Here is a 117,573-nt window from a genome sequence, read left to right as displayed (position 1 = left end):
CATTAGGACTGGTCATTATGAGGACTGGTCACTATTAGGACCAGGCAGTATTAGGACCAGTCACTATTAGGACCGGTCACTGTTAGGACTGGTCACTATTAGGACTAGTCATTATTAGGACTGATCACTATTAGGACCAATCACTATTAGGATCACACTCTGTTAGGACTGGTCACTATTAGGACCAGCCACTATTAGGACCAATCACAATTAGGACTGGCCCCCATTAGGACTGGTCATTATGAGGACTGGTCACTATTCGGACCAGGCTCTGTTAGGGCTGGTCACTATTAGGACAAGTCACTATTAGGACTGGTCACTATGAGGACTGGTCACTATTAGGATCGGTCACTATTAGGACCCTAGGACTTGCCCCCCCTGACCCCACGTCCAAGCAGGAGGGACCCCGGCGTGCCAGGCAGCGTGGCGGGCACGCTGTGGGCTGGCACGGCCCGGAGGTCACCGCGGGTCCAGGCACATCCCGGCCGGGCCAGATCCAGGTGACGCATGGCCAGGGACAGTGGCCGCAGAGCCGGTCCTGTCGGCTTTCGCAGTGGTGACTCGTCCAGGGCCCGGCAGAGCTGAGCCCTGGGGGAACTGCCCCTGCTCCCAGCGCCCTCGGCACTGGGCGCCTCTTCTTCCACAACAGCCTCACAGTCAGCTTCCTCCCATCCCTCCGGAGGAGACCGGGTGCCGGCAGGATTTGGGGGGCTGAGGAGAGACCCTTATAGATTGGGTTTGGCATGGCTATATTGCTGAGGCTTTTATACGGGAAAATACGCCCTGGTTTTTGCCACAAAATAAATTCCGGATTCACGACTCGCTGCAGGTCTCAGGCGAGCGCGGACTGAATTTACAGCCAGGACCAGGAATTAACTTTGCCTCACTATTCAAAACTGCATTTTTCCTTCATATATATCCTACCCGCACAGGGACACTTCAAGAAAGCCCGCTGTGCTAAAACTGTTCTGGGTGCTGCAGCTCGGGTCCAGCTTGGATTCACTGATGTCTAGTAGGGGCGTTGAGCTCGTGCTCGCAGTGGCCCCTCACCTGCCACTTCCATGGGTTCTCGCTCAGCAAATCTGCTCCCGGTTCCTGGTAGAAAAAAGGGTGGAAAAAGTTTTTGGTTCCTCCCAGCTCCTTTGAAGTTGTGTTTTGAAGTGGGTGGAGAAGAGGAGAACCCGGTGAGTGCTGGGGTTTTTGGCTGGGCACGGACTCCCTGACGCGGGCTGTGCCATGGGGCGGGTGGATGCTCCCTGCCCGTGACTCAGGGGTGGGGGGGGGTGAGCCGGGGGTGTCCCCAGCTGCAAGCTGGGGCAGGTGACAAGCAGAGACCTGTGCCAAGATGCCAGGCACCGACTTCTCCCTGCATCTGGGAGGGGATGGATCAGCCTGTCTTTGGCTGGGACAAACAACGGCCGACAAAAAACATCGCTGCCGTGGCTCTGCCTGCCTCCCGCTCCAAGGCTTGGACCTGCAGGATGTGTCCTTCTGCGGAGGAGCCAGGCAGAGCTCCGTGCGGGCTGGCGAGGCCCACAGAGGGAAAGAGAGGACGGTGACTGCCACCTGTGCAAACCCTGCAGAACGTTGGGCAATAAGGAAGCGAAAGAAATGACCGAAAACCCCTCAAGGCAGCAACGTCAGGGCATTGCGTCAGCGCGCTGGGGAGATGCTCTGCAGAGCACTTCCCTCTGCTGTGCAAACCACCCCACAGCCCGGCCCGGCCAGAAGTGTCCCAGCTGGCCTGTCCCCAAAGGAAAGCAGGGAGGGGACACAGCGCTGCGCACCCCGGCGTTGGGAGACCCGTCCTGTGCAGGATGCACCCCACAGCGGTGCCGCTGGGTGATTTGCTGGGAGGCCCCGGTACGATGTGCCAGGGCCAGGGCTGGGACATCTTGGCAGAAACCATCCCTCCCTGTTATGCCATGAATAACGATGCCAGTCCTAGTCCCAGTGTGGGATGTGTTCCCAGCAGCTTGGGGCCAGGCAAGGTCCTGCTGCTCACTGCTCGCCGAAGGCTGGGAGGTGGCTGCTGCAGGGACAGGTCCCTTCCCTGGACGTGGAGACACACTGCAGCGCCCGGCAGGGAGGAGATCTGAGCAGCATCGGGCTTCATTAGAAACCAAAGCCAAGGTTTCAGGGCATTTTAAAGAGGATTTTCAGAGACAAGCTCAGCCCCGCTTCCCTTGGCCTCGGTATCCCTGTAGCAGGACTTCTTCTCAGAGAATTCAAGTATGTTTGGAAGAGGGCATTTGCTTTCAGGGGAGCTGCAGTTTTTCCTCCCAAGGATGACGGTGCACAAACCTGGGTGCCAGTGGGGCTGTGACATGTGGTATGGGGAGAGCTGATGGAGTCCAGAGGCTGCCTGCTCCCCAGGCAGAGGGAGCCTGGCCTCCTGCGGGGTTTGACCTTCCTGCTCGTCCGGCACCCTCCAGCCCTGGCTGGGGGATGCAGGTGGACAGAGTCAGTGTTACGAGATATGCTGGGGCTGGATGGAACCTGGGAATGGCCTTTTGGGTGGGCCCCCACCTGCGGAGGAGCTCCGGGAGCCTGGCACCAGCTCTGGCAACTTTTCAGAGGTAGCGTCGCAAGGATGCTCGGGGTGAAAGATCCTGGTTTTCACTACCTTGTAGTTTTTGTGTTGTAAAAATCCCACGCTCCCATCCTGGGGCTGCAGTCCAAAGCTTCCTTGTCTTTCCGACACATCAGCTACTTCCTAAAACATTCCAGTCTAGGTTCTCCAGGAGTTTTTTCCCATGAGCTCCCCCATCCGGGTGTGAGATCCCCTGGGTTGTCTTGAGTTGCTCCCACACGCAGGCAGATGGTTTTGTGTCCCCGAAGCCCCTCTGGAAGCCTGTCCCCCCCATCCCCTCGTCCGCCAGTCTCTCGGGACACAACCTGGAGGAAAAGCCCCACATGGAGGGGACCCATCTTGCCCCAGCCCTTGCCACCGGTTTGGACCCCCCGCCATGTCCCGCTCTCATTCCGTCTCATCTCACTCAAGGTTAAAAACCCCCTGTCCCTGCTGCCACCATCACCTCGGCCCACTGCAAGCCAGCAGGGCCCCTCGGCAGGCAGCTGCCCGATGTGCCAGCACGAAAGCAGCCCGGTGCCGGAGCCGGCTGCCTGCCGCGCTGCCGTTCCCGGTGCGAACGGCAGAGGCCAGGCCGCGGCCGCGCTCGGTGCCGCTGGGAGCGGGGTGGAAGCTGTTCCCAGCGGCAGCAGAGGATGCTCAACTTCTACCATCGCTCAGCGCTCCCTTCCCTCTCACGTCCATCTCACCAGTGTCTGCTGCCCCGCTCCCCCATCCCCGTCGGTGCCACGCTGGGTGTCACGGCTGTCACCCCTGCTCAGCCCCTGAGGGACACGGGGCACGCTGGGACCACCTGGATGTCGGTGCTTCACGCAAAGATGGGGGGGGATTTTTTTCCTATCAGGCAAACTGGGAAACCCAGGTCTGGTTCTGCGAGAGCAGAGCGGATGGAAAAGCCCACCCAAGCCTTTCCCGCCGGCATCACAGTGCTGGTGGCAGCGGTGCCACCCGGCTGTGCGGCAGACGGGGCTTGTCACGGCGTCATCACCTGCCTGTCCCCGCTGCCCCCTGCCCTGGCTATCGAGGGGCTGGGAGACGGGGAGCAGCACCCATTGCCCACCCGTGCCGTGCTCTGTGGCTGCCCCGTGCTCGGCCACCTTTGCAAACGCAGGGATGCTCCTGCTCACCTCCAAGTCCACAGCCTGGGGAGCTGGGGGACCCCAGCTCCCATCCCCAGAGGCACTGGCAGCCCCAGATCCTGACCAAGGCACTCCAGCAGCACACAGACCCCTCTAGACACAAGTATTAGTGGGAAATATTTATTTTTACCCCCTTCAAGCGCTGTTTCCTCCTGCCCTCCCTCCCTCCTCGGCCAGCCTACGGTGGGAAAGCATTAAGAATAAAACAATATCAAATGCAATCAAAGGCAGGCTGGTGGGAGTTTGTCTTTTGGGGTTTCCTTCTCTTTTATTGCTTTCCCAAAGAATAAACATTTGGGAGGGCTCTGGGGTGATTTAGTGGAGCAGGAAAGGGCAGGAGGCTGGGAGCCGCCTGCTCCCTTTGGCAAATCTCATAGGATGATGGTCCAGCCTTGGGGATTTCCTTCCAGTAGAAATGACTGCCCAGTCAGATGATAAGGCTGGAAATAGCCTGGATTGATGGCGAGGCTGCTTGGCCCCTCGGCACTGGGGCTGGGGTCAGCGGGAGCTGCTGGGACAGGGGCTAGGGCAGAGGATGCTGCCGTGGAGAGGAGGAGGGATTGAAACAGGAGAATTCGCAGCAGCGCGGAGGAAGCGGTGACCTTTGAGAAGCAATCTTCCTCACCCGCTGCTATTTATCCAGCCTTCCCAGTGGCTCCTTCTGCTGAGCCCGACCCCGTAGACGCAGGCCGGGCTGGGAGATGCTGGGCTGCCCTGGTGCTGAGCCGCAGCTGCCTCCTGTCCAGGGGTGGTTCTGGTTTGCAGAGCTGAATGCAACATTTACCGCTGGAACAGCAGCTCTGCAAGAGCTTGAGCCTTCCTGCCTGCTGGGCGTCCTTGGGCAGGTGAGCTGGGAGGAGAAGCCATCCGTTCGTCCCCGAGCATCCCCCTTGCCTCGCCTCGCCTTGCCTGCCTCCCTGCCGGGGCTCAGACTGCAGGACAAGCTGTGCCCGGGCTCAGCGGCTCTACGCCCGGCTGAGCGGAGGCTGCAGCACGATGTTTATACCTGCACAGCCATCTGCATTCACCTTCGGAGAGGTTACCTGCCTGCCACCGGCACCGAGCCAAGCTGCATCCAGCAGCCGGGCTGGTGCGGGGAGCAGAGCTCTGAACCACAGCCCTCCATCAGCCCTGGCCCCTCTTAGCCGGGGAAGGGCTGGGGCCCGGGAGGCTTCAGCATCCCTCGATGCAGGACCCCAGGGGAGATGGGTGCTTGGTAGAGAGCAAGGTTGGACTGCCAGAACAGCCGCTTCCCCGGTGCATCCTTGTCAGCACCCGCATCTCTGCTGGCACCCCGTCTCTCCATAGGCACCCCAGGATCTGTAGGCACAACGTCTCTGCAGACAGCCCAGTCCTGCAGGCACCCCTCTCTGTTGTCACCCTGACCCCTCTGCCAGCGTCTAGTCCCAAAGCGAACCATGGCACGGGTGGGTTTTCATGGAGGTGTGGGGTGGCCGCTGTCTCACTGACCCCCTGCACATCCATCAACACTAGGATTATTTTTTAACTCAGGTTCCCAAAGCTGACGGTACGATACCCAGGACCTGCTGCCTGCCTTTTGCACCCCCTCGTCACCCGCAGAGCCGGTGCGGATGTCACCCGGTGCCCCGGCAGACGCGGGCCAGGGATGCTCTGTCGCGAGGGACAGAAAGCAGCTCAGCGGAAAGTGCCCGGCCGCATCCTGGCCGCAGGCAGCAGGCAGGGCACGGGCAGGGCGGCGAGCGGCAGGGCTCAGGGAACAGCGGCAGCACCACGGGGCATGCAACGCCACGCATCTCCTGAGCAGCACTGAAACCTCTAAAATACATCTATAGGACTACATTATATGTAGAAAGATATAAAATATATTGTTAAATCCTGAGGATAATCGTAATTTGCTGGTAGCAGGGCCCCGAGTGATGCACAGCTCTTGGTTGGCAGATGAGGCAAGGGCTTTTCTAAATGTAAAATAAATCAATTTACCTGCCCATGCACTGCTGGGGTTTTTGTGCAGCCAATTTTTTCCTCTACCAAGAAAACAATAAAAATAAGTGGAATTGTTTGTAGTTATTTACTGAAGTATCTAAAGAAAGTAAATGCAAATCACATTATTGCTTAGAAAAGTATCCCCCAAACAAATCCTTCTGCTATATAAATATAAAACCACAACAATGTGGCGGAGCCTGATGATTATTTTATTTCAGGAGCTGTTTGGAACATCAGCCTCAAAACTGATCAAACATACAAACAGCAGCATCCGCGGGGCAGTTTTCTAAAGCTTTCCCTTAAAGCAAATATACCTGTCAATTAATAAAAAGGATTTGTAATAAACAGCAATAGATGTCCCATCTGTGTGGGGATGGGAATCCTCCCAGCAGCAAAGCTGTTTGGTTCGGGTGATCTTGTGACGTTCAACGCGCCGAGCGACGGGAATATGCTTTTTGCTGGTTTGTTCCCCAAAGAGAGGGGAGCCGGTGCTCGTTAACGTGGGGACGGCAGTTGCCACCCCAGGCTAAGGCGCATCGACCCAGCAGCGAGCAGAAAGCAGAGGAAGGCTCCTCTCTCGGGCAGGGTGCCGGCTGTCCGGGTTCAGGTATCCGGGAGCACCTCGGTGCCTTCGGCGCTGCTGCCTCCGCCCGGGGGGTCCTGCAAAACCAGAGGGTGATTTGGCTGGGCTGGGGGCCGGGGGCCGTGTCCCACACCACCCCCAGGGTCCCTGGTAGTGGGGCCAAGTGCTTTTGGCCAGCTCCTGTGCATGGGGCAAGTGTGGTTTCCCAATCACCCCCACTCCCTTGGGTCCTAGCGGGGAGGAAGAGGAGGAGGAGAAGGCAGCCTGGCCCCCCCCGCTAGCCATCATCTTCCTCCTCCTCCCGGCCCTCTCCCCCATCTTCCCTCTGCCCTCGGCTCTGCTCTCTCTCAAAAGTGCCTGGGAGAAGAGAAGCCTGGCTGTAAATTAGCCAGGAGGATTTTTCAGTCTGAGATGTGCGCTCCCCCCCCCCCAGCGCTGTTATTTCATCTCTCGGCTGCCAAACTCCCGGGAATTAATCCCAGCCGGCGCTGACAGCGTTTACATTCAGCGCTGCTCAGATAAACCATATCAGCCGGCGCAGCTGAAGAGGAGCCGGGTGCGGAAGGAAGGGCCGGCTCCTGCTCAGTGTCAGCCCCGCCGGGGTGGGTGTTTTTCCTGCTTATTTTTTTTCCCCCCAAGAGCTTTGCTCTGTGCGAGGAGCCGCCAAAACCCCTGCACTGGTGAGGGTGGCCATAGGGCGGTTCATACAACAAAGTCTGGAGCTCCCTGCTCTTATCTCGGGGCAGATAATGGAGAAAAAGGGACATGTCCTTCAAGCCAGTGGGAGCCTGCAAGCTCCGTCTCCCGAGGCTTCTCACCCTGTACCGCCCAGGACACAAGAGAGGACTTCTCCTCACCGCCAGCTCCTGCAGGCTGGGTTTTAATAGGTATTTGTTCAGCGCAGTTATTGCATATCCTCTTTTTTAATCTCCCTCGTGCAGATGTATTTTTGTCTGTCCCTCGCAGTAACCTCCTGGCTCTCCCCTTGGCTGTCACCAGGTGCCGGTGGGATATGGACACACGGTGGAGATGTGCCACGTCTGAGCCCACATCCGTACTGGGCTCGTGGAACCATAATTCCCCCCAGCACGTGGCAGGTGCTGGGCAGGGAGTGCTGGACCCCATGGCCAGCAGTGTGGGGCAGATGGGCTTTCCTGGGGCTGGAGCACGGGAAGGAGACGGGCTGGGAGCACACCCTGTGCCATGCCTTAGCTATCAAATTCCCCTCTCCCTCCACTCCCCGGCCCGTAAAACATCACCGAGGCCACCAAAGTGGTTTCTAAGAGCTGGATCTCCTCCGGCTCCCTTAGGCAAGGGTTGCCTCCTGGAAAGCAGCATCCCCAGGCTGTGACACTGGGAAACAAGACCAGTTTAGCCCCACACTGGGCACAGGGAAGCAGGAGGGTGCGAGCCCATCACTCAGGTGCCAGGGCCAATTTTCCAGTGTGCTGTGAGCCTCATCCTCCCACCCTGTCTCCTTTTCCACCAGCGCTGGCAGAGCACTGGCGTGGCCGCGGGGTCCGGGTCACGGCGCGATCGTCACAGCCACCCCGAAGTGAGGGGATCTGGGGGTAAATATTAGTATGAAGTGAAGGGCTGTGTACATATTTTCTCCCTGCAAGGTAATGCTGAAATTCCCGGCTCCTTTTCAACAAGCCATTGGAAAAAACAGCCCCGTGTCAGCGCCCTCCATCCACCGCTGGTTCTGGCTAGTCTCAGCCCAGCATGCAAAGGTCTAAGAGCTTCAGGTCCCCACCGCAACCTCCCCACTCCTGAGCCAGCCAGTCCTTTGGCTCGTGGTTTCCAAGCCAATGTTTCCCATCTGGAGCATAGCAGCGCGCGGGCTTTGCTGACTGTTCGCTTCCGCCTGGAAGTGTATACAGGATGTGGCAGAGACTCCGAGGACGGCTTATTAATTGCATTAACAGCACCAAGCGGTTTTCCCCCCCCGCCAAAAAGGCACAGCAGAAGACAGATTGAACCAGGCAGTTATTCCCCTCCCCACGTGGGTTGACCTTTAGTTCCCTTCTCCATGGCTGTGGCCAGTCGGGCTTGCTTTGGCTAAACTGTAGGGGAAGAAATAGGCTCCCCTTGCATGGCTACCCAAGTCCCTGTAGCTTGGGGACTCCAGATTAGCTCAAGTGCCTGCCCTTGCCAGAGCTACTCCACCATGTGCAGGGCTGGAGAACATCATCGTTGTCCTCAGCCCAACAGCAGACAAGCCAGCATCAGGCTCCCCAAGACCCTGGGCAGACTCCAAGGCACCGATCTCTGCCCTCCTCCCTCTCAGACCCCACTGAGAACCCCCCCAGCCTCAGACTGGGGTCCTAAACTGGGATTGCTCCCCTTAAAATTGCTTGTGGCCAGGTGCTGGTGGTTTCTACCACCCTGGTGGGATGAGCTTTCCCTTCCCTGAAAGCCCATTCGGACCTGTGTTGATGTACCTGGCATCAGTAGAGAGGAGCACAATAAAAAGGATTGCTTGGATTTCTTTTCCAAGCCTTGCATCCCATGGAAATGGGCTTATGGGACCATAATATGCATCTGTCTGTCTGTCCGTCCATCCTCTGCCAACAACTTTGGAAAGGTTGGCCAGTGTCAACCAAATTTGACAGAGGTCTCAAGTACATCGCGGGCCTGTTTTGCAAAAGAGGGAGCTGGAAAGACCCACAGAGGGAAACCACGACGTAAGCCAACCATGCTGGGACCCATCCCACTGCAACGTGATTCAGCCGCAGTGTGAGGCACAGGAGGAGCTGCGTGGGACAGAGCCACGGAAAAGTTGGCTTCTGCTGCTCAGGGAGCTGTTTGTTATTTTTAAAGGCTGGGAACTATCTCATAGTCCTTGACGGTCACGGTTGCTGCATCTTGTGGCCATCACCACTGCAGATTTCCTGTCCAGCTCTGTCCTGCTGCCTCCCGCAGTGGAGAGCAGCCTTTGTCTCGGTGCCTGCCCGGATTCACGTGCCATGAAGGCTGCGCATCAGGCTTAGGATGTCTGTTAGGGCAAGTCCCTGGCCGGTCCCGTGCAGCTCATCCTCCCTGCATGCATTTTGGGCCGCCTGAGCTGGCGAAGGCACGGGAACAGCTCCTGATTCAGGGAGAGCCCCCGGAGGTTTGTACAACGTACCTGGAAGCCAAGCAAAGAGCCCGGAGGAGGAGCAGACCTTCCCCTTCTCGCTTGAGCCGATTAGTAAGATGCCTCTGGCCACCTTTACCACCCTTGGTGGAGAAGGGCAGTGAAGGGCACGTCTCCTCCCTTTGCTGCTGCTTGCCAGCTGCAAAGCTCCCTCGCCGGTGCCCCAGAGCGAGCAGGCACCCACAGACGTACCTGGACATGGGGCAGCCCCCCACATCCCCCCGACATCCCCCCACTTCACAGCCACCCCACCAGAAAGAAACCAAGAAGAGCTGGAGGGGTTTGATTGATTTATCCACTGAAGATACAAGTTTCAGTTTAATAACACCATTCTGTCTGGGTACAAACATACTAAAAACCTACAAAAAGAAAAACAAGTTACACCCATCGTACACGAAACGGCATGTATAAAACCAGCACGGAAGCGCCGAGAAACACATACGTGAACAGTATCCGCAGCAGTAACAGGAAAGACACGGAGTTACATCAGACCACGCCAGCTCATGTCTGTGGGTCACGGTGGGACTGGTTAAGACATACTAACAATTAGAGACAACTTCAGCTATGGAAAATAATTAGCGTCGCACTCTGTTAAATAGGCGGGTAGTTTTATCCCTCCCTTTCCGTAAGTTGGTCCAAGGTTAGCTCATGGGTTTCCCTTCCACCCATCTGTCCGGCATCGCTGGCGCTGGCCCCGAGCAGTCCTCGCACTGACATCAGTGCACCAGGGCGGCTTCCCTACGGCAAGGGGCAGGGAAGGCTGAGCTCTGGTGCCAGAGTCCAGCCAGCCGAAATCTGGTCCCCACTAAAGTCGCTGGGCACCTCCCCAGAGAGCGGGGAGACGCTGGGATCCCCTTTACTGGGGCAAACTGCAGCAAACTGGCAGAGATGCAAGAGGATTCCCCCGGGAGAGCCTGCGGCTTGGCTGCCTCGGGGATTTGTCTTGCCATGAGAGAAGAGGAGGGTGGTGGCACAAGGTCCTTAAGGGTTCCTTGTCCAAACGGCTCTGGTGGCGCTGGGGTGTCTCTCTAGCTGGCCGGGTGTATATGGAGCTATACCTGCCTGGAGCGTTGGCCAGAGGGAGGAGGAGACAGGGTGGACGGGATCTGTGTCCCATCCCAACCCAGTGCTTCCCATTCCCTCCAGCGCTGAGCTCCCTCTGACCAAACACAGCGTTGAACTTGGGGTGGGGGGACACGAGCTGGTTGATATGAGCGGCTGTCCCCAAAGAGAGCCAGGACAAGGTGCTCGGGGGGGGACACCCTGCCACAGGGACACCAAATCCCCCCGCTCACATGGCATTCATCTGCTGCTGGCAGGGGGCACAAAGACTTTCCCACCCGGGTCAAGGGTCCAAGGCCAGCCCTGATGCTAATGCAGAGGTACTGGCTGAGCCAGGGGTCGGATCCTGCCATGGTTACAGGGGCAGCAGCTCTCAGGTGAGCTTGGCTGGCTTGCACGGGGGCAGCCGCAACAGCACGGCCATCAGAGAGGAGCAGAGTGAACAGGAGTAGTCCAGCAGCATCCCTGGGGAAGGTGAATGGGGCTGGGGGACATGGGGGTCCCCTCCAGGGAAGGGGAGAGACTGGCTGCTCCCCAGCATGTGCTGGCACCATGCCCTGAGCCCCCAGCTTCTCACCAGTGAATTTTGGGGGAACAGCGTTGCGAGTCGGTCCCTACCTGCCACAGTTAAGGAGAGCAAAGCTGAGCCCAAAGCGTGCGTGGGCAGCACCCTTATCTCAGCCCAAGTGTGCCGGGAGGTGAAATGTTGAGTCCCAGCGAGCAGGGCCTGAAGGGAAGGGGGGATAAAGGGGTCCCCAGCCGGCTGCGGTGGGTTCAGGGGGGAGCGACAGGGCTGGCGGTAACAGGGAGCAGCTGTGCAGGCGTGTGCACGCGTGTGCATCGGAGAGCCACGCTCAGAGCCAGGACCTGGCCTCCCTTTCTGCTCTTCCACACAGCATTTATCAGCCTTGTCACTCTGGAATGTTTTTTGGTTTTTTTTTTTTTCCTTTTTCTGTTCATTTTCATCTCTCCCCAGATGAGAATTTTCCCTGATTTAAGCAATGCCTGCTCTGCTGCGGGCGGCGAAGAGGGGGCGTTCGCTTTATCTCTGTCTCTTCCCCTTGCGAGCTCTGCCCCAGCCGCCCTCCTTGTTTCATTTTACTTCCTACAGAGCTGATAAAAATAAACATGGTTTTGTTTGCATATATTCGACTGGCCTGCAATTTGGCTGATGGGGGAGCTCCTCGAGGGACAGCAGCTGCACGCATCTGGATTTGCTTTAGAAAAATGTGCCTGGAAAAAAACCCAAGCCCAGCACACACACACGTGGGCGCACAAGGTCATGGGTCAGTTTTTTCTAGGGAGGCAAAAAAAAGAAAAGAAGAAACCAAGCCCCCTTCAAAGGTGAGGTGGGGGGACCTCACTGCTGCTCCCCAAAATCCAAGGCACTCAGGTGGGTCGGGCGTGAACATGGGGACTTTCCAGCCACCCCAAAATCACTTCCCCCTCTAAGTGTGACCAAGCCCAATTTTGGTTGTGGGAGGGAGGAGGAAGGGTTTGCACTAAAAAATAAAAATTCCCACCTGGAGAATATTAACCCCAAAGGTTAATGTGTGAACTTTGTCTAAAGATGAAACATCCCTGGCCCAGCATCTGCAGAGCACAAGGAGTACATGAACTCATTGAAAATATATGCCGCTGGCCCTGAGGTTTTGGCAGAAATCGGTGGAGTTGTGCTCATGAGAGTCCCGTGATGCACCCAAAGAATACCTAACACTCTTCCTCCAAGTGATCGCTCTCCAGTCTTGCACTGGAGCAAAGTCAATGGCTGAACAGGTCTTTTCCCTTCTGCACGGGCCTAATCCTGACCCCGGCCAGCAGCTGCCATTTGAAGGATGCCTCCGCCGACTGCGTAATGGATTAGCAGCTGCTTTGACATTCGGATGTGAGCCAGAGGCATCAGCTGCCGGCACCTTCACGAGTGCAGGCTGGTGGGCTGAATTTCGAGGGTGGTGACTCTAAATGACAGCCCACCCTATCAGCAAAGCAGCATCACTTGTCACGCTGTGTCCGTCCCTTCCTTTTATAAACCCCTTGACCTTGCACGCTGCCATGCCAAGGACAGCCATGCCTCGAGTGGTTATTTCCACCCAACCCTCTATGCACGCCCAGAACGTGCTGTTGCTCCTGGCTCCGCTGCTCCTCTCCGCCTGCTTTGTTGTGGGACGTAGGGAGGACAGAACTGCAAGGCCAGAGGGAGCAGCTATAGTGGCATTAGTGGAGTCCTGGGGCTATTCTGGGACTAACTCTGGTCCCAGGGCTCCGCAGGAAGGCAAGGGAGCACTGGGGAACGCAGCCAAGAGGTTTAGACCCCTCCCCAAAACCCTTTATGCAGAGCCAGGGCACCAGGCGACGGCACAAACTCCTGGCTGCATCTAACAAAGCTCAAAGGAACAGGAGAAGACATTTTCCCCCCAAGCACACCACCCCTGCTGCTTTGAGCAGCGATCCCCAGGGTCACTGCCCAGCAGCGGGCTGTGCCAGCATCTTCCCATGAGCGATGGAAGGGGCAGGGCTGGGGTCCGGGGGTTTGCCCATCTGTACGGGCTCCAACAGATCCTGAGCAGAAACCTGCTGTTACAGCCAGCAGAGGAAAGGGGAAAACCCCAGTGAGAGCTTTTCTGGGAGCGAGTACCCAGTGCTGGCCACCCCCCAGGTGGTGCCAAGGCTGGGGAGCAGAGGAGCCCCTTGGCATGGCAGCAAAACACCAGAAACGGGGAAGAAAAAAACCCTATTCCCTGGGGATGATTAAAAGCACAGATGAACTGGCTGCGGGTGAGCAAAGCAGGAGTTTCTGGCTGGCTGCTCCAGAGGAGGAAGGTCAGCCCCGGGGAGAGTGACCGCTGCCCCCTCCAGCAGTGTCCCCGCAGCGGGGGGGGGGGGATGTCCCCAAAGGCAGCCGCAGGGATCCCAGCCAGGGACCATGGGCTCGCTGCCTGTCAAGGCGACATCCAGGAGAGGAGCTGGTCTCTCCCGGAAAGCTGCCAGCTCTCCAGGGCAGTAGTGGCGTGAGGCCAGAGGAAATCTCAGAAGGGAACACGCCTCCCACTTCAGTAGGTAACATTGCCCTTAATGCTAGAGCTCTAAAAATAACAGAGACATTTTGGGAAATACTGGGTGGCAAGGATGCCAAAGCTTCCTAGCACATCTGATGCTTCATCCCCAATCCTTTGGGAATCGGTCCCATAAATCCTATAAATCCAAGCACATCTGTGCAGGAGGCAATAGGGCTGCTCTTCCTCCCCTTTTCGTAACTGAAGGGGAAACTGAGGCAGAAACCAAGCAGACTCACCCACAGCTTCAGGAGGAGTCAGTGTCGGAGGCAGGATGAGTGCTGCGAGCCCTGCAGCCACGTCTCATTTTAGGGGGGAGAGCCCTTTGCCAGGCACAGGCAGGAGTGCTGCTGGCCCCCAAGGAGGGACGCAGCTCCTGCGTGGGTTGATTTCTACCAGGCACTTTATTTGAAGGAACCCAGTTTCACCAAGAGGGCAGGAATATGCTCTATGTAACAACTTATTTACTAATTTTAACAGAGCAGGGACCTTTCTTCACACCCAGGAATCCCTCCTGCTATGTCCACTTCATCTTTCCCCCTCCTGATCACAGCCTGAACGCCCCTTCTCACCAAGCAGGCAGAGCTGCCCCAGCCCTGCATCCCTGCACTACCCTGCGGCTGGCTGCCGGACAGACCGACCTACGCACGCCAGCTCCCAGGGCAATGGCACAACGTGTGCCACCCAAACGCGTCCTCGTGCATGTCCCTGCTGCCCATGGGAACTGCAGGGAGGCAGGTGGGCTCACCAGCTCCCTGCATCTGGCACAGAGAACCCACCTACGTGCCGTGCTCTGAGCCACGAGTGGAGGCAGCCCAAAGGCATCCCCCTTCTTCCGCACTCTCTCATGCTGGGGGAGCACGTTTCTCCCACCCACTCGCTCCCTCCAGCCCCCGGAGGGTTTCCAACAGCCAGCCAAGGAGAGGGACTGTGGGTGACAGGAGAGGCGAGGGCTGCTGCCGGCCCGCAGTGCAGCGTGATGGACAGCCGAGAGCGGCTCCGGCCACGGCCATCAGCCCTGCCACCCTGTCAGGGGAGTAGAGAAAGTGCAAAGCAAAGCGTTTTCGCTGCCAGCCAGGCAGCCGGAGGTCCCCATAAGCGTCATGCCCCCAAAAGCAAGGAGCCAGGTTTACCTGGGGGCTTTGCATGGAAAACGAGGGTCGTATTGTTTGTCAGTGAACGGGGCTGCATGTCGCTGCTGCGCAGCAGAGCTTGTGCAAGGGACTTTGGGATGGCACAAGCAAGGTGGAGGATTTGGGAGGTGGTGATGGACACGCCAGGACAGTAAGATGGAGCCAACAACCAACGCTCTCCCCTCGCGCTCTGCATCCCCTTCCAGCGTCCCCTGCAACTGCTTCACCCCGACCCACCCACACCCTTCACGGTTCTATTTTTTTTGGCTTATTTAGTTTGTTTTTAAACCCCATGGAGATCAAATTGTGACTTGGCAGCTAACAGAGCTGGCCCTACCGGGCTCCCCAGACTGAGCGAAGATCTTGAGAAGAGACCAGAGTGAAGTCCTGGGGTGAGCGAAGCCCTCCCTGCCCCTCGCCTGGCCCCGCTGGCCGCTCACAGGGTGGCGGTGGGGTACTGCGCCCAGCCCACCTCCTTGTACGCCGCCGTCACGTGGGTGTAGATGAGGGTCCTCATCTTGGTCCAGGCACCGTGCGCCTCCGGGGTGAAGTCGTTGGCGTATTCTTCAGCAATGACCTCCAGCATGACACCAGTGAGTTTCTGGAGGCAGGCGGACAGCCAAGGGTTAATAACTCCGCAGGGAGCAGCTAACAGCAAATATAGCTTTTTTCCTACAAAACCAATTTAATCCTGTTGCTGAGTTTTGGAAATGACAACCCTCTGCGGGACAGACAGATGTTCGGGAGGTCTGTCGACACCCCAGGGAACAGATAGGACAGGTAGCCCGGGCAGGGGGGAGGCTGACATCCAGGCACCATGGAGTGCTGCTTGCAGGTTCAAGCATCTCCCTAATTTGGGCACCTCAAATTTAGTCCCTTCTATCATGCTTGATTTCTAAAAGGGACATATAACCACAACCATGCCGGAGGGGGCTGCCGGCAGGACGCAGGCAGGCTTCCCTGGGCAGGGCGAGGTACTTGATGCTTCAGCGTTGGCTGCGTTTGGGAACGGTGGTCTGCGTGGGACAGCATCGCAGCAGGACACTGCAGCCACGTGGGGAGCAACCCCGGCGACCAGCCAACCTTCTCTGGGTGAGGACAGACAGCGCCGGCTCGCCACGGCTCCCTCTTTCCTGCTCTCTTCCTAATTTCTAAAGCATCCCAGAGATTTTTTTTTTTTTTTGCTTCTATCCTTTACCTTAAAGTAGATGGGCTCCACTTTGTGCTTGAGGGCATGGGCCTTGCCCACCAGGGCCAGAACAGAGGACACCTTTTCGGAGTCATTGAGGTTCTCCACCACAGTGTTAATGGCACCCATGACCCGCCGAGCGTGCTTACGCAGTTGCAAGCTCCTCTCCATCTCCAACGGGTCCTCCATGTGCTTGAACTGGCTGAAGTACTGCTTGGCTGAGGGGAAGTTGACAAAAAACCTTCAAGAAAGAAGAGACATAAAATACCATCAGGAAGCTGAGAGCAGGCTGAGAGGTTAAAGCAAAGCTTGGAGCGGGGGGAGATGCTTGAAACCACCCCCTTGCATCTAACACAGCTAAGGCTGGTTTTCTCATTGAAGTCCCCAGGAGCTGTGGCATTCAGCTACCTAAAAATCAGCAGGTTAATGCTTTTCTCCCCAACCTTCCCTATCTGCTACAAGGGCATCACAGCTGGGTATTAATCTACAAAGCAGAGGCAAGAGTGAGTTCTTGATACCCAGAGACTTCACCCAGGCATGCCAGATGCTCTATACATGCCCACATACATCAAAAAATCATGTCCTGTCTCAGAGAGCCAGTGAAGAGCATGAAAAGCTCTCTTCATGCCAGCCAACATCTCCCTGTCCCTCTTCCCCAGTCCCACAGCAGCTTCCTGGCCCCATGGGCTTTATTCCTGCATTGCCACCCAAAAGAGTCTCCCCCTGCCCAGGATGTCCCCACATTTCACAGATCAGCCCCACCAGAGTGTCCAGCAAGATCTCAGCCCTGAGCTCATATCACTGCTCATCTATGCCAGGAGCCGGTTTCCCCAGCACAAAGATGCCTCAAACACCCAGGCAGCCCCTCCGAGGGGCTGAGGACCCTCTTTTCTGTGGGATGAAGTCAACCCCAGTGAAATGTGGGTGAAGCGAGTGAAGCTGTGGATGCAGCAGATGTGCTAAGCTTCCCGGGGAGTTGGAGGGCTGGCGGGTTTGAAGGGCACAGGGCTGGGGCTACCGATGCCAACACCACCGATGCCAACACCACCGATGCCAACACCACCGATGCCAACACCACCGATGCCAACACCACCGATGCCAGCGTTGCAGCCGGTTGCTCTCGGCAGCTGGGGCTGACACTCGAGTTGCACTAACCACCCCATTTACACAGGAGAGAACCACATCAGCATTTGCTGCTCCCTTTCAGCCAGCTCCCTCTCTCCAGCAGGGCTCTCCCTGTCTCCTTCTGGGCTCCCCTTTGCTTGGACCAGTGAAGGATGCTCAGGAGGTGGCAGACAGCTCCCCGGGCTGTCCCCCACCATCCCCGGCTCCAGACAGACTACCTCCTCCCCTCTCCCAGGCTGCTGTAACCCCCTCCCCAAGCACCATCCCAAACCATGTGAACCCATCCCACCCCTTTTCCCAACCATTGCTACCTCCCTCCAGGACCGGGTGGGATCCTCTTCCCCACTCACCACTCCACAAATAATCACAATATTGAGGACCAGGCTTGTGTACCACTTCGTTATCCTCCTTTCCCCCCCCCCCCCCCCCTTCCTTCCCCCGCACCCTTGGCTTGCGAAAGCTTGGGGGCATTGCCAAGGAAGTGGCATGAAGCAGCGCCTGGAGTGCACCGCCACTTCTGTTGCTTCCCCGAGGCATCTGGGATTCATCAGATGGCCCAAAATAGGGTTTGGAGGTGTGAGAAGTGTGTGGCGGAAAGGGTGTGGGAGGAAGGAAGGTGGAAGAGGGAGACAAGGTGTTGCTTTTAAAACCCAGAGGGGACCCATGACAAAACTCCTCTTGTTATTGTGCAGCCTCCCCCCCCCAGCAAAGCTCCTCCTGACACATCTGGTCCCTGTCAGGAGAAATCATTCCTAGGCCCATTTGACTCCAGCTCTTGTCGCCACAGAGATGCTCGGTCCGTACCCTTCAGCTCGGAGCTGTCAGAGAGGCGGTCGGGGATGGACACCAGTCCCCTGGCTGGGGGAGGGAGCCTGCTGGGGCCATGGAGATAGCACCGGGATTCAAAATTTCTGCCCCAAGCATTTCCCAACAGAAGAACAAATGTTCCTCTGTGTTTTAATGGGACCATTTTTTCCACCTGGCCCCAGCATCCTTCTCCCCCCCATCCCTCCCCACCTCTGCACAAGCTGCTGCAGCCCCCAAGCCCGCAGCTCCAGCCGGCCCTTGAGATCAACACCCTCCACCTATCAACAGCAAACATCCCACCGAGGTTGGAGCTAAGGGTTTTGCCATCCCTGCTAGCAGATCTTACCCCCCGCATCCTCCGGCTCTGGCAGGCATCCCCCCTGGGTGCTGGGAGCAGTGGATGCTGCTGGAAGTAGGACCTGCTGCCCGCAGACTACGCCAATGCAGGGGATGGAGGCTGCCAGCCGGGCAATGCATGCCTAAGCCTCTGAATCCCAAACCATCAGAAGTTCCCTGAAAAGCCCTATTTGATCTCAGCTCAAGGGCATGATGCTGTGAAGACCCAGGGAATGACTTGAGAAAAATACCTGGTCTGAGCCTGGCTCTTTCGGCAGAAGGGGTACAGCAAGGGGGGACCGACCCCTACATCGCCAGGAATCGCAGCATCCCCCCACCAAGAGAAGGGCCAAAAGGAGCCGCTGGAGCCGATGCCCTTGGGGAACAGGAGCTTCATGCCTCTCCCACGGCATCACCTCCACCTCTCTGCCGCTTTCAGCTAGCTACGCCGGGAGCAAAGATTGATCAAACCCCAAAAATCCCTAAGCTGGGCGAGACCAGGCCAGCAAAGGATCCAAATATTTGGTTTCCAACCTTTCCCCACTTTGCAGACCCTCAAGGTGATGCACCCATGGGAGCTGAGCTCAGCGGTTTTCTTAAGGGACCTGCAAGAGGGATGGCAGTGGTGCCGGAGGGATGTAAAACCAGCAAAGCCCCCACTCACATGCTCAACCCTGTGTGCTGTCTGCTCACTTTCATCCATGGAGAATTGAAACAGGGGAGCTCAAACCATCTTTGCTTCAAGTGGAAAAGCAAATCCGTGGCCGGCCAGAGACCTGCAGCTGTCTCTCCTTGGCCAGTGTCTCTCTGCAGGGCTGGAGAAAGGCAGGCGCCTGCGGCAAGAACTTCTGGCCTAGAGCAAATATTTGAGTTGTCGAACCAAGAAAAAGAGGGAAGGAGGCCCGCTCAGTGGTAGTTGTTAATAAACAGAGAAGATTAATTTAACACAAAGGTTAAATATAACCAGAGGAAAGGAGAAAAAATAAAGGAAGAAATAAAATAACTCAAACAATAGTGAATTAGAAGAGGTGTCAGTTGGGGTTTTTCCATCTACAGAACATTTTTTGAGAATTCAAACATCTCAGGCTCTGGAATTTTGTTGGCTCATTGTGTGTGCGTGTGTGTTTTGGGCTCTTATTCTTCATCGGAGTCATTAAAAAGATGATATTTACCATTGCATATCACACAAAATTATGATTGATAGGAACCAGATGCCTGCATACCGATCTCATTAAATTTCTTTTTAAGTGATTCCATTCTGCACCCACTAATTTGCACTCTCCGAGCTACATCTGGACCCAATGGACAGGATATCAGGATTGCTTTTCCTCTCTCTTTTGCCCTTTTAACAACTTTAAGGACACAACCATTCCCAGTAGCAGAGCCAAAGGAAATAATTAAGATGCAAAACCACTGCAGTCACTGGGAATATGTTTTCTGTTTGGGAGGAGAGACGCCACTTCTCCTCCCATGTCCCCACCGTTCTCCCTCTACCCAGACCCTACAGAGCAAACCCTGCACAGAGGAAATCTCCAAGCCCAGCCATCTCCTTCCTTCCCCAGCTGGAAAAAGGACACCTGGGAGCTGCTCACTTGGTCCCCCTGAGCACCTAAACCCTTGATGCTTCACTTACCCTGTTTGCAAGCTGCAGGGAAAAAATGCTAGTGAGCCCTCGAAGCTGCTGGGAGGCTTCAGCTGAACCCCCAGCCAGAACTTGTAGACTTTTTTTGCTAGATTTTCCTACCAATGCTTTCATGTTTTCTCTCGCCTCGTCCCTCTACGTGGGAGAAACTCTCTCTAACGCAGCCTGGAGTCTCTCTGCGTCCCTTTTCAAACCCCTCCTTCCAACTCCTTTCTGCTCGGGTGCCTACAAAGCAGCTGATAATGGGTAGGCAGGTGGTGTGTGGTGCTGCTATTTATTATGCTGAGGGCTGCCTCACCGCTTCGCCTGCACGTTCCCCCTGCTCCTCCCAGCCACCTGTAGTCTATCATCCTATTTTCAGGCTGGGGCAGGGGTGCTGGGTGCTGCCTGTGTTTACAGCTCCCAGCCCAAGGTGAGAAAGGTCTCGGTCATGTCAAGGCCATCACCCAGAAAGACAGAAAAAGGCAAATCTAATTGGAGTAAGAAGAGGATGGTGCCTGCTTGCCCCCGCAGCACAGCTCTGTGTCCTCTCTCCGAGGGCTCAGGGACGGGTGGAGGTGATGGTGGGCAGCATCTCCAGCTCCAGCGTGGGAGGGCTGGAGGGAGAAGGGCCAAGCCCTCGGTCCACACACTGATGCTAAATTCAACTTCTTCTACAGCTGAGGGAGAAGAGGTGTAGCTGGCCTTCCTCCAGGTGAAGCCCACGTCCCGCTGCAAAGCCTCGGGAGCAGACTCCAGCACAACACTGAGCTGTGCTCGGAGGCCGTGATGCCCCGGGCACTGCAGAGCCCCAGGGCAGAGGGTCCGGGACACCCCAGTGAGGCTGGGGGAGGACCCAGCAGCAAAGATGGAGCCAAATACATTTGGGCACAAGCTAGCAACCCCCAGGGGGACGTCCTGCTCACTTGTGCGTGCACGGCTCACACCTCCAAGTCTTCATTGCTGTTGTCTTCCCCTACCACATATGTGGATTCAGCCCAAAGCCTGTTGGCTGCATAGATGAGCCATTAGGCTAGGGGTAAAGATAGCTTTCATCAGATAAATGAATTAACAGTGCCAAAGTGGCTTTCCCGCAAGACTCCAGTTTCCTACGGCCCTTGCAATCCCCTTCGCTCAGTACCTTCATCCACAGCATCATCCTCATCCTCCACACGCGTGTCCCTGCCCCTCTCCGCTGCCAAACCTCTGTCCCTGCCCACGTCCTTGCCTGCTGGGTGCAAGCAGCACGCAGGGAGAGCCGCGTCGGCCCCCTCCACCCCGCCACCAGCATCTCCCCCCGCACCGGGCACCCTTCCTATAGCTCTGCCGAGCAGGGTCAGTGTGGCTCAGCAGGGTCCATGGGCGTTAGGAAACAATGCTAAAACGTGACTCTTGCCTCCAAGGCAGATGCGTAGTGAGGATGGAGCTTGCTGGAGCCCAGCTGCATGTCCCCGACCCGCAGGGACAGCAGGGAAGACAACTCCCAGCCAGGTGGAGAAGGGGTAACCCAGATTCACAAGGACGTGGTCCCTGCGCCAGAACCTGCCCTCCATCCAGCAAAATCGGGAACCCGATTTTTGCCAGCGTCCACCACCGCCTCTTCTCTCCAACGCTCCCGTGCTGATTTCCAGCAGCCCCGGCTTGGCATTACCAGCGGCTCTGCCGGCCGCTCGCCCCCCGGTGCTGCGCTCCAGCAGGATTGCCAGCCAGCCAGCACTCCCCGTTCCCCAGCCGTGCTCAGAGCCTGCCAGCCTGGTGAGGGCTGTCCTGACATTTCCCTGCCTTTAATGAGCGCTGAAACTCCGCAGACGGGTGCTCGCCGAGCTGCGTTCGGAGGTACAGCCCTGCTCCGCTGCAGCAGACTCATTAATGGAGCTGGTTAGCAGAGTGGAGACTTGGCCCTTGCCTCTTGCTCCGGGGGAAGGATTTTCAGGGCTGGTACCGACACATCCAGCATGTCCTCAGCCATAGCCAGGGAAACCATCCGGGGAGAGCATTTGACCCCCCCTGCGCTTTTGCTTCCCTTGGCCAGGGATGTCCTTGCAGCTCTCGAGGCATCGAGTGGGATCTTTCAGCCCCGCGTGGCTCGCAAGCGATGCGAGGGCAGCCCTGGGACAGGGGACATGGGAAAGACTCTTCTCAGGTCACCCCAAGAGCCGCTGGCAGCCCCAAGGCTGTGGCCGGTGCGGGATGTGCCGCAGGGATCCCTGCACAGCCGCCTTGGCTGTGAAGCAGCCGAAAGGGCTGGTTCCAGGTGCTGCGATCTGGGAGAAAACGCAGCCGTGTGGAAAGGGGCTGTTTCTAGACAGAGCTTATTAACCCCCCCCTTGCCCCCTTCACTGCTCACGGAGGGGGCTGTTGTTTTGGAAAATGTTCCTCATGCGTGTCCTCGTCAGCAGAGCAGAGTCCTGCTGCTCTCGGGCTCTCCTTGTCTCCAGAAAAACATCTCTCCAGCTTAACCACAATGATATGCAAGTGTGTGATAAGCGATGGGACAGGGACATCACTGCACAGAGTGTCAGTCTTTTCATTGGGGCCCTTTTCAAAGCAAGATATTGCAGCAAGGGGATCTCTCTGAGCTGCTTTGCTCTGAAATTTACCCGTCAGCAGCCACGAATGGACCCCATCCCTATGGACACCTCCACAAAACATATGTTGGCTTTGGGGGTAGCTGCAAAATCATTCTTTAAATGCCATTTTTGGGTGGATTCAACCCATTTTTTTAGATTCAGCTGAAAAAAGAAGGGTTTTCTGCATAGCCAGATTCATTACTCAGGCTTTTTGCTATTTTAACCTAAAACTTACAATAATGTCTAGCATCCAAGGAGTGCTTTTACATTTCAAAGCTCTTTGCGAACTCTCTAAACCCAGGTGTGTTAGCTCAGACTAAGCAGCTGTCGAAATCTGTGGGCCTGATTCTGCATTGGCAATCCTTTTGCTTCCCCTCCTACACCTCCTGAGAGGGAAAGAGCACATCAGGAGCGATGGAGAAGGTAACAATCTTGGAAATTTGGAAAGCTGGTGGGTCTGGAGCAGAGATGGAGGGAACAGTGATGGAGAAACCCCACAGACACGGCACAGCCTGCGGTGGCTGTGGCAGGTTGCATTGCCTGCGCTTGGCACGGCATTAACATTTGGTGTGGATCTGCCTGGGAGCTAATAGAAACTATCCCTGGCTTTTATCCCTTGATGGGACCCATTAAGTTTTGTGGTCCCACATCTGTGACCGCGGTACGTGCGTGGGTGTGGGAGCGAACGCATGTGATGGTCAGGATAGGCTGCGGTTTTAGCCCTGGCATCCCTGGCTTAGTTGGGGTCTTCAAAGGAGCGAGGGACCCGAGCCCCCGCTGATGCTCACCCCTGCTCGCCTGGGTGCTCTCGGCCCCTGCGCGCCGTGGTGGGTGAGCAGCGGGCGGGCTGAGCCACGCGGGTGCTTGCATCCCCCAACACGGTCTTGGAGAGCGGGGTATTGGCAATAAACCATTGCGAGGGCGTTAGAGAAAGGGGGGTGCTTGGGGAGCGACGGCCGCGAGCTCAAAGGGCTCTTGCGCCGCACAGCGAGGGCTAATGCGGATGCCAGCGCTGCTGAAGGCTGCCCTGCTCCCCTCGCACGCCTGGGCTCCCCTGCTGCGAGCTCTCCAGTGAGGGGTGTTTTTCAAAAAGGACCGATTCCTAAATTACAGATGGGGAAACTGAGGCACAGCAACGAGCCCGGGGGCATGGGGAGGCTATGAGTAAGCTGCAGCCCAGGGCTCCCAGCTGTGTTGGCCGGCATGTCCGCTTGGGAGTGACCCAGCTGCTACGCACAGCCCCAGATGTGCAGGTCGAGGCTCCAGCTCCAGCTCCAGCTCCAGCAAGGGTTAAAGCAGCAGCTGCGAGACGGAGCCTGCAGAGGCCCCTGAGCTCCCCAGGAGGAAGATGAGCATGGCGAGGAGACTGTGCTTCCTCCTGCGTGAGGCTCCCCCACTGAGGAAATTGTCAATTAGCGACATAGTTGTAACCACACAGCGCAGATTCCCATGATCTGCTGGCTGCTCAGCCAGAAGTCCCCATTATTCGTGTTTATGTCCCCTGGGAGCCCAGAGGCCCTGCGAGATCAGGACTCTACTGGGCTGCTGGCAGGACCGCAGGGGTTTATTATGGCTTCAAGCACTAGCAGCAGCCACGAGGGCTGGGAACCTGATGCCTGGTTCTGTGCCTCAGTTTCCCTATCTGCAAAGCTTGGAAAGGCTGGGGGTGGAGGGGGAGGTTGCTGGGCAGGGGCTGAAGGAGGCACAGCGGGAGCCGGACTGGCTTCCCGCAGAACACCGGCACTGCAGCCCTCCCCATCGCTGCCTTTTGGGTGGGCATCGCTGCACCCCTGCCTCTGCCCTCGGGGCACAGAATCAGGCCCCAGATTCATTTCAACCCTTTATGTCCAGAGGTGCTGCAAAACCCCAGCCCTTCCCACATGGGAAAAAGGCATTCCCTGCCCTCAGCAGCTCCAAAGGGACAGGGAGGGGATGGAGCAGGAAAGCATGGAGAGACCCGCTGCCACCAGACACAGACAACTCCCCTGGCGCAACCCCAACGACAGATATGTGGCTGCTAACAGATCTGCCTGCTTTTACTAGTCTGCACAGCGGGGTTACACCAAAGGGGGGGCCTACAGCCGTGCATCACCCTTCCCTCTGCCCGGCCACCCTTGTGCACATCACTTTCTGCCTCAGTTTCCCTAGCAAGATGATGAGCAATACCAGCCCCGTACCAGTGAAGCACGGAGTCTGGCCGGGGCAGCTCTCAGCCCCCGGCACATTGCATGTGCGCGCACCCAAAAGCGTGCTGGGCAGGTCAGCTCGCACCGCACCGCCGGCTGCTCACCGTCCTCTCCCCGGCCCCGACCTCTGGAGCTGCTGAATCATGTCTTGGGAAGCGGCTGCCGCCTGCCCGCGCCGCCCGGGCTCCCGGCGGCCTCCACGCATGACCCACTTCTCCCGGCGGCTGATGCCAGCTGGGAAACGCAGCCGGGAGAGCGGCGGCGGCCGCCGGTGCTTCCAACCCCGGCCAGGTCTGCCCTGCTTTCACCAGGAGCGAGATTCCCTGGGGAGCTCAGGTTGGGCTCGTCGGAGCTCGGTGCGGGGGGAGCGGGGCTCAGGGCAGCAGCACGAAGCCCTCTTTGGGGATGGGGTTTGGTGCTGGGGGGGGGGCAGCTCGGCCACCGGAGCCATGGCACCGGGATGCAGGCAAGGTGCACTGCTCCAGCCGGGGCTGTTGGAGGGGATGGTAGCTCTCCCAAATTACACCGCCATCCCCGGGGACGTGCACCAAAAGTCCAGACCTCGCTTTAAGCATCCCAGGGAAGCTCTGGCTGAGGGAGTGGGTGGTGGGTTTGGCTGGGATGTGCCAGGGCATGTGCCATGGCCAAGCATGGAAAGGCTCCCAAGGAGCCGGTGTTCACCCTAGGAGCCAGCTCAGTCCTGCCCTGTTGGCACAGCGGGGAAAAAGCCCTCACCACGGTGCCACAACTGTCCCTGGAAAAAAAAAACCCTGGACCAGAAACTTCTACTGGGAAAGTTTGAGTCGGGACCAGAGTTCGGCCACATGGTCCCCAATGCTGCACCTCGCTGCCCCTCATCCCCAGCCCTGCCCTGAGCCCGACTGCACACAGGCACACCAAAAGCAATGAACTGCTCTGAGTGAATCCCCCGTGGCATTGCCACGAGTCCCTTGGTGCCAGCCACAGGCACCCGGCCACCCTCCCTGTGCTCACAGGCAGGGGGGGCACCCAGCTGCGCTTGCGGATGGGGCCATGGCATGACCTGGGTGCTGGGCAAGGAGCTGGTCATGCACGGCTGGGGGCCAAGCCCCGTGCTGAAGCTCATGGGATGGGGAAAAGGGCAATTTTGCATCCCCCAGACCTCTGCCATGTGCAGGCTTCAAACCCAGCCCAGGTGGGTTTGGTGTCCCCAGCCGTGGGGGTGTCGCACCTCCAGACCGCCCCGGGGCAGCTACATGTAGCGGGGGATGAGGCAATGGGCTCAGCCATCAGCTGGCTCTGAGAGAAGGAAATGTTTGAGAAGGAGGCGGAGAGGGGACTCAAATGTCATTTTGGATTCTCTGCGGTGGGGTCTTGCTAGGAAAATCCAGTTGCAGTGCTGGCAGCGAGCCTGGAGGGGAACCAGCTCTGCTCACCGCACGTCCGGGGAGCCTCTGCTCTCTGCAGATCCCGTGGGCTCGGGGCGTTAGCTCTCAGCCTCTTGGAAAACTTTTGGATGATTATCAATAAACAGAGCATCCATCCAAGGGGTTCTCCGAGCACCCACAGTTCCCTGCTGCCAGGAGCAAAACGGGAAAGACACAACCCAGTCTCCTGTCTCCTATCTGGGGTGCCCGGGGTTGGGTCCAGGTGGGAGCCTGACCAGGGAGATCCCTGCCTTGCTGGTCCCCGGGATGGGTGGTGGGAGCTTTGTCTCTCCGGAGAGCATCTTTGCTGTTTGCCGACAGGTCAGCGCGGGCATCTCGCCTGCCCTTCTCCTCGCCCTGCCTGTCCTCCTCTCCCCTCTTAAATAAGGGAAACGGCTTGCTGGTGCTGCACCCCACTGATACCCCAAACTCCCGGCATCTGTAGGACCCCGTGGGATTCCCACTCAGCGCTTTCCCGGGGTACCCGGACAAGGGTCGCCCCCCGCAGACAACGCAAGAAAACCCACCTGCCTCTGTTCCCCACCTCAAGAGCATCTCCCCTGTTTTGGTTTCAGGTGCAGACGCGGGGCTTACGAGCTGCCCGTCTCTGCCGCACAGCCCCACGCCGTCGGGCGATGCTCCGCACCCCGCTCCCGAGGCGGCTGGGTCCTTGCCCCCCCCCGCTGCCCCCCTCTCCTGCCTGTGCCCCCCACACCCCCCTTCCACCGCCAACTTCAGCGCTCTCCTTCCCGCCGACGCTGCCGCCGGAGGGACAGATGGTGCCCTCGGAGACACACCTGCTTGGGTTTTATCTTGGCTCCCAACTTGCATTATTTCACCCGCCAGCCTGCTACGTACCGATGCCATCCGCACGCAGCTAACTGGGGGGGGGGGGGGTTGTAAAAAAAAAATACCCCCAACCCACCCAAGCCCGGTGCCGCTCTCCCGCCGCCTCCGCCGCCCCCCCCAGCTCCGTCCACGGGCTAAGGTGACCTTTGCGAGGGAAGCAGCTTCCCCCAAAGTCCCCGGCAAGGCTCCCCCCGCTCCCCCCGCCACCGCCACCCGGCTCAAAGGTGTGGAAATCAGAGGAGTGCTGTGAAACCCTCCCTGCTCCCAGCCAGCGAATACACCCAGCCAGCTCCCCACTCGCTGTCATTCATTTCAGTTCAGTTATATATATTGTTCTGCCTCTTTCTCAGCTATAAAGAGATTTAGTTGGATTTGCTGCCTCCTTTTTTTGTTTGTTTTTTAAATACCTGATAAGTATGGAGACCCCAACGTCCTCGCAGTTTGCATATACTCTGCTCCATGTCTCTTGAATAACCTTTTTTTCTGCGTCTGAAATCTCTTCACTTCTTTCCCATCTCTCAATCTCCATTTCTCCCTGGACTTTCTCCATGAAAAACAGCCGGCACGATCCTCCGGGAAGCCAGGAGGAGATGAAGAGAGATGTGTGTGAGCGGGTATATCCTGCGAGAAGAGACAAGGTGTTTGCTCAGCGGCCGTGCGGGTGCTGGCGGCTCTGCCGACGTGTGGATGTATATGTGTGTGTGCGAGCGCGGCTGCCTGTCGGCGTGTTTATATATGTAATTTAAAAAAATATCCTGGAGGTATGATGCATGCGATTAGATTTCAGATCTCCTAGTGCTGTCCATGGCTGTAGTTAGCTTCAGCTCGCCTCGGATGTGTGTGGCTGACTGATGGGGAACTGCCTAAAAGTAAAATATTCAAAGGCATTGCAAGACCAGCCTCTTTACCAACGTGTGAACGTGAGCTCACTTTCTCCCTCTCTCCTCCTCTCTCCCACTCCTCCCTCCTTCCCTTTTTTTTTTTCCTCTCCGAAAGGGAGGGATGAGGGAGATGTTCTGGGCAACATCAGGACGGTGCTGGGGGGGCAGGGGGAAGGTAGGACTGGAAGTTTTTATTTTCAGCACTTGTCAATAGCTCAGAGGAAATTCAGAATCAAAAGTGCCGAGTTAAAGTTATCGCAACCGCTGGCTGCGCTGAGCAATGCCTCGGCTCTCCCTCCCTGCACTCCCTTATTTTGCAGGCGGTTGTGTTTTGAAGGACAGACCCTTGTTTGCCTCTGATTCTTGGGCTGAACGGAGAGTCGGGGCGAGAGGGGAGCACGAGGCACCCCCACCGGCGAGCATCTCTCTGCCACCCAAAAGAGATCACGGTCTGTCCCACGGGGACTTTTTTAATGATGAGAATTTGCTCTCCCTTCTCATGGCAGGACCCAGTTGAAAGGGATCCAGAGTTAAGGCACTCGTGAAATGAATGTATTATTGTTGTTCTGCAATTGCATCGCTCCTGGTAGCGTCTTGGCAGGGATGAGGAGCACGGGAACACCTCCACGCCAGGCTTCCCGCTGCCTTCGTGTGTGTGCTTTTGGGCTGTTTTTTACCCAAATGCCATTTCCAGCTCCCAGAAAAACCGGCATATTAAACCCGCAGCACAGTCCATTTGCACAGAGAGAAGGAAAATACTACAGAGACTTGTAATAACCGACAATCCCCCAGAGGGGGATCAGAGACAAGAGAAGCAGCCTGGTGTGCACAGCCGCCTCCCGCACCCGCTGCGCACCCTGGCAGGGCAGACAGACAGACAGACAGGCTGAGGTTAGACACCCGGGCAGGCAGCGGCTGGGGGGTGGCTGAGCCCCTTTGGGGGCTGGAGCTTTGTTATTGCAGATCTGGCGAGGCTTTTTGCTGTATTTCTCCTCCAAACCAGCCTCGGCCACCTCCCCGTTAACAGCAGCCAGACCGGCGGTGTCAGCAAATTTGCTCTTGCAGATCTAACGAGAGCTGGCGGAGAAGATGCTGCCCACAGGTCCCCCACTGTGGGTCCCCCACCAAATTTGTGCTGGGACAGACCGGGAGCCCCACGTGTCCACGAACCCCTTGGCTCGGGGAGACAAAGCTCGGCTCACCTGGGAGCTGCTGAACCCACCAGTGTGCAAACACAGCAGCATGGTCAGCCCTACCTGGCTGGAGGTCAGGTATCATTCAGGTCCCAAATAACACCACCACCAGCTTCCAAATCATCCGATTTTCACCAGCCAGCTTAAAGTTTGGATTTGCCTTCTGTCCATTAGCCACTGGGATTAGCACCCATGAGCCCGAGCTCAAATATTAACTACAATGTCCCCAGGTGGCCACCACACAGCAGAGAAACCCCTCTGGACCCAGGATGGCATGACCAAGCTTATCGCCCTCCCTTAAAAATGGCAGGGGAAGAGGCACTGCGCTTAGACCCAGCTTAAAAACAGAGCAAAACTGCAATGCAGCACTAACACTTTAAAAAGGGAAAAAACTCAAATTCTGACAAATACAAACACTCAGGCAACAATCTAGGTGGAGCATTGGTTAAGTTATTACTTGTTGTGTGTTTAAAGAAAAGGACTCTTTGAAGCTTTCGTACCTTGGGTCTTAGTCAATACCGGGCTCACAGCTTGGTACCTGGTTACATGGTGAGCCTGGCTCCAGTGGGCGCTTCACCTTGCTCCCTGGCACCGGGAGTCGAAGGGTCTTTGCTCAAGAGTCTTCATTTAAAACATTAGAAAAAATTAGAAAAGTTAGTGAGAAATCTCCCAGCCTTTCCGAGGTTTCTGCCTCCCTCTTTGGGGACATCACATCTGGCCCTGGCAGGAGCCCAGCCCCGTTCCCACGTGCCATCCCACTCTGCAAACAGGAGACGGTGAGTAAAGCAGCGGCGATGCTCCGCTGCCTCAAAATCCCAAATGAACTCTAACAGCCCTGAACTTCTGCGTCTCGTCCCAGATGTGAGACATAAATCAGGGGCAGGAGCGCAGGCACACGCCGTCACGCGCCAGCCGCCCGTTTCCATGGTTTCCCGCGACTATTGCTCTCGAGGGCTCGGGGTTAGGAGGCAACTTGCTCCAGAAGGAGAAAGATGCTGCGTTGACACCATTGCGGCAAAATCCCGGCTGGGGATTGCACTGGCAGGCAGCATCGCCCTGCCAGTCTGTACGGCCCCATAGTGACTCGGGTGACCCCCCCCCCCCCCCCGGTCCCTTTGGTGCAAGGTGCTGTGCGGAGGGAGGTGGCAGCCCTGAGGGCTGGGATGGCATTTGCTTGCCTTGCCCAGCCCAAGATTGCTGCCTGCTGTCTCAAAGGGGAGCTCAGCACAGTGCCCGCTGCCGTGGCAGGGTGGCCCAGGGCCATGGGGCTCAGGGATGGGGACAGAGGACTTGGTCCCCACAGCCAGTGGGAAGGCTGAGATGGCATCAGCCTGGGTAATCCATATGGAAGAAATCACTCCATCTCTCTCAGATCCCAATTCATTTCAACACCCTGATCCCTCTCCCCTCTCCAGTCGAGCATCACAGCCCTCCTGCTTTCCACCTCCTTCCCACGGACCCGTTCCCCGTGACGGGGTGGCACTGCCTTGCCAGCCTTGCCAGCGGGGCCCCGTCCCTGCCGAGCCCGAGCCTGCTCCTCCGGCAGCTTCTGCACGGCAGGGAGAGATCAACTGTCTGTTCAAGCCGCCCTCCATTTGCACAGCCGCAGGGGGTGAGGACGGGTTTCCAGGCCCTCTGAGCCTTTGTTCGTGGTGTGCTGTGTTCCTGCGGGGTCTGTACCCGCCTGCAGACGGCTTCTCCCACTCCCCCCGTGCCCTCCCACATCGCCTCTCCTCCTCCCCGTGCGCTGGGTGCAATGAGAAATGTACTTGGCTCCCGATCCTCGAGTAGGAGGTGAAGGCAAAAAAACCCGAGACTTCAGCTCCACAGCGTGTGGGATGTGGATGATGGCAGATCCCCACCCTTGACTCCTCCACTGTCTCTGGGGCGAAGGCGGAAACCCCAAATCCAGACCCTCGGGGCTGAGCCCACCTGCCCTTGTGCGTGGGGACAGCCTTGTTATTCAGTTCCTGGAGAAAAGCGGGTGACTTCTTGCATCTCCTGCAAAGTCAGCTCCCTGGGACCTTCTGACAAACACCATTAGTTGGGATGGCCCCGGGAAGAGACCCCGCGAGCTCCCTCAGGGATTGCATTGGGAAGGAGCTGCTGGAGCTTCCCCAAGCCCATGATGCTGGTGTGATACTGGGAGTCCAGCGAGGACCCCTTCTCCAGACCCTCGAGACACCAACCTGGCCAGAACAGGAGCAGTCCTGGGATTTTAAGTGAAATAAGGCTGAAGGCACCAGTGTGGTTAAGCCCAAGGCATCCAGAAGAGCAGCCCTGACTCTGCCCCTTTTTCCTCTGAGCTGGACAGGGTGGGAGGTGGAAGATGCTGGTAGGGCTCGTTGTCTTTTTTGCCACCACCGACGTGGCTGAGGGCTATTGCGGGACACACGTGTGTGCCAGGTTGGATGTTCCTCCTTCGTCCTCCTCCCGGACTTGCTCCGGGCTGCTGCGCTACCTCACCCAGAGATGTTGGACTTGCCACCCTGAACATTGCTGAAATGAAGCCCCTGGTTGCCAGCCTGGCTGACCCCGCATTGCCCCCAGCATGCAATGCCTCTTTCTCTCTCCCCCTTCTTAATCCAGCCCTGCTGCCAACTGCAAAGTCCTGATCTGAAAAGGAATAACAAGACTTTAGGAAACGGCTTTGCAGTGCCTGCTACCCGGGGAGGGAAGGATTTAGCCTAAAGCCTATATAAATGCTCTGTACTTATTGCAGGTTTCCTTCCCCCGGCTTGTCTGATCCCAGGAGACCCGTGCACAATCCTGATGCTCCAGCTCTGCACCGGCAGCACCTGGGGCCTGCGAGCCGTCACTGCAGGAACAGGCTGGAGGACAACACGCCGGGGGGGGTTAAAAGGGGCTACAGCCAACAGAACCCCCCCAGATCCAGCTGGGCTTGCATCACTGCCTGCATCTCCATCACGTGGGGGTGATGAGCCCATGCAGGATGTTGTGGGCTCCCAGTTTAATCACGCAGCCATCATCCGTGTCGCTGGCACGCTCGGTCGCTAACTGACTCATAAAGACCAGTAGTATCGAGAGACTGGGATTCCCCCAGCTCCATGTCCTCAGCACTGCTGGGGAGAGCTGGGCAAGGGAGGTGACGGTGCGGGGAGCTGCTGTCTCCCTCCCCGACCCCAGGCAGCCCCAGGGAAATGAAACCCAGGTTGCTTGTGCAGGGCAAAGCTGGGGGGCCGACACTCCTCCTCTGATTGAAACCAGACCTCAGGCGGTGCTGCCGGAGCTGGTGGGGAATGCGTTTAAACCAAACCAGCCCAGGCTCTCCTCCTTCCATTGAAATAGGATTTGTCTGCTCTGGGGACAAAGTCCAACAGATGCGGCTTTGTGCAGAGACCGAGGTCTGCGGTACCAGCGAAGCAAACCCCCCAGTGGGACCCTGCCCCGAGCCCCCAGCTCCCAAAGTGGACCCCCAACCCCTGAGGCCACCCCGACCGCCAGCTCGCCACCCTCACGTGCGGGAGCAGGACGGTGTGGGATGCCAGGGATGCTGGCTTGGGGACCGGGACAGCAGCAGCGCTGGGGTGATGCCGGGGAACGGAGCACGGGAAGAAGACGCGCAGGCAGGACCCTCGGCAGCAGCAGGTAGAGGGGCGGCAGGTGGGTGAGATGGGGACAGCGCAGCATCCCCGTGACCTTCTCAAACCCTGTGTCAGCTTTCCACCTCCTTCCCCAAAAAATCCCTACCAACCCACACAACCTAATAATCCCAAGGATTAGGAAATCCAGGGGAACAAAGGGAAGCCGAGAGGGCCCCTGGGAGCAGGGCTGGGTGCTGCCTGGTGCTCGCAGGCAGGGCAGGGCAGGACGAGAAGCTGCCAAGGCAGCCCTAGAGAGCACTTCCCACCCAGACAAACCTGGTCTCAGCCTGGGAACTTTTGCAAAAAACCCCAGTCCCACCCTGGGATTTGAGGAAACCGAAACCTTGTGATGCAACCGGGAGGGATGAAGCAAGAGACTCAGGAAGCAGGTGACAGATCCGGCACTCTGGGGCTGCATGGGCAAGGCATCAGCTGGCTGCTAAACTTCCTCGGACCCTGCACAGCCTCTGGTGTCACCACCTTCCCCATTGCCCCTCCATGCCAAGCTCTCCCTGCCAGCAGGAACCGGCTGCCACCCCGGGAGCACGGCCCTTGTCACAGCTGGGTCCTTCAGTGGTAAGTGAGGATGACAGGGTTATTGGGAAACAAGTCGACACTTCCAAACAGATTCTCTTTGCTGCTCTTTTCCTTCCTGAAGCTGGTCTGAGCGTGGCAGGGGTTGCTCAGGAAAGCCAGCAAGCTAATATATTCATGTCATCTTGCATTTGGTGCCAGGACATGAAGTAAACACCGTCAGGGACCTCGCTCCGGTTCAAAGACAAGCCCTGTTTCTTATTCCAATCACATTATCCATGCTCCCTGTACAGCTTCATTGATTCATATCTTAAAAAGAAAAGCCTTCAAAACCCATTAAGTCTGCCTTGCCGTTCCAGCCCTGCTCTCAAGGGCTAGGGCAAGAAGCATTAACTAATCTGCTCACATTACCTTGCCTTTGAACCGAGCATCTCTTGGTGTCAATCAAGAGTGTTTGGAAGTGATATGCTCCCGTGCGGGGCAAGTTTTGGCTGGTGAGGCCACCCAACGCCAAGCGAGTGGAGGGACCGGCACTTAGGCATTGCCCCCTGCACCGGGCGCCTTTTTGCACCCAGGGAGCACCCAGGGTTCGTGCCTGCAGAGGCATGGTGGAGCAGCCCAAGTTACGGTCCTCTGTTTGGTTATGGAGGACAGTATGGTTATAAACAAGGCCATGAAGGAGCAAGCTGCTGCGGCTGCTCTTTCTCAGGGCCTCAGACAGCACGTGGGGCGCGAGAGCGGGGACCTTGCTGCTGTCAGCCCGGCTGAGTCTCGGCGAGGGGAGAAGGGTTTGCAAGCAGCGATGTCCTCCCAGGGATTACGAAAGCCACGCTGCCTATTGCCAGGGAAAAGGAGGTCCTTCCAGCCTCTTGGGCTCCAGCTCAGCCAGCAGCCGCTGTTTATTTGGCTTCAATGACTTCACAGCGTACCGAAACATGGTCCTGGGGGCCCAGAGTGCTCCAGTCCGTCTGGCCGGAATGTCGGGCTCGGCCACCCCATGCGCTCCCCGGTGCCTTGCGTAAGGCAGCTCCGCACTCTCCAGCCTGACTTCCACTCGGGAAGAAATTACTCACTCTGGTTTTCATCTGGCTGCAGGAGATGCTTGTGATGTTTCTTCCACCACCCTCCCAAAGACTTCCCATCCCGCTGGTGCCAGCAGCAAGGCCGGATCCATCCCCTCCGCCCCCAGCCGACCCCCAAGTTCAGGGACGGGGACTGTTTACTGGACAGGCTTACAGGGATTTGGGTTTACTGACATTTCAAGTGCTGCTCGTGACTGTTGTTTTTAGGGTCTAGAGCACTTTGAGAGGACATGTCCACCAAGAGGGGATTAACCTCAGCTGTCCCAGGCCCCTGCCATGGCTGGATTTGGGGGTCATCTCCAGCCCTGGCTGGATGGGGATGGAAAGCCAGGCTTCCTGCAAAGCTCTGCTTTGCTTTCTCTTTCAGACTCAACCAGTCATTGAACCTGGACCGATCTGGGTTGGTTCATTTGGTTCTGGTTTCAAAATCCTTTTGCAGGGGGAAGCTGTTTTCCAGCTGATTTACGGGAATGCTCAGCATGGGGCTTTTCCCAGCCGTCGTGCTGCAGCCAGCATCTGTCCCGCGTCAGCCCGTTTGTGCCCCAGGGCCAAAATGGAGCTGGGGCATGGCATAAGACCAACCCACAGGGTTGTGTGCAGCCGCCTGGGCATGGCCCTGAATGGAGACACGTCCTGACTTTGGTGAGCACCAGCATTAGACCCCCAAGGGTCTTCGTGGCTCGGTGTGGGGCAGGCAGCACTGGGGGTATGGGCAGCACAGAGCATTCACCCGAGGTCCCTCATGGCAAAACCCCACCTGGGGGCAAGAACCCATGTGGGGACAAAAACCCACAGGGGCACCGACCCACGGCTGCCCGAGAAGCCAGTGCCCATGGCTCCCTGCCTGCTCTGGGGGTCTTCTCCAGGTCAGGACCTTCACGTACCATTAAACCCTACGTGTGTGTGTTCACGGGCGTGCATGTGAACGTGCAAAGGACCCCCACAGAGCTGCCTTGCCCTCTCTCTTACAGAGGTTTCTTTCCCAGTTGTTCTCTGTAACCTAAACCCACAAAGTCACTCAACTCCGGAAGACGTGTTTTGCATTGCGAAGGGCTGAGCTGGGACAAGGTGTGTGAAGGCACTTCGTTGCCCGTGGACCGGGACATCTAAGGAGCTTATAGGGGAGGCAAAGGCTTCCCTGGCAAGACAATGGAAATGGGCACAGAGGTCTGGGGGGAGACCGTGGGGCCAGAGCCATGCCGTGGGGAGAGGTGTGCGTGCTGCTGAGCGATGGGAGAGCGGGGAGGCGGAGGCAAACCCAGCCCGCGTGAGGGGAGGATGCAGACAAGGTCTCGGGATCAGCTGGCTGAGATGCGTCCATGGGGAATTACGGGCAGGTCTGAGCCTGTCAGATTACGGAGATGGGAAGGGGGGAGTGGGTTGAGGCAGGTCCGGTAGGAGGAGGGCTACAGGAGCTGGAGGGAAAGGGAGGAGCAGCAGGAAGGTGGGCAAAGAGGGGAGGGAGGCACATGGTAAAGGGGGGAGCAGAGGGGAGCACCCAGCCCTGGTGGTGATGGGGCTGGTGGGGGCAGGAAGACGGGCTGGGGGAGCCATGGGGTGGATGGGGTGGGAACAGGCTTGGTCCATCACACATCACCCCCAACGCCCACCTGGCCGAGGTGCAGGGCCGGGGGCCAGCCGGGGCGGGAGCACCGCACGCCAAAACCAATTAAGTGCTCAAGGGGTCACGGACCAGCCGCTCGGCTCCCTCCCATCCGAAGGTCAGAGGAGAGCGTCCTCATTTGTTGCCTTTTAATTACATCTGATCCTGCCCTAATTCCTCCTAAAACCAGCCCCGAGAGCCTTCAGGTGACTGCTGGGGAGAGGCGCCCACCAGCTGGGGTGCCGGACCAGCCGGGCAGGGGTGCCAGCCCCGGACCGAGCGGTGCCTCCAGGAGGGACGCGAGGGGCCGGCAGCGCTGCGTGGTGATGGAGGAAGCGCCATGTGCACCACCGTCCTGCTCCTCGGCACGCTGGTCATGATGCTGCGGCGCCGCTTCTTCAACAAAGTCGAACCGTACGTCCTCTCCCGTCCCCTTCCCATCCCCTCGGGGCCCTGGGGCCGAGGACAGGAGGGTGAGGGGTGGCCCTGGGGTGGAAGACCTTGCTACTCAGCCCAAGACCCAACCTTGGAGATATTTGGTTCCCTTCTAGTTGCGGTCCTCTGGGTGACACCAGGAGACATTCCCTTGTGGTGGGGAAAGGGAAGCCTTCTGTCATGTGCTGTCACCTCCTCCCCGTTGCACCAGTGCGAACAAGGAGCAAATGCAGGATTGGTCCCCTGTCTTTCTGATGCAAGGGGACAGGGCTGAACTGGGATGCTTTTATGTGCACTGATCAAGGTGTTTCCCAAATGGAGCAGTCCAGCACCCTGCTATCCATCCATTCAGGCAAGCAGCCTGGCTGCCTGTTTGTCTTCATGCCTTGGCTGGGGAGGAGACTGAGCAGTGCTCTCGGCCGTGGGGACATCACCAGGCTGCCAACGACACACAGCAACACCCAGCTGGCAAACCTTCATCTGGCGTAAAACAGCCCCGGGGAGGTCCCGCTCCATCCCTGGAGTGCTGGGAGATAGGAGGAGCGTGAGGGTACGGAGGATGCTTGAGAGCATCAGCTAAATGTTGGCTCTCAGAAGAGCCAGCAGCCACCAGCCTGCAGCCACGGCCCCGTTGCGGTGTGCTCCGTGCCCACGCGCACGCTCACTCACACACACTCACACACGTCCTGGCTCCGAGGCAATGGCAGGGAGCAGATGGGAAGGGACTTGCTGCAGTCCCACATCAAGGCAATGACAAAGCCGCGACCGGAGCGCAGGATCACCTCCTGCTCGGTGCATCCCTGCTGCGCCACGGGCACGGTGCCGGCGGCTGCAGCTTCCACTACCTGCAGCTCCCTGTGTCTTTTGGGAGGGAGTTTTGTTCCTGTTCAGCACTCGCTTGGCTTCAGCTTGGCGGCAGCGGGGCCACGCTCACAGCGTGGCCGAGCATCACCCTCACTTGCTGTGCAGCCGCCTGCTCCAACGCCAGGCTCAGCTTGAGGAGGTTTCCGCTGGAGACGCGCAAATCTATTTACCAGTGGAGACTGGAGACATCTGAAAGTGGGGAGGTCAAATTGGCACTTAATGAGCCAATTAAGTCAGGGAGGGAGAAACAAGACTCGAAGCAGGGAAGGCATCTCCTGGCCTGCATGCCCCCAGCCCTCTCCGTGCTACCTGCAGCACTAGCTAAATTAAGGACTCATTAAGTGCCTGAGCAAACATGGGCTCACTGCAGAGGTGGGAGCTGTCTCTGGGCAGGGGCCATGGGGGCGGCTGGCGAGGCTGGCAGAGCTGGCAGCCTGCAGGTCCGTCCCTCGGGAAGCTGCAGGGCGAGCAGGCAGCGCTGCCTGCACACAGGGCAGGTACGCAGCTGGGGGACAGGTCACCTGGAGTGATGGCACCGATGCTGGCAGCGTGCGGGCAGCCCAGGACCCCTGCCTTGGGGAGGCAGCTCCAGCCACAGCAGAAGCCCTGCCCGTGGGAGCAGGCATGAGTTGCCTTCAGGGTGGCCGGGGCAGGGGAGCGGGGACAGCTTTGCAGCTGGCTCGGTACCCTGTTAGGAGCAAGCAAAGCATGCAAGTGTGGGAGAGGGTGTCTGGGCTGCAGGACTGGTTTGTGGCTCAGCCACCATGTCCTTGTTGTTAGGAGCAAACAGTGGGAAAGCACAAAACCTTGCAGGAGGAGGCAGGATGGAGCTTGGAGCTGAAAATTTGGGGTTGGGAGGGACACTGGGGCTGCCCCGGCTATCTCCACTCACGGCAGGATCACCAGCCCTTCCACCACGGCTAAACGGGGGCCCCACAGCCTGGTCAGACCTTGCACCTGCCTGCCATCATCACCACCATCATCATCAATCAATGTGCAGCTGGTGAGACAGCAACGCAGCGCGGGGAGAGAGTGAGCCTGGCGCCGGCACCGGCAGCTTGAGGCTGGACTCAGTACCAGGGCTCCCCGGCATGGCGCAGCGCCGCGGGGAGCATGAGGGAGACTCACAGCTGGATAGCTGGGAGAAGCTTCCTCCGAGCCCTGCCGCAGCTTTCAGACAGGCACTTGGTCCGGATGCAAAGACACCAGCCAAGGGAGAAGCCATAGGCTGCTAGATTAGTTCTTTTGGTGATTAATTGCTCTAACCATTAAAGACCAGTGGCTATTAACAGTTTTTCTACTTGCTCTATTTTGGACATTCATCTGCTCACCTTGCTCTGTGCTGGCATAAATCAGAGCAGTTCCACTGACAGCTTTATACCAGGAGAGAATTTGTTTCCAGCCTCTTGTATTTTGGAAAAGAGAAGTAGCAGAAGCAAGAGAAAAACGTGCTGCTGGCCAGGGACTGGGGAGAAGTGGGACAGGCAACCAAGGGAGAACAGACCGAGGCTTCAGATGGGCATGGTGGAGGGCAGGCAGCATCCTCCAGACCACAAAGTGACCTGAGGCACCAGAGCCTCAACCCGGTTTTGATCCAACTGGATTTTGCTGAGTTAGAGGACCAGGCTCAGGCTGGGTAGGCACTAGGACCCCATACAGCAACAAAGACCAGGATTCTCCATGTGTGCACTGGTCTGGATGACCCCTGGATTAAAGACATCCCTGAAAACCAGCTCACAGTGAAGAAAAAGACAGGAGCCCACATGTTCCAAGGGATAAAGCTGCCTCAGCGCAGGAACGTCCCTCCGGCTCTGACGTCCCCGTGTGCGATGCAGAGCGTGCGTCCTGGCAAAGGACACAAATGAACAGCACAGGCAAGATCAGATTATGTGAAATCCCCTGCTCACTTGACCTCCTTCACGTCCTGTCTTCTATTTATATGCCTTGGAGCTGCCGGGGACAGCGTGGGTTGTCCTTGGCCCACACTCGCAGGGCTGGGGGGCTCAGCCGTGGGTCTGTGGGGTTAGGGTTGGCTCCTGGAGCTGGCTGCCACCGTCTTGAAAGGAGAGGCTTGAAGGGTTTCCTCCTAACAGCCCGACTGTGGGGTCTGCTATCCGCCTCTTGCTGGAGGTGAAAAGCAAACTGAAACGCTACCCTGGATTAACCTCCTCGTCAAGGGACAGGAAGGTCAAGGGGGACTCCTTGGGCTTCGGTGCTTGGGTTTCCTCAACAAGCAGTGATTTATTCTTTGTTTTATGCGATATTTAAAGAGAAGGTCCTGGCCGGGGGCCAGGGCTGGTTACAGATGTCTGCTCTGTTTGCCTTTCTCACGTTCTTCCCCTCCGGTCCCTTCCTGGCAGGAGCTGCTCACCGCCTGCTCCTGAGGGAGATGTGGGTTTGGGGAGGTCGAGATGCCGCTGGCCCGGAGCGTGGGGTTTGGTCTCGGTGCTGGTCTAGCATGGGGGGATGCAGGGCAGTGAGCACCCAAGGGAGTACAGGAGCACCCAAAAGAGCCTGCTGGGAAGAGCCAGGTCTGTGAGGGGAGATGTCCTCCATGGAGAGCTCTTGGAGAGGGATGAAGTTGGGGGCTTCGTGGGGCAGGGCTGGACTATGGCAAAGCAAAGGATGTGCTTTGGGGAAGTGATATGTGGATTTGCCTTTACTGCTGCTTTCTCAGCCCCCTCACAACAGGCTGGACATGAATCCCCCAGGCCCCAGAGGGGTTATTTTCCTAAGACTGGGAGCCAGGGCCATGGAGAGAGGGAGCGTTTTGTGCCTGTGCCAATCTCTCCCCCCACGAGGACACCCTCGTCGCACCCCACACACTGTGCTGCAAGGCGAGAACAGACCCTCTGCACCTCAGGCTGGGGAAAACAGAGCCAGTAGCTTGGCATCATCTGGATTTAACCTTCCAGCTTAGTCCCCTCCGGGAAGCAGGACGTGACCTCCTCATTTCCACCGCCCAGGCACGGCTGGCAGCCGGCAGCAGCGGCACACAGCTCTGCATCTCTGGGCTGGAGCAATCAGCGCGCAGCAGGCATGCACAGACAAGTGTCAGCTGAATTTCTGTACGACTTTAAATACATTAGCAAGGCCACAAACACAGCTCTAAAGTGCTGCAGGCACAGCCAAGCCAATAAATAACCCCCAAACCCACCAGCAAGAAAATATCCCCCCTCTTTCATGGGAGATAAGGCTTAGCATCACTTTCCCCCTTGTATCTGTATAGCAACTGAGCAGATCCACTCTCTACCTTGCTGTGTTTGAATCCAGTACCAGAAGGGTCAATTCTGTGCCACTTCTGCGGAGTCATTATACTGTCGGTTATATAAATGTCTGGGCATGCACAAAAGGCAGTGCTGATACAGTGGCTCCGACACCAACTCTCTCCAACACCTGCTTTTCAGCTGGAGAGAAAGCCGAGCACAAGAACATCTCGAGAGCTGTCACACAGAAGGCTGCTGTCTTTCAAGCTGAATGGAGGTCTAAATAGCTCTCACTTCTCCTTTAGAATCTCATTTCTAAATGCAATTAATACTGGCACATGCATAATGAGAGACTGACGAGTGAATACAGACTCCGGCAATAAAGAAGCCAGCCCCAAGTGCTATGTAAATATTACAAATCCTCACTAGAAGCTGACCCAGGGAAGACAGCTTTCTGATGATTAAACCCAAGTGACAATATGACTGGATTCCTACATCTGTCACAATACTACCTGCAGATACATAATGAGCCACGCTAAAAGAACTAGCTCTTGCTGCTCCTCAATGCAGATAAAATGTCTATTTGTAGAATGTAATTAATCTCTTCTTCAAAATCAGGAACCTTAGTGTCCTTGGTAACAACATGCCAGTGACTCAGAGAGCGTCTCCAGCTTTTTCTTCTGATTTTTGAGCAAGTTATTGAAAGTGACCCCAAATTCTAGCACTGAAAAGGAGCTGTCCTTCAGAAGTGGAAAAGCCAGCTGGGTATCTGGAGGTGGGGACGGGTTTTACCCACCTCTCTGGTCTCGGCAGGGCTCCTTTGGCAGCTTAAGGGGGTTCCTGGACTTGTTTCAGCCATGTTCCCTAGGATCAGATGAGCTCTGTCCCAAGACCCGGTCCCCAACCCATCGAGCACGAATTCCCTTTTACCATCAGGTGTAACCAGGCAGAGAATAATACTGCAAGCAGAGCAAGGGTGAGAATCACAGGGCAAAGCTTCTCCCTCTTTTGCCTGGTTTCCACAGGCAATTAAGTGCTGTGCGATCGCGCTGTGTGTGTGCGTACATGCACACATGCGTGTGGCTGCTCCCCCAGATGGCTTTCGAGCCTGCTGGCTTATTTCGGCCAAATTTGGCAGGGGATAGATGTTCAAAGACATCCAGCCCCTACCAGGTAGCGAAGATGCAAAGCCATGAGCACTGGCAAGGCAGAGGGATGCAGGAAAGTGTTGCTGGCAGAGCCCTGGGTCCCTTTGAGGGTTGTGCTTGGGCATCGCCTGCTCCTCCAGCCACCCGCTCCGGGCTGGCTGAGACTCGTGCCGAAAAGGCAAAGCTGGGCCACTCAAAAGCACCCGGGGCCATATCTGCTTTCTATGAATTTCAGTGGGAAGCAACTGCTGCTGGATGTTGCTCACTGACCCAGTTCCAAAGCCCAGGGGAAGGATGGGCCGTGATAAAGGGACAGCTGGTTGGGGAGAGTGGGTGACGGAAGACTTGCATAATTTATTTATTTCCTAGCAAAAAAGAAAAAAAGAATTGTTGGATAAAACCAGCATATTCCAGGCTAAACTGTGCTGCAGGAATTCCTTGTGAGACTTGAGCTGAGGTGCTTGGTCCCCCTGCAAGGGACATTGACCCCTGCCTGCTGCACACTGCTTTGAAGAGCCTGGGGGGGACATGGGGAAAAGGAGGTTTTTGTTGTTACCGAGGGCTCAGCTCCTTCGATGCAAAGCTTGCAGCAAGTTTTTGCTTTCATTTAGAAAGGGCTGCAATCGGCACCCCTCCCACAGCTCACCCCATCTTCTCTGTCCCCAGGCATCCCGAGGGAGAGGAAGAGACCAGAGGAGAGGCTGGCTCTGACCCTCGCGCCACATAACACTGCTTCGGAGTAAAAGCCAGGTGGGATGTAGCAGTTATCTGGGATAGATGCAGCTTTGGGGAAATTGTGGAAATAAAGTGCTAGCTTGGGGTAAAAAGCCTGGTCTTTGCCTTTCTGCCCTCCTTACAGACCCCACATTTTAATGTTGGTTTTTAATGGTGGTTTCTTCCTGTTTCACCCAGGATTTCATCCAGGTCTCTTTTTGCCTACTGGTGAGGCTGTGAAGGCGCTAGAAAAGTGGCTCACTCTGGGGGAAACGAAATTAGAGCCCAAACGGCCATTGGAAGGGAAAAGACCATTTTTCCATCACTTTCAATAGCAGCTCAGTACCCAGGTGAGGGTACATTCAGCCCTTCCTCTGTGGCCTCCCACCCTGGATGCCGAGTGTCTCGTAGGGACAGAAAAGGCAGCAGAGCCGGTGGTGGTCCAGCTGGAGTGGGGATGGGGTGCATGTGACATGGGGATTTGGGACTGACGTTGCTTTGTGTCCTGCACAGTGACCCCAGAGAGTGAGGGCAGGCTCCAGGCTGTCCATCTGCAGCTCCTAGCAAAGGTAGGGCAACTCACACCGCTGTCTTGGCCCCAGGAGGAAACCTTTGGTGTCAAAGGTGAGGGGATGCTGGCCTGGGCTGGGGCATGTGTGTGGGGTTTGGGGGGAACTGAGGCCAGGGCTGTCTTTCCTAATTCCCGCCCAGACTACAAGGCACTGCTGAATGCTTGTGAGCAGCTCAGGGGCTCACCCTGCCCTGCCTTACCTTCAGCAGATCCCCCAAGGCTCATAACCCCATCTGTCCCAGCTCTCAGCAAACAATTAACGATGACTCCTTCTCCTCCTGCAGCTCCCCTGCTTGCTGCAGTCGGCACCCAGCACATCCTGGCCTCGGCACACGCTGAAACCCCCGGCAAAACAACCCACGACATCGACCCGCAAGCCGATGAACCCGTATCACCCTGGGTCCCCTCCTGCAGCTCAGGGAGGACCAGGCACTGGGCTAAATGCTGGTGCAGAAAAGAAATTTGCCTGCCTTTAAGGCTGAGCCCTGGGAGGTGGCCGGCAACCCCACGGCGATGCCCTCTGCAAGCCGTAACACAGCCTGTGGACCTGGGGCGATCTGGCGTCCTGCTCCCGGCAGTGGGGTTCACACACTCTCTGCAGCTTTCCCTTCTATATAAATACATTAATAAAAGATCAGTTTGCAGACGCAGCTTGCTGTAGATGACAGCATTAGAGGCGCATCTGTTTCTGCTAAGCACCAGTCTCGTGCTGGGTTTATTTGGTCCATTTGCGGCGGGGAAGAGTTGCTTTCGGCATTCAGAGATGTCTCGTGTCTGGGTGAAGAGGGGGGGAGATATATTTTTGGCTCTATTTAGCCACAAAAATTTGGTTTTAGAATAAAGAAAAATATTCCTGTTTTCTGTTTGCTGCCAAAACTGAGGCAGACGATTTCTTGTGCAAGCCTTCATTTGTTTGAGAACTCGGTGTCCTGTTGGAAAAATAAATGTTCTGATGGGAAAAGTCTATCAGCATATATTGATCAGTCATTGGGACCAATGAACTTGCAAACATCAGCTTCAACCTAACTGAAAAAGCAGTTCCCAAAGCTTTTGCCAATACATGTGAGGCAGAAGGAGACAGGTCTTTGCTTTTTTGGCGAGTGAAGTAGTCGCACAGCAGAATCCTTTCTGTGGGCACAGTTGCGCCGGCCTCACCATGGCTGGAATGAATTTTCAGTGCCAAACACACCCCCTTTGCACCCAGAACAGGCTGTTTGCTCCTTTCTGAAAGCCGACCGCCACTGGCAGCCACGATCAGGACACAGCAATGGGGGAAGGAGAGCAGCTGATCAGCATCAGTAGGGAAGAAGTCTGGGACATGGCTCCTGCCTGGGATGCTCCTGGCTGATGGCAGCACCTTCTCCCCATCCTGGGGCTGTAGGGTCACCTCCCCGCCACCAAGGTAAGGCCAGACATATGGACAAGAGTTCCCAGTGGCTTGGTTCTCCACAGTGAGAATTTCACAAATGCCTGTAGAGTTTTCCTAATAGATTTTCCCCCCCTGAAGCTTTTAAATTAAGCCTTTACAACCTCAACTCACTTTAAACAATTTTTTTTCTTCTTTTTGGTAAAGGAAATATTATGATCAGGAAGAATAAAACTGCTGTTTTACCTGGAGCTGCCTTCATTTTATAGCAGATTAAAAGCAAGATGGAGAGTCAATAACGCCAGGAAGGGGGGGGTCAGGGGGTGAATACAATGTACATGCGCTGAAGGCAGCGCAGAAGAGATTGGGGGCTGGAAAGACAAAAGCTTTTCAGGATTGAAGTCTCACAAGCAGAATCAGCTCCTCAGATGATATAAATCACCTGCACTCCCCTGATATGCTGGTATTGCTGTAACATGGCTTTTATGTATTGATTTAAGGGAAAAGAAAGGTTGGGGGCTTAGCTGCAGAGGAGGCATCAGGGCTGAGGCTGCTCAGCTCTGGGTGGGCAGTGATGAGCAACAAGGAGGATCTGCAGGGTCAGAAATGGGATGGAGAGGAGCCCCAAGAAAGATGCGCATATGCTGGAGCTATGATAGACCCAAAGACTAGGAGCAAAGCCTAGTGTAACCTGCTGAGGGTAGCTGACTGGAGCCCAAATTTGCAATCTTAGTCCAGGCACAGTCATCCTGGACTTAGGGAAAATCCAGATTTCAGTCTGGAACTTGCCAGCAGTAACTCCGACCTTTCTCCCCATCTGGACTAGCACACAAAAAATCCCAGAAAGGACAACATGGGGCCAGCTGGAAATGGTGCCTGCAAATGTCACGGTGCTGCCGGGAACAGGGTCACTGCACTGCAAACCTGGGTGTGCAAACATCGCTTGCTAAATCGACTGCACGGGGGTGTTATAGATTTGGGGGATAAAGGTTTCCTGAGCCATGGAAAGGCCAGCTCTCTGCCTGGGGACCTCCGAGAGGGTGGATTTCGTGAGAAATGTTCTTTATTTACTCAATCAGCCGCAGCCAGCCGCTGAGCTAAGAGCGGGCAAGTCTGCCTGTAGCAAGCGGCTGCACAAGGGTTGCTGGCCGCGATGAGGTGTTTGCTGTCTGCGCTGAGATTTGTGATGGTCCCAGAAGGCCCTTGGTGGGTGGGAGTGGGAATTCGCTTAACCTTGTTTACTGTGTCCTCTCTGCCGGCCAAAACCACCCTCCGCTTTACGAGAAACACAGAATTGCTAGTGACAGCCCTCACGGGCCAGGCACGGTGTCACCAGCGGTTCTCCGAGGGATGGGATGCTGATGGTCTCCTCGTGGCCAGGAGGCTGAAGGACATGGTCCCACCGTCGTGGTCCCACTGTCATGTTCCTGCTGAGTAGATGCAGTTTGTTTGAGGAGGAAGGAAGGATTGTGACATCTATGCTCTTCTTCTTTCCATCTCTGTCCCCACTAAAATACAATTTGGGAAAAACCAAAAGGGAAATGAAACAGGGAGGGGGCTACACCGAGCTGGGGGGGGTGGAGGTGGTGTGGGACCAGCAGTCCCACACAGCCTGGAGGAAGGGGGGAAGCTGTGGGGCCTTCTCGGGCCCAGCTCCCCAGGGTTTATCTGACTGTCTGTTTTCATCATTTCTCTGTGAGAAGGGAAAGGGACCACACAGCAGCAGAAAGTCCTGGAAATCTGTGAGGGAGACCGTTCCCAGCACCCTTCCCTCCACCATTGCCCCTGTATACAATTGGCTATGGAGGACATATGGTTCTGTATAGGCTCCAACTCAGTGAGATAACGCCTTGCAATTAAATTCCTAATTACAGCCAGCGAGTGCACTTTCCCAGCTCTGATTCTCCTGTCTCAGTTGCACACATGGTCACTCTGATGGACCAAGTGGAGCAGGGCTGGGGTCACCCCATCTTGACTGCCCTGTTTGCTCCATCCCCTCTGTATCAGACACTGCTGCCTCCCCTCTGCTTCCGCTTCTGAGGCATGCTAAAGGCTGCTTGTGCCCTATAACTTTTCCTTTTCTCAAAAAAAAAAAAAACCCAACCCCCATCCAAAAAACTACAGTAGAAGCAGGGGGAGGAAATTGCTTCAAGTTTCTTAACTATCTCATGGAACAAAAATGCTTCTTAAGGCTGTTCAGGGAAAGAGAGGGTCAAATGTCCCTCATTAACGCTGATTTACTGAGAGGGCTGGGAAGTGGAAGAGGGACACAGTCCAGCTGCCTGTCTCAGCGCACAAGGAGCCCGGTGTGGGATCCAGGCTGGGAGGTGAGGGCCGATCCCCCCACCACGATATCAGGGTGATGGGTTTACCAGCAGAAGGTACAGCAGGGTGCAGGCTGCTGTGCACCCGCGCTGGGCTGCCTGCACCCCAGAGCAGACCTGACCTGCACTAACACGGCAGAGAGGCAGAGCAGAGCTCTCTCGGCTCTTAGTAGCAGTTTGGAAATTTGGCGACTCTCTGAAGAAAAGAGCAGAAGTTGAGTCCTTTGCAGGAAGGCTGGTGCTGGCAGTTTCCTTGCACCAACCTCAGCCCGTGCTGCCCTTCACTGGGCAGCCTGCAGCTGGAGCCTGGCAGAGAGGAAATGGAGAAGGCTGGCCCAGATTTGAGGGTGTAAATCAGCAGGGTTCCTCTCCAGAGAGAGCTCAATTACACTGATTTACACTTGCTGCGGATTTGGTCCATTCAACCCAATTAAAACTCCAAAGGAAGTGCAGAGAGGCAGGATGTAATTACCCACACTGGAATCCCAGTTCAGAACAGGAGGCAGAGCTCTCCGGATCAAATTAATCCCTGGTGTAACTCTGCCGAAGTTACACCAGGGCTATAATTGGCCTGAAACATTTTAACTATCTCATTTAATGTTATTCATGCTCTGCTGGAGATGAGAATGTTTATCCTAAATGAGAGACTCTAATGCTCCGTAGCAATAATAGAGTGTGAGGCTTATGCGGTTTCTCATTTACAAGGATGCTGGGGAGGCCAGATTGTCACAGAAGATGCAGCAGATCTGGACTCCCCAAATCTTTAACCATTTCCATGGCTCCCGCGATGGCTGGTTGTCCCGTTGTCCTTCCTCCAGTGTGCCCACCATCCCCATGCCCAGGCTGCTTTTCCATCTCTTAGAGACGTTGGGGACTCGTACCCCAGACCCAGCCGGGGACAGAAGTAGGAGGAGATGTAAACTGGTAGAAGAAGGAAAGGAAAGCACTGAGAGAGGCCTTTCAAGATGAAAGCTCTTATAAATCAGCAGAAGCGAGATTTCCCAGCAACAGCCTTGCCTCCCCAGTGATGCTAGAAGAGGGAATGTCCATCGATAAGAGCTGGCTCCATGGCCTTTCTCTGAGTCACTCCAGGGAAGCAGTCCCCCCAGGCTCCTGCAAAAGGAGCAAGGTCAGTGCTGCAGGTAGCTCAGCAAGCACGCAGAGTGCCACAGTCCCTGCTGTTGGCCGGACATCCCCACGGAGAGTGTTTCCAGCTGCCAGCCCTGGGTTATCCACCAGGCTCAGAGGATGATCCCATGGTCATCTGAGCTGCCACCCCAGAGGAGGCCTGAGCACGCTCCCCACAGTGGGAAGCAGCAAGGCACTGGCACCTTCTGTGGGGAATGCGTCTCAGGAACCACGATCCATCCCGTTCCCCCTCCCGTGGCAATGCCAACAGCCAGACCAAGCACGCATCCTGCCGCTTGGGAAGCAAAGCCCGCGGGTTACATTTCTCTCTGCCACAGCTGGTGGCACCCTGCCAGGGATGCAATTTGGCCCTGAACGTCCACTGCGTGCCCTGCATCCTCCCTGAGCCAGCCCTGGCAGTTACTGCTCACTGCAGGCTCTGCATCGGCATTACCAGGCTTTTGGAGGATTGTGATTATCGGTCATTAAATTGTACTTCCACTCCCTAGGCTGTTTTTAAAACAGACCCCTGGTCTTTCCCTCTGCTCCCTTGCCAGTGGAAACCACAGGAAAGGCAGATCTGTTTGTTCCAAAGCAATATTTAATGCCCCGTAGCTTAGTAGAGGCTCTAGCATTACAATTCATTCTGGCTCCTCTCTGTTCCTCAGAGGATATTAGATCCTTCTCTTGATACTTCCTCGCTCTTCGTAGATGTTACCCTAGTTTTAATTTCCAGGGCTTCCAGACTGTTTTCAACAATGCTGAGCTTTCAAGTTGCTTCCTTCAAACTTTCTCCAGCCATGCTTTCCCAGAGCCTAAATAGCTTTGATTATTCCCAGATGTTTTTAGTTTGTTAACCCCAGAGTAGTATTGTGTAATGGCTTGGAAAGAAGACTGGTAGCAGGCATCCTGGGTTCTCTTTCCTGGTTTGCCAAATTACTTCCCAAGCAGAACATCTATGGGATTTATCCTACAGAAGCAATGCCAGCAGCAAGCACCAGGTTATCTTGCTGTGGAGAACAGGACTAGAGGTGGCTGAAATGCTCTTGCTGATAAAGGTAACCCTCTGAAAGCATGGGTCATTTTCTCCACCCAGTTCCTCCTTATCCTCTCTGCTGAGATTTCTAAGCAGGATGTCATGCTGGGGCAACAAGCCCACAGGGAAGCCTTTGAGCAGGCATCACCGAGGCTGCCAGGCAGCACCTAATGGAAAAGACCTTGCTCACCTCCAGGCCAGGCTGGATTCAAGCTATGGCCATCCCTACCCGTCAGCCACCCGGCCAACAGCACAACAGCAGCTCTGCTCTGCTCTGCTTAGGCCAAGTTTTCCTTGGCCTGGGAGGATGCGTGCGTATATCCTGACAGGCCAAAGTGTGGGGAGTAAGGAGTTTTACACAACTGGCTGAGCTCCTAACAAACCTCTGCGGCCCTCCTGACTCCGGCAATCCTGCCGCTCTCATGCTTAAGCCATTGTATTGCTAAACACACATTAAAAATATCCCCATTCCCACTAGCAGAGAGCCAGGGTGTAGCTGGGCTGGCAGGAGATGCGGTTCCTCTCGACCATCCATAAATCTTCCCAAGATCACCCCAAATATCCCATATTTCTTGGTGCCTCCACCCACCCTGCTGGATCCTTCCTCTTCCATTTCTCGGCTCAGTGCTCAGCTCCGCAAAGCCCAAGGTTACTGGGACGGATGTGAATACATCACATAGCATCTCCCTCCCATATGGGGAGGACCACGCCTGGGCAGGGCAAGGAACAACAATGAAGAAGGAGGAAAAAAAGATGGGAAAAGGAAAGAAAGCATCAAGAGAGAATATTTTTTTAGCAGAGGGCTAAACTAACAGACAAACCAACCTGCCCCGGCATGTCCCCATGACTGCAGTGTGGTACCCAGCCTTGCCAGCTTGTACCAGCTACAGCTGGGAAAGCAGGCGAGAGGCAATCCAGCAGCATTAAGCCCTTGTACAGCCAAACTGACCTGCTGTACAAAGACCCTACCCCAAAGAAAATGTCCATGTCTCTGCTCGGGAAACAGAGCATCCCCAGCACCCTGCCCCACCGCAGCAGGGTGCAGCGTAGGGCTGAGCAGATGTGCCTCAGGCCAGCTCTGTCTGAGCTGGTCGGACCAGAGCTGCACCTAGAGGTGTTCAGGAGAGCAGGGAGAAGGTTGAGAGAGGAGGACCCGAAAGCCAAGCTGTGAGTGAAGAGTGTCAGTGCTTGGAAAGCGCAACCAATTTGCTTTTAGTACAGTTCATGCCTCTCCAGCAGTGCCTAGAATAACAAATTCCTTCCACTCTCCAAGCCTGAATGCTGGAGGAAGCTGCTGAGAAACTTAATTGATTAGCTAGATGCGTGCACAGAAAAAAATTGCCCAGCATCAAGGAAGTCACTGTCTTGAGAGTTAATGCAGACACTGGTGGGAGATTAGAGAAACCAGCTGCAGTTTTTTATCACACAACCCCCTCTTTTAATCTGGGAACAAGGCAAGGTCTGTTTTGATGGGGCGACCCATTTTGCAGTGGCATCGAGGGGCTGGAGCATTAGGGCTGTGTCCACGCTGCGCTCACCACTCACCCAGGGCTCGCTGGGCAGGTGTGACCCGATCCTCAGTCCCGGCACCGTCAGCTGGTGAAGGGCAAGGAGGCAGGCTTTGGGCTGCCTGCACCTCTCCCCCCACCTCTCTAGCCCCAGAGGTCCTCTCAGCCCTGGCAGCCCCTGAGCAGCAGAAAGAGATGCCCTGAGAGCAACATCAGCATCCAGGGTGCAGTGGATGGAGCTAAGCACACTGGAGGAGCCGAGTTTCCAGATGCCTCACAGCATCCACCCCAAAAAAGAGGTGCCCAGCTTCCCTAACCCCTGCAGGTCACCTCCCCGCTCCCAGCCCCTGCCTAGGCTTTCTGCTTTGCTCTCAGCATCTCTAGCTCTGCCCTGCCTGCCACAGGGTCACCGCCTGTGACTCTGTCACCGCACAGGATTGCTTTCCCCGTTTGGCAAAAGAAAACAAGAAGCCAAAGGCCTGCAGGGGCTGTGAACTTGCCTGTCGTGTTCTCTGACAGTATCAAAACCTTTTACTGCTTGTGTTTTTCCCAAACTGTCACTGCTCATCACACCCCTTGTTTAAACCTCTGATCCTGAAAGCTTCCCTGAGCCCTCTGCAAAACAAATGGAGAGACCGTGGTCTGTTCTCCAGGGGGATCAGACACCACCTCAAAAGCAACAAGGCTGACAATGCCAGAGCTCCCCAGAGCAGGTACAGGCAGAGCCAAGCCTGCATGCTTGTGCTGTGTGGCTGCCAGAGGTGGGAGGCAGGCAGTCTGCTAACCCCCAGCTTCCTCCTCTCCCTCAAACTGCTCAGCTCCTGCTTTTTGGTTCAGGGGAGGATGAAAGGGAAAGGAAAGGGCTCAGCCCTCCTGTTTGCTCTCTGCTGAGCAAAACTGCTCTCCCGGCCCCCATTTGCCCTATTGCTGCTATTTGCTATTTGACCTGAGCAGCCCAGAGGAATTTTAGACACGGTGCATTCCTAGCAAAGCATTGGTTTTCTAAAGCAAAATGGGAACAGCTGCCAAGAAACAAATCTTCCCCTGATGCCTGGCACTTCTCATGGATGGAACAAAACTTCTTGAAACCCCAAGGGAAAAAACACCAGAGCTCAGCTGCAGCAAAACCCATCCCACTCCAGCTCATCCCCTCCAGGGATTTTTGCAGCATGAGGGGGCTCAGACAAGAGACTAATGAACATCATGATAGCATCCATACGGTACCACTTTGAAAGCTTTGAGTGAAAGAGGAGCTAAAGAGAGATCTCTTCTTTAGCTGAAGACAGAATGCTGTGGGAAAGAGTGTACTCTGGCTGACCCTTCTCAGCCCCAGCATCCAAGTCCAACTGTGCCCAGTGCCCTCCTACCTGTCAAGGCCTGTTGTGCCTATTGTAACCAGGAAGGATAGAGGCAGGTAGATGGTGCCGATATGGGACACACTGAGTTTACACATGCCTTGATATGAAAGAGCTTTTCAGGCTTGTCAGGGCTAAGTGAGGTTTGTCTCCAAGAGCCGTGACAAAGCCTGGTGCTATCAGAGTCAGACTAGTGAGGAGGGATGCACACAGGGGTTGCATGGGCTGAGCTGGCTCTCAGATTTCAGGTGGAGGTGTCTATGTCCATGGGATTGCTGCATGCTTGAATAGCAGAGCTGGCAGATGTACATAACCCCTTTCCCCATGAAGGTTAATATCTCTCCCAGGTATTAACCAAATGTGGGACAGAGCCTGCAATAGTCTCTCTGCCGTGCTCATCAGTTTCTTCTCAGATTGCTGTGGCTCAGGAGGGTTTTCAATGCAGGCTAAAGACTCACATACAGAGTCTCTGGTTACTTGGAGGAGTAAGGAGCAAAGCAGCTCAGGTAGCTGATGCAGTCAGGCAGAGCTCCAGCAATGCTTCGGGAGCAGCAGCATTACTTGGGAGCAGGGACATGGTCAGAGATAGCCAGAAGGGAGTTGAGGAAAGACTTTCTGGAGTCCTGGGACCAGCTGAGACACACAAGCAGCCTTAGAGCACATGGTCTCTTGGCCCTTCCAGCTGAAGGAACAACGCTTGCTCTGTGTTTGCTCACATCTTGAACGTGATAGATAGAATAAAGTCAGAAATATTGGTAACTCTTGGAGGGCTTATACCAGCTGACACCTGTTTTTTGCTGGTAACCAGGTTCCACCCTCAGTCACGATGCAGAAGGCAGCCTTCAGACAATATCAAGGCCATATGCTTTTTCTTGTTCACCCTGATTGATACCAAGATTTATCTTGAAAGTTCCCATTGCAGTTAGTGCTCAGCAGTCTCAGTCTGACAGCAATGGGCCTGATGGAGGTTCAGCTTTACCTTCTCAGTGCATCATTTTAGCAGAATATGCTGGAACAGGCTCAGGCAGTAGCAGTACCAGCCAATAACTCACACCATCTCAGTGATTCACTCAAGTAAGGGCACTGTTTCTGCAACCACGAGGATTTTTAGGCATGAAACATGTAGAGTTCACAGCTAGGACAGATGTAGCACTGATCTGCTAAAGCCTAAGGCAGTGACACCAGGTTAACCCCAGTTAAGATGCATTTATGTTTTCTGTGAAGGTAACATGAAGTTCACATTGCAGTATGCATCACAACTTTGGTCACTGAGAGTCCTGGGAGATGGCCGTGAATGCTGCGGAGTGACTAGAGCTACTGGCTGCAGGCAAGTCATGACAGCACCTTAGCTTGTAAGTTGAACATGGCAGAAAAGTCTGATCCTTGAAAAAGCAAGAGTTCATTTATGATCCAGGCTTTCAGTCCAGGTTTACACAGCAAGCCAGTCTCAGCAAGCCTAGACTGCAGCTTCTCCTTCCGTTTCTTGGCTAGACCAGGCCATTCTGTTATAACAACACAAGCAAAGTCCACTGTCGTAAACACCATCTGCTGAAGAGGAGGAAGGTTTCACACTGTGTCAGTCTCTTTTATCTCAGTGTAGGTTCTGCATAGGAGCTGGCTGAAGTTAGAAAAGCAAAGGAGACCCCAGCAACAGCTTTTCCTGGTGCTGTCTGTGGGCAGTTACTGATTTAACTAGAACAGGAATTCAGAGAGGCAGGACAGCACACAAGCAGGCCAGTCCCTCGCATCACTTCAGGCTTTGGTTGAAAGTAATATCAGGGTTTTCCCCCACCAAACTGCATGAAGCCCCAGGCAACAGAAGCAGCCCTGCTCAAGAGCTAAGCCAGCCCAGCTGAGCTCAGTCTTTCTACTTTTGATCAGGTCACTCCAGCAACAGAAGCAGCAACAGCCAGGCTGGGACTAGCTGTATGAGGAACCACCACATACATCTTCCCTTGTGTATCTGCACAGAGGTACAGCCACACGCAAGTCAGCAGCAGCAAGGCCAACTTCTTAAGCCACCCAACAGGTATTTGAGCTTCTCTGGAAACAGCATCTTCAGATCACAGCTCAGAACCATTGTCAGACTGAACAGACCGAACAAACATAATTCTAGAGACTGTAGAGCAAATACAGCAGATCAGAGCACATTTCTATAGCAATACAGGTTGCACACAGCAGCCAAAGCAACTCACAGCAGAGACATCTCACAGCAGAAAGCTACCCAGCTATGGATGCTGAGGTGATATATACCCCACAGCTTGGCATGGGGGCAAGCAGGATTGGGCCAGAAGGAAACCGGGACAAACACAAGACTGGGCAGGAGCACAAGCCCTTTCCCTGGGTGGGCAGGAGCAGAGCAGGTGGGACTGGGCAGAAACTAGGCCTGACTGGGGGCTGGCGACCGGGGGAGTACCGTCCTCCTCTGCTCCCCAGGGACCTTGTTCTCATAGGTCCTCCTCACAGATGTACCCTCATTTTCCCAGCCCACGGTCTCCCCCATGCTGAGAAGGATGCCCCCCTTCCCCTGAGATCCCACACAGATGATGGTCCTGCTCCAGAGCAGATGCTCCAGGGCTTGGGATCTGGGACCCAGAGCAGCCACTGATCTCCAGCAACCTGCAATACCCAGGGCTTCAGATCAAGTCCCCCTCAGCCTGGAGCCAAACCAGGATACAGCTCCAGCTCTTCAACAGCAAAAAGCTGAATTAGTTAAAGTCATGTTGCCAGCTGTGTATTTAAACAGAAATTACATAGGGTTTCTGTTGTGGTAATGCACCAGGTGCTGGTAGTTCTACCAAGGCAGATGAGGAGGAGGGGCGGTGGGTCAGGAACTGGAAGCTCCCATCTCCTGAGAGAGGTGCTCAGGGGAAAGAGGGGCTCCTGATTCCTGCCCTGCTCACATGCAGGCAAGGTACCCCAGCAGTCAGCCAGCCCACAGCACCTTGCTCCTTTGAGCTCCCTGGTTCCTGCTGAGCTCTGACCACTGTGAACCTCAGGTGTGGGAAAGAAAAACATCATTGGGAGCACTCACAGCCACTGACTCCTACCATACATGCCCTGGCCACGAACCGGGATCCTACAGCACAAGGTGCTGGCCAAATGCAAACATCAAAGGTGGCACCCGTGCCAAACTGCAGCCTCTTGGAGGAAGATGTTAGGGAAGCGATTATGAATTTGGAGCCTCCCGAAGCGTGTTGGCAGCTGGATCCTCTGGATGAATAAAACCCTGCCAAAAATTAAGATCTGTTTCTGTGAAGCTGAAACAGCAAACTTGTTTGTCTTTCCTCCTTCCCCTCCCAACTATGTTGTTGTTTTAAACATTTACAGAGACCTTTATACTGTTTAAATAATGATTGGGGGGAGGGGGGAGGGATTGTTTTCACTTTTTTGCCAGCTACTCCAAGTCAGCAGCACTTCATACACAACTTCTAGTAAACCAGGTGCCGCCCAGGCTGTCCTCCTGGTTACCCCTGCCTCAGTTTGCCGGCCCCACAGCTGGCCTGGCAGAAGGAACCCCCACGACCCCCCATAAGCCTCAGTCATGCCCCCCCCCAGCTGCCGGGGAAGGGGGTTACCCTGAGAGCGGTGAGCTGCAGCAGCTCCCTCTCCTCTACAGGCTCTGCCGTGTGTCTGTGCGGGAGGAGTGCCGGCAAGCACAGCCCCTGGTTCGCTAGAAAAAGGGGTGTACATCCAGCTCCCACCACACAGCCCCCCCCCCAGCAGCACTCCCCAAGCCACAGAGCTCACGCACCAGTGCTGGTGCACGTATATGTGCCGGACAGCCGTAGCGTGGCCCTTTCTCCCCGTGACTTGGCGAGGAGAGGTGGAGGACAATGCCGCCGCGGCTGAGTTCTCCCATCCCTGAGCACAAGTGCTACGGAAGATCAGCCATCTCCTGCGGTGTGTGTTCTCCCGCCCACCTCCTTCAGCAGCAAGGCTGCTCGAGATGACAGCTGAGGGGAGAAAGGAGAGCACTTGAAATGTGCAGGGGGAGAGATGGCTGAAGACAGACCGACCTTTATGCAACAGCAGAAGCATTAGGTCAACAGCAAAGCAGCAGCACACATGTTGGTAGTTAAATCAGAAAGAAAGGCACCTGAGTCTGTCCCTCCTGGGCAGGTCTCCAAGAATTTGGGGGTTGTTTGGGGCTGATTGAGTTTTATTTGCAACCTGGCAGAGGGCAGGGGGGATAAGGGAGTGAGGAAGGCTGTTGAGGAGAGCTGGAGGCTTTTTGCAGGATGTTTGGACTGAGCGAAAGGACAGAGAATTGAGTATGAGACATGCTGTGGAAGCAGGATGTGGGATAGAGAAAATGTTTATACAGTCAACTGTGGGCTAATCCATGGGAGGCTTTGGAGACCATAAAAGCCATCTGCAAGTGGATAGATCACATTCTGTAGGAAGCTAGTGGTTTAAAACAATGCTACCCTCACTCTTTGATCTATTCTGAAGAGATCAGGCTTGGGAGCCTGAAGAGAAGGGAAGGATAAGTAGATCCATAAGTTCTGCCTGCACAGGCAGGGTGGGTAGGAAGGACCATTCACGGTCTCTTCCTGTACAAGAACTTGGGGCCATCAAACAAAACTAACAGTAGCCAGACACAGAACAAACAAAAGAAGCTGGTCCCTCTCGCGGCACGGGCTGACCTGTGCAAGTCCTCCCCACAGGAGGGAACGGCTGTTACAGGTTCACAGGGGGACTGGGCAAGTTCATGGAAAAGAAAGTTACCGAAATCTCCATTCCAGAGAAAACCCATTAGTGGAGGCACTGAACTGACATCTGGCTCTCAAAGTTTGCACCCCTCAAATGGCTGGTGGCTGGAAAGGTAGTGGGAGATGTACTATATGTAACCACCCTGCTCTTGGACTTTCCTAGGCATCCATTTTGGACATCTCTCGGAAAAATGACATTAGTCTGGGTGGCCCTTGGTCTGATGCCCTGCAGCAGGGCTCCTTCAAGGAGATGTCACCTGGAGGCTGCCCTCAACAGATCTTGTTACAGACAGCAGGAGGAATAACTGCAGGTCTTTAACCAACTGCCCTCTGTAATCTCGTGAGGCCTCAGTTTACCACTTTGGACGTGGTCAAATTAGGCATTTGGCCTGCTTTCCCCGCATAAGGGCAAGAAAAATGACCTAACAGGTCCTGAAATAATGTCCCCTTTCATCATTTAAACATGTTCTTTCTCACTAAGCAATGAAAGTAGCAGACACGCTATTCTCAAAAGTACCTCAAAACAATTATCTCCTTCCTCTGGTATAAGCAATGGGAAGCAAGAGGTGAGCCAGAGATACGGTATTTGCAATTCTCCATTTTCAGTCTTTGGTAGGAAGAAAAGTTGGTGATTTGTATTATGCCGACACAACCACTTGACCTCAGTGCAGCTTATGCTAATTACTTGCAAGAATATGCTTGTTTGCTCCGTGCGTGCCTAGCATATTTCTTGTATCGAAGCTGGATAGATGAAATATTGCTTATATGACAGTGCAGATTGGGTTGACTGAATCAACGGCTGGTTGGCCGAGTAATCCAAGCAAACAGAAATACTGCTTGTGATGCAAGAGGACCTGAGAAGTTACTCATTAATATTGCCTAGGTATTATATTTTTACACCAACTCACTCCCTTTCTGCTTACCATGTCTTTAGTCTCTCAGGCTGACACAGAAAATAGAGAGGATCCACCTCTGCCCAAAGCAAGGTCAACTCTCCATTCCTGGTAACTGCTTATCTAGCTTGGCCTTAAAGACCTTCTGTAATGGAAATCTTACTCCTGGTTTCACTAGCTTTACAGTGTTAAGTTTTTCCTACTATCTTTGAGTGCATTTGTGCAGCTGTACACATATTCCATCTCTGGGTATGCTCTGAGGATATACATTTTAATTAAACATACTCATCCATGAAGAAGATGGATTCCTACTGCTATTGTTCAACAAGTGCAGATGTCTGGCCCCAGGATTTATCCATGCATGCACTGCAATCAGAACAATTTGTTGTGTGCTCTCTGTTCTGATCAGCTCCTCCAAGGAACGAAGCTGTGAATGCAATCTGGCTAGCTCTGACAAGATGGTCACTTTGCCTAGCTGGGACATCAGGCCTGAAGCGATCAAGTCAGCCGATCAGCTTGTCTCCATTCCCCTGACATGATGTCCTCAAGCTCCACTCCTTGTTGCACTTGAAGATGGTACCTTAAGACTGGTTTTGTTGCACTGTGCCCAAAACTCAGTTGAGGAAAGGACAAGAAGTGGGAGGAACAGCTGAGTGGCTGAAATCGCCATTTCTTCTGCTGTTCAGCACCATTGGGAGGAGAAAGGGGAACCTTTTCTGTTCTCCACCTGCAGGAATTCATATCATAGCCCTGCCTGCAGATACCACCATGCTCCCAGAAAAGCCATCCCTTCATTGCACAGATATTCTGTAAAGATAAAGCTCTTGTTATTCAGTGTACGAGGTTCAGACTTTAGATAGGCTTCAGTTACAGCAGAGCATTTCTGAGCCTGCTAAAATTCTACATAAGCACACAGGACATACTGAGGAGGAATGGGTTTAAGCGTGTATTTAACATTAAATGGAGGCTTAAGAGCTTTGCTGCTGGGAGAAGGAAAGGGTGTTTTGTTTGCAGCATGCCTTGTCCTGTGTGGGAAGATGTTGCTTGTCTGCTTCTGAGCTCCAAAGAGCCTTTCTGGTATTTCTTGGGACTGATTTGAAGCAGCAGACACCAGGATCTGGGACCTCATGGCAGGCTTTTTTTAACACTACAGATCTTTTCTCTCAGAAGTCTGGCACCTGAAATACCAGCAAGCAATCTCCAACCATACCCCAAGGGACTGTTCTTTGTGCACTGCTGTGCACACAGCATATGTAACAGAGACAAGCATCAATCTAGCTACCCCCTGCACCTCAGCGTCTCCTTGTGCTTCATACGCTCAAGCCACGCAGGGGGCTTGTGCCTGCCAGACGCTATTAGCAATGGGGGACTAGCTTTTTAATGTGTTCAGATACCCTGGTTGCTTCCCCCAGCCATATGTCAAAGATGATAACCACAGCAGGACATCTCTGAACAGACGCTTTGTTTCTCCAGGCTTTGTGGAACCCTGTCTGCAGGGTGGGACCAGGACAGGCAGAGGGGCCAACCAGGAGGAAATCACATTGCTGTCAGTAAGCATGGCAAGTTTCTCCCTGGAGGGACTTACAGGCAGCCAAGAGGGGAAATGGGTGGGAAACTGGGAGGAGACCTTGTCCTTCAATTTAAGCATGGAATCAAAGCCCAGCTGAAGTTGGAGAGGTTCTGTCAATGATTTCTGTTTGTCTTTCCGTCTTTCCCTTCTCTGTCACATGTTCTGCCCATGCTCCTGTTACCTGCTCTATGGATAACCAAATACCCTACAGCAGAGCTCAGACTTCTTTGTAGAGCATAATGCTGTGGCTTTGCAGGACAGATACTGAAGTGCCTTGAGAAAGCAGAAAGATGGGGGCTTAATATATCATACGATTTGCTGGAGGACACAATCCCCTCCAGATCCTCTGCTGGGAAGTTGAGAGCAGCCCCAAAACGTTCAAATGTAGAAGATCTCCACAACCTTTCAATAGCTTTCCTTACTTGCTCAACATTTCAAAGACTGGAGCAAGAAAATACCGTAGCTGATGGAGATTGGCCACAGGACATCTATCGAAATTATGTCCAAATTGCCTCTGGGAGCAGCATTGCAACTGCCTGAGGAAGGAGAATATATTCAACCAGAACTGTTCAGACCAGACTGTCGCTTCCTTCGCATCCCTAGGAAGGTTCACAGACTCTTCAGAAGAGCCACCCTGTTCTGCTGACCTCTGGGAGGCTTTGCCTTGTACTGCAGCTCCCGGGTGAAGTTTGCACGCCGAAGATGTGTGTGACATGGACGCCCTCTAAAGGGAAGAGCTGAGAAAACTTGATTAAGTCCCACACAGGCGAAGTTGCAGAGATTAGGAGAGCGTGGGCATGGGCAAGGCGATCACCATCTCTCTTCATCCAGAGTCTTTGTTCTGCCTCTAAAATATGCTTGGAAGCATTATCTATGCACTGCAACCATGAATAATTACAGCCAATCTACCGCACACTTAACTCACGCTGTTCTCCTGAGCTTTAATTGTTGAGTCAGTTCATTACTTGGTACCTGGCAGAGCTTATCCTTTTATAGGCACAAGCAGACAGTTACTCTATGGTCTGAGCAGCTTCAACCCAAAAATCACGATGGTGGCAAATCCCTCAGCACATCCAAGTCTGTCTTCTCTCCTTCCAGGATCTGAACTCTGCACGAGGGAGGATTTTAGTTGTTTTATTTAAAAAAAAACTTAAGTCCCTTGGGGACTTAAAGGGCTAATTCTAGTTGTGGGGTTTTATGTATTTGCTTATTTGGAAAGCTAAAAGTAGTCAGGCAGACTGCCAGCCACATCTTCACAGAGCAAAGGCCGCTGCAGTGAAGACTGCATTAATTACCGCCATTCTGTATCATCATCTGCCTTCCCACCTGGTCAACACTTGTGCAACAGGCTCCTGCGGGGCAGGAAGGTGCTGAAGCTCTCTCATGTCCTCATGCCAGGGCATGGGACTTGCTGCAGGCTGCTTCCTCCAGGCTCCTGCCCAACCTGCCAGGGCAGCCTGCTAGCTTTCTGCAGCTAGCAGAGGGCACAGAGGGCTGGAGAAGACCTCATAGTCAGCCACTTATGTTGGAAGCTGCTTATTTTTAACAGCACCTTGGCATGTCTTTACAGCCTCCCTGCACCACTGAAAAAAAATTAAAAAAAAAAAAAAAAAAAAAAGGCACTTCTTGCAGTCTGTTGAGTTTTTAAGAGAGACTTTTAAGAAACAACATGGGCCGTTCTGGAGAGCAAAGGACTCACAAGTCGGGTTAAATGTATGCTCTGAAAAAAAAAAAAATATCAGGTTCTAAAACAGGAACAAGACCAGGAGGATCCAGGCATTAAAAATAAACATGAAGTCATGCTGCCTTTCCCTGGGAACTTGACTGCCTTGCCTGGAGAAGGGCCTCCCGGAGCACAGGGCCAGCCGGTGCAGACAGCAGCATGGAGCCATCTCCCTGCCGTCGGAGGGAATCCAGGAGCAGAGAGACACTGAGCTCCCGGGCAGCGCTTCCCTCCAGCTCACGGCACTCAGCTCTTCAGGATAACACGAGGTGGTGTTTTCACACGTCAGACAACAGATGAGTTGGCCGTGCCATACAACGCCAATGTAGGAAGCTTACTTTGCTATTGCTGTGGGGAACCGGACGACTTTCCCACGAGCACATCTTTGATTCCAATGCCCCAAAGGACTGTGAATCCCCCACTTCTCTCAGACATTTCAGGGATGACACCAGTTAAATACAGGGTTTTCATCTGTACTCAGATTTCTCCGCTTTCAGTCTCAAGTTTGTCTGCTTTCCATTTCCAGTCACTGGAGCTTTTCACCACAAGGGTGGATAAAGATTTGGGGCAAGAAAGAGGATACTAGCTATTCTTATTTTTTTCTTCCCTTGGTTCTGTTTACACTTTGTTATTGTTCATAAGCTAAACAGGATCCTACAGATTTCATGGCAGGTTTTAACAGCAAAGGACAATCATAGTACATACTGGAAGCATCACGTATTCAAAGCACGGCACATACATTTACTAACTAATCTCTGACTAATCCCCAATCTCCAGCTAATTAGTCTTTTTGAAGTGTGCCCCTTCCTACACGAGCTAATGCTTGTTCAGCCTTTTGAAGCATTTAGCGTGCTAAGCACAATCATGCGCGTCTCCCTAGTAAACCGGGCAGATGAAGAATGAATAAATGCAATTAACGAGCAGCATGACGGCGCAGAAGCTCTGCGTATGGGGCCCAGGCCCAGCTCTGAGGCCGTATCGCTGAGCCTGGCCCCATCCACCTCCGTGGCTTCCCTGCACCGGCTGCGGAGCCCTCGGGTGAGGCGACAGCCGCAGAAGCAGCCTCTGGAAGAGTCGAGCCTCCCTCTAGGGAGAAGTTACACACACTTATTTCTTTCTCTTTCTCTCATTTGGCGTCCCCACCCAGCAGACACAGGACGGAGTGAGGGACCCAGCTCTGCTCACGGCTCCTGTCAGAGGAGCCCTGTCCCCCCCAGACACCCTCTGTCACAAACCCAGGCCCACCCCCACGGCCCCGGGGGGCCAGCCCCGAGGGCACGGTGCCTCGGCCGGTGCCCCGGCCGTACGGGGGGTGCGGCGGGGCCGGGCCGGGCCGGGCCGGAGGGGCCATGGAGGCCGCGGCGGGACGGGACTACACTTCCCATGAGCCCCCGCGCCTCTCGCGAGGCTTGGCGGGAGAAGCGGGCGCGCGCAGCCCGCCCCCTCCTTTCTCCGCGCTCGCTCCCGGTCGACATGGCGGCCGGGTCGCAGGTGGTGAGTAGAACGGATCGTTATCGCCAGCCATCCGTGGGCACGGCGGCCCCGAAGGGCGCGGGGATAGCGGTAGGGGGAGCGGGGCACTCTTGCGCGCCGCTGCGGCTGTCTATGGGGCGCGGCGAGGCCTCGACGTCTGCCTGTAGGGACGTAATGGTGCCCCCCCCCCCCCCCCCCCCCCCCCCCCCCCCCCCGCCATGGTGGGTGGAGGGAGGCAAGGCCGAGCCGCGGTGGGCCCCGCGGCTCCTGCTCGCCGCCTGGACGGGGCTCCGGCCTTCTCCGTGCGGGGGATGCTCCTGGCACCACGGCCTGGCCCGGGCGATGCTCAGCTCGCCGATTTTGACTACGCTTGTACTGATTCCTCCCCAGCAGCGCCTGTGGGAGGGTATTAAATACAGCAGCTGGCGTAGCTCTGCCTGAGCGTTGCCCTCAGTACAGTATTGGGGCTTGTCTTTGAGCACCCTGCAAGCAGTGAGGTTTAGCGGGCTGAGCCCACGTTACCTATTGCTCTTGACCGCGTACCCACGCAGAAGGAGGTCAGCGGAACGAGTTGTACGCTGCAGGTGTCGTTGCTGCCCAGGCGAGTAGCACGCTAACCACAGAGTCAAGAACAGGCTTGAGTTTTTGGGCTGGCCCTGCGTGGCCCAGGTTTGGCTGCTTTGGAAGCTGAGCTAGTGATGATAAAGTTATCCCTGTCTGAAATTAATCTTTCCTCTGTGGAAGCATGACTCTGAGGCTCAGCATTAAAGACACAAAGGGAAAAGAATGGTCTGTTACATGAACTAGCTCTCTGTCACCTTCCTCTCTTTCAGAGCATGGCACGGTGTCAAGCAAGGGTAAAAACACTCACCTGCCTGGGAAGCTGATTCCTTCACTGGACTGACAGTAAACCTGCACCAGCTGCACAATGGTGAGAAACATCAGCTTGTCATAATCTAGTTTTCTCCTCCTACAGGGCTATGGAAGTGAGACTCATTCTGCTGTGTCAAATTATATCCTTCTGTGTCCCTGGGGCTACTGGGAGGTGATATAAAAGCCCAATGGCTTGATTAATATAATTAAGCCAATCAAGGCTGTAGCTTTGTTGCAGCTGCCACCTGAGTGTGCAGCCCATTGCTGCCATGGAGCACAAGTTGAAAGGCAGCACAGAATGAATGGGAATTTTACTGTTGTTGGTGCCCAGTAGAGCACCTGCTTGTCAGCATGGTCAAAGATGAGCAAGAGTAGAAGGGATTAGAAGTAAGAGGGATTGGATGACAGCCCATTATGGAGACACTTGACACAGCTCATCTCATAACTGTATTTGTCACAGAAATAGACCTAATGAAAGAATAATTGTTCTGTTTGCCTTCCTGGAGGTGCACTGGGACAGTTTCAAACTTGGATCGGGTTGCTGGGGGTGGGGAGGTGCAGTTCACATACACCAAAGGGTCATCCTAGAAAGGACACACCCTGAAGAATCCTTCCCCAGAAGGGATGTGTCTGTCCTAGGTCTGCTTGAATGCATTTCTCAAGTTAAACCCATAGACAATTTACATCCTGGATGAATGGATTATTCTTGTGTGCAAAGAGGGAGTTGGATTAAGATGTCTCTATGATGAGGAGGAGGATGCCTCCTTGAAACGGCTAAAAAGGGTCTAAACCACCAAAGTCTCGGAGCTGGTGGGGTTTTTTTCTAAGCAAGAATTTAAATAGCATCCACCTCCCAAAGTTTCTTGTCTCTGAGTGAGACAACTCACTGGAAGCATGCTCTTTTGTCTCCAAGGGACAGGTTTCTGCTGTGCTAAGTTTGCGTCAAAAATTACCTGCCTCTGAACGGAAAACTTCCTGTCTTTAATTCTTGCTCTGTGACCCAGTGCTGTTTGTTTCAGAAGAGGTGGAGAAGAAGTGAGTGGAGGACAGACTTTATACAGAGTACTGTTGCTAACAGTGTTCAATACAACTTGTGTTTAGGAGGAAATTGTCCTGCAGAATCCTGGGGTTGTACTGTTGCCCAAAGACAGCTTTGGCAAGAGGACAGCTGCTAAGTTGGGCTTCAAGCTGGTAAGAATGCTTCAGTATTGCATGCTGCTTGTTTTTAATTTACCAATTATATGTCAAATCCGTAGGCAGCATGACTTGTCTGCTGAGCAGAATACCTAGTCTTTGAATGCTTACCAGAAAAAATACTAGTCATCATGAAGAACCCTGGTCATCAGCATGTTAGCATCTGGGTGTCTTTGCTGTATGAAATTTTGTAGAACTTGAGGAGTTTATATAGCCAAGAGCAAGAGAGAAACTGAGCCTGTGATGTGCTGTTATCCCTGTCTGACAACCGAGCTGTGAGGGAGAAACAACTGTCCACTGAGGCTTATGTATTTCCCCATAGTGGGTCTCCTGCCGCTTGCAAAGACTCAGATGACACAAGTGGTACCAGTAGGCCGAAAGCAGCGTCTCTCCCCTTTCCTCCTGCCCTTGCGGTGTGCAACTGCAGCACAAGCACTGTCCCATACACGCAGGCTGTTCAGCAGCTAGCTCTGCGGAGCCCAGAAACAGCAAGGCTCAGTACAGGGACTGTAAGCGCTGCCTGTTGTTGTCGTACCACAGTTTAGATCTGCAAAGAGCTTTTAAGTTGCTTATCCAAACAGGGAGGCACAGTGGCAGGTAGAAGGGCAGATAAGAAATGCATTTTTATCTCATCTCATGTATTGGGTTTGTGTGGCAGGGTTTTGGTAGTGGGAGGGCTACAGGGGTGGCTTCTGTGAGAAGCTACTAGAAGCTTCCCCTGTGTCTGACAGAGCCAATGCCAGCTGCCTCCAGGGCGGACCCACCGCTGGCCCAGGCCGAGTCCATCGGTGACGGTGGTAACACCTCTGCGGTAACATGTTTAAGAAGGGGGAGAAGTTGGTGCGTAACAGCAACTGCAGCCAGAGAGATGAGTGAGAATATGTGACAGAAACAACCCTGCAGACCCCAAGGTCAGTAAAGAAGGAGGGGGAGGAGATGCTCCAGGCGCCAGAGCAGAGATTCCCCTGCAGCCCGTGAGCAAGACCATGGTGAGGCAGGCTGTCTCCCTGCAGCCCATGGAGGTCCACGGTGGAGCAGATACCCACCTGTAGCCTGTGGAGGACCCCCACACCAGAGCAGGCGCATGCCCAAAGGAGCCTGTGGCCCTGTGGGAAGCCTGTGCTGGAGAAGGCTTCTGGCAGGACCTGTGGACCCGTGGAGAGAGGAGGCCACAGAGCAGGTTTTCTGGCAGGACTTGTGACCCCATGGGGGACCCACGCTGGAGCAGTCTGTGCGTGAAGGACTGCAGCCCATGGAAGGGACCCATGCTGGAGCAGTTTGTGAAGAACTGCAGCCTGGGGGAAGGACTCACGATGGAGAAGTTCGTGAAGGACTGTGGAGGGACCCCATACTGGAGCAGGGGAAGAGTGTGAGGAGTCCTCCCCCCTGAGGAGGGTGGAGCAGCAGAGACAATGTGCGATGAACTGACCGCAACCCCCATTCCCTGTCCCCCTGTGCTCCTGGAGGGGGAGGAAGTAGAGCAAATCGGGAGTGGAGTTAAGCCTGGGAAGAAGGGAGTGGGGGGGGGGGGGGGGGGAGGCTGTTTTTAAGATTTTAGTTTTTATTTCTCATTACTCTTCTCTGATCTGATTGGTAATAAATTAAACTAATTTCCCCAAGTCGAGTCTGTTTTGCCCATGATGGTAGTTGGTGAGTGATCTCTCCCTGTCCTTATCTCAACCCATGAGCCTTACATTTTATTTTCTCTCCCCTGTCCAGCTGAGGAGGGGAGTGATAGAGCAGCTTTGGTGGGCACCTGGCATCCAGCCAGGGTCAAGCCATGACTTCTCACCTCATGAACAGTCATTGAATACGCACGCTGTAGCAGCACTTTCTCTCTAGGTGGCTGACAGCTGCATTCTGCTAAATAATTTTACGCTTTATTTAACAGAATTTGTATTTGTTTGCAGAAGAAGGCTGAACCGGCAAACTTGACAACAACAGACTTCTTGAGAAGTCAAGGTTGGTATACAAAAGGGGAGGGGAATGGTACAAACAAACCATCAGTCACACTGGTTGCTCTGTCAATACAGCTGTTTTCCAAGTAGGACCAGTCACCGGAAAGAGCACGTGGGACTTTGGCTTCCAAGGAGTGAGGGCAAAAAAGTAACGAGGCAGCCTGATGATAAATAGGAAAAGTAAAAGCTACTCACTGCTTTGAGAATAGAGAGGGGCAGGAATTGTTTCAGAATTTTTAGGAAAGCAGTTACAGCATTGCTTTGTGGTGTCTCCCAACTCTAGAAGCAACGGAAAGAAGATTGTTCTGGAGCGGGTCTCACAAATGATACTGTCATTTGAAACAGTGTAAAATGACCACTTGGGCGTAACCACAGGCTTCTGGCTGCTCAGTGTTTGCTGCAACCACATTATGGGTAAGTTCCCAGTAAAGCCAAAGAGGATTTGGGCACTAGTGCCATTGGCTTGAGGGGAGCAAGTTTTTGTCTCAAGACCTGTACTCTCAATTAAATAGTGCAAATCGGAAACTTCTCAGCTGACAGTTGCATTGCTCTAACACTCTTTTTTCCACTAGGACCTGATCTACAGCTGGCTGGAGGAAAAAGTGGTTCCCTGCCGTCTTCTGTTCCAGAATAAAATAAGTTATGGAAAATCTTGGGAGTTGAAGTTGGAATTTGTTTGGGGTTTTTGTAAAGCTTATCTACTTGAACAGAAATGGTTTTGAGTGGGGTTTGGGGCTAAAATGCTTTCTGAAATTCAAGCAGTTGTGAGCTTACCCTTCATAGCAAGACCTGCTCCTCCCTGATACGTGAAGACTTCAGTGTCTGCAGGTGCTGAAAGTTGAAGAAAAGCAATTCATGGTAACAGTGACAAAACTACTTATGGCTAAGCTAGTACTGGTGACAGAAATAGTTCTTGTGGTCTGCTTGGAAGCTCAAAGGAAAGGGAGAAGTGGTGAGAGGCAGTAGTACAGCCATCAGGTTCCTTGTCTGGTAAGCCCTTAAAATGGAGTGTGTTTAGGGCTAGGCTACACCTTTGGCTAGAAAACCTCCCTTTGTGAAATAGGAAAGGAGGGTGTGCGTATTAGTGCCTGATGTGCACAAACAGCTCTGCCCATGAGCTGGATGGGATTCTGCCAGGATGCTGCACTGTCATGGCGCTCGTTTTTAAAACCTGTTCTATTTGCCCTGTGCATCAAGGTGCTGCTGACTGCCATGTTCAGTCACCTCATGGGCTGTGCTGTGGCTTGGCCAGAGCTGGTTTGAGGAGGTTTTGGTGCTGTCTTAGTCAGGTGATGTGAAGATCAGGCTCATTCTTGTCATGAAAGAGGTTTTGCTGAATGCTTGCGAATAAAAAAAAACAGGCCTGACTGGCTGACTTGGTACCATTGTAAGGTGGCTCTGATGCGAACAAAGGTTAATTTGAGACCTAGGAACACAAGATGGGCTCCAAGCTAGAGATTACATCTGAAACAGGCTTAAGAGACTAACCTTTGCTAATGCTCATTTGAACTGCCTGAAAGCAGCCTGCTGTGAGCTTGAGGGGGTTTTGAGGTTCCCTGGCTCATGACCAGGATATCTCTTGCCATCTCTGCAGTAAATCATTGCTCCCCAGCTGACGTACAGCAAATAGCATCCCAAGTAAAAAAAGGCTGTGCTCAGAGCTGCTCCCAGAGATCCAGCACGGCAGCCTGCCTGGGGCACCAGGCCTCCCTGCCAGCCCAGGTCTCTCCGGTTTAACCCCACTCCCATCCCTGCCTCTGGGGCTGTTACCCAGTCGAAGGCTTGCTCTACTACATGCTACAGCTCCTTTGCTGTGGGAGGTAGGGGGGTCTTGCCCCCACCCAGTTCATCAAAACAACAGAAACAGGGATAAAAGAAGACATTGAATATTTTATGTAATTACACAAAGTGGGAAAGTGTCTCGGATGACGCCGCTCACTCCCCTGTGCCATATCAACCCTGTGGCCACCACCAGCTGGAGCAGCCTCCTCAGCGGGTGTTCCTTAGCAGTGCTGGCTTACACGGGATAGCTGAAGGGTTCAAGACCTTCACCTCCCTTTTTCTGGGGAGGAAAAAAAATTGAGAGTGACAATGACTTAGACTCACCCAATGAGCTAGCAGGCTCCTTAACCCACTTGGCATGGGGCTGCCTTCTCAAAGCACTTGGAGGGCACCACGTGGTCCCTGTGCAAGAAAAACCCAACAAACCCACTACCACGCACACGTGGGCTGTGGGCCAGCTCTTGCCTCCAGGATGCTCAAAGGCCAGCCACGTTTCTGATGTCCCAGCTGAGTTGCAGTAACCCTTTTCTTAGCTGATGGCTTTTAACACCCTTGTTTGTTTGAAAACACCATGACCTAGAGAACGGGAAAATCGCAGGGCACGCTGTGCGTCTGTCACAGGGGAGGACAGCCAAGCTGCTGTCTTTCCTGCTGATCCCAGAGGCAAACATCCTTCTGGAAAGTGGCACACGTCAACCCAGAGCTGGCTGGAATTCAGGTGCTCTGTGGTCCGGGAGGGAGGTGTTCTCCAAACACACCGCCTTCCTGTTAGCTGGATGATCTAGTCTCCAGTCCAAGGATTCATCACGCCTGTTGTGGTCCCACCACAGTGATGAGCATTTGACCTGGAGTGTGATGGCAAGGTGAAGGGTGTTTTCCACACGTACACATCTCCAGCATCCTCTTGCAGCATCACCCTGCCCCTCCTGTGCTTCCAAGGGGCCACTGCTGCCCCACAGCTGCTTTTGTGGGGCTGGGAGGTCGCAGCCACATGCCGTGCTGCTTCTTGGTGCCCTAAAGGCCATGTTCAATCACACTGAGCCACGAAACATTGCTGGAGATCCCTGAGAAAATGCAACATTTCTCTGCCAGCTTCAGCTTGCCCCTTACCATCACACCACCGCCGGCCGCGGTGTGGCGGGTCTGCTCCGTGGGCTGGCTGGCCAGCTGGGGAGAGCCCTCGGGAGGGAGAAGGTGGCCTTTGGGAAAGAGGAGAAGAGCCACAGGAGTCCTCGGACTTGCCCTTGTGGGCGGCTGCCCAGCCTCACCGCTGGTAGAGGGTCATGATCCCTGCGCGGTGCAGGCTCCTCCACAGCGCTGACTCCAGCATCATGTCGTGGTTGGCATAAAACACCAGCGGTTTCTTCTCCAGCTCGTAGTAGTGGTCTGAGAACTGCTCATAGTTGGCAGTGATGAACCCGTAGGCACTGACCTGCAGGGAAGGAGGTGGGACAGACAAAGGACAGGGTCAGGGCTCCACCTCGGGTGGTCCATGCACCACCACCCACCCCCCAGGGATGGGGTGGCACATGTAGGACAGCCACCAGGACATGCTGGTCCCCACCAGGAGCCTTACAGCAGCTATTCACAAGCCCCCAGCAGCCAAAGCGGGGGGATGTCCTTATCCCCAGGGGGAAGGTGGCCCCGTGGCCTCTTACCTGGTCGCAGGTGTGGAGCGCGGTGAGGAGCATGAGGGCACCGGTGCTGGGCATGTAGAGCGAGCCGTACTGCGTGTTCAGGAGCTCCGACCGCAGGAACCTGCCGGTGGACACGGCAGGTTGGGGTGGGGGGAATCACGGCTGGCACAGCACCGTGGCACCCAGCACCAGACCCAGCAGCACCCAGCACCCATCCAGCCCCCATCGCGCACTCGGTGACACCAGTGCCTGGTAAGGCAGAAGCACCGAGTGAAACACAGGGCTCGTGGATTCTCTGATGGCTGCTACTAAGGTTCAGCTCATTTGTTGCAGGTTGCTAAAAGGCATCTCTCTGCTGTTTGAAATCACACCAACCCAGGCGCCTGCTTTCATGAAAGGTAGGAAGAGACAATCCTTTTGGGCCCTACCTCTGCTCCTGTTAGACTAGGTCAAAATTTAATTTATTTGGGGAAACGGGGGGACAAGGTGAGCACAGCAAGGTGCAGGAGGGGATGTGAGCTGTGCTGCAGCAAATAGGAAGGGGAGAGATGCCTCTGCCTTGTCTGCAGAGAGCAGGTCAGAGGTGGTTCCAATGCCTGGGGAGGACTGGGACTACGTTTTGATGCTGGGCAGCCACTGGTCTGTACTGGAGAGAGCAGTGGTGGGAGGCAGGTGGTCTTAGCCCGGCATGGAGCAGAGCTGGGCAGCGGCCGCGGTCCTCATCATCCTCACCTCGCTGTCAGGTACTGCAAGAAATCTGGATGCAGCAGCTTGAACTTCTCTGCAGATGCCTCTGGTCCAAAATACTTCTGTGGCCTGCAGTGGGGCAAGGAGAAGGGCAGAAGTCATGTCACAGGGGTCCTGGAGCTACTTGGGGTTTATCCCACCAGGGACAGACATGGGGCGAGGGCAGGCAAGTCATGCTCCCTCCGGTGCATCACCAAAGGTGCTGGGAGGATTTGGGGGGGCTACTCACTTGTCCCCCTTGTCCGAGCCCTCGGGGACTGGGCTGCCCTGGATGGCCGACTTCAGCATGACATAGTCCCGGACATCCGAGGGGATGAAGATGTACCTCAGGTCCTGCAGTGGGGACACAGACGTGGCACTTGGGGGGGGGGGCTTTCGGGCACTGCCCACGCCAGCGGGGCGAGGACTGAGGGCTCCCGAGATGGGGAGAAGTTTTGGGGTGGAGGGGGGGGCAAGCCCAGCCTCAAGGGAGAATTTGGGGTCACCTCCCCAACAAGCCCTCGGGGTCTCACCTTGGCCTGGGGTATCTGGGTGAAGCCGTACTCCTCATAGGCGATGAGGGAGTTCTTCATGGTGTTCACCGTGAAGCCGTAGAAGGAGATCTTGGTCCCGACGTCCTCCTCGAAGCCTTTGATCACGGCACCGTTGAGCCTGCGGGAAAAGCGCAGGACGCGTGTCCTGGACTGGCCTCTCCCCAGCACCCGTGGCCCCATCCTGCCCAGGACCCGTCCGCACCTGAAGACCAGGTCGTGCGCATCGATCGCCTTGCCCTGCCGCGAGCCATTGAGGATGCCGCCGTTTCCCACCACGGCGCAGCGGACGCAGCCCCCGGGGAAAGCGTCCCTGTCGAAGAGGTGCCTGTTGGCGGAGGCGTTGAGAAGCCGGAGGGTGCTGCCCACCACTGGAACGGAGCAGGATGGGGCCGGTCAGCGGGGAAAAGGTGCGCATCAGCCCGCGGGAGCACCTGTGCGCTTAAGCGTGCAACAGCACACACGGACAAGCTTGTGCAAGAGCACATCCAGGAGCAGCACACAAGGAAGCTCATGCTATCCTCGTGCAGGAGAGGGGTCTACGGGTGGGATTGGGGGACACCAGCCAGTCCTGCCTCTCACAGGCTCGGTGTCACCCCCTCACAGCCCCCCACCTTCCCAAGCCTGCTCCAAACAGTGGCCACCTGAGGCCGTGCAAGGCACGGGGATGCATCGGGACATCTCCAGCCCCAGCCCTGCGGATGCCGCTGCCTGTGCTGGCCGTGTCCCCTCCTGACAATGTCTCCTTGCAAACGCCACTGGTTCGCTCCCCCCCGCTGCCCCCAGCACTTCCCAGCCCAGGGATTGAAGCTGGCGGCTGCCAGGGAGAGCAGAGAGTGGGTCTGGGGTAGGAAGGGAAACAATCTCCATCCACAACAATGGAGAGGGTTGTCCGAGCTCCTCCGGCCCCAGTTAATAATCATGCACACACTGGAGCTTTTATTCAGGGAAAATGTCACAAGATGCAGCAAATGGCATTTGCAAAGCCATCCCCTCCGCCCTGGGAGGCAGAGTGGGAAGAGATCAAGGTCCCTGGCTCCTCTGCAGGGCTTCTCTGCCTGCCCCATGTCTTCAGTCCCTTCTGCTGGGCTCCCCGGCCCCTCGAGCTGCCCCGCACCCTCCCATCACCCTCCTTGCCCCATCTGCTGCCACCCCCATCCCGGTTGGGTCCACACCTGCGTGGGACAAGCCTAGCCAGCCGTAGGGGACGTGTCGTGCCTTCAGCCTGTCCCAGGTCTCCGGGGTGAAGTGCTGGTCCCACATCAGCACGGGGGTGTCGAAGCGGAACATCTCCCCAAACTTGGGGTCTGCCTTTGCTCTGGCCATCACCGAGCGGACGCACGTGTTGGGCTGGAGGGAGGAGGACCTTGGTTCAGTCTCCAGCCTGGGTCTACCTTCCTCCGACATCTCCACCCCTCAGCAGGCACTGAGGAGAGGACAAACCCAGGGACAGAAATGGTCCTTGTCCATCACATGTTCTGCTGGGTCACCCAGGCAAGGGCATTGCCTCGCGCTTCAGTTTCCTGCTGCAAAACGCCCTTTGGTACCCAGCTCACTGGGGCTGGGAGGACCAGGACTTACAGAGTCACCTGAGAGCGTGAGCCCCGTGAAAGATTCAGCACCTTCTAGTGTGGGCACCCTGCTAAAGGCCTTTGCTGGACGAGAACAGCCCCAATGCCCAGGACCGGTCCCTCCCAGAGCCTGGGTCCATCCTCACAAGCTTCCAGCCTGGGCTGGTGGCCCAGGCATCATGGGGTTGGAGAGAGCGGGTGATGCTGGCTCCAACCTCCACACTGGGGAATTGCTCGGGGAGGTGCTGCCACGGCAGCAGGGAGGCCTGGGGAGACCCACGTGCATGGATGGAGGAGGTTTCTCCTCCGCACACATGCACAAAACCCTTTCCAGACGGTGCTGCTCCTCCTCAGCTTCCCCACACAGACCTTCAACCAACAAAACCCAGCAAGGAGGGGTACCAGGGATGCTAACCATACTGTGCTAACGATTACCTGCTTTCTGCTGGGCTTGGGCTCCTCCAGCTCGGCCGAAGGCTTGAAGGACTTCCCACTGGAAAGGGCAAAACATATAGCGGAGTTAAAAATCCATCACGTGGGCACTGGGGAACCCCACAGTGGGCAGGGGGCTCCCAGCTCGTGCCAGGACCGATGCGCACACCTTAGTCCCTTACCTCTCTAAGCTGCCTTCAAGCGCCCATCTGTGGCTGCCGGCTCGGCGCAATGTCCCCGACGGAGCCAGGACCAGCGGTTCTGGCCGCAGCAGGCTGGGAGAAGAAGCCGGTAGGGGCTCAGCCGGGGAGGTGACACTGAGCCACTGCACCCCGACACCCCCCCAACTGCGAGAGCCACGGGGCAGGACCACGTCACCTCCACTCGGCTCCTCTCCACCGCTGCCTGCGCCCACCCACCCCCTGTCTGCGCATCTTTCTGCAAGCGGACAGCCACAGATTTGCAAAATACGGGGTTTGTGCAGAAAGCAGCCGCCGTCTCCTGGTGGGTCCCACCTCCAAAAACTGCACCCAGCCCAGCCTGCAGCCTTGGGGAGACCCTGCCAAGACCTCCCCTGCTCTTCCCACCATCCCACCTTTCCCGAGCCCGAGAGGGATGAGGCTGGGACAAGCTGGGCAAGCCAGCAGGACACATATAACTGCTACACTGGCAAAGCAATCAGCAACTGGGATCTGGAGGCTCACGGGGTGTGCAGGACCCCCCTCTGCCAGGGGGCCAGCTGGGGCATGCCCTGATCCTTCATTTAGCGGTGGGGGACAGAGGCAGAAGGCTTCCCACCCCGAGCATCTTGGGGTGCCCTGAGCACTACGGGGCCAGGCAGAGCAGACCCGGCCTCCCGGGGGGGGGGGGGGGGTGTGTGGGGCTGGGGGCCAGGGGCAGACAGGGTCGCAGCCTGGCAAGCAGGAGGTGGGAGCCCACCGGAGGGGAACAGGCTCCCATTCATCCCCGCACAGAAGGGCCCTTCAGAGCCCCCCCGGCGCCGCCTCCAGCCCAGCCGGCAGGTGCTCAGGCCAGAAGGGGGGTATTGTGGAGGAGACAAGGGCCCCCTTGTTACGGGATCTCTGCTTGGGAGCCCAGGGACAGGTAGAGGCAGGTGGGGAGCGGAGCTCTGCCTCCCCCCCCGGCCCCCGCCGGCACAGCGGGCATTGGGTTTCCATCCCCGTCACGGCCCCTGTCAACACCAGCAGCACCCACAGCCCTGCCCGAGAGTAGATCCAGACCTGTTTGCCACCCAAACCCTGCTCTGTGCCACCCTGGGGGTACAGCATGACACGGAGGGACAGCCCAGCCCCTTGCCTGGGTGCTGGCACCGGGGGCTGGAGCATCTCCCCAGGCACGGACAGGGAGTCATGGCCAAGGAGGCTTTAGTCCCAGCTCCCTCCTTCCACCGTCCCAGCACCGCCAGCTCTGGGCAGGGGATGCCGAGGGCGAAGGCATCCCCCCTGTGCAGGGGGCTCAGCACCGCTAGAGGAGCAGGGCAGCTTCTTAAATCAAGCCAGTGCATCTTGCCTCAGTGTCCCATAAAAAGGCAGCTCCCCAGCAAGAGCTGCTGCCCTGCAGAGCCCCCACCATTCAAAACACACACGCTCCAGCCCAGGGGCAAGGTCCCTGGCTTAGCTCTACCCCATGGCCAGATCCTGCCCTCCAAACACGTGCAAAGAGCCGTCCTGCTGCGTACAGTACAGGAGGGCTGGCACCCGGGCTGGCCCCCGAGGCAGGAGAGGAGTCGGGCTGGCACTGCTCCCACCTCTCCTTGCAGCCACCAGCTCATCCCTGAGGCTCATCCCCGGAGCACCTGAGCTGATGGAGAGGAGGGAGGGCAAATCCCCAGGAAGGTCCACCAAGGTGGGACTGAGCCATCCCAGAGAGATGCCAAAGCTGCAGCTTTCTGCAGGGCCTTTCTGGTGTTATCACCGTGAGCATCTAAATAAACCCAGCCTGACCAAACTTGCCTGTTCCCTCAGCTTGCGGACGGGAGCGGAGCTGCCCTGGCAGGGTCTGTGCACAGCAAGGCACTGGCTGGGAAAGGCCATCCAAAGGCTGTATGAGACCTCGCGGTTACGCTGGAGGCTGCTCTTTCAGCTCATCTCTGCCAGGTACAGGCAGTACACCCTGGTCAGAGCAGAGCTCGCCCATGCAAGAGTCTCACAGCAGCTACAAGGAAAGCTCCGCGCGCTGAAAACAGCTTAGCTGCAACGAACCGCCACGGGATCCCCACAGAGCTCACCCTCGGCGAGCCACCCCAGCCCTGCTTGCTTCCTCCATCTCACGACAAAGAAGATCCCCAGCCCACGTGCCTCACCAGCAGGAGCTTATCAACATTACCAGAACCTGAACAACGGACCGGGGACTGAAGAAACCTCCAGAACCAGCTCCTGCAAAGCACCAAGCTCCCCAGAGCAGCACACCCCCCCTGCACCCAAAGCCCCCCTGTTTGGCCACCCACCCTTTTTCTGGCCTCAGAGGCACAACCCACCACCAAACCCCAAAAGCCGTTACCCTCACACACCATGCCCAGGAGCTGCACACAAACAGCCTCTCCTGCCCCGCTGCCTCTCCAGCCCTTCCTCGTCAGGCTCACGAGCCCCAGCTGCACACATCTGCCCACCCAACCCCTCCGAGCTCTCCCACTCTTATTTCTTGGTACAGACCCTTCCATTCCCATTCCCTGGCTCATCCCAGTGCCTGCAGGACAAGGCAAAGACCCGGACGCTGGCAGCGGGAGGGTGCTGTGCTACTTTCTGAACTACCAGGGATGCTGCGGGAGCGCCCGGGGCAGCGCGGGGGGCTGAGACCTGGCTGTGCTCAGGCTGGCTGGAGGGACGTGGGCGCAGGCAGCCCGGCAGGTTGGCTCCTGCTGATGTTCAATGGGAGCTGGTTCCCTCCTCCACCCGTGGCCACATGTGGCGCGTGGCACTTTTGCTCATCCCTTCTTCCAGGACTTGTGCTGACCTGATAAACTCAGTCCCCGCGTCAGCACCTCCCTGCACTCGCATCCCAGCTGTGGGTGCTGGAGCAGCTCCCCAGCATCACGGCAGCCATCCTGGCTGGGGCTGCTGCCCAAACGCTGCCAGGGAGGGCGTGGGGCGGCCGGGACCCTCCCCGCACCCCCCCCGCAAAACACAGTGGCACGTCGGGGAGCCAAACACTTTGACGTCACCCGCCAGGATGTGGTGAAGCACCTCGTGATGCTTGGTTGACTCAGAAGATGACAACCCTGCCCGGGACCGGCCGATGCACAATGGGGCTCCGGGGAAGGAGTGGCCCGTGGCTGCCCAGGCACCAGCTGCGGCAGCAGAGCCAGCCAAGCCCGGGTGCGCTCTCTCACTGCCGTGGCATTCATAAATATGACGTCTCTGGTCTGTGGCCTCCCCCCATTTCCAGCAGATAACACCATGTATGAGTGTTGTGAGCACACACTCCGGCCTTATCTTCAGCAAACACTCCCAGGGCCCTGCAGAGCCATTTGAGCAAGCCGAAGCAGCAACGCAAACCCGCTCTCGGAAGGCGTTTGCTCCATCCCACCGCAAAGGGCCGAGCTGCAGAAAGCATCTTTCCCTGGCCCAGAGCCAGAGCGGCACAGCGAGGCTGGGCAGAGCTCCGCGCTCATCCTGTCTGCCCTAATAGCAAAGCCACAAGCAGCGCCGGCAGCTCACCGGTGGGGTTTCAGAGAGATGGCTGGGCGGGGAGTGGGACGAGGCTGTGGCCAGCTGAACCCGGGGGGCTCCAGGGATTTCGGCCCCCTGCAGCCCCGCTGACCGCAGGGTGGCCAGATCTGCGGGGACGAGGGCATTTTGCCCATCTCTGTAGGGGCCTCACCGCTGCCACCAGCTTCACGCTGAACTGGAGGGGTACTGGGCGTTGCCGTGGGTATCTGGCCCTCGGGTGATTTGGTGCTGGCAGCAGCCAGCATCAAGTGGGGGGTCAGCTTCCTCCCAACCCCCTTTGTCGCCCCATAAGTCTGCACAGAGACACTGCTCACACAAACCTCCCCGCCGAAACGTGGCCACCTGCACCGAGTGAGCACCCCTGACCCTCCCTTTCTGCCCCGACGGCAGGCAGAGCAGAAAGCGTGCACTCCGTGACGGCACGTCAGCCGTGCAAAACACCAGCTGTCCCAGCTTCACCTCCGGACTCAGCCCCGCATCCAACGGCAGGGCAGCACCAATTCCTCCGGGTGCACGGTTCAGGCTGGACAAACAGCAATCACGGGACGGCGTGTTTGTAAACACGGGGAATCGGAGCGAACGGGACTCGCTCTGGTTTGGAGTGCAGGTCAGCTCCCTGTTACCTCGCCCTGGGCTCCTCTCTGGGGCTGGACGAGCTGACCCTCGGTCCCATCGGTCGTGGGGCAGGAGGCTGGGCTGGCTCCGCGGCGGGGGGACCCCGGGCTGGGGCAGGTCCAGGCGGGGTTCGGCAGTGACTGAGTTACCTGCAGCCTGCCACGTGCTGGGGGGAACCCACTCCCGGCTCCCATCCCGTGGGTCTCCTCCGCACCCTGCTCCTGGGATGGGCCACGGACCCTGTGCCACGGACCCTGTGCCACGGCAAGGCTAGTTTCCATTCCCAGCTCCAGCGTGGTCCTTGGGCACGTCCTGCTGCCCTCGCGGGCCTCAGTTTCCCCTCTCGTGGACATCAAGCTCTTTGTGGGGAGCTGCTCCGCACCCCAGCCGCAACCTGCCCCAAGCGCCGTGCGGTACAAGCTAACGCTGCTGCTGTTCGCGGCGCTGCTCACCCAGCGTGGTCGAGGGTGAAAACCTCTGCCCGGGCTGCTGGGGATACTTCTGCTCCGCAAGACCAGCAGGAGAGGAGATCCCTGCCCTGAGCAGGACAGGAGGGGGCAAGGAGAGCCCCCATCTCCCAGCGGGAGAAGAGAGAGCGTCTGGACCCCAGGGAAGCCCAGCCAGCTGCATTCCCAGCAACTCCCAGCACAAATCTGGCTGCACTTAGATCACCCCGTGCAGGACCGGCTCTGGTCCCCACAGCATCCTCCATTCCCGGGCAGCACCCTGGCAGCTGGGGTCTATCGCACCCATGGCACCCAAGAGCACCCAGCACGGAGGCCAGGGACACCCACAGCACTTTGTGGCACATTACCTGACGCTCACAGGAGAGGAGGGTGGCTGGTCCTGCAGGCCAAGTGCTGCGCAGGCTCCCTCCCACCCTGCCCACTCAGCCGTGCTCCCCAGGGCTCCCTGGGGTCCCCAACACCCTCACCCACCTGGCACCGGGGAGACTCAGGAAGGGGCTTGGGGAGGTCGCAGGGAAGGCAGACATGACCACAGACCCCTGGGGAGATGCAAATTGCTGGAGTTTGGGAAACGCTGCAGCCCCTGGGAGTTTGCAAGCGGTGGGGTGGCAGCCCCGGGGATCCGAGTGGGATCGGATGCCTTGCCCTAGCAGTGGGGGGATCAGTGCAGCTCCATGGGGGCCAAACCTCCCCCCAGGACAATCAGCCGGCTCTGATCCTCAATCAGCTCAGCGGGGAAACATGGGGCTTGCAGAGGGGCTGGCTGGCTGCTGAAGGGGGTTTGATCCTGCTGGGGGCTGAGCACCCCCAGCCGTCCCTGGACCCAGCAATGGTTTCTTTGCACTCTGATGGGCTGAACCCCTGTGGGGACCCCTGCAGCCCCCCACGACCCTGAGGTCCTGCGCTGGGCACCCCTGGGCTCAGCTGGTGGCCATAGGCAGGACCCGGCGCCCAGGACACCTCGGGGAGGGGGCAGAGCCTGCTGCAAGCACATTTCCCAAACCAGCCAACAACCGGGGGCACAGCCGAGATAACCTACACTAAGGGGCCCACACCGGCACCCCAATTCCCCCTCCCCACCCCAGCGCATGGTACCTCATGCTGGATTTGCACATCCCTGCCTCCCAGCCCACTCCGCGTCCCCCCTTACCTGGCTATGATCCTCTGGCTGGGGGGCAACTCCACCGTAGCATAGTAGTGACCGTAGAGGAGCAAGGAGGATGTTAAACCTGCCAGGAGCAAAAGGCAGAGCCGTTTCCAGTGCGGGGACCCCATCCCAGATACTTCAACCGCTGGAGTAGCGCAGGCAAGTGGGAGCCCGTGCTGCCTGCACCGGGCACGCTGCCGTCCCGCCGCTGCCTGCAATGAGCCCTGCAAACTTCCAGACCCCTCTCCTCTCTCGGCCCGGTGGGTGCGGACACCCCTCCGTCCTGCCCTGGGTGTTCTGCTGCACCTTGGAGCAGACTGGGATATTCCTCCGGAGCGGTGGGAGGGAGGGTGTGAGCCGGAGGGAGGAGGCAGCCGGCTGACTGGTTCAGACTTGCTGAGAAAAAAAGCACTTTTGAGCTGCTTTTTCTCTGAACTGGGGATTAAACATTTACTCAGACCAGCAGGAAAATGTGCTTTTTTTTTGCCTCCTTTTCATGCCACCCACCTACAGCTCACAAAGCACGAAGGTTGCCCCTTTCTGTAACTTTCTTGTTTGGCTAAAACATGTGCTTTTACCACCAGCTGCTTCACAACCGGCAGCGCGCGCAGCCCACGCCAACACCCGGCGACCCCACAGTGCAGCCACCGCCGAGCGTGGCCGGAGGTGCCTGCTGTTTATTAGAAGTTTATCAGAAACTCCGGGCTCCAAAGTAAAGCCGGACTCTGGTCTTGGGGTGCCCGATAGCAGCACCGCAGCACATACCAGCACCCAGCCGCTCGCAGGCAAACCTGCCGCTGCAGGAGCAAATCTGGTGTAAAAGGGGAGAAAGGGGGGGGACACACTGGTGGGGTGCCGCCTCCGGGTCCCTGGCGGCTTTTTGGCTGAACAGATCGCACCCCTACAATGTGGGTTTTGTAGCAAACAAAACCGTTCAGGGCTTTGTGCCAAGTTCAACAAACGGTTTGGGCTGGGGGAAAGGAAAAACGGGTTTGGGGGGAAATCCGAATGAAGCATTTTGACATTTTCGGAAGCGAAGTGCTTCAGTTCCTTTTTTGAAAGAATATTTCGACATTACTTTAGTTAAACTCATTGAAACAAAGAAAACAGCCCTGCTAACTGTAGGATATGCATACCAAAATGTTTGTTACAGCGGGGGAAGGGACTCAGCAAGGAAAACAAGCGTTTTCAGTTGAACTGCAGTGACTTTGGGGGTGGATGGGGTTGTGCGTTGGATTTTTAGGAAGACGCCAGACTTGGGGAGCAGCAGCATGGTGAACCCTGCTCCATCCAAACCCTCAGCCCTGCGCCCACGGCTCCCCAAGCACCCACAATGCAAGTCTCCATTCGCTTGCATTACTGCAAGTCCCCCGGTTGCCAGTCCTGGTCCTCTGGGAATTTTGGCTGTGCGGGGATGGCACCGTGCCAGCATCCACAAAGTACCCAGGTTGCATCGGTGGCGATGTCCTCATGTGAACACGGGAGCAGGTCTGCGACCCAAGGCTTGCAGCGGTGCCAGCGCTGGCCTTGTCCCAACTGGGAGAGTGGACATCAGACCTGGGTCACCACGACAGGATGGTGGCCAAGCAGATTTTAAAGAAAACTTACAGGGAACGAGCCCTGCTGTTGCGCAGGGGCTGGGGAGCTGCGGCAGGCAGGTGTGGCTGGGCACGGGGTGTCTCGGGGAAGGAGAGAGCAGGCAAGAAGCAGGAGGGACAGGACAGACCATCACCGCTTGGACACGCAGGGATGAACTGAGGTCTAAAGCTCAGCTGGAGCTAAAACTACAAAAGGAAGGGCAGGAAGAAGGAGTTAACACGTACCCTAGTAGCAAAGGGCAGCTCAGAGAAATGTGGAAGAATTCAGCAATGGAAGAATTTGATGCTTTTTGCCTCTATCAGTAAAGCCTGCTCCCAGCCCCGGGCAGTACTGGGACATCTAGAAGATTCAGGGCCAGCGGAGGTGGGACAAAAGTCTGGGATCCTCCTCAAAGGTCCCCCAGCCTGGAGCCTGTCCCCACCCGGTGTGACTTGGGGATTGCCCTTGTTCGCTCCGACCCGATGGATTTGCTCCCTGTGACCCAGCGCTTCGGCTCAGGTGCTCTCAGCTCTGGCCCTTCGTTAATCATGGCTAATTATTACCAACTGTTCTACTAAGTCACAAGGGACATAGCAAGGCTTGGCCCTGGAGGTGGACAACCGATGGTCTGGAGCGAGTGGCCTGGGGAAAGTCAGGAATTTGCCATCCGGAGACATTTATGGCCCAATTATGCAAACGCTGTGAGTGGCAGCTTCAGCGCATTTGCCCAGAGGGAGGGAGGAGCTTGTTTCTTCACACCGCTCTCATCCCTGTTTCCATGATATACGGATTTCTACTGTTGGGTTTTTTTTCAAAGGGGTGAAAATGAGATGCACAGTTCTTCATCTACTCTACTTGTTTTGTGCTACAATGCATTTTGGCCCATGCCCCAAAATTAAGTGGTGCTTAATTTAGAAGTTAAGTAAGTGTGAAAACCTTTTAGGATGATAGTTGCCAAATAAAGATTAGGAAAAGAACACAAAAGAAATTACAATGAAAACCAGCAAGTATCATTTTTAGCCTGGGCTTTTTATTCCAGTGATTACTTCTTGGAAACAAAACCCAAGCCATCCACATGGCTAGAGAAAGCAAGAGGAAAATAAGCACATTTTGCACCAGCTGGCTGTTGGCCACAGGTTGGTGGAGGAAAGTCTTATGCTCTTTGCCATGATGAACTGTCCAGCTGGGAGAAAGAGATCTCCAAAAATCTCCTGGAGGATTTATATATCCCAATTTGTTCAGCACAGGTCAGAGGTGCATTTAAGAAAGTGCCAAAAATCTGCTCATAGGAAATTTCCCTGAAATGCGAAGTCTGGACCTAGGAACGCATTGCTGTCAGCCCCGCTGGAGAACGTGGGGCCATATGGCTGCCTGTGAAGGCAAGGCCATTGCATAATGAAAAATTTGTCAGCAGATGTCTCGGGAGGCTGACGCACAGCCCCTTCCCGACAGGGTGGGGAGAGCAGCGCGAGTGCGCCTCGGCCAAACCTCCTCTCGCCAGGTTCCCTGCAGAAACGGGGTCAGGCAAAGCGCCTGCCCGCAGTAACGCTGCCTGGGCAGTGCCGTGGATGCTCCCTGACGGTCTTTGCTTGGATTTTTAGGTGTTACTGCAACCAAAGTCAGGAGGTGAGCAGGGAAGTGACCGCACAGAGGATGCTTGGACGTGGGGACCCCGGCACCCACATGACGGCAGTGCGGCGGCAGCTCTCAGCTGTGGGACCGGAGATGCTCAGGGCTGTGCTCAGCATCACCCCATGGCAACCGCAGCTCTGAGCGCTGGGCTCTGCCTTTCTGCCTTGTACACAACCCCACGCTGCGGGTAGGGAAAGGGGCTCAGGGATGCAGCTGTGCAGTGTAACTGAGCTGACGTGCCCCATCTTTGTGCCAATCTGGCAGGATGCGGCCCATCAGGGAAACACATCCTTTAGTCCCCTCCCGCTCCTCGCAAAAGCAGGAAGGTTGTGGGGACAAGCCACGGGCTGAGGTGGCAGGTCGGGACCTCGCATGCGGTGGCAGTATGTGGCTTACGTTGGCTCGCTCCCCTCGGCGCTGCTGGGGCCCAGCCTAGCTCTCATGGCAGAGATGTCTGCACCTGGCAGAGCCGTTGGGCAGCCCTGGACCATTGACCGGGGCTGAGATAAGCTGAACACACAGTCCGAAGGCCTCTCTGCCAGGCATGAGACAACCTGTGAGGCTCTGTCCTGGAGGGGTGCAGAGCTGGGAAACACCTTTGAGAGATTTGAGAGATTAAGGTGACAATGCAAACCACAGCCTTCCCCCGTCTTGCCAGCTCTGCACCAGGCAAAGCAGATGTACGCTGATATTAGCACAGTAAAAAGTCCCTGAGGTCTGCTGAAACACAGGAGCCTCAAAGCCACATGACCCAGGGGTCAGGCCAGGCTCTGTCCCTGAAGCACACAGCTGGGGAGACGGGACACTATTTCTGAGTGTGGGTGGGTGCCAGCCCCTTGTCCATCTGTGTGGTCCCACCTGATGCTGCACGGCTGCTGTGGGAGGGATGGAGGGAGCCTTGGGATGTACTCACGACTCAGCAAGTGTCTTTTCAGAATTTACCACCCCGAGGACTGGGTCAGGCCAAGCTGGAAAAGCCCCACAGCACCCAGGGTCCTGCTGCTCAGCCTGGCAGAGGAGCCCGGACTACCACAGCGCCTTGGCGTGGGAACCAGGGGCTGCTGCACCTCCAGGAGCTGTTTGCCTGCAGGGCCCTGCCCCAGCACCTGGAGATGAGGGCTCTCTGCAGGGTAGGTGCTTTTGATCACCTGGTACTTTTTGCACAACAAAGCCATGGGCTGCTCCTTTATCTTGTTCTCCCTCCCCTATTATCAATAGTTTTTCTGGTCTGACTGGATTTCCCTGCTGCCACATCCCCAACAAAGGGAGAAGGTCCACACAGTAGGGGTGAGGAGGGTGAGCCCCCCCACCCCTGGGCAATGAGGGCCTGCCCCAAACCTCTCTCCACTTGGAGAGCATAAATAGCATTTGGTGAGTCACCAGCACAGAGGTTTTTGTGCTGACCTGGAGCCGGCACACAACTCTGCTATACTCCCATGGCTGACCTCCACGGCTGCTTGAGAGCGACGTATCTGGAGGGAGCACCTGCTCCATGCTGGGAAGCCAGGCACTGGTGTCCAGCTCTGGCTGCTCTGTGCCTCGGTTTCTTGCCTGGGAACAAGAGACACAGGACTGACTATCTGGATGTGCCATCATGGCACCAAACTGCCCTGGAGCCGTGTGTGCCACATGCAGTGGCTCTCTCTGGCACCTGGTTTGGTTTGGTCTTGGCTGACAGCACTATCAGGCACCCCAAGCCTGAGGACACCCCTTTCAGGCTCTGGAGAGCAGCGTTGGGCTGACCAGGAGCGGGGCAAAGATGGGCGCTGCACCGCCTGCATGTCCCTGAGGCGCATCCCCGTCCCCCAGCCCAGCAAGTCCCTCCCCACTTCCTCCTGCTTCGGCCCCAGCTCCAGTTGAGGAGCTACTTGCCTGTGAACATGCAGCAGGACATGGTCCCTGCTTCTGCTAGACTAGGGTGAGCCGTCACACCGCAAAAAGGGAAGAGGCTGAAACCAAACAAAAGATTCAAAGCCCAGCCAGGAAGGTGACACAGCAAGAGTTCCTGGGTGACAAAGGGATTTGTTTCCCACAACCTGGCAGTTAATATTTAGAGGCCGTTAACTCATGGGGAACCCCAGGAAGGGTCGGGTACAGCTGTAATAATGGCTCATGGTACTCACCCAACAGCTTCCCAAAAAAGCAGGGCTGACACAACAGCAGCTTCTGGACATGCTGAAGCACAGTTGTGTATTTCCTCCCCAAATCAGACATCTCTGGTTAAATCCAGCAGACCCTGCAGCTCCTGGCTGGCACTGGGTATCGTGTCTGTGCACGAGTAGTTGTCGCTGTGTCTGAAGCATGTCTCAGGATGTCAGACCCAATCCTGCCGTCAGTCCCTCCGCTTGTGCTGCCTTCAGCACCATGCCACGTTGCACAAGCCGAGGCTGCACCTTTGCACACGCTTTGCAGCTGCAAGAGTGGCACTCACAGGTACGAAACCTCTTCTATGCATGTCCCTACATACCCCAAGGAGCTCCTGGACTATAAATCCTACGGGCAGGCGGGTGTTATAAAGCAAAGGACATGGGGGGACAAAAGTCTGATGCAGTCTGGGCAGCTGCAGGGCTGTGCACAGCACTCAGACATGACCTGTGCCAAACCTGGATGTGCCAGACATGGCACGATACTGACAGGTCCCTGAACAGCAGCTGCCACCTGGTGGCACTGGGACAATCCTGCTGGCCTACCAGCCGCAAGGACCTGGATGGGGACATTTGGGGTGGCCCTGCACCATGGCACTGGCTCTGTTCAGCCGCACTGAGGAGGCTGGGGCTACTCCAGCTTTCGCCCTGGGACACACATCCAGCTGGGAGACTCACCCAAGCCCTGAATCCTGGCTCTTGCCAAGGGTGCTCCAGCTGTAGCTGCCCTCCACAGGTTTTGCCACACTAGTTTGGGCCAGGCTAGAAGTTAGCTGGGAAATGCCACCTCCAAACCGCCTCGACTTCCCGCGGCCACTCCGGACCCAGTGGCACAAGGTCAGGTGGCTCTGGTGAGGTGCAGCTGGACTTGTGCTCTGGGGGATGTGTCCCCGAGTGCACCACACCTCAGCCAGCCCACAGTGGGATGGGATGCCTTGGCGCAGGGGGGACGGGAGCAAAGTGAGGAGGTGAAGAGGACCGCCAGGTCAGAGCTGCTTTTCTGGGGCCAAAGAGGATGTGGTTTTGAGCTTGCTGGGAAACTCCAGACCACAACAAACACCCTCCTCCAGCTAAGATTATCCCTGATAACATCAAACTATGCCAGCTGTGTTGAGAGGAAAGCCTGGAGGAATAGGCTCTGCTGGTGGGGAAAGCCTCCTGGGAAGCTTCCTTCCCTTGATTCTGGGAAGCCTCCTTCCCTTGACTCTGGGAAGCCTCAGCAGCACAGAGGAGCTGGGCGCTGGGGGAAAGCGCCGGCTGGGGGCTGCCAGCCCATCCCCTTGCCCACCATGATCCCCTTGCTTGGCGGGACTCAGCCCCAACACGCTTCCCAGAGGAGAGGGAAACAAAAGAGGAGGAGGGGGAAGGGAAGGGTCTAAGAGAAACTTCTTCCAACTTCTTGGAAAGAGAAAAGCCCTATTCAGGCAGAAAGAATACCCATGCAGAACTGGTCACTAAGCAACCCACAGCAATTTGGTATGGCCCAACGCACAGGCAAGGAACAAAGCTGCCTCACTGCCCACCAAGAGCCCAGCGGGGTCCAGAGCTCCTGGGTGCAGGAGTTTGTCCTCAGTCAGTTCTGGAGGGTGACTAGCCTCCATCAGGCTCCCTCTTCACTGGGAGGCTGTTTGCTGCTCAGGAAGTATTTCTGATCTGCTTCAAAGCCCACGGCTCTCCATGGGTCTGTTGTTCACATGAGGCTACATACATCATTCCCAACAGAGGCACAGTGCATTTCGGCTAACTCCCTGCTCCTACAGACACTACAGGGCTTGTATGGGCAGAGCAGCCAAACGCAGGCTACACCCTCTCCCAGGCAAGCTGAATTCTTCATTTAGATTACCAATGCGGGGGGGTTGTCCTTTGCCAACAAGCCTAGTGAGACATGAGAAACTGCTTGGCCTCTCCGCAGCACAAGGAAAAAAGGGACAAAGGAAATCAGGCCTGACAAACCCTGCTGACAATCCATGCTGAAATGCCTCCCTCGGAGTCCAGGGGGTCCCTGGAGATGCTGCTGCCCCCAACAGAAATGCTGCACAAGAGGAAAACCGCTCGCAGCCACAGCAGGTCCACTGGGACCAGTCAGTGTGCAGCTGGGCCCCAGTCCAGAGCCTGATGAGCCCAAGGAGATGCACTGGACCTGCTTGGACACTGGAAGTGGCTTTTTGCCTGCATGGTGTCATGGGGGAAACATCCAGCCCTTCATGCATTTGTCTCCAGCATCTGATATACTTGGAGAGCAGTTGCTGGGACAAGGACAAACTTGCCAGGTGTTTACCCACTTCCTCAGGAAGGTGTTTGGCCAGCTCCGATCCCCACCCTGCAATAGCAATGTGAACAAGTGGCGGATGCTAAGGTATGTCCACGCAAGCTGCAGATCCCCTGCAGGTGGAGGTATTCTCATTAACACTCAGTCCTGCCCTTTCCTGGCTTCATCGTCTGCTATCTCAGCCTTTAAGCAATGGCTTTGGACGCACACTAAATAACCACAACCCACAGGGCTGCAATGAAAAATCAGCTTGGACAAAGTAGTGCCATTTATTTTGCTTGTAAAACCCCTTTCAGAAGGCCAATACACTGCAGGCTTGCTGGCGGCAACTGGGCTCCTCTCAGCGCAATGGAGGACAGGCACTCCAGCAGCAGCAAGGACGGATAGCATCCATCCCTGGACTTGGAGAGCTCCTACCTCCCCTGGCAAGAGGACAACACAGCACTCCTGGCACAGCTGGGAGTCAAGCGTGCCAAAGCCCAGCTAAGCAAGGACTTGGCACACCAGGATCACAACACAACATTCACATGTCCTGCAGCCAGGGGAGCCTCAGAGCAAGATGCACCAAGTACTGCATGCCTGCTGCACCACGGAGAGCATTTACCTGCCTTTGAGCTGATGGTGGTGCTCCTTTGGAGGTGGCATGACAAGGCCACAAGAGGAAGCAGAAGTGAGACTCATCCTCTCTCAAATTAGTCACGTGGAAGTGTCCAGTCCATCCTTTTTATCTGCAGGGAGCAGAGTGAGAGCAGCACCTCCAGGAATTAAGTCAACCTGAGACAGGATCTGTGTGTCTACCTCCATCCACTGGCTGCCAAGGGAGCTTGCTTAGACAATACACCCAACTCCAAGACGGGCACCACTAATGGAGAAGATCCATCCAGAATAGAAGTAGTTCCAGCCTGAGGAGCATCTCCTTGCAAAGACAGAAAAGCCCGATGAAGATGCAGGACACCGGACCATATGCTACCCAGATCCATCCTGGATTCTTCTCTCCCAATACCAGTGCCTACAACCATCAGCAACAGTCTTGCAGCACAGCCAGATGGGACTTCTTTGTTGATGTGCTGCGTTTTCTTGCTGTTCCTTTCCTGGTCTGTAGCATCTGCACATTCGTAGAAACGTTGTGAGAGAACAGAGGTGCTGAAGGAGGGAAATAGCTTTGTGGGAAAGAAATGTGCCTGGAAGTCCAGAGCTAACCTTGGCTCTGGTGGTCCTCTTCCATTCCCAGTGAGGTGTTGCTGAGATTTCCCAGGCAATGGCCCTCACCACACAATCAGGTTCTCTGGTAAAGCTTAATGATATTCTCGTCGTGAAGCTTTTTCCACACCTGCTTCTCCAGGTTGAAGTCATGGTTAGTGTAGAAAATCAGACGTTTCCAGTTCTTGTCATAGTAGTGATCCGAGTACTTCTCATGACCCTCCGTGATGTAGCCATAGGCACTCACCTGGGAAAGATGGAGGGCTCACTGGGGAGAGGTACCAAGGACGGAGGGAGCTAAGTGAAATACAGGACACAGTTCCCAAATGGGGAGGGAGCACAGGACTGGGATGCCAGTCAGGGCTTCTCCGGGTGATGCTGCATGGGGGTCCACAAGGACCAGACTATGAACACTGGCTCCAGAGAGCCTGCTGTCCTCTTACTGCCTCCCTGGGAGGCAGGATCCCTCTCAGGCCACAGCAGGCTTCACAATCTCTATGTGAACTATTTTGGGGCTGTTTCTCTTGTCTTCAATCTGTTCCTCCACAGCTGACAAGAACCCACATACCCTCAAGGCAGATGGTAGGCAGGGTTGGAGCCACTCCTGCTCTTCCCTGTGAGCCTATCCCCCCTTCCAGACAATGCTGTGTGCAAGAATCATCGTGCCCTTACCCAGTCACAGAGATGGAGGGCAGTTAGCAGCAGGAAGGCCCCCGTTGTGGGTCTGTACAGCCGCCAGTAAGGCTTTTCCAAACTTTTAGATTTTAAAAACCTGCAGCAGGAGAGAAGAAAGCACAGAGCAGTTCCTGGGTGTGGTGGTTCAAGCTAGGCACACTTTGTCCCCCTGTGGCCTACATGGCATCTTCCCTCCTTACAGCAGTTTCTGGCCATACAATGCATTTCAGACAAGCCATGAGTATGCCCACATGTGTGGGTACTGGTGTGTGCACAGTAAAGCACAAGGCCAGCCCAGAATGCTTCATCACCTGCACTGCAACCTAAGCCCAGCTCTGCCCCAGCTTTATGGAAGTGGTAGGTCCTGAGGCAGTAGGGATAAAGAAGGGGTGGGTTAAAGGATCTAGTATGTTAAAGCCCACTCTTAAATCTGTCCTTTGCCTTGCAGTGCAGAAGTGGCTTCGAAGCTCCCTGGTACATCCTGCTCCCCATCCACATTCAGGAGTGAAACGAGACACAGGAAAGGTGCACAGGACGGTCACAAAACCTGCTAGGAGCTGCAGTGTTTTATGCCAGCAGTTGTTAGGAAGGTAGGAGCCCACACCAGGAAAAAAATAGCATTCAAGCCCTCTTGGCCTTGGAAAGGACCCAAGTCAGAGGGGAGACGGCAGAAGGAGCAGGGTGATGCAAGCCATCTGGCACTACATTTGCCTTCTCTGAGAGAAGGCATAACTCAGCTCTCAAGGAGACCGAAGGGTAAATGAAGCCAAAGCGCGGCACAACAGGAGCTCTTCTTCCTACATCTCTTGGTCACGTGTGGCCCATGATTGGCAAATCTTACAGTGACAGTGTCCAGCAGGCTTGTGAAAAGGATTAGAGAGGCAAAGAAGAGCAGCCAGGCCAGGCAAATGGGATACTGAAGTAGTGCCTATTACCATGTTTGAGGGCACAAACAACCTCCTGAGTCAACAAGGGATCTCAGGAGAGAAGGGCTGTTACAGAGCCTTCCTCCAAGGTGCTAAGCAATGGGGAACATGAAAGTTTGGTCCTGAACTAGATCAACTCTTCTGGCACTTTAGCAACACTCTTCCCACATCTAAAGTTGCCATTTGCCCAGGACCTCTTTTGGATGCAGAAAGCCAAACTGTCCAATGGCTGCTACTTCTCCAGCTCACAGAAGCTGGACATCTACCCACCACTAACATCCCACTGCAGCACCACAGAGAATTTTAACTGACTGCACACTGGTGAAGCTTACCCCCAATCTGCTGGTGTGGCTAAACTGCAGTTACAAGGGAGTGAGCTGGGAGGAGAGAGCCCAGAGATAGAAGAGATGCTGCTGGCCAGAAAAAATAAACCCGTTAGAGTACATAACCTCCAGCTCACCTGTTTTTCATGTATCTGAGGAAATCAGGGTGAACCACCAGGTACCTGTCCATCGTGAAATCTTCATCGAATCTCTCCCGGGGCCTCTGCCTAAGGACAGGAATGGGGAGACTCAGGACAAACTCATATATTTCATCACAGCTGGAAAGGATCAGCCCTGATACACTTGGTGATAAGAGAAGAACCACAAACATTGTTACGTTATTCTGCAACATTGCCCACGTTATGACAAAGCGTCCATAACCTATGTGCATTGCAGAGATCAGGGAGGAGAGGCAACAACAGGAGACTGGAATATCAAATGCATGTGTGTGTATAGACAAGAATTGGTGAAACCAGGCCTTCATCCATGAGTAGGCCACCATGTACAGACAGCAGACCAGACAACAGCATGTGTTCATCCCAGAGGACCACAAAGCTTTCTCCAACCTCTGGCCACACATTATTGAAATCAGCTATTTCTGGGAAGGAGGTGTATTAGTTACAGTAGTGCTCAGACCTGAGGAAATAAGATATTTCTCCGGACAAATCTGCCAGGGGAGGGAGGCTTTAACCTGGCTTTACCCTGGCGTGCACCTCAGCAGGGCTGAGCCCTGTGGAGAGAAAAAGGGCACAACAGAGCTCCACAGTGAAGGGTGTAGAGGTGGGGCCAGTTTGTTTTACCCGTAGTGGTTCAAGAATCCTTTCCTGATGTTCTTGTTCAACAGAAGAGCCTTCAGCCACTCATAGTCTCTAGCTCCCTCCAGGAAGTGAATGTATCTCACATGCTAAGAAAACAAGTGAGCATTAATGAACAGCACAAGAGAGATACATCCTTTAAAAATAAAAAGCAAGCAGGCATCTAAGTTCCCTGAGCTTCTCGGACACACATCTTTGGTCTGCAGCCTTTAACTATCCCACAGAAGCAGAATGGAGATAGCATCTGATGTGCAGCCACTTCTACGTGCCAAAAGGCTGGGGTAGGACTGACACAGCTTGCCACTGCAAATACTCACTCCAAGCCAAGCCAATGCAGGTTCCCTCACCAAGGGTAATGCTAAAGTGTTAGCTCAGCCCCTTTGCTCCTCATGCATGGTAAGATCAGAACTGAAGGCCACGGACTAAAAGCATCCCATAAAGGTGTGCATGCATACAGCATGGACCTGACTTACTTTTCCCTGTGGGATGTTGCTGAACCCTCTGTGTCCCAAGATCTGGAGAGAGGACACCAGGGAGTAGGCTGTGAATCCATAAAAGGAGGTTTTTGTTCCCACATCTTTTTCGTAACCTTTGATTACAGCCCCACTCACCCTGGCCAAGGAAATCAAACAGAGGAGCAGAGTTAGCAGTTGACCAGTGAAAACCCTCGCATCCATGTTTATAACAGCAAAAGACAGTGTTATTCTGGAGGAAGGGAGGATTAGGCCCATTTTGAGCTACACCTCTTGATCTGCAGGAGAGCCCCTGCTTTGGAAATGGCTCTTTATGGCTCATCTGTGAACCCAGGCTCTTCCTGTGTGTTTAGGAACTTTCCAATTCCTTTTTGGTTTTTCATCTCCTCCTGCCATCAGTCATTTTGGCACTTGGCAGTTAGTGCAATACAAGAAGAGGTGAAGTTATCCAGCTATAATTACCTGCTAGCCAGCATAAGCTAGCTGTGTATCTTCTAAGAAGGAAGCCTGCCTTACCGGAAGACGTAGTCATGGGAGTCAATCTCCTGGCCCATCCCAGAGTTATTCAATATTCCTCCATTCCCCACGACAGCACAGCTGATGCATGTCGGCATGCTGCTGTTGCTGTTGGCCAGGAGCAGCTGCTGGTGGGAATTCGGGGGCAGCAGGGACATGACCTCCTCCACCACTGTGAAGCAAACATGGTGGAGAGTTAGCATCAAGAGCCTTTGGGATGGACACAGTGAAAGCACCACAGTTTCCACCACAAGATCCACCTAGCCTGATGCCTTTGACAGGGAGATGCTGCAAACCTCTAGCTACTTGGCATAAGGTTCCCATTGGGAGTTTGATGGTCCCATCCTGACATGCCCTGAGGGACTCACATGAATAATTCAGCTCCATGAAGCCATACGGAGGTGCAAAATGCTCAAGGCGGTCCCACTCACTGTCACTGAAGTATCTCTTGTCTGTGAAGAGCATGATGTTGGGCAGGAAAAGATCTCGCAGCCAGTCAGACTTGGCAGCTTTGGCCTTCACTGATTCAGAGCAGGTCTTGAAAAACAAAAAGAAAACAATAAGGACTGATTAGCAGGGAGCTGATAAACCTGACTGAGTGCCAGTGCTTGTCTGCCTGTGTGTAAGAGTATCAGAAAGAAGCATAGAAACTCCAGTGGTACATCATCCATTTCCCTCAGTGTCCCCATCACTATGAACACAAGGCATAATTTCAGCACTACGTCAATAACTAGCTGCTGGAAAGTCACCTACAAGGAAGCCAGAGTGAATCCAGATCTCTGAGACTTTCCTCTTCAGAACAACAGGCCTGCAATGCTCACATGTTTTATTGGCTTTGGGCCTCATTAACTGATGCTATCTGTAATAGGTCTAACCTAGACATACCAAATAAGGCTGGCAGTCCCTTTTGGCAAGGCACCTCAAGGTCCTGGCCTCAGAGTGCACATGAGCAAACACAGTGAGGAAGATGTGAGATCAAATCACTATTATCACTCCCTTTAAAAGTAAGAAAAAGCATGCAAACAACTTTTTCAACATCATAAATGAATCACACAGAAGCATGCAACTGAGAAGGAAAACCGAGACAGCTTATCCTCTATAACAACAGGGGTATCATTGCAGCTGGCAAGAGTTAGGCCGTGTGTGCAGATGGAGAGCAAACTCCACTGCGCTGGATTTTCCGCTGAGTCAATTTGTGCTCTACTTTCTTAGACATCTTCCCCAAATACCTACTGCAACACCTACTGAAAGTCAAAACAGGAGACCAAGTGGACCGCATGCCCAGCTCAAATCCCCAGCAATGACCAGACTGCATTGCCAAAGCCTTGCTGTGTGCTCCACAGCTGAGCTGGGCTCTCTGCTATGGGTGAGGATGACGATCCAGTCACAGCCCAAGGATACAGCCTTCACTCTGCCTGTCACAACAGCAGTGCAATGACAAGAACATTGTGGAGGGTTTCATGTTGGCATCATTTCAGTTGCAGCATGTTTCATGTCCAGAGACTGTACTGCTCAAGCTGTACTTTGTACTGTCCAAGGCTTGGTACTTCTTGTGCCTCCACAGCTAGACTGGATCAAAACCAGAGGAACTAGGGAAAAGTCTGATCATGTAGGAAATGAAGGAGGTGGGAGTGCTTCTAGCCACTCCCCCTCTCTGCAGAATTAGAGATCAGGATTGGAAGCGAGACCCAACATGTGACGTCTGGATCCACATCTTCACTAAAGACCTTCGTGTGTGCATTTTCTCCTCTTTCCCATACTGAGGAAGGGTTTTCCCCACTGCCTCAGCTGTTCTGCACACCCAGATCCTTTCCAGTCTCAGTTACAGTGGAGGATGTTCCCAGCTTCCTGCTGTGACTGTTGTCTTGCATTTCTCTGCCAGCTCCTGCTCTGCACTTCTGAGATGGCTGCACATGCTCTGCAGCTCATTAGATGAGAAGACAGGAGCATGTGACAGTCAACAAGCGGGATCCTGGTGACTTAACCCCACTGTGTCTACAGGCAGTAACACTGGGCAGGAGGGGTGAGGTACTGTCTCATGTGGCATATGCACTCTTAGCCATATAATTTGCCCACTCCCATTTGTATTCGGGGTGCCCAGAGACCATGGGGAGCCCAGGAAGAAGGATGCACATCCTGCACCACAGACTGCATCATCTGCCAGGCCCTTCTGCTGTGACTCAGTAAGGCTGGTCCAGTGCACGAGCTGAAGCATTTAACAGCCGAGTTCCACATTTAATAGTCACAGATCTTTGGATAACAGAGGTATCTTTGGGGCCAGCTGCTCCTCTCAAGTGGCTCAATGCCACACTGAAGAGCACATCCCGTCAGCACAAGAATGGCTCGCACTGCCAAAAGGGGCAATGGGGAACAACATCAAAATACCACAAGGGAGAGAAAACTCAAAAATAAAACATCAAAACAATAAAACTCCTCCTAGGATTTTTTTTATCAGCCCAGTTCATCTACCTCTGCTCTCTGCACATCTCCCAAGGCATCCTGGGCACCCTGGGGTTGGGGAATGGGATTAAATTTTCCAAGAGTAGCCCCTGCTCCACCGGGAGAAGTCTGAGCAGAACAACATGGTGCCTGCAGCTCTGACAGTCCGCTGGAGCAACACCTACATTCCCCTAATGCCACCAAAATGTCACATGGCAATGGTGGAAGATTGTGGCATTGAGATTTTAAATAGGCAAATGGCTCATCTAAGACCAACGAGCTAGAGCAGGCACTCCTGCCCTCTACTCATGTGCCTACACCCTCCCTCCTCCCTGAGCACGAGCAGTGTGTAAAGGCCACTTATACCCATGCATAAAGACCTTTCTCACTCTAGAGAGGGTTACCCACCTGTCCAAGCCTTCCAGCAACAGGGGTGCCAGTAAAAACTGCTCTGGGTAAGCTTTACAAAGAGTTACCAGCATAAGATGGTGGACAGAGACAGAATTGTGCACCATAACATGCCCCATCTGCTTGCTGAGAACTTTGCTATAGTTTACAACTTTCCTAAAGGCCCTGTTCCTGGACCTGAGTAATGATGAGATGATCAAACTTCATTTTAAGTTAGTTCCAAACCCTCATAGCTACAAAGGAAAGGCTAAAAATATGGTTAGAACAAGAGTTCAGTGCAAAACAGAAAAGAAAAAGGCTTTCAATTCCATGGCTGTTAAGACAACCTGATGGGGGGCACCAGGCTTACTGTTTTGGAAGATCACATCAGTAACATGACCTACACAGGCAGAGGTGATCACAAGAACTAATGAAAAGAACAACACTCCCAACAAAAAGGATCTGTAAGAAAACTTTGAAGCTGTAGCTGTGCAAGTGCTACTGCCTTGACAGGTACAGCTGTATCATTTGAGATTCTCATCTTCACCTCTACCAAAATATTCTACTTGTGCTGACCAGGCCTACAGTTATTCCTATTTAACAAAGAGGAACAAAGCAAGACTTGTTGAATGCCAGATCTGTTATGAATTATTTGCTCTGCTGTGACGATGGTTCAATGCATAGCAAGAAAATCCTAGATAGCAACCCAACATGGTGGGACCATCTGAGACATGGAGCTCTGAATGGGTAAAGAATCTGCTTGCTTACTATGGGTGTCTACATACAGAGTGGAAAAGGTGAATTGGCAGCACCTGGGAAAGACTGTCCTGCTGTTGATAATAAACCACAAGGACAGTAAAAAAAGTTACTTTTTAACCATCATTTCTTCAGTGGGGCACACATACACAGTTGAATTTTTGCCAATATTGACAGAAAATTGTAAAATGTGAATGGTCTCCACCCTACTGTCCCCAAAGCAGGCAGGTACATGCTTATCAGTCCTCATCTAATCCTTTTTCTTTGACCTTATTTTGACTTTAATACAAGCAACTAACAAAGCCTCCATTCCCGTGCACTGAGACCCTCCTCACCATCACTGCCAGTGTCATTCTTCACAGCCTAGCACAGCACAAGTGTCACTGCTGCCCCACTGCCGTCAAAGCTTTTGACTTGCTTTGGTACAGATGTGCTTGGGTGAACAGACACACGGAGACATTCCTTTTCCTGTTCCCTCACCAAGACACTGCTTGTTTTCTTTAGCGGGGCTGCATAAAACAAAGATCAAGGCAATCTGGGGACTGTAAACCTGAGTCTTCATAGGAATGCAGATGTTCAGTTTCCCAAGAGACTGGGTGAGAAATGGGATGCCTGTATGAAGACTGCCATTTAGTGCCAGACACCTAATGCCTGCCTGTAGGCATCACAAGACTAGGTGTGACTCAACTTACCTCAGGGTGCCATGTCACAGGGAATATATACGCTGCATTGTGTGCCTAAGTCCCCTATGCAATATATCAAGGCACCTAAGGGTGGGACCACCTTGTAGCACATCTAGAAGGTGAGATATTCTCCCCAGCTTCTGATGCACCTGAGCTCCAGAAAGGGCTGCTTGGGCTGACTTTCAAAGGAACCCATGGAAATGCATGCAATTGCAGTTAAATTCCCATACTGGAGCATGGTGGAGGACTGGCCAGGCTAACTGAGTCATACATAGAGGTCTCCCTCGCTGGGTCCCAGCAGCATCTGCATATACCAGTGAGTTGACCTACCAGCTTGGAGATCATCCTCGACTGTGAAGGGCACATACACCCAGGGGACAGCAGACAAGGAGGTCAACAGGGAGGCATCATTCTTGGCAAACACACACAGCCATCACACCTACCAATGGTGGAGATGAGTTGTCCAGCAGGTACTTGTCCTCGAAATCCCACTGCGGCTCAGACTTGAAGTCAGCAGCCCTCAGATGCTTCTTTCCTGTCACTGCAGCAGCCTGAGGAAGAGGTCTTACAGTTTTCCCTGATGCAGGAGGCTCTTTTGGCTTTGTTTGGTCTTTGGATATGTTGTTTTCACGAGCTCCCTTCATCCCAGAGGATGGTTTCACTGTTGCCTTCTCCTTGGCTCCCTCCACCCTGGGAAGTGGTTTCACTATTGTCTTTTCCTTGGCTTCTTCCACCCCTGGGGCTGATCTCACTGTTGTTTTCTCCTTGTTTCCCTGCACCCTAAGGGGTGTTTTCACTGCTGTCTTCTTGATTCCCTCCAATGCAGGGAGTGGTTTCACAGTCATGTTCTCCTTGGCTTCCTCCAGCCTGGCAACTGGTTTCATCATTTTCTTCTGCTCCTCCTTTCCTTCCCATCTTGGTGTCTTCTCAACCATATCTTGTTTGAGCCTTGTGACGTCTCTCCCCAAAATCACCTTTAAAAAGCTCCTTGAGTTCCCATTATCAGAATAGTTTAAACCCTGTTGCTCTTGGGTCTCTACTTGTAGCATATCTGGGGCACGTTGGAAAATGCTCAATTGCCTGAATGCAATCAAAGGAAAAGCAGAACCATCACACACACCTTCAACTTAACACTGAACACCTTCCAGCCCATTTCTAGTGCTTTTGACTCTGAGCCCCTCTCTGTGTTCCAGAGCAACCACTGCATACAACCACCACACTCAGAGGACTTGCCTTGGCAACTGCCACTTGAGTTTCTGCAGGATGCTGTATGAATTCAATTTCATCTTCAACTTTGCCACCAAAGTGTTATTCAACTTCCCACACCATCCTGGCCTGAATACCGCTTATCTCCCCACTAAGCAAATTCCAGAGGCTACACACTCCTCTTGAGCACTTGGCTCATGAAACATCCACACTGGCAGTAACTGCAAACCAGCACAGAACAGCTTTGCTCTGCACTGGACAGACCACTGGCAACATCCCCAGAGCACTGCAGGACTGTTTTGGAGATCCCAAGCTCAGGACAGGGCACACACCATGAAGGCAGCCATCTGGCTCTCTTTGCCGGTAGAGCCAAGTGCTTCAGGAACAGAGCATGAAGATCTTCCAGAATTCAGTTAGGGAAGTCTAAAAAGAAGTGAAACTCACTCCTTTACCATACATCACTTCTTGAGCATTTGGGGCCACAAGGTGCTTTTTCCTCTCCTCCTCACCCTTAGCCAGCTAATGCAATGGCATCACACAGCACTTGCCAGGCACACATGTCTTAAAACAGGCACTTTGAAGCTATTAAAATACACTCTAAAGCTTAAAAATGTAAAATCTCTGCATTTTCAACAATCACCTCTAATATTGCAGCTGCCCTGTTCCCCAGTTCAGAGGCATAGGCAGGTACAAGGATATCATAGGAGGATACAGCTGCCAACAGACTGGGCTGAAACCCAGCAAAAAAATCAAGGCCAAAGTGGTGGGGTTTTGTCCCAAACATTCATTCTTATCTGCACATGGCCGGAGGGTGGAACAGGAAAAAGGAAGGTGAAAAATTTCTGCAGCTGAGCTTTTATGTACAGCAAAGCTTTTCAGAATAAACCAGCATAGTTGTGGCACTCTGATTTCACACTCACGTTCACCCTTTGCATGATGCATTTGTTTCAGAGAGCTGTGGATTGCTTCCGAGGTGATAAATGGGGAAAAAGAGCACCTCTGCAGATAGCAGGCTGTAGATAACAGTTCAATTGCTGCTGAAGCTTCAGAGTGGTATGGCATTCATTAAAGTGATTAGGAAATTATCAACTAAGAGGCTTTTAAAAATAATTTTGTATCAGATAAATACTTGAACATTTCCAATGCTATTTCTGAGAAAAAGAGGTTGTGGTAAATAGCCTATCAGCTCTTCCTCTACCTCCCCTCATAATCACTAGCCAGATTCAACCAAATAGGCAGCAGTTGCTTTCTATCATAGTGCTTCATGTATAAACTTGTAACTGTTTACTGCCTAATAAGAGGAGAGATTTTATATATACGCCCTAAGTAAAGAGAAATTTGGTAAGGTAGCTCAGGCAGATCCTAAATCCCTGGATGACTTTCTGTGGTATTTTTAAGATGACGTCTAAAACTTTGAAATTAAAGGGCAGAGAACAAATGAAAGAGGACAGTATGAGAAACCACCTCCAACCCCAGACTTTCTGTATGTGCTGTCTTGCAGGGCACAGATTCCATCCCAGCTCTATTACACTTCAATTTCAAATACTGTGCCAAAGATACAGAGACCAAAACGTAAAACCGAGAGCCCTTCACATCCAAAACCTTGCTCCCTGCAGTCAGACCCACATGGCCAGGCACTCATGCCTACATAGGACCCTGCTCTCCTGACCAGCATTTTAAACCCAGACAAATGGTCAAAGCAGCTCATCAAATTTCAGGCTCTAGCGTCCAGCTGGCAAACAACTGCAGAAGCTCAATGACATTTACTGTCATTTTCCTCTCCATTTACAAAGCCCTAGGACAAATAGAGGATAAAGCCATGTAAATGCTGCTTTGTGTATTTTATGTTACATATAAAGGTATGGAAATAGAACTGACACACAGATAACCACATACAGCTCATAACTAGTTGTGTTTTATTTAAGTTGCAAAAATATGGACATTTCCATTATCTGAAACTATGGCAGAATGAAATGGCTTCAAGCAGCTGGGCATGGAGTTCTTGTCCCTGCTCTGCCACTGATGGGCTCTGTGATCAAGGACAACTCACTTCACTTCTCTACACCTCCTCCTTCTCTCCTTTCCCCTGCCTCCCTTGTGCAGATTCCGACCTCTCCAAATCACTAGCTGTCCTCCAGGTGTGGTCTCAAGTCGCTGGAGCTGAACTAAACTCATGCCACCTCCAGAAGAGATGTAGGTGTTCCCAGCCTCACCCCTCCTGCCTGCCCCCACAGTATCAGCCCTGAGAGGTCCAGCTGAAAACCAACCCCCACGAAGACAAGCCAGACATGCTCACCAGGAGAGCTGGGACCATACAACGGCTGGTGGGGAGGCTGGGGAGTGATGGTTCCTATACACAGCACAGGGCACTAACATGTAAGCAAGCCATGCTTTTAGCAGGAAAGGCTTGGGTATCCGCTGTGCTTGTGCAAGGAACAGTGCTTCCTGCCAACAATGCTGGAGACATTTTACCGCAGTCTACACTGCAATTCCCTCCACACCCATTCTTGTAGGATTTACTTGACCATTGATGTAAAAAATAATATATATATTGATCATGTCAGCATGACATTGGTCTCCCAGAATGCAGCATATTTGTATTAGGAATCAGATATTGAACTTGCTATAAATTCAAAGGTATCCCACCAAATTTAATGTTCACCCATGAAATCTGGACTAGGGCTGAATGAGGTCCTTCTGGGAGCGACCAGGAAAAGCAAATACTATGTAGTGCCAAAGTATGAAATCAGGTAGCATTAGTAAAGCAAAAACGGCTTTCTTAAACAGCTACGCAAGGAAACACTGGAAATTAGTGAACCAGCAGAAGCAAGTTTTTGACTGTGGATCTTCCAAAACTGCGCTCTGATTCTACACAACATGGTCTGCTAAAGCAAAGTGGTCATCTCAGTCAGATCAAAAGTACAAGTTTCAGGGTAAAAAGACACAGAGACAGAGAAAGAAAGTGAGCACAAGCACTCTATCCAGACAGTGCATATCACAAGGAAGCAGGTCTCTTACCTGAAAATCCTTGTCTTTGACAAGCCAAACAAGGAGCTGAAATTAGCAATGAAGATGCAGAAGTGTGTTAAAACAATGAGCCAAATGAGGGCTCTGGGAATTTTAGGAAGCCTTCTCCTGAAAAACCACATGGCAAGATGCCTGAAAGCGACAGAGGCTCTGCTGTTGCTGCCCAGAGGTGCTCGCTAGGCAGTGCTTTCCAAAGGTGTGTTGAATGAGTGGGCTGGTCTTCTCTCTGGATTTCACTACAAGAACATGCACACCCTCTCTCCCAACACTCCCAGACACTCCACACACAGATCCAATTTCTCAGACAAGAGAACAGCTTTGCACTGTTCCCGTCTATCATCCTAAGCTTATTGCAACACAGAGCGGGGAAAGAAATACCTTTCACTGCAAACAATGGAAGTTTCCTATATTTTCCTTAATGAGGTTAGTCCAGCATAAGAAGGAAACCCTTTACCTCTAAATCCAGTGGAAGCATCACTGGGAACATTTATGTGAATTATGGAAGTAGCCATAGTTACAGTCAAAGAAATTAGCTTTCAGACCACCACCTACCCAAGGGCTCAGGCAAGATTCTAGCCATAACCATAAACAGATCTTTATTTTCTTCTTCTTGCAGTAAGTGCTTGTAGCTCAAATCCAGTAGCAATCCCTGCCTCCAAAAGCTGATGGCTAGATATGCAGCCATTTTACCTTGTGATTGCTTTGAATAAGTCAAAGTAAGACTCCTTGCAAATCCACCATAGAACAGAGGAGTTTGTGTTTAAAGGCATATTAGTGCTTGAGTAAAGCATTAGAGGACAGGGCTTAGAGTCAGACAGTTCCCTCCCTCTTTAATAAAGCTGACCTGCCTTTAGGGCAACTGGAAAAACTTCAATCCAGCATTTCACTTGTCTGAAAGGTGCCAAAACTCCATCACAATCTAACCACTCTATTGTTGACAAACTTGTTACACAGGCCTGCCTGGAGCTCAGGTTCCCAAGCCAAATCATGAGTGTGCCACTTCAGCTCTGAGCTGCTTGTACATATAGCAGCAATACACATTCTTCATCTGCTCTTCTTTTTGAGCTCTCAGTCAAGCTGCCTCCAGTACCAGTTCTAGGACTGGTCTTTTACTTTTGGCTTTTGAACCATCCCATCACTTCACAGGGATCACTGAGTGGATGGGAAATAGTAGCTATGGCAGTTCACCACTAAACCAGAACCTGGACGGATTTGAGTCTGCGGCTAGTTGTAGAATTTAAAAGAACTAGATCACCCTGGGGACCCCCACGGTACAGCCCCTTGAAATTCAGTTGGTTTCAAGGGAGTATCTAATATATCTGAATTTTTATTCCACATAACACCAAAATAAATTTCAAGTTTCTCACATCTGTGAATCATGCCATCATGGACAGACAGACAACCGCCTTCTACACTATTGCCCTTAGTGGGACCTTGGTCATTTGGGTTTTGTACAGTACAACCAGGCTTTGTTCATCAACAGTGTCAGTTAAAACAAAGCTTCACTAATGCCATGTGCACACGAAATGCTCCAAGGGTAATGAGTTCCTGTCGCAACGCCAGGGCTTTGCACTACACTTGATTTGAGCCATGAGCGTATTCAGACCTGGGATATGTTGCTTCTCATTGATAGGTAGCACCTGACAATATCTCCCCATCCCAAGTTCCACAATACATATCCCATCCTCTCCTCTTCATGAAAATCAGCAGTCTGCCTGGAGATCAATCTTTGGCACTCCACAATACATCTCCCCACCAGCAGAGGGAAAGCTTAGCAGAGATGAATGAACACCACAGCCAGAGAAATGCTTACCTGTACCAGAGATGTAGTTTTACGTGCTACAGCAAAGGGCTATTTTAACTTCTGGGGAGCCGTTAAATATTAACCCTGACAGTTCAAGGGGAGATGGCTATATTGCTTCTTACAACATAGGCTGCTTTTGCACAGGTCTTATAAAAAATTAAGCTTAGATATAAAAAAGCTTTTGTTGACAATATCACAAGTCTCAGAAGCTAGCGCTCACACTGTTACTGAATACACAGAGAACTGAAGATGTTTGCTTTAAGTTACAGGAAAGCCAGTCAACAGGTTTCCCACCTACCTTGTAACTCTCCACACATCACAGCAAAAAGCTGCAAGGATTCCCTGTACAAGGCTCAGCAGTAGCTGCATTTCTTTATTGTCCATACTTCCTGACAAGTTAGTCCCTCTGGATTTATGTGCAAGACATTAGTTATGAGAGGACCTAGGAGAAAAAAATGAAACAATAACACAGGTTTGAAAAGCCTTTGAAGAAACACAAGGGAGGTTGTTAGTCCAGGGTACCATCCCGCCTCCACATACAGCAAAACATTTCACTATTGCTCAAACTGAGCCTAGGATCAAAGGAGATCTGTTGAACAATTACAGGCACTGAGAAAGGGATCAGCCAAGGTATTGCCATATTCCTGGGCAGCCCTCATCAGCTTCAGACAATTCTAGAAAGGTGGGCTACAGGTCTGGGTATGCAGCAGGCAAATAGCAACTCTGTGCCCACAAGATCTCCAACAGGACATTCTTACAGGAACAAGTATCAGTCCTGAAGCACCGATATGCAGCATACATAGCAACGGCTTCATTTTAGCCTTCCTCTTTCAAGCCCTATGCACTTCAGGCATACTGCTTGAAGAAGCTGCTTGTGTGCAATTACAAGGCTTTTTTTGTTGATAGGGTCCCAAAGGGAAATTCTGGAGGCAGCAAACGTTTTCCTTCAACCTCCTCCACGTAACATTACTGTGAAACCAAGAGCCACAAGGGATAGCAGGATTCTTACAACCAGAGAAAGACAGTTTTCTTTGCTTTTAAGGAACTGGGCTGGCAACTGTGGAGAACATGTCTGTAGTACTCTATGTTCAGGAAAGACTGTGCTTGGGGGAATATCCAAATCTCTGGCAAGCACATTAGCCCAAACCAGGCTTGCTATGCAAAACACACAGCTTTTCACCTTCTTGGTCTAAGAAAAGAAAACCTAAAAAAAACCCCCTATCGGAGTACTGGCTTTCACTTCCCTGGAGTATTATTTCGTCATCCTCTACTCCCACTGCTGAAATCGGTCTGTTAGAGCTCAGGCAGCCAGGCTGGTGAGCTCAAACATGAGGTCAGATTGGGAAATGGGGATGTATTGTAACTCGTCAGGGATGGCCTGGTGAAAACTGAGGCCAATAGCAGAGCTGTTCCCTTATAAAGCTCTATAAGAAGTATGATTCCTGGGATACACAGGGCTCCCAGCCCACAGACAGGAAGATAGTAAGTGAAGACTGCACCTAACACAGGAGTTGGCAACCTCTCAAGGGCCACAGGCCAAATGCCAGCCTCCTTTTCCAAATGAGAGGTTTTGCATGTTTCTCTGGCAGTCCTACTGGCAATCCCAGGAGATGCTGCTTCTCTCATGGTGTAGAGACTCGGAGCCCAGCACTGCCGCTCTGTGTTCAGCGTGTCCAGCTACTAACATCAACGCCCACACCAGAAGTTCTTCTATTCTTTAGTGCCATGAAAACAGGCCCTTTGCTTTTTTAAGCAAATTCCACCTGGGACCATCAAGTGAAGATGGTTATCTATTAGCTCTTTTCCATCTCCCAACAGTCCCTTTAATTCCACATCTACTTAACTACATCCTTAGTTACATCCTGGACAAATAAAAGGCAGATTTGCCTTTGTGTTTGGTTTTTTTTTTTTAATAAACAAACTTTATCTCCATTAGATCTTAAGCTCCTGTATGTTGTGGGTGTCAGCTAGAGTCTGAACTATGCCAACAATTTATCTGCGTGCACCTTCTCCAGAGGGCTATGTATCAAATCTTGTTTACTTGCCTGTGCCCTGTGTGCTTTCCACTTTCCCATGGCTCTGAGCTAGGGAGCAGGGCATCACAAGCTGTGCTTTAAGGACAGAGCTGTTCTACAAATTGATCAAGCTTCACTGGAGGACAAACTAGTCTTTCAGTGATGTCCACAACATACCAAAAACCAGTATGTGACTGGAAGCCTGTGGAATAAGGAGCTGCTGAAGAAGCTGGGGGCGTGTGGACCTGTTCACAGTATTACTTGATGATATAAGAACTGAGTGAGTTCTAACTGAGAGAGAAAAGGAATGACATTGCCTGCAGCATGCAACTGCTCCATGGTCATGCCTGTGGGTTAGCAAAGGCTTGGCTTGGAAATGTTAGGGTCTTGTTTTCCCCTGCCAGTTCAGTAGTCATCTTCAGAAGCACATGCTTTTAGGCTGGGAATCCAGAGGGGAAAGAAATTACAAGAGCAAACTCTGCACAGCTATTTGTCTTGCTTTCAGCAAACAAAACCAATAGCCCCAAAACTCCCAAGCTTGCCTGAATTCCACACTCGCTGGCCATTTTCCAGCAAGCCCGTTCCCTTCTGCACCAAACCTTCTCTCAAAAACACTGAACACACCCTGAGAGACAACTGCATTTATTGAGGCAAAGCCCCCACCTCTCTACTGCTGCACTTGCAAGAATGTCCACAGTTTTGTCACAGAGCAAAGCCTCAGTGAACTGCGCCAGGAGGTGGGGAACAGCTTAGTGAGCCAACTGGTCTGTGTTCTCCATGTGCTGAAATGCCCCAGGAGAGAGAGACAGTGGCTTTCACGGTGGAACACCAGGAAGCACCTCAGTGTCCACACAGCAGAGCTGCAGAGAATGCAAAACTTGTTGTTTTTTATTAGTGCTGTTTTGTCTGCTTGGTATCCAGCCCCACCCAGCTAATGCCCCAGTAAAGAAACTGCTTTGAATCTATGTTGTGACAGCAGATGATATGTGTCCAAGATGGAATATTTCCCCCTCTCCCACATTGTAATGGGACCACAGGCAGGCTCCTCCAGCTGGCTCCCACGTACCACGGAAAGTCCTTGCCTGGAGCAATCACTGGGAGATGGGGTCTAAGTCCTCCAAATTTGGCTGTATTACAGCCTCTGGTCACTGGAACTTGTTTTAGTTCTTTCTGTAAGCACAAAGACTACTCAGCTATTGAGCATGTTCCCTATGCCCACAGTGATAGGTGTTAACATCTCTGTATTGAGTGAAGCAGATCAAGTCTTCCATCACACTTTTCTGCTTCTTGATCTCTTCACAATTCACCCTATCCTGCTTAAGCTGCAACGCTAAAATGGCTCTGGTCCCAGCATTCCTTTCTCAGACACGCAAGGCTGAGAAGACTGATGAGCCACTTCATGTGAAAGAATTAAAAAAAAAAAACCCTGAAAAATACACTCCCAGCAACAATGGCTGGAAACGTCAGCTGGAGTTACACAGGCTGGAAAGAACCAGGGATCCTTTATCCAAATGCCTCCCTCAACAGCCTTTTGTCTGTGCCATCCCAGCAGGAAGCCTAGCATATCACCCAAGAGCTGACAGAGAGAGAGACAAACTGACACCACTCCAGGGCTGATATGGGTTGTGGCTTTTTTTCCCCTTTAAAATCTATTTGATGGAAAGGAAGAAAATATTCTGTTCCTTGACTAGGAATCTCTCAGAGAGCTGTTCCCCCAAGGAGCAGGGCAGTACTGCAGACAGGTGAGGAGGTAATTTATTAAACTTATGGCTAGCTGGCCTCCCATCAGAAAAGCAGCCTCTCCAGCTCCTGTCCCTGACAGCTGCCAGGAGCAGGAGCGTTCCAGGACTCTCCACTGTTCCAGAGAGAGAAACACAAGAATCACAAAGCCCAAATCCCTCTCTGTACCCCTGGCAAAAAATGCAGGCATGTTATCTCAGCACTTCACATCTGGATGCAAAAATTAGGCCTTGCACAGATACGAATTACAGAATCACATCTGTGTGTGGGTCTACTAATTTTAGAGCCAGAAGTGAAATATTTCTTGCTAAAGGTCTTTCCCATACTCTTCCCACTGACTTAACATCAGAAACCACCCCTGTTGACATCTGGCAGGACAAATGTGCCATTTGGCATCCTTTGGGGTGAAAAGTGCTACAGGAATGCAAGATGTAAGCCTGCTTCTTGAGTGGTATAAATCATCATGCCGCTGATTTACACTTGGAAAAATGTGGCCTCACAGTGCCTTCCTCTCTGTTCCTGACTGACAGATGCATCGGCGAAGTGCCGTCGTGTTTTTAGCTGCAAGAGTAGCACAGCCACATGGTCCTGTGATAAGGAAGATGGATTTACTGCTGGAAATCACATGCTTCTCTTCCCTCCTCTCTGTCTATTGTCTTCTATTTAACAGTTCTTCTCCTGCTTTATTTAGGTACCTAGAGGCTCCTGTGCTACTTATCTCCATCCTCCTCCTATTAACTTGACAGAGGCTTTTGCCAGCCATGGAGAGAAGGTCATTCTTTGCTACTCCAGTTGCACACCACCTATCAACTTCATACTGGGAAAACCCCCGGCAAAGTAATTGCTGGGCAGGAAAGCAGCACACTGTGCTATTGTAGTGGAAATGTGAGATCCTTGTGCTCAGGAAGGGCATGCCATTCTCTCCTGGTTCCCTGGGAGCTGCTTAGCATCTGTTCAATGGGGGTTTGTCTCACAGGCCTTAGAACTCCAGGAAGGACACTCCTGTTGCAGTCTCAGCCGGGGCCAAGAGGATCAGCCAGTCTGTTTCTAATAATGCTGCGCAATGACATTATTCATCTCTTCCCGTGAGATGCACTTCCTAAAGATGGGTGTCACTCTAGTGAAAAGTGTGGCACGGAAAAGTCAGGCAGGACATACACTGAGTGTGTTTGTTCCTACCTCTGCAGCTTGCATCTCAAGCCTTGTGTCCCCTTTTTCAGTTATCAAATGAGAATGAACAAGCCTACAACAGGAACAGTCTAAGCTGTGTTGTTAATGGGATGATGTCAAATTCAGGTGGTGTCCAGCCCTTATGCTAATCTCCGCTAGCCTGCCATTACAGCTCTCTCTTCTGTAGTGGGCATTTTGCACTCACTGAGATGCTACCCATTCATCTAGAATGAGTTATGCTGCAGAGCCACTGCAACAAAAGCTGGAAGAGACATCTTGAAAGGTCATCTCATACAGCTCCAAGCTTCAGTGATATCTAAACCAACCCTGTGAGAAGATGTTGGTTGGGGCTTGTTGATCTTTCCAGGCTTGAGGTTTCTCCCTAAGCAATCTACACTGCTGTGTCACGCTCCACTGACAGTCATCTAGGGCACCTCCTTTGCTCCACCTTGCCTTTCAGCTTGGTCAATGTTTGAGTTCATATTTACCCCTTGATATTGCAATCATAAGTAAACACAAGCCCAGTTTACTAAAATAATTAATACCTTGAGAGTAAATACACAAAACAATCAAGAGCAAGAGGACACTGAGAGCTCTGTAGAAAAATAAGAAACATGGAAAATTACTCTTCTGGTCATTCAACTATGTGTGCTATTTTGTGAAACCATATGGTAAAAAGCTCTGAGAATCCAAGAGCAAGCTACAAGCCCTTGGGTTTACAAACTTTATGTAATTTACCCTAAAGTACTTGCAAATTACCTTACTGTGTTTCCTTCAATTGATACTGAAAGGCAGTCATTGCTGAGAGGAATATGATGAGCCATGCTACAGCACCACAAACTTTTCCAGACAGAAGGTCTCTGAAATAAACAGAAAGAAGACAGAGCGGTAAAATGCAGTTAATCACATGAAAATTTAACCAGGATGATGCCAACAGTCCTGCTTTTGCCCAGAGCTACATGGATATCTTTTTGCTTTCAGCTTTATCTAGATACTGGTGGCTCCACCACAATGTCCTCAGAACCCTGATGGCTGAAGCCACAATGCTCCAGCAACTCACAAGTCTAAGGCGGGCTATTTGTTTTGCCACTGCCAAAGTATTTCACTGTTGTTCAGGAGGTCTATCTATTAAAAACATTTAGATACGTCAAGTGCCCCACAAATACATTAAAATAACTACACTGTTTCATAGATAGAAGTTCAGGTCCTCCCTAAAATACAATTTGATTTGAGAATTAGCTTTATCTCACTCATAACTCACATCTACAAAACGCACATTGTCTCCTTCTCTTTCAAGATAAATAGGTGGCATTTTACTTGTGGAATTTCACATGGTTTGCTATCTAATCTATCCGTGGAAAGAAAAATTTTCCATCTTGTCATGTGGTTAGTCTTTGGATTCTCTGTTATCCTGTAAAACAATTTATTGTCTAGGGATTGCAGCTGAATTGCAAGACAGTTTTTCTAGAAGGCCAGTTCCTTCAGTTGTTTACTGTTCCCTGTATTCAGCCAGCCTCTCACTTCTCTTAATATCAGCACTTGACAGGGTCTGGCCTTACAACTTCAAGAAACCAGAATACTGCAGTTCCATTTATGCATAAATAAATAGTGCATACTTCACTAAAAAGGCCATTCATTCACTGTACATACCCCAGGTGCAAGTTTACCTGCTACAAACTTTGAAGTGCACCACTGGTCTGGAAAGCCAACAAAACCAGTATCTTAAGGCTGTCCGATCTTGTGCCATATCTGTGTTAGATATGCTCAGTCACAGATAACTGTTCTACCTGCCTGCTCTGCTAACTGCATCCGAAATGCCAAAATCAAGACAGGCCTGGTGGTCACCAAAATTACCAGGGTTTTCCTGCAGGCCAAATTGAGTCACACTCATGCTTGCAAACCCTTGGTCACCAGTTTTATCAATCTGGTTTGACTCAGAGCAGAGTACAGGTGATCAAATTTTGTTTCAACACTGCAACTGGTAAGTGGAATTGATGAACAGAGAAGAGGTGAGCAGAACTGGCAAACAACAGACCATCCTTACAGTATCCCTTCCTACATGCACCAAAAAACAACTTTAAATAACATACCTGTCAATACTGTCAGCTAAGTGACCCAAGGAGCATGCTCTCAGTACCCCAGCCACCCTTCTCTAAAACTAGCTGTACAGATGGCTATTTTCTGATATTTTGCGCTCACGAAGAAGGAAAAAGAATCGAGAACATGAGACAGGCAGCTAATGCAGTGTCCTGTCCTCTAGTAGATTTGTTTAGAGAGAGAAAGAAGGTTTGTATGAGGTGGTCTTGGATCACTGCTCTGCTATCCCACCACGTGCTGATGACCCCCTAGGTCGAGGGGACAGAACCCTGCCATTACCATCACCACATGCTCTCCCAACTTAGGACAATGTGATGGACCAGTCTTGGGCTCCTAGATCCTAACCACAATTGTCTGCATATGTGTGCCCCCACAGACATTGAAAGTCACTTTTTCTCAGCTGAGTCAGTTGCTGTGACTGACTGCAGAGGGCAGGATACAGCCCACCATATTTTGATGCAATTAGCAAAAGGGTGTCTGCCTCATCTCTTGTTGCAGAAAGGTGAGCAGGAAGATCAACATCATAGTCACAGGCTTGTCAGTATAACATTAACAAACCGTCACGCACGATGCAGATAATTTCTGGGTACAGAATATCCATGCACAAACAAGGATAACCCACCCTTTACTAAGAAAGCATTTTCCACAAAAGGCTATAGGAGGAGCTGGCAAAAAGGATGGTGCGAGCCAGAGAGAGCAGGTGAGGCTCCCACAGCTCCATGGGATCCCACCTAGACAGACAGCATCACTCAGCTGCAAAGACAGACCTTTGTCATGAAGGAGCCTGGGAACAGGGGGGCTTCTCAAGACAGCACTTCTGCTGGAAACCAGTATAAAGGTATTGGATGCAGGTCCATCATCTTCTCTGCCTGTGCACGCAAAGTTTTGCAGTGATAAAGATGCCACTCCCCACCAGTACCAGCAGTGGAGCAGCTCTACGAGCAGCCTAGCATGGATTAAGGGGCTCCTCATAAACCTGCAGCATTTCTGCTGAGATAATGGCTGAGCTGCAGGCGAGATGGCAAAGTGCATGAGGAGAGGGACCATCCCAAATTTTGTCCACACAAGTTCTCAGTCCTCAGAACAGGAAACCACTTGCTAACACCACAGTTAGCAGGATCATCACAGCCATGACTGCACTGTGTCCCAGGCAGAACATTTCAGTGGTGAAAGCTTCCCAGTAGGCATTTCCTCAAGATAACACACAGGTCCAAGAGCCACTAGTGCAGGGTTTTCTTTTTATGACTTTGCATCACATGGGAATTCCTCTCTGCTGCAGTAAGTTATATTCCCAGTTACATTAGCATCAGATTTTCTCCCCTAGTTCTGCTCTCTGATGTGGATGTTCACCTGTGAGAACAGATATAGGGGATAAAGAAAAGCTTGGGACCACAGTCCGTTGCAGATCTCAGGGGCAGCACAAAGGACTGCTGGATCTTCCAGTTGCCTGAATGGCATGTTAAATCAAACAGCCAAACAGAAAATTTCCCACCTCAACTGTGCTGACAGCAGTTTTTAAAAAACAAAGGAGGTGTGTAGGACAGTGTGCAATTTCCTTGGGACATTTTAGGGAACCATCTCATCAACCCACTCACAGCACTGCCAATTTAACAGTGCAATTGTAGGGTTGTTGAAACTGTCATTGTCTACACACAAAACAAGAGTAAAGAACTGAGGCCCAACACTCTTGCGTGTTCATGGGCAGCTTGAAAATAGCCAGAAGATAAAATTCCCCCCTAAAAACAAGTTGTCAGAATGCCTCTGCTCCTTTCTTAAGGTTGCTGGGTTCACACACTGTGGTACTCCCCATCTTCACTAAGGTCATACAGCTCTATCCTGCCACAAGGACAGCAATGACACACAGGAATCCTTTATTGCAGGACAAAGAAACACAGCCCACGGAGAAAGAATTGGCAATACCCAACCTACAATTTTCATGCAGCGCTGCCTGAAATAGAAGTCTTTTTGCTCATGCCGAAAGTCAAACTTTACCACTACAAAGCTGATTTAAGTGTGTGGGTGTGAAAATTTCAGCATAATCTTTACAGAGAAAAGCTGGGGTTTCTATTTTCTCCATCCAGTTTCCACTGGTCTTTGTGTTGCTAATACGCAGATAACATCCTGTGTAACTCATCCAATAGCTTCACATCACAGTGGAAAAACAAACAAAACAAAGACCATGGAAGAGGAACAGACAACATCTACCCAGGCCAGTCAACACTGAAGTGCATAAACACACACAGAGGACATCTTTTAACAAAAAGCCAAAACAAACAGAAAGTTCAGAGATCCAACAGGTGTGAGTCTCTCTCCCAGTCATTCTGACCACACATAGACCACATCTCAGAAGTATCTAGAAACTGTAACTCCTCCATTTTGCAAGACATAGTTCTGGCTTTTAGATAAAACCTCAGATGCTAGGACAAGGCTAGGCAGTCAGTCATTCCACCGCCCTGCAAATGTTTCACCAGGCAGTCCTGGTTTATCCATCCAGTCACATTTTCAGTAAGTCCCTCTTCCCTCCAAAGGTCACAGTCATCTTCATTAGCTACTGGGCTACAATATTTCTCCTCCAAAAGGAAGCAGCTGGATTTTTAAATGGTCCTTGCTGACTTGAGAGGACACACTCCACACAAACAGAGTGGCAATTAAAGGGAATTCAGGGTGACGGGAAGGATTAGAAAGATCCTGTGCTTCAGTGGGGAACCACTACACTGAGGCCAAACAGCTTACAATAAGATGAGAAATTAAGGCATGAATCTGATGCTGTTACTCATCTGAAGTCAGGACTTGCTTTACATGTGAACCACTGGCATCCTCAAAGTAAGATACTACCTCTTCTGACCTCTGCTTTCCCCCCACATTTGCCAGTCTCTAGACCCTGGTTAGTGACACCCATGCATGCATCCCACCAGATCAGCTCTCGATTAGCTCAGACGTGACTACTGCAGGAACACGGGTACCGACGAAAGCCTTGCCAGTGACACAGAACACAATGCTCTGCACTGAACCACTGCCATCACACAGGGGTTTTCTACCTGTACTCCACCGACTAGCAATGGTTGTTAGAAACATCTACTGCCAGCAGACTGCAGTCTTCTATGCAAAGTTCTCCTCTGCTACCAGAATTCAGGGTATCTGGAAACCGAAAGAAGCTGACAGCTAGTCCTCTGTTGCTGGAAGGCACTAAAAATTCAAAGTATCACCTTTCATAAGAGTTACTGAACCAATGCGGCCATCTTCACTTACTACAAACTAAACACTTCCACCACTTCCTTCCCCACCCTCTCATTTCCTTAAAACCAGCATCTTGAGTTAATTTCTACTTCCATCAATTATCAGTAGCAGAATTCCAACAACTGAGTCGTAGGCAGAGCTTGCAAAACAATTTCTCACATCACATGGGCTACTATCTTTGTTTCCTTTCCAATAAAAGGCTGTAACAGTGTTGACAAGGAACACAAATTACAGAGGCAATGATCCACAAAGTCCTCTCCCTCGTGAGGATCGCAGTTACATCTTTAAGAGAGAGTTACAAAACAATGCAATAAAAAGTTACAAGAACATTAGAACAATGTCACGTAAGTAGCAAATACCTATTTCAGATCTTATCTGATGTTATGCTAGCTGATGCTACGGCAAGCAAACAAAATTCAAACTCAAGTCTTGGCCTCTGGAAAGACAGTTTCATCAGAAGAATGTGTCTTCTCTTCCCCTACAATGAAGTATAACCAGACTCTGAAAACAACCTTTTCCTCCAGTGACTCCTAGCTAGCTTACTGCACTTGCCTGAACCAACAAATACTCATCCCACAGGTGAAACAAAGCTTAACTCTTGGGGGCTGGGGGATTGAGGGAAGTTTTAAATGGGATTTTTTAGAAAAATTCTGGTCCTGATCAAGAGGAATTGCTCAGAAAATGGGAGTTTTCCCACCTATAGTCATTAGCTAAGTTTAGCCAGTCTCAGGAATGCTGGATAACAGGAGGATCACAACATGCAGGATTTGTGAGAGATTTGCTAAGGAGAAAAGGACTGTGCATATCCTTAATTCTCTCTGAAGCAAAACAGTACTTGAAGTCTTCAGTCACAGCAACACAGGACCCCTCTGCTGTTTGTATAAAACAACAGCACCATCCAGCGGATAAACGGTACTTGCTTTTCCTCTCCTACCACCTCATGTTTACCTACATTTATCTACGGAATAGGCAGTATATAAACTTTCTTCCAACTGTGAGCATTTTAGGGCTGCATTTACATTAGCCTTGGTTAAGATGATGTGAGCCATTTCAGGAGAGAGGTAAAAAATAGCTCCAAGAAGAACCACACTTTCTACTACCAGGCAGCTCTGCCAGCAGCAAATTACACAGCACCATCTCTCTCCCAGTGTTACCTTTCCTTGCACCAGGGCTGGAATCTCTTAACCACTGTAGAGGAGGAAAAATTGACCCCAATAGAGGTAAGGACTCGTCATACCTCACCCTTGGATTTTACCACTAGGAACAACTTCACAGCCAGATGTGCTGCAGTGAGTCCACATGTGACTACATGGATAAGGCACGCAACCTCCCCTGCCACGTTTGGCCCAGTTTGCACTGCCAATTTTGGAGATGTGTTGAGACTGCTTATGATTCCCCAGGACAAGGTCGGTTGGCTGTTTCATCTCTTTCTATAGCAGCATCCCTAACAATTTGGCTTAATGCTTGAAAACAGTCACAGTCCCCACAGTAGGTTTGACACTATCCTTTCACGGAAAACAAAATCAATTATCCCCTTTCTCTGAGACAAACGAAGATGAAACAAACTATGTAATACCTGCTCTTTGTTAGTTTATTGTTCTCAATGCAATTTAGCAGTTAAAAAATGCAAGCACTACACAGCATTCCCAGCAGCTGATCACACCATGACTCACTCACTACACATACTTATCTCAATGACTGCATTCCTGACCTACTTTGGGAATTAAGAAAGCATTTCAGACAAGAGATTTTCCCCTTTAGAGAAAGGAGTGTCGCACAGCTATTCCAGAGTTGTTGGCTGGGATCCAGAGATTGGATGTGTTTGATGCGCAATAAATCTATCCAAATAAAAAAAAAAAAGTCACAAGGACTTCCATGTTTTTCTCTGTTCCCATCCTAGCAGAAAGCCAGATTCAAATCCATCCCCATCTCCTGAGCTTATCTTTAGGAATTTTTACCATCTAGTGCTGCTTCCATAACTCAGTCTGAACACGTACTCACAGATCAGCATCTCTGCTGCTTCACTGGACATTTAGAGAGGACTCACAAGAAAGAACACATTCCTGGAACATGTCAAAATCCCAATAAAAACACACCTTTGTGAGAAAAGCTCTAGTCGTATTATGGAGAAAGGAGAATAAACCAAAATACCATTCCCTTGCCACAAACAGAAGGTAGCAGATACCACTGTACATTTTCCACCACCTCTGAGGTTATGTTGGTCAGACAACTTCCAGAGAAATGCAGGTAGAAAAGACTACAGTATCAAGGGGTTTACAGAGATATGTCTCTTTGGCCCTTTTCATACAGTCCTCATGTTATACCAAAATGTGATTCACCAACAAAAGTGTGGATGGTAATAAAGGTGAAGCTGCCTTCTTAAAACAGGAGATGCTTATGCCACATGTTCACTGGTTGATTACTACACAAATTCCCTATAGCCACCAGTTATTGCAAGTTTTAGAACTAGTTATTTCACTCCCCAGAGGAAATTACATTCTCTAAAATGGATTGTTATCTACAACATGTTTTTTCAACTTTGTCCCACCATTCTTATGGGAATAAACCCAGTCTATTATAAATTCAGAGACTGTGGATTTAATTCCCTGTCAAATGCATGTAGCCTGGATACAGTGATTAAGAGACATGAGGGACTGGCAGGGGTGGGGCTGGAAGGAGTGGGGGGGGTTTAGGTGTTATAGTAACTCCAAAGCTGGTCTGGAAACCCGTACTTGTTCTCCTCTGGTGGATATTAATGAGGACTTTTGCCTTTGGTTCATTCTGAGAAATGCCCCTGAGGAATTTATTAAAAATATTTGACATAGTTTGCAAAAAATCCTGTAACTCCCCTGAGCTGCACAGAAGGAATGTAAGATGGAAAATAACCTCGCAGGTGCAAAAAGCAGAGGGTTTATGGTGGGCATGGGGCCATACTCTTTCCCATCTATAACTATTCCCACTTCCTTCAAAGGAAAGGACAGTGGAAACCCACCTCTTTGCTATCAGATACACTTGACAAGTTCACTGGCACAATTCCTCATACTGTTGGAACAGCCACCTACTTCGTCTACACTGCTAATGCACTTGGCCAAGCCAGCCCTACACCAGCTCTACAGCGCAAAGCAGATGCTATTGCATCACAGAGTGTAAGGCTTACCAATTCCAGAGGCAACCTATGCAAAAAACCTCATTTAAGTGATCTGTAAAGAAAGTCTCCAAACCTGAACTCCCTATCAAAGCTACCTACAGAGCCAGAGGAAAGGAATTCTGCTTTCTCTTTCCCCTGCCTTCATCTCTCCCACTTACTAAAGCTCCTTAACTAAATAATTCCAGATTTTTTTTAAACCTGGATCTGCTTGGTGCCTAATGATACCGAAAAGCCGGTCGAAGAAACTCTCTAAGACTCGTTTTGGAGTTTTAGAAAGCAGGCATTCTTTATTGCAGCGCTGGATGCACGGGGGATAGTTCCATCTAGCATGCATGCCACAGCTTTAGCGCAAACAGGTTATATAGAATAACTAATTGCATATTAATCAGATTAGTATACATATACATAAAAATGATTATAACTGATTATCATAGTACTGCCTACATCTGCTCATGCACAATGAAGGATCCATTTGAGTTGAAGGGCTGCTTTTGCGACCACCGACCCATTTGAAGTTCTTGTTGGCTGTCCTTGAAGTCTTTATTCTTGTCCCTTGTTCTTTGATCTTGAAGCTTAACGCAGTTTCAATCACATGTGGTCAGTTTCAACATTGTTCTTATCTAGCGTACAGGAACATCTGGTCATAAGAGCAAAGAACTGCAAAACTTATGAGTAACTACCTCTACTAGTTAATTGCTTGGCTATACTTTTGTCTATTGTTTCAATCATAGTGTTAGTATAAGATTTCTAATAATTATTTACCAAATCTCACTTTTACAGTCACCTAGCAGCAAACCAGTTTCCACGGCTGGTACAAAATATTACAACCATCAAAATATTTAGACATACCATACAGAATGTATGGGAATATGCTATCAATTAAGACTGCGTGAGCTTGAATGAGAAATTAGAAACACATCCAAGAACACTGAAGATGCAGAACAAAATGCTGTCATTCTCTGATCTACCCAAGCTCAGATCAAGACAACACGATCTGTTCCTTATCTGCAGGATGACGAGTCATAACACTAGATTACACTAAAGCATGCTTAGTGGGATGTCAGGAACACACAGAAATAAGAGCATCAGAAAAAACATGGCCAGGAAGTATCCTGTCAAAGATCTAGGATGAACCGTTCTTGCCAAGCATGCAAGTGAGGGCAGCTGCACATACTTTACGTTGCTTTGGCCACTTTTAGAAGGATAAATTCGTTTCTCAAGGTGCCTGCCCAGGCAGACCCCAAGACCATCACCAAACATGGATTTACTACAGAACAGCTTAAACCACGGTCACTTCGACTTATCTCACTGCATTCCCACTCCAAACCCACTGAAACGAATGTCCTGACGACTTCAGTGGACTTTGGGTCAGGTTAAACACCCGGTGAAAACTACCAGTGCACACGTGAGTTAACTTGGATGCCTTACAAAGCCGGAGCCCGGCGTGCTGCCTGTCTGCTGGCAAGTAAAGTCTAGCCCCCCTGCCTCCCCCACACGGCAGCCACACTTCACAGGCACCGAAAGGGCCCTCTCTGAGCGGCCGGGGACGCTGCCGCACACCCGCCGGCCAGACATTCCCAGGAAGCTCCTGAGAGCCTCCCCACCGCTGAGGCAGCCCTCAGCCTCTCGGCCGAACACCGCGCCGGCCCCATTCCGCCGGCCGCAGCCCTCAGGCCCACCCGCGACCGCCGCCATCTTACTGCGGGAAGCGGCCCCGCCCCGCGCATGCGCGCTCAGCCCCACCTCTGGCAGGCGGCGGGGAGACGTCACTTGTGGCGCGTGACGCCAACGCCCTGCGCATGCGCACTGCACGACAACGGCGGTTTCGACGTCTTCCCAGTCTGCCCCCCAGCCCCCCCCCCCGACCCGGCCGTGGAGGGTTACGGGGGCCGGCTAGGGACAAGCCAGTCCCGTTCCGCGTTGCCGTACGGGTGCCAAGCGGGGACACGTGTGTCCAACGTCGAGCGGCCCGGGGTGGCCCGGGGCTGGTTGCCATAGCAGCGGGCCCCCTTCGTCGGGCCCTGCCCAGGCTCCGCCGGGGACTCGCCGCGCCCGGCCCGCGGTCCCCTGGTGTCCCGGCCGCCTTCCCGAAGCGTCGGCCACAGGCGTGGGCAGGAACGGCTCCCGGCCGCGGGAGCAGCCTCGGGGCGCGGGGGGGCGGACATCCCCGCGACTGGGGCTCACGGGAGACCGGGCCTCCACGTTATGATGGGCTGTGAGAGGCCCCTCAGCGCCAGCGCTGAGTCGGGATCCTCCCGCCCCTGTTTGCAGCCCCAGAGCTTGTCAAAGGGGAGAAACGTTTCCCCAATGGCTCTCACCGTGTAACCCCCCCCGCCCCGCTACCGGCGGTGCGTTCATACGGCCACTTTTGTACCCTACAGCCCTGCGTGAGGCTGAGGAAAAGCAGCCAGTGTAACTTAATGACAATACCCAGAAGGGGAGATCCTGCCGTAGCAACCGGTGAAACTTCCTGTATAAATATTGATAAGCCCAGAGGGAAAAGGAAATTCGAAGCTGGCCAAGCCAAGACAGGACGTACCCCACGGCTGCAGGTCCCAGCGGCCTCGAAGGCGGCCTCCGAACGCCACCTCCCCGCTGCCGTCCACAGGCGCACACAGACGTGTCCAGTGGGCTCCTCTTCACTACAGCCTTGCAACTGCACGCAGAGGAAATGTACCATTTAAAACCCATGGGTTTTACCGTCTAGATATCCCTTTGTTTCATGTCTTGGGCAGAGGCCTTTTTACTTAGCTTCATTTCTTTCTTAAATTTGGGCCTAGTAAATGACACTGTCCTGTCCTCAACAGCATCTTAACATTTTGGTGACACTGCTTGGAGTTGGTATGGGCAGGACAGGTTTCATGCCAGCTGCTCTGCCTTATTCAGCATTATCATTGCTGGCATAATGTGAAGCTGAGGAGTTTGAGGAATTTTTTTTTTTTTTCCAGAAATGTTCCTATTCAGAGAAGGCCCAAATGTAAAAGAAGA

The 117,573-nt window shown here is 53.3% G+C and overlaps 3 protein-coding genes, 4 long non-coding RNA genes and 1 other non-coding gene across 18 annotated transcripts; 4 read left to right on the top strand and 4 right to left on the bottom strand.

Moving 5' to 3' along the window:
• Positions 1-5,885: 5,885 nt before the first annotated feature.
• Positions 5,886-28,992, bottom strand: CYGB (cytoglobin). 3 transcript variants are annotated; one of them, XM_030015462.2, is made up of 5 exons: positions 28,894-28,992; positions 27,164-27,377; positions 15,866-16,097; positions 15,140-15,268; positions 5,886-6,357 (listed from the first exon to the last, which is right to left on the bottom strand). In XM_030015462.2, the coding sequence occupies exons 1-5, from the start codon at positions 28,913-28,915 to the stop codon at positions 6,301-6,303; spliced, it is 654 nt and encodes a 217-aa protein (XP_029871322.1). In that variant the 5' UTR covers positions 28,916-28,992; the 3' UTR covers positions 5,886-6,300. The 3 variants fall into 3 exon arrangements, with proteins under 3 accessions (XP_029871322.1, XP_040979777.1, XP_029871323.1); XM_041123843.1 differs by lacking the exon at positions 28,894-28,992 and having other exon boundaries at positions 27,164-27,692; XM_030015463.2 differs by lacking the exon at positions 5,886-6,357 and having other exon boundaries at positions 9,697-15,268; positions 28,894-28,991.
• Positions 28,993-42,220: 13,228 nt separating this feature from the next.
• Positions 42,221-43,556, top strand: LOC115341194. Its single transcript, XR_003923315.2, has 3 exons — positions 42,221-42,371; positions 42,535-42,590; positions 42,877-43,556. It is a non-coding gene; the product is annotated as an uncharacterized LOC115341194 (long non-coding RNA).
• Positions 43,557-43,794: 238 nt separating this feature from the next.
• Positions 43,795-54,552, top strand: LOC115341196. Of its 3 annotated transcripts, none has more exons than XR_003923322.2 (3): positions 43,795-43,994; positions 52,557-52,661; positions 53,191-54,552. It is a non-coding gene; the product is annotated as an uncharacterized LOC115341196 (long non-coding RNA). The 3 variants fall into 3 exon arrangements; XR_005932375.1 differs by having other exon boundaries at positions 52,534-52,661; XR_005932374.1 differs by lacking the exon at positions 52,557-52,661.
• Positions 54,553-61,593: 7,041 nt separating this feature from the next.
• Positions 61,594-66,358, top strand: LOC115341195. 5 transcript variants are annotated; one of them, XR_003923318.2, is made up of 7 exons: positions 61,594-61,704; positions 62,517-62,614; positions 63,658-63,747; positions 64,482-64,661; positions 65,661-65,712; positions 65,992-66,122; positions 66,281-66,358. It is a non-coding gene; the product is annotated as an uncharacterized LOC115341195 (long non-coding RNA). The 5 variants fall into 5 exon arrangements; XR_003923319.2 differs by lacking the exon at positions 64,482-64,661 and having other exon boundaries at positions 65,664-65,712; XR_003923316.2 differs by lacking the exon at positions 64,482-64,661.
• Positions 62,371-62,445, top strand: LOC115342353. Its single transcript, XR_003923740.1, has one exon. It is a non-coding gene; the product is annotated as a small nucleolar RNA R38 (small nucleolar RNA).
• A 1,220-nt stretch (positions 66,359-67,578) lies between the features above and the next one.
• On the bottom strand, positions 67,579-78,773 carry ST6GALNAC2 (ST6 N-acetylgalactosaminide alpha-2,6-sialyltransferase 2). Of its 2 annotated transcripts, XM_030013717.2 has the most exons (10): positions 78,329-78,769; positions 72,590-72,682; positions 72,411-72,468; positions 71,580-71,754; positions 70,610-70,775; positions 70,387-70,525; positions 70,104-70,207; positions 69,860-69,943; positions 69,149-69,248; positions 67,579-68,922 (listed from the first exon to the last, which is right to left on the bottom strand). In XM_030013717.2, exons 1-10 carry the CDS (start codon positions 78,451-78,453, stop codon positions 68,755-68,757), a joined length of 1,212 nt encoding a protein of 403 aa, XP_029869577.1. In that variant the 5' UTR covers positions 78,454-78,769; the 3' UTR covers positions 67,579-68,754. The 2 variants fall into 2 exon arrangements, with proteins under 2 accessions (XP_029869577.1, XP_040979391.1); XM_041123457.1 differs by lacking the exon at positions 72,590-72,682 and having other exon boundaries at positions 78,329-78,773.
• Positions 78,774-80,913: 2,140 nt separating this feature from the next.
• LOC121233358 lies at positions 80,914-84,826 on the bottom strand. Its single transcript, XR_005932550.1, has 2 exons — positions 83,659-84,826; positions 80,914-83,086 (listed from the first exon to the last, which is right to left on the bottom strand). It is a non-coding gene; the product is annotated as an uncharacterized LOC121233358 (long non-coding RNA).
• Positions 84,827-86,154: 1,328 nt separating this feature from the next.
• ST6GALNAC1 (ST6 N-acetylgalactosaminide alpha-2,6-sialyltransferase 1) lies at positions 86,155-108,153 on the bottom strand. Of its 2 annotated transcripts, XM_030016363.1 has the most exons (12): positions 107,754-108,153; positions 106,863-106,963; positions 101,477-101,620; positions 99,366-99,401; positions 95,585-96,221; positions 91,245-91,413; positions 90,877-91,048; positions 90,361-90,499; positions 89,873-89,976; positions 89,210-89,299; positions 87,821-87,920; positions 86,155-87,395 (listed from the first exon to the last, which is right to left on the bottom strand). In XM_030016363.1, exons 3-12 carry the CDS (start codon positions 101,560-101,562, stop codon positions 87,225-87,227), a joined length of 1,704 nt encoding a protein of 567 aa, XP_029872223.1. In that variant the 5' UTR covers positions 101,563-101,620; positions 106,863-106,963; positions 107,754-108,153; the 3' UTR covers positions 86,155-87,224. The 2 variants fall into 2 exon arrangements, with proteins under 2 accessions (XP_029872223.1, XP_029872222.1); XM_030016362.1 differs by lacking the exons at positions 101,477-101,620; positions 106,863-106,963; positions 107,754-108,153 and having other exon boundaries at positions 99,366-99,560.
• Positions 108,154-117,573: the final 9,420 nt, after the last annotated feature.

The sequence above is a fragment of the Aquila chrysaetos genome, chromosome 5, assembly GCF_900496995.4.
Source record: "Aquila chrysaetos chrysaetos chromosome 5, bAquChr1.4, whole genome shotgun sequence".
NCBI classification, from domain to species: domain Eukaryota; kingdom Metazoa; phylum Chordata; class Aves; order Accipitriformes; family Accipitridae; genus Aquila; species Aquila chrysaetos.
The sequence above is the reverse complement of the archived record's forward strand: the minus strand, read 5'-3'. Positions and strand labels throughout refer to the sequence as shown.

Excerpts from the sequence above, each read along its gene's own strand:
- ST6GALNAC1 (XM_030016362.1), bottom strand. The coding sequence starts at position 99,496 with ATGTGGTTTTTCAGGAGAAGGCTTCCTAAAATTCCCAGAGCCCTCATT. Across the intron at positions 91,414-95,584 it reads ACAACTCATCTCCACCATTG|ACCTGCTCTGAATCAGTGAA; the intron begins GTAGGTGTGATG and ends TTGTTTTTCAAG. Across the intron at positions 89,977-90,360 it reads GCAACATCCCACAGGGAAAA|CATGTGAGATACATTCACTT; the intron begins GTAAGTCAGGTC and ends TTGTTTTCTTAG.
- CYGB (XM_030015462.2), bottom strand. The coding sequence starts at position 28,915 with ATGATACCTGACCTCCAGCCAG. Across the intron at positions 15,269-15,865 it reads TGGAGCCCATCTACTTTAAG|AAACTCACTGGTGTCATGCT; the intron begins GTAAAGGATAGA and ends GCCTGCCTCCAG. Across the intron at positions 6,358-15,139 it reads TGACGGCGGCGTACAAGGAG|GACCCCCCGGGCGGAGGCAG; the intron begins GTGGGCTGGGCG and ends CTGGTTTTGCAG.
- ST6GALNAC2 (XM_030013717.2), bottom strand. The coding sequence starts at position 78,453 with ATGGGGTCCCCGCACTGGAAACGGCTCTGCCTTTTGCTCCTGGCAGGT. Across the intron at positions 72,469-72,589 it reads CTTGAAGGCAGCTTAGAGAG|TGGGAAGTCCTTCAAGCCTT; the intron begins GTAAGGGACTAA and ends TGCCCTTTCCAG. Across the intron at positions 69,944-70,103 it reads GGCTCGGACAAGGGGGACAA|GCCACAGAAGTATTTTGGAC; the intron begins GTGAGTAGCCCC and ends GCCCCACTGCAG.